General features: G+C 36.6%; 1 protein-coding gene across 4 annotated transcripts; it reads right to left on the bottom strand.

Annotated features, from left to right (window-relative positions):
* Window positions 1–20273: 20273 nt before the first annotated feature.
* On the bottom strand, window positions 20274–121012 carry XIRP2 (xin actin binding repeat containing 2). 4 transcript variants are annotated; one of them, XM_053908024.1, is made up of 9 exons: window positions 120995–121012; window positions 70499–70659; window positions 65749–65886; window positions 43448–43558; window positions 42764–42836; window positions 41706–41836; window positions 31754–41060; window positions 29711–29844; window positions 22046–22158 (listed from the first exon to the last, which is right to left on the bottom strand). In XM_053908024.1, exons 2-8 carry the CDS (start codon window positions 70553–70555, stop codon window positions 29750–29752), a joined length of 9912 nt encoding a protein of 3303 aa, XP_053763999.1. In that variant the 5' UTR covers window positions 70556–70659; window positions 120995–121012; the 3' UTR covers window positions 22046–22158; window positions 29711–29749. The 4 variants fall into 4 exon arrangements, with proteins under 4 accessions (XP_019313983.2, XP_053763999.1, XP_019313973.2 ...); XM_019458428.2 differs by lacking the exon at window positions 120995–121012 and adding an exon at window positions 94504–94678 and having other exon boundaries at window positions 70548–70659; XM_019458420.2 differs by lacking the exon at window positions 120995–121012 and adding an exon at window positions 94504–94678.
* Between the last annotated feature and the right edge of the window lie 23167 nt (window positions 121013–144179).

The following is a 144179-nucleotide window of genomic DNA, read 5'->3' on the forward strand; positions in this document are numbered from 1 at the left end:
GCATGTTGATTACACTGAGACCAGTGAGCACAATGGAACACTTTTACATTCACAGGAAAAAATATAATAGACTTCCCCATTTCAGTGTCAAAAGCCTTATATAAAAATACCCAAGAAAATACTTTTTGCCCTTGCTATGTCAAGAATTTTTGAAGCTTTAATATGAATCAAGGGGTTGAGAGCATGTGTTTATGAGCTTAACGCCACAGAATGTAAGTTCCTTTCCATGTGGACTCAGTCCTACCCATTTGCCTTTAGCTTCTAGCAGAAAGGACTTCTACATGTGATTAGAGAGAGAAAGTGGAAGTAAATTTTAATGATTGAAAACCCTAATTTCCTTATTAGCATTAATTTAATCATAAGTAGAACTCCGGTTTCACGTTTCAAAATTTTCTTAAAATTAGCTTACATAAACTAGAATATTAGAAATCTTATAGTCTAGATTTTTATGTCGCAGTCCTTTCTAAAATACTTATAGCTCTATTCTTCTATAGACAATTTGTCTCACCCCCAAAATGTGAATTGCTAACAGTTTATGTGAGTGTCTATGAATAAAAAATCCATTTAATTTAAAAAACTTATAATAATAGTGGCTTCTATTTTTGTATCCTTCAGTACTTTGATTGAGATTTTATGTGTATGCCCTATATTCATTTTTCCCTTCATTATACTCACCAGTTAGACGTATACAGTACTTGACTTGAGGACTTCATTCTTAGAGAAGCAATTCTCATTATTATCAAGGACTTTCTAATTGAGACATTAATTGCAAATATTTATAACAAGGACATTGCAAAACATGGCTGTACAGGGTAAGATAAGTCAGATTCCCAACATGATACATTTGTAACATCTCTATCAGCCTTTAGGTACTCTAGAAATGTTAAATTAGAATTAATGTTAATATATATAAGAAAGATGACAACATATTTTATTTTGCTTGTATTTAACTATCTCCCCCACTGCCTTCTGGGTGGGCAAGTCTCATAAAGCCACTGACCTGTGATTTTTAAGTCTGTAGTGTAAATCTCCTTGAATAAATCCAGTGCTAAACCACATGCAATCTTAATCCTCTCTAACAGCACCACAGGGTTACATCCTCTGGTCAAGTATACCAAGATATTGTAACAGGACAACCTATTAGATGTTACATAAAGTTTCAAGCAGTTGTAACAACTTGGAAATCCCTTAACAGAACATTAAATCAAGTACTGTAATGTAACGAATTAGTGTCTTTTTAGTCTTTGAAAAAAAATGTTATTTCTGAGAATTAAACAGGAGACCCTGTAATCTAAAAGCAACAGATCGAATCTGAGCTGGAAGATAATTTCCAACAGCTGGTATTGGCACTAGACCATAGATCCTCTTGGTTGGACTTTAACTTCTGGGGGAAGCACATCATGATTTTCTCAAGAGTAATAGGATAATTGCATGAAGCACAGTTTTAGATCAGCTAAAAGAAGAAAAGAAAGACCAAAATATGTGCATGTATCTTTTTTTGTTTGACTTTTAATGAGAAACTAATGAAAAGTAGCCACAAAGTCATTAATCTGTATGTCTATATTCACTGGAAAGGAGTGGCTAGTATATAAAGACATAAACACAAGTAAGAGATTTTATGGGGTTTTCTGGACATTAAGTAATAGTAGTACTACGAGACATGTACTAGTTTGGGTGATCAATGGAAGGTGTGTTTAACAAAAGGATGGTTTGGATCCTTTTGGAAAACTCAACCACAAAACCTCAACCATTCCACACATGTTTTAATTTATGTCAAATGGGTAATGGCAGGGAAGTCTAAAGTGTTTTACTTTCTAAGAAATAGAATGAAGTAATTAAGAATGGGGATTTTAGGGACACAACAACTATTTTTTAACAGTGAGTTGAAATTCCAGGTCTACTCTTATGAGATGTGTGACCTAGGCAAGTTACTTATATCTCTGTGCCTTAGTTTCCTCACTTGTGTAAAATAGAGATAATAGTAATATCTAGTTTTTAGAGGGACTTTGAAATTTACATGGGATAATAGATTCTAAGTGTTTAGTATCTGGAAAATAATGGCTCAATATTTATTAGTTATATAGATAATTATCATTATTATTAATTAAATCCCCAACAAAGCAGCATTATCATAAAATTATCACAAAATTGAGGTGGTTGACTTGCCTCAACTTCCATCCATTCTTTAAAAGACTGACCTAGTCCCACATTTTTTGCTCATACTTTTCCTACTAAAGCAGATATGTTACCTCATTGCAAGTGAATTTCAGGAACCATTTCAATTTCTTTCTTTTTTTTACTATGGGAAGTCTTCAGTAAGGTATTTGTTAGGGTAGCTATACTGCAACAGATAAATTCCAATATATCAATGGCTTACTATAACAGAAATTTATTTCTTAATCATTCTTGTCCTGTTGGTATAGGGAAGCAGAGAAACAAAGGGATTTGCTCCAGAAAGTCATTCAGTGTCTTTCATCTTTAACACAGAATTTTCAAAAGCTATGTATGATTCTGGGAATCAACATACAGATGAAAGATGGAATATGAGACAAGAAGGACTATTCAGGTGTATCATATGTCATTTCCATTGACATTGGCCAAAACTCAATGACATTGCCACACCAATTGCAAGAGAGTCTGGGAATGGCAGTCCAACTGGGCACCCAGAGGAAAAAGAAATGCTTTTAGTATACAGCTCATCAGTTTCTCCCACAGGTTTCCCTTCTTTAGTTTTACTCAACCCTCACTATGGTCGGGAAGATAAACTAATTCCCAACCAGATAGTGCATCTGCCTCAAAACCAAGATATATGTGTGCTGCATGTTCTCATCAACTAGTTATCTACCGCCCTCAAATCCAGTGAACAATGGCACACTTAAAAACTACCTTCTTAGAAATGAGAATAATGGGAGATACTGCAAAGACACTAGTCCATAGCAATGAAGAACACTTTACTGTAGGCTTTGTGAAAGCCCGTATATTACAATGGCTAAAATCCAAAAATAGCTGGTAAGAACATGGTTCTCATTCATTCCTGGTGGGAACATGGAATGATTCAACCACTTTGGAAGACAGTTTGGCAAGTTTCTTACAAGGGTAAACATTGCTATGCTTTGTTAGGTGGTATGGTAAACCACACCATCAACAGGCTCCTAGGAATCTACCCAACTGATTTGAAAAGTCATGCTCACACAAAATGTGTATGCCCACATACAAATGTTGGTAGTAACTTTATTTATAATCACGAAAATTGAAAGCAACCAAGAGGGCCTTCAATAGGTAAGTGAATAAGCAGACTGTAGTAATCCATATAATGGAATATTATTCAGTGAGGAAAAGTAAAAATATTTGAGCTATCAAGATAAACAAAGACATGGATGAATCTTAAATACATAGTGCCAAGTGAAAGAAGTCAGTCTGTCAAGGTTACATACTGTGTTATTCCGTTTGTATGATATTTGAGAAAAGAACAAATGATAGAGATATTAAGCAGATAGGTAAGGGGTTGCTGGAGGTTCAAGGTGAGGGGTGCAGAAAAGGTGAAGTACAGGGAACTTTTTAGGTTGGTAAAACTATTTTTTTAACAGTACAATGGTGGATGTGTGGCAAAATGCTTTTAAACTCATAAAACTTTTTTAAAGTTTTTATTAAATTCCAGTTAGTTAACATGAAATATAATATTAGTTTCAGGTGTACAATAGAGTGATTCGACACTTCCATACATCACCTGGTGCTCATCACAACAAGTGCACTTCTATCCTCATCACCTATTTAACCCATCCTCCCACCCATCTCCCCTCTGGCAACCATCTTTTTGTTCTCTATAAAAACTCATAGAACTTTATAGCAGAAAGAGCAAACCTTAGTATATGAAACTAAAAAGAAATCATTTAGGGGGGATGATGAATCCTGAGATGAAAGTTATATAACTCTACACCTGGAAATAGCAAATATTATCTCTTGATTATGAAATTGCATTGACTTTTTAAAGAAAGTTATTTTAATTATATCAAAATGGGGGGGATGGGCACCATTATACAATTCTAAATCTTGTGTGAGGCATTTCTTGATTTATACAACATCTACTACTCAAAAGTCTGGGTTGTGGAGACTTCTCCCAACCCCACTGTTACTGAAGTATGGCACCTTGAACATCTTGCTCACCAAGACCAACACACTCAAAGTTAGCTTCCACAGCTGGAAGTACTGCACACCTCGCTCATTTCTGTCTACAGCTTCAAAATTTACAAACCAGGAAATGGTCCTCTTCCCACAAGTTGCCAGCTCTTGCCACCTGAAGCCATTGTCGCTTATCTACCAAGTAAATTCTTACGAGGCTTCTAGCTTGCTTTTGCTGCATAGCAGCAAACGGCTGTTGCCAAGGTCATCCACGTTTTCCTTGGCACCTGAGCTGCTGGGTGCCTCCCTGCTCTGATCCGCCCGGACTGCCCAGCAGTTCTGGCAGGGAGGATCCTCACTCAATTCTAAATGTCCTCTTAGCTTAGTGTATAGAATTCATTTGATTTCTCTTTTATGTTGCTCTTATCTCTTAAAAATGATGCGGATGTTTGGGTTGGAACATTAGAATACACAGCTACTCTAGTGAAGGATTTGAAGTTTCAGAATTGTTCAGCACATCGTTAACACCAAAACCTTTTTTGGTAATTCTGCCATTTTTTATGAGTGCTTTTTTAGAAAACTATCAAGAAAAAATATTGCCTTATTGCTGCACCTACATCCTTTTTCTTGTATTTGTTTTGCTTTGAAATCATTATGAATACTACCATTGGCGTTTCCATCAATAAAATTTAGAAAAGGAGATATGAAGGAGCAGATACCAGTTTTTCAAAAGTGCAAAAGGCAATCTGTACAATATTCCATTTTCTGTGTCTCCTGACGAGCACTAAGCACCTTCTCATTCTTTCATTTCCAAACACTTTTTGAGCAGATAAGTCTAGTACTATCAATATCCTCAGGCTAGAAGTCAAGCTAGAAACCCACCATGGACCTTCTCTGGTTTTCATACATGTTTTCTCTGGTCATTCAGTGTTTTAAAACAATTTAAAATGCTAACCCCAATATTTGGGAGATTTAATATAAAAATTCAAATTTCTGGCTTATCTGTTTTTTTTTTTTAATTTTTTTTTTCAATGTTTTTTATTTTTGGGACAGAGAGAGACAGAGCATGAACGGGGGAGGGGCAGAGAGAGAGGGAGACACAGAATCGGAAGCAGGCTCCAGGCTCCGAGCCATCAGCCCAGAGCCTGACGCGGGGCTCGAACTCACGGACCGAGAGATCGTGACCTGGCTGAAGTCAGACGCTTAACCGACTGAGCCACCCAGGCGCCCCCTATCTGTTTTTTTAAAGAGGACTATCTGTCAATACTGTGTCCACATTCTCCAAAACAATAGTAGTCTTATACTGAGAAGAAGTTGCCCCTTCTGATAAATGAGGCACACTCCAGTCTGCTACAGGCTCCCTTTCTTCCCTTGTCATGGAAGGTGAGTGTCAGTTACTACTTATGACTGAGCTTCCATTCTGAAATCCATCCTGATCATATATAGAAGTCCTGCTTGATTTCATGGGCATTTGTGTTTGCTACCCCTTTTTGTGCATTTTTAGACCTATAGGAGAGAGACAAGCAGAGTACCAAGTCTACACCAGTGGCTATTTCCTGTGCCTCCTAGGTCACTCTGTGCTTCAGTCCTAAATCCAAAATTTGGAAGGAGCAGAAATGCGTTCAACTTATGCAGTTTCATTCAAAATGAGGAATATACTTAGGAAAAAGGGAACGATGGATCAACATCTAAATTACCTTTTATTTATTTATTTTTTGTGTGTCAAATATAAAATGTCTGGTGAATCCAGGAATTTTTCCGTATTTATTTTTTTTTTATTCACAAGGAAAACTTACAGAGTAATGGAAAGAACACTAGGTTTATAGTTAGAAAAAAAAGCAAGTGGTATTCACTAGCTGTGTGTCTTGGGGCAACCCACTAAACTCTTATGAACACATGTATACACTTATCTATAAAATGAATATAATAGCTCCCCTATCTTTCACAGAGTTATGAAGGCTCAGGTATGATTATGAATGTGAAAATGCCTTAAAAAAACATGAAGCTCTTAATGTAAGGGATTATTTTAATGAAAAATAGACTCTCAAATGTTAATGAATGAATGAAATTCAGGCATTTAGCTACCTTTTATTGCCTTTTGACTATCTGAGTTGGCCAGAATAATGTCCTCCCCAAAGACAAACACATTATCCTCAGCCCCCCTAACTATGTTGCATGGGTAATAGGACTTTGCACATGTAAGATATTGAGATGGTGTAATTATCTTGTATTGTTACTATGCTGACACACATGAGTCAAAGATTGTATGAGGCTTCTAGAAGCTGGAAAAGGCAAGAAAGGAGATTCTATCCTAGTGTCAGTAGTGCCACTCTGTCCTGTGAATATCTCCATCTAAGGACTTCTGACCTCTAGCAATGTAAAATTATAAATTTGTGTTGTTATAAGCCACTAAGCTTGTGGTTATTTGTTAGAGCAGCAATGGAAAACTAATACAACTTCATAACATTCATGGTCTACACATAAAAATGAAAGGGAAACATGCCACAAGCAATATCGTATTTCCTGTATTATTTGGAAATTTGATTACTCTTGTCTTAATCCTGGTCCCACATGCCTTGGGCACCTTTACCTCAGCACAGTTATTCTTTATCTGATTATCCTATTCCAATTTTCATAATCAACATCATATTCCTGTCATTATTCCCCCTCTCCAATATCTTATCTAACTCTCCTCTTCTTGTATCTAAATATTTCCCCCAAATATTGTTTCTTATTTTGTTAGAGTGAAAACAGAGCAGAAATCTCAGAAAGCCCTTGGGTTGTACTTATTCTTTTTGACTTATGTTACTTGTTGAGCATTTATTTTCATGCTTCTGTTTTATTTGGTTTTGGCTGTTTATTAATTTGTTAGCATCAAGCATCTTAAATCCTGGGCTCATAGGTACTATGTACAAAATTCAATCATTTATTTTGAAAACTAAACATATTTTCATGCTCATGCACAATCCTGATATTTTCAATTCATCAGTCCTTATATATTCTGCTTAGGCAATTTCATCCATATCCATATCCATTTTGTGTAGATGAATCCCAAGTCAGTGCCTCTGGTCTAGCTTTTACCTGCTTATATTCTTATAATTGAGAATACAGACATGATAAAGACACATTTCCCCAGCTTCAAGATATTTGACAATTTGCCGTATTTCCATGCATGAAGGCAATAAGAAGTGTAGAGGACAAGCACCTTAGTCAGTCAAGGTGGTGAGAAGAATGCTTTCAAAATGATATGATGCTTGAATTGATCTTAAGAGACACATATGAGATATGAGTTAACCCAGAGTCCCAGAGACAGCAAAAGGAGAACAGAGAGAGAGAGAGAGAGAGAGAGAAGACATAGAGATAAAGAAATAGAGAAGGAAATTAAAGATGATCACGAGTTTGTTGAATTCAGTCTGAGGCCATCCCACTCAATTAACATATTACAATAGGTGGATATACAAACATACACAAAAGGGGAATGCTTGTGGAGAACTTCAACCTGCTGTATTTTATGTCTCTGTGGAAGAGCAAACAATTAAAAACAAAGAGCCAGAGCTCAAGAGGAAGGTCCAGCCTCTAGAGCTAGGGACATAGTGCTGGGATTATCCATACAAGGTGAACATGCAGAATGTATAATGACAGAAGGCAAGAGGGCTAAAAAGAAAAGTCTAAATTCTGGAGACAGACGTGAAGCTGCACATGGAAAAGGCAGAGAATGAACCACTAGAGAGTTCAAGAGAACCAGGAGAGATGTGTATCAGCAAAGCTAAGGTCAAAGATGGCTTCAAGGGGGTATAGTAAACAGTGTCAGATACTGCAGCAAAATGAAGTGAATTGATCCAGACTATTTCAGTGCTACTTTGAAATAACCAGCTTTGGGAAGAATTTCAGGGTCCACAGATGGGGGACGAAGTCAGTGAACCCTGCATGAAGGAAAGATCTCCAACATTAAAGAGGAGGTAAAGCCAAATACCAGGAAAGGCACCAAGGTTCCAAATGTCAAGGGAAGAATGAAAAACATCACCCCATCCAGGAAGGTCAATAAAGGGTATGAAAATACAGTTATTGAGCCAGGAGGACAAAGAAAAGAACTCATAGGACCTGGAAACAGAGCAGTATCGAAGCTTCAAGAATCAAAGACAGATTGAAAGTGGTCTTTAGGCTCCATTATGAGGATGTCACTAGTGAGAGTCGCGTGATTCCAGTTTATAGTTGGCAGAGCTCTGTATGAAAAATAAGGGGGAAAAACTGCAACTAAAAAAATACGCTTTCAGGAAACTCCATTATGAAAAAGAGGAGACACAATGTAGGTAATGGAGGATGCATCATTAGAAAGTGTGGTTTTCCTTTAAGATAGAAGTGATCAGAACATGGGAAAATGGACAGATAGAAGTCCTGGGAAACAGGAAGTATGATTGATGGAGCAAGATCCCTGAAGAGGCAGGAGGATGAAATCCAGAAGAAAGGAAAAAAGTTCAACAATAATTTAGCTTCTGAGATTTTTGATATTGGGGAAAGAAGAAAAAGAGAAACTTGCATTTCCTGTATATTGTCCATAATAATGATGAAATTAAGTAACATTTAAAAGTGTAGTATGAGAGACTTGTTGCAGCATTTAGAGAAGTTTATACACAACACATTTTACACCTATAGATACAGAGCAACACATTTTTCAAAAGTCTAAGCTCATTTGGTATGACAGATCAACAGTTTATTTTTAAAATCAGCTTTGAAAAAGTCAACTCTATAATAAGGTGACACCTGAGTCTATTAATTATATATCCTATTTAGTGCATCATAAGTCACTGGTTTATTTGATGGGGAAAAATAAACAACTCCTCTTTAATAGGAAGAATTTGTTCCTTTGTGTTCCCTAAATTCTTTCAATCTATTACTCAGAGTAGGTGCTAGTAATTTCATATCCAACAGAATTGAATTAACTTGTTAGTTAATATGTTCAAGGTGTATTTCAACAATTAGAATTCAAGTAGGCTTTAGCAAACACCTGTGTCTGATTAGGCATCTAAGCCAGGTTTCTCTATAAATATAATTGCATTTCAATACTTGAAAGAAAAAAATAATTTATCCATTTATATGTTAACATTATCTATATTCTGCTCCATGCACCCAGGCTCTAAGAGACCGCTTTCTCGTTCTCTTAACAAGAACAGAATATGAATCATCTTTTGACACACAAGAGGCCCGTCATGGAAGGTAAAGGCCATACCTGCCAAAGTATTCCCAGATTTTTGTATCCATAAGCTTATAGAGGCACCAGATTTGAATAATTGCAAGAAAAATACAGGGGAACACACAAAACATACAGAGAAAACTATAGGGCTAAATTCAGTTGTCTTAGATGGCCAAGGAGTATCCATCCTTGAAGGAGGAAGGGACAGAGCCAGTTGGTGGTAACTGCGGTAACATGTTGTGTGATCCATGGGTGTGTCATACAACATTGCCTGCCTCCAAAAATGTGGAATTTCTCATAATCTACTCCAGCAAAAAGGCAGAGGTCACAGCTAATGCAAAGCAGTAGATACTGCCAATGCCAAACCATTTGTGTTTGGATTTAGAAGGCTTTTTGCCCAGCACATTTATCTAAAAATGCTAATGATCGACTTTTGGAAATTGTCCCCCTTTCCCTCAGAATCTGGAGCTAGAGCTATCTCTTTGCCAACCATTCTCTATTGTCTCCATTTTTCTGCTTTCCGCATTCTTGTAGGTTTAGCAGCAATTCTCCAGTCTCCAGCATGGCATCTTGCAAATCTCCTGCAAGTGACTCAGAATAGTAACCAAGTCAGTCTTATCCCCAGGGCTCTCACTGGGGCTATCTTGGCTTGTTCTAAGTTCTCAGAGCTGAGTCATTATTGTAGACTCTCTCCTACCACGTGTCTCCCACCTGGGCAGCCTCCTGACCCTTCTATGGTTGGGGGCTGCTTTGAACTCTCAGGTCTTCCAAGGACTCACGTTTGATTGAAACCTCACAGCCTGCATTCTTACCCTCAAGTTCTGTGCTGTGAAGTGCCTGCCTACTTGGTCTCTGCCTGATGCTAACTCCTGAGTCTGAGTGCTGCTGGCCTTTTGGGATATCCTTGAACAAATTGCTGAACCTCCCAGACATTGTCTACATGTTTGCTTTAACTTAGATTCATTAACACATATAAAAATATCTATGGGGGATTTCTAAATGAAAAGCTTAAACCATACAAGTATAAATTTTGAAGAATAATATTCAGTAAAAAGGTACTGAAAAACAGATGTGGCCAGGTGTCTGAAAGTCTGGATTTCCATTGTGGCAGTGGTTCAATTACATGCATATTCTAATTTTCTTCCTGGGCCTGAGATTGGCTCTATTTCTCAGGCTTCCTTACAGGTAGGTGTGGCCATGCCACTGAGTTCTGGACCATGACAGATAGGAAAAGTGAAGTACCTCACTGCTAGGTATGGCCCACTGGTGAACCTCATTCTCTTCTCACTCTCTGCCCATCATTTGAGGGGATTCCAGGGCCTCAGAGGAAGACAGAACCATCATTTTTGAAGGACTTTATGGAGGAGAGTCCTCACCAACCCACTATGGATTATGATATAGCAAGAATTAAAATTTTCTTGTCTTAAACCACTGAGATTTCAGGGGTTATCTGTTACACCTAGAGTTACTACTACCAATGCATTACATCTACTTTCTTTGCTTCTGAGGTTTCAGTGCTAGAATCTGAACTAATCTGTTTACCTATCCTCATTGACGAAGCTCCAGTTATGCTGCTATGCCCTTTACTTTCCTGCATCTATTCATTACCACCTTCATTTAAATGAAAAAATAAAAAACAAAAACAGAAACAAACACAAAAATCAAAACATCCTTTTAAGATGTTTCTTTGGATAATTTTCTCCCTTATTACTCCCCATATATCTCTACTTCTCAAATCTCCCAGATTAATTTAGGCACACTAATTTTTGGCCAGTGTCCCCATGGCCTCTCACAACTTACTATAATCTGCCATTTTCTAAATGGGTAACCTTGGGAAAATAGTTAAACCTCAAGACACAAATTCTTTGCCTAGAGATGATGACATCTCAGAAATGTGTTGTCAAGCCAAATGAACATCAGTTACCTCGATTACAAAATCATGATACTAAGAGGTATTTCATCTGTTTTAAAATGTCTCAAATGGATGTTAACAGATCTTTATTTTGAAAAACCTGAACTTTGGCAAAATGTAGGCATTCTTTATAAGTTTTTTCCTTCCTTTTTTCTTATCCCCTTACCCTCTATTATTAGCTATGTTTGGGGAGGAGGGACTGAAGATGTTTCTGCAAAGTGCTGTCATTTGCTGCCTACAGGAACTTATGCCATTCACTCATTCGTTCATTTATCAAGTACTCTTCGAGTACTCATCCTATGCTAATGTAAGGAAGACAGAAACAGGATGCCTTAACTAATGAAAAAAAGCTGGAAAAACTGGTGGGGGGCGGGAGGGGCGGTATAAATGGCTGCATACCCTGAGGGCAGGAGAGAGATGAAAGGATGAAAGGGAGGACCTTACGGGGGAGTCTTCAGCTGGATCTTGTCGAAGATTGCCATTGAAAGTCGAAGCAGACGAAATCCGTATGCCATTTGTGCTACAACTCTCTTCCTCCTGCCTTGGAATAAAAATATCAGTGGAAATTATTCGGTAAATGTGGCCATTATGTTTTACTTCTGCTGATATTGAAGTTCGTTCTTATTCCCCGAGGACACAGGTAAAGGTGGAAGCAAGGCAGTGTTCTGGGTAGGTTGGAGATGCCAGCCTGGAATTTAATATTTTCTGTAGGCAATCTCTTCATGGGTAATTGAAAGTGGGCTCTTTGAAATGCTAGTGATTTAATACTTTTCTTATGAATTAAAAAATAGGCACATGCTCTTCCTTTATTCTTTATAAAGTAGCCATTTAAACATCTTCCAGTGTTGGAAGTATTTCTAGCTTAAATATTTCAGAACTTTGAAAATTAAAAGGCTTAGTATTTAGGGCAAATACTCTCTGTCCTGTTTCACATAACTAGGGCTGAACCTTTAATGTCCTGACATTTTCTGGCACCGGGACAAGTGCTGCCATGTTTTACAGCCACACGGAGAGTGAGGTAATCACTAGCAGCAGAGGCATTGATGTCTTTCTCTAAGTTATTCACAGTCTTCAGGTCCCACATGTGCTGATTCCTACCTGACATCTCCTCTCTGCCACATTCAATTGCTTTTGTTAATTTCATTGATTTAAAAAGAGCAGTTCTGCTTTCTGCTTGCCTTTAAGGTAGGCAGAAGGATTGATGTATTTCTTTCACTTCCATTCCCTGCGGTTGATGACATTTTCAATAAATAATCTTATTTTTTTGTTTCCTACTTTGCATTATAAATGTCTTTGGAATGTATGGGCATAGGTACCTGGTCGTACTCATGGTATAATATACATGCAAGCATGTGTGTGTGACTGTGTGCAAACATACATATACACATAGATATGTATATGTATACACATACACTCACACAGAAAAAATATGTGTGTATACATTATGACTATGCATCTTCAGTATAATACAGTCATAGGTGCATTACTTACTCATACTTATATTTATATGTATATATGTGAACATTTCATGTATATATTTTTACACACACAATGAAGTGTTGGGAAGCCAGAAAGATGTGGAAAACCATATCTAGTGAGCTATTTGGTCAGTTAGGACTAATTTCAGTCCCTGTCTCAGTACTTAAAAGCTGGGTAACTTGGTAAACTCAGTCAAGTAACTTAACTCCCTAATCCACAGGTTCTTCACCTGGGATAATAAAACCATATCTCATATTGTACCCATGGGGTATTTGGGACTGTTAAATGAGATCAAGGGCCACGGTGTTCACCCTTGTGGTGATCTTGGAACACAGCAAAAGATGAACGTTACCTGCCATTAGTTTATATTGTTTTTGTACAGACATGTGTAGCCATTCTCTAATTAATGGCAATTGGTTCCCTGCTTATCTGTAATTTCTGGTTAAATAATGCCTAATCCAGAGCTCTTTTTTTTCTTGTTGTTGTTAATTCTTGTTAAAAACCTTCCCAAGCCAATGAACACTACAGATTATCTAAATTTGTTAAAATGATCAATATGTTAAATTTCTAAATATACTGAAATTATGTTTCATGTGCAAAAATTAATAAATTTTATTTTTTTTCAGCCAAATCATGAGTAGGACCTTAATTAAGCAATGGATGTTTCATTTGGTTCTAGAACATATACATGTGTATGCACACACGTAAGTGTACATATATGTAGAAGATATATGCATATATGTATAAACAGTATAATCATATACAATGATAAATGAAAAAGCATAAAAATAAACCAGAAAATAAAAATTAAATGCATGATAGCACAATCACAATACTTTCACAAAGACTACTTGGGTGGAGGAAAGGGTATGCGACTTCTTTATTATGTCTTTGGGTCACAATACTTAAACATGTGATCTTGGGCAACTCAATGTCTACACATCTTGGTTTTAACTATCCAACCTTAATGTCCTACACAAATTATTGTGCAGAAAAGTTTAACTTCTAATGTTTGAGAAAATGTACATTTTAAGGCCAATAGAGATTCTTGTCTATGTATTTGTACGTGTGTACTTATATGAATGAATTTGTCTGTCCTTAGGTACTGGATTAATTTTGTCAATCTTTAATAAATATGTTTTCCTGTAACATCTGCTGAACCCTATTTGTAATAATGAAAGCTACCCATTCATTCAGCCATTTTTCTAGACATACACCCAAGGGTGTCATTGGCATCTAGATATGCAATTTGGGAGCACAACTGCAGTCTCTTGAAAGTATTGTTTTTACATGTTATATAAACATGGTCTGTGGTGGATACTTTGCATATAATCCAAAAATCACTCCAGAAGATATCCTTATCAATATTTATTTATTATTTTTTTAACGTTTATTTATTTTTGAGACAGAGAGAGACAGAGCTTGAATGGGGGAGGGTCAGAGAGAGAGGGAGACACAGAATCTGAAACAGGCTCTGGGCTCTGAGCTGTCAGCACAGAGCCCGACGCAGGGCTTGAACCGGGCTCTGAGCTGTCAGCACAGAGCCCGACGCGGGGGATCATGACCTGAGCCGAAGTCAGACACTTAACCAACTGAGCCAGCCAGGCGCCCCCCTTATCAATTTTTATATGTTACTCCATGTACAGTGACTCAAATTTTAGATTTATATGGTGATTGGCTCTTTCAACAAAATTTACCAAATGCCTACCATATGTCAAACTTCTTGCTGGGAATTGGGAAAACATGGGGAGTAAAATCAGACCCAGTGCCTGTCTTTGTAAAGCTTCCAGTCAGTATGGGGGGTGATGTGGGATAGAGTGCAATGGGCACCAATCAGATAACAAAAACACGTACAATTGTAAATGTGATATGTGTAAGGAACAAAAGATGAGAGAAATATTTAAGTAGTAAAGGTCAACAGGATTTGGGGAAAGATTTTAATTGGGAATGGGTGAAAGAAATAAGGATATAAAATATACTCTTAGTTTTCTGGTTTTAGTAGCTGGATGGATAATGGTGTCTGAGATATGAATTGCTAGAAGAATGCCAAGTTTGAGGTTGGAAACGAGGAGTGAGTAATGCTCTGATTTGGAGGTGTTGGATTTAAGGTACCATTTAAATGTCCAAGAGAAACTATCAGGTAGTTGTCTGTATGATTCTAGCTTCAGAGGAGAGCTAGATATACATTTGGGAGTCATCGGTATTATGAAGATAATTGAAGCCTTGGGCGTGTATAAAATTACTAGGAATAGTATAGATGAAGAAATAAAAGAGATTAGCAAACATTTTGAGAAACTGTAAATGGTTATAGGAAATTATGTAAATGGATGTGCATTTGTTCATAAGCACTATATCAACAACCACAGATCAATGCAGGTATTAACAAAATTCAGAGGAATAAAATGCATAATCTGAACATTACAACTTATAACATAAATGCTATCCATTTGATAATAAATATTTATCCAACTAATGTTGTTATTAACTTATGACAAATATGTATTCAGAGTTGATGATTTTGATGGCATTAAAATTGAACATGTTGGCTTTCTAAAAACAGACTGAACAGCATTGGAAATTGCTGATATTGGTGTTTTCATAATTTGAACATTAACCATTAAACACATACACACTAACATTCACACATACAAATATAGAAACTTAGAGTATGAAATGTAGAAATTAAGACTTAAAGAAATCAATTAATGAACTAGGGCATAGCATTTAATACATTTTTTCATTATTTGTTCTCAGATATTGATGGCATTGTGTCTTATATATCATCTCTGTTACTAAATCATTGAAATTTTTATTGAACAATAAATATTTTAGGTTGGATAGAGTTCAGGAAATAGTAAATTAATTTGAAATACACTTTTAATCAATTTGTTTGATAAAATTTCTATATGGGCAAATAAAGATGATGGAAAGATGTGTTCAACAGAAATATCTTTTAATCAGTCTTTCTCCTAGAGGGAATGGTTTAATGGGGATGAAAGGAACATCATGATAATTAATAAATAAACATCTGCCACCATCTTATAAAACATGCAGTAAATTAGAGGGTGGACACAGTAGTGGTCATTACCAATTACTGCGTCTTTGAACGTTTTAAATCATCGTTTATCAAAAACAATGTTAAGTTAAAATGATAATGAGATGGATGGATCCAAGCACAGCTGGACACCTTCCCTTTGTTCCTGAAAAGAACCTGTGCTTCGTAAGGACATGCTGGCAACCTCACAAATCACGTTGCATACAAAGAGCTCAGAGCAAAACCAGTACATACCTCCCTGTTCCCTCTGTATCTGGCAAATGTAAACTTTTCCTGTAACTCCTTGGCTAAAGTGCATAAATGGCTCTTGGGCCTTCCACAGGCTTTCTGTACTTTAGACTCCATGAGGTCAGGGTTGGGGTCCATCTGCATCATGAAGTAGGGTGCCCACAGCCAAAATTTCTACATTGCCTGTGGAGTGGATCCACCAGGCTTGGAGGACCAACACATTAGAAGGGGCTGGATTTTTTAAAAAATGTTTATTTACTTATTTTGAGAGAGTCAGAGAGCATGAGCTGGAAAGGAGCAGAGAGAGAGGGAGAGAGAGAATCCCAAGCAGGCTCCACACTGTCAGATCAGCGCCCCATGTGGGGCTTGATCTCACACAAGGGATTTTATCCTTCTATGGAGCTCAACAACTTTTACAATTAAATTATATTTAGGCTTTAATTGCTGATTAACACTTCCAGATTTTTGTTAATTTTCCCCCCAGAGTGATAGGGGCTAGCAATGGGTACTCAATTCAATTTTCTTTAAAAAAAATTTTTTTTAACATTTATTTATTTTTGAGACAGAGAGAGACAGAGCATGAACGGGGGAGGGGCAGAGAGAGAGGGAGACACAGAATCTGAAGCAGGCTCCAGGCTCTGAGCCATCAGCCTAGAGCTTGACGCGGGGCTCGAACTCACAGACCGCGAGATCATGACCTGAGCTGAAGTAGGACGCTCAACCAACTGAGCCACCCAGGCGCCCCTCAATTCAATTTTCATTGTAATTGCTATTTCTTCTACAAGTCTCAAATATTTGACACACGGCACCAGCTATGCATTTGCTTCAATGTAGGCATCCTAGTTTATGACAGCTGAGAATTTTAACAACTGCACAGCCATCTTATGCCCATTGTCAGCCAGGTAGCAAATAGTTCAGTTCTAAAATATACCAGTATTGCTTTCTTAGGCCACTCCCAAGAGTCCAGCTTGTCCAGGTTGCGTTCTCAAAGATGCAGATTCTGAGACAGAGATTAATGTGAAGGAGGTTTTTCAGGGTGTGCTCTTGGTATCAAAGGAAAGGAAGGGATACAAACAAAGCAGGGTTGGATATAAGAGAAGTTGATGGTGATCGTGTCTCCGTGGAGGCCTTAGCCAACCCTACAGGGATATTTGACACTGGTGTGACCCTTCTGAGTTCTGCTGAGTTTTCTTTCACTGATCACTTATTGAGCACAGTCCATGTGGGGGTTAGTGGTATCTTTAGCTAAAGCAATCCTGGTAGGGGGCTGAAAGTTGAGGGTTTTCTGTGGGCAGCGCTTCTGGTATCTGAGGAAGTAACTCTTTTGTTCCTGAAGGAGAATCTTGACTGCATCACAGAGTTTACAAACACATAATTACATCTAAGTAAATTGTGACTATGGCAAAATGAATACAATTTAGCTTTTAAACCGGAAATTTTTCACCTATTTATTTACTATTATTTTGAAGTCTTCCAATTTAAGAGAACTCTTTGTGGCTATATATTTCCTGTATTGATACCCTTCTGCATCCATAAGTATCAACTGTGATTAATTTTTTTTGAATGCCCCTTTTATAGTCTGAGAGATGATATGGGAGATGCCATGATTTATCCTTTTTTTAAAAAAAATTTTTTTTTAACGTTTATTTATTTTTGAGACAGAGAGAGAGCACGAACGGGGGAGAGGCAGAGAGAGAGGGAGACACAGAATCTGAAGCAGGCTCCAGGCTCTGAGCCATCAGCCCAGAGCCTGACACGGGGCTCGAACTCACAGACCGCGAGATCATGACCTGAGCTGAAGTCGGACGCTTAACCGACTGAGCCACCCAGGCGCCCCTATCCTTTTTTTTTTTTAAAAATCACTCTGCCAACTAATACCAAGGGCTCCATATTTGTTGAGTTGTTGACTGGATGATACCACAGTGTTTGTCAGGCTTTCTATCCATTAATTTACTTTCTACAAAAAGGTAATATAGCAAAAGATGACCATACTGTAGATATTCTACTACTATTAATGTTCCTCTACCACCTAATTTGCATATAAATACCTAAAGCTTAAAAATTTCTCACAGTATTTTAGGGGAAAACATCCACAGTAAATGGACCTTGTTAAATAGATTAAATTAGCCTTTCCAAAGGACTCTATCAAAGCTGAGATTAAATTACTTTTAGATTATCTAAAAATATTTTTTGTTTTCTATTAATTTCCGGGGGATTGAGGCTCTGTACTGATCAGCACCTCTCATATGCTCTCAAAGCTCTTATTTTGAATCTGAGTATTATGTCCATGGCCTATTTCTGATCTCCATGTAAATTCGATTTTTATAAAATAAGATTTCACATTACTGTTAATACCTGCAGATTTCTGAACTTTTACATTAGATTTGGAAATCACCCTTGGTTCTCAATAGCATTTCCAGATAGAGAGAAAAAAAAAGCATTTCACTTCTCTTTCACTTCAACATCTGTGATAATCTTTCTCTAAGTTCATTTTCTTGGCAATGGGAAAATTTTCTACTCCTCAATTGGATAGTCACCAGTAGTCAGTAACTATCAGAAGAGAGCAGAGAACGTATTCTTTTTTCTGTCTTTCAGGTCCTTAAAAAATTAATGTGCCTTTAGAAATTACTCTAGAGATGTTCATAGAAAATTGCCAGATGTACATGTTGGTTGCACATTTGGGAATAGGTGCATTCTGTAGTTTTACTGCACTGTGGGAAAACCATTGTTCTAATCCAAGAAATGTGCTGCCCAAAGCCCCATATCTGTCACAAGGATTGATTGTGTGGAAGCTGCAAAAGACAATTCAGCACAATTTTCTGGGGGATAAAACATTTTTACAAGATTCATTGGAAGGCCCAGGCTCAAATAAATATTGCAAAGCCCCTTACATGCCAAGCTCTGCCATTACATAGCCTCCTCTGGTAAAGCATTTGGTCTATCATGGGCCTATCTTTACTCCTTTGGAAAAGAATTATCTTCCTGGAAATATTATTTTTATAGCATAAATATAGATATGACATAGTTCTGTAATATAATCCCAAGTGAAAAATAATTGAGAAGTTGTTTCATAATATTAATAGGCATATGTTTAAAAAAAGAATCCTAAAAGTATAATGTGGTTTCTTGCTGTTATGGGCTGAATTGTGCCCTCCTAGAATTAATATGTTTAAGTACTAACCCCTAGAATCTCAGAATAGGACTATACTTGGAGATAGTCTTTAAAGAAGTAACTAAAATAAAATGAGGTCACTAAGGTGAACCCTAATCTAAATGACTAGTGTCCTTATAAGAGGAAGAACTTTGGACTCAGACCCATACAAAGGGAAGACCATGTGAGAGAGAGAAGATGGCCATCTGAAAGTCAAGTAGATAGGCTTCAGAAGAAACTGACTTGCCAACTTGATCTTGGACTTCCTGAATTATGAGAAGACAACTTTATTTTGCTTAAGCCACTCAATGTGTGTATTTTGTTATGGCAGCCCTAAAAAAAAAAGTAAGTCTTTGATATCTGTTGACAACATACTAGCAATATTTGTTATACTTTCTAAGAAAAAGTAGTTTTCAAAATTACGTTGTTTTCATACTTAATAGAAAGTCAGTGGTTTGTGTTTATGGAGAATAGGGGATAAGACCTGTTTTTGCATATGAACACTCCAAATTAATGTGAAGCCAGTCATTTACATTCATGTTATTTTTTCCTCTAAGCATCACTAAATGTATTTGGAAAAAGGCAAAATCAGCAGAAAATTCAGAAGACAAATTTTCCAAAGTTTGTTTTTACAATGGAAAAACTTAATATCCATCCAATAGGATAAAAAAAACCCTGACAAAATGTAGTAGTAATATGATTTGTATATTTATTGATTACATATGGTAAGCAATAAAAATGCAATGTGCATAATTTATTTAAGTAACTTCTAAAATCTTTGTCATTCAGTTGATTTCTAAGAATGGACTCCACATTATTTTGAAGAAAAATTGATATTTTTCATTAAATGTTTATAGACATTCCATGATAGTTTAATATAGGCAATTATTTTTAAAAAACATAATCATCATATCTTTAAAAATACAGAGCAAACAAGAGAATGAAATTTTATATTTTCTGATAATACTGTGGCTTTGATTTAGTATTTTATTTTTTCCAGGATTGTGTGTGTGTGTGTGTGTGTGTGTGTGTGTGTGTGTGTGTTAAATACCTCCTGCCCCTGAAAAGACAGTTTCCAAATTATGCAAAACATATATACTTAAAATCTCAATATATTTGGAAAAAAGTTACGCAAGTATTTTGGTTCGCATCTCAGGTGATTTAATTTTATTTCAGCAGAAATTATAGAGAAGGTATAAGAATTATAATAAATACCAGCAGCACAGAATCTCGCCAGTGATGTTATCTGGCATGTTGAAAACAGAGATATACTTAAGTGCCATTTGACAGGAACACAGAGCCATATTGTTTCATCTTTTCATTACATTCAGAATAAAAGTAGATTCAAACCGATTATGGCAAACACTGTATAGCTTAATGCAAGGAAAATCCCATTGTGATAGACATGAAATTTCTGAACATCAAATTTACAAGTTCAACAGAAGGTTATCGAAGTCTATTTCAGACATCAGTGTGTCTCAGACTTGAGAGTGAACTGCAAGTGGGCAGAGATGTTTTACTCAGTGTCACTGTAGCACCTATTCCTTTTAATTTGCTCTTCCACGGTGAGTTGTTCAGACTGGACCTCCACTCTGGGAAATGAAGGCTTAGCTGCACATGCACTGCTTGGAGCATCACAACCTGTATTCCCATTAACGTGGGCTGTTACTACTGCTTCACCATGCCCACGTTTGATGCCCTTCCCAAATTCTCTCAAATACAAGCATGGCATATTTTTAATTTGATCTACAGATTCCATTAAGTCACGTTCAAAAGTGTTCTCATTCTTTTTGGAAAAAGCGGCGATCTTCACAGGGTTAGAAAAAAGGAAGTGTAGATTTTTGTTATTTGCATGGTTTCCTTTGGTGTGTAAGATATTTGTATCAGAAGAGGCTAAGGATCTTTCCTCCTTTACTATTAACCTGCCACTGAGACCCAGTTTGGGGGCAGACTGCACGGGACTGCCAGCAGTAGCTCTGTCAGCCTGTTTCCCGAGAGCCATGGCTAGAATATTCCTCGAGTACGCCTTCTCAGATTCAAATATACCAAGTAACTCTGAGATTCTAGATGCATTTTCTAAATTTTCAATTTGAAATTCACCTGCGGTATAGTTTGCTTCCCTTGACAATGGTAATAGATTAGGAAATTCTAAAATAGATGTCTTCTGCCTGCAATTACTCAGACACGAGACTGCTACATAATTGTTATTATTATTCTTATTCAAATTCTCTTTACAATTTTCTGGCACCACCTCATCTTCAGTGTTAGCAACCTGTAAAACTTCTGCACCATCAGTTTCATTAGTTTCTTCATTTTTCCCCTTCCGAGCACTCTGCACAACCACATTATTGTTGTCATTAAGATCCATTTCACTTTTCCTTTTATTCTTTGTATCTTCAGCCTCATTCAGCTTATCTTGCACATTCTTATTTCCTTCCTTCTTCTCATCTTTTCTTGCTTCGTACATGTCCATGTCTTTGATTCCTGTAACATCCTCTTTTTGACACATATGGATGGACTGCACATATGGCTGCAGGAAAGAAACATTATCTTGCTCCTGCCCTTTATTTTCCAGAGCTTTAACGGGTTCTATTCGTGATTCACTTTTAAATTCAGAGGATGTAGGGACTGTCATTTCTGGTGGCCATTTAGGTTTACTCATTTTGAACTCTTCCTCAAGGGGGAAGGTCTTCTTAGGCATCTCCCTGGAAGGGGGCCAAATGATTTTTAATTTTCCCCTCTCCCTGAATTTTTTCAAATCATCTCTTTGTCCTCTACTGTTACTGTCATCTAACTGTTTATTAAGATCTCCAAGTAAGGCAGTGTTTTCCACGCTACTTTTACACATATTTGTGGCTTCATTAGGAATAAAATCCACTGAGCTGCTTTGATTTTTGTAATTCCATCGATCTTTATGCTGTTTGTGTCCAAAACCTTCATCATAATTTCCTTTAGATTTGAAAAGCTGGTTAAAGTGAGGTTTACAATATATTTGTCCATGAAGTGATGCATAATTTCCCAAACTGCCGAAAAGAAAAAAAAAAAAAGAAAAAAATGTTTAACATTCCATATATATACTGTAAATTCATAGGGAATTAGGAAATTAATTATTTCAAGAATGAGTCAGAGATTCAGTACAATTAATTTACTGGCAATAGGAATGTACTTATTAATTGAACGTTCTTGTTAGATAATGGTTACTGCTAACATTCAACATGATACATGTCTTATTTAGAATTTCATGTTTAGTATTTAGAATTTAATGTTGTATGTCAAGTATTGGTATAATAGCTATTATAGTATAATACATATATGGATATAGATGGTGTAAAATGATAAGACTAAACCTTTGTTAATTCAGTGGTTTTTGTGGGGGCTGCATTTTTCAATGAATCCTGAAGAGTACACACACACACACAAATCAACCATTTAAATTTCCTTGTTAACTAGATTTTGAATGTATTGGAAAGGTTGCCTATGCAATTGTTTATTTGGCCTCTTTGGGGAGATCAACAAATAGAGTGCCTGTTAAAATTAAAATCAAATTTAGTCAGAGGCATCATTTTTTTTTAGTTATCACTGAGTCTCCACATAAATACAGATACACGAATTAGATACCAAAACTTAAAGCCCATGGATAAAGTTTATAACAAAACTAAGTGATAGGTGCTCTGGTGGCTCAGTCAGTTAAGTGTCTGACTGTTGATGTTAGCTCAGGTTGTGATCTCATGGTTGTGAGATCAAGCCCCGCATTGGGCTCCACGCCAAACATGGAGTCTGCTTGGGATCCTCTCCCTCTCCCTCTCTCCCTGCTCCTCCCCACTCATGCTCTCTCTTTCTCAAAATAAACAAATAGATAAACATTAAAAAAAAAAACAGCAACAAAAGTAAGTGACAAGGTATCCTCACCAAACCCAAAATATAAGGAGGTAAAAACAAACCAAAAACTCTAAGACTAGCCTGAGAGTCGCATCTGTATGACTGACAGCAGAAGAAGCAAGGAAGGTGTCTAAAAAAAACAGAAAATATAAAACCACAAAATAGTCAGCCAGTATTTTCTGGAAAGTATCACATGCCAATCAGAGAATAGCAGCTGAAACTGGGTGGGGTTTTACCTTCTTCATTGGCCAGTGAGTGCAAGGGCCCTGTAGCAGGGAAGTCTGCCAGAGAAGTTAAAACTCTCAAAATTGACCAACTGAGATCCCCTTTTAGGATAACACTTTATACTGAAAACAAAAATATGGGAATTGAATCAAAACGTAATTGGATAATGATGACAGAAATGAAAGAGAAGGTCCTGACTAACATGGGGGAGATGAATCAAGGCAGGAAATCCCAGAATTCAAGTCATTGTGGTTTTTTGGACAGTGTATGAAAACTGGAATTGGTAGTACTGTGAAATTGGGAAAACCATCCTAAACATTGCCTCCTTCTAAGATTTGGGAAAACTAATGCCATGTGAAAATGAGCCACAGAAAAGTATTAAGGCCAAATATCATACAGATTTATTATAAGAAATGAAAGAGTAAAGAGAATTTTTCATATCACTACAGACAATGAAAACATGCTAGAAAAACATGTTCTCAACATCAAAATTTTAAAAATGAGCGAAAAAACATTAAAACATGATAAAAAGGCTTGAAAGTTTAGAATGAATTGTAATTAGAAAAATGTCATAAATGAGGTGTGAGAAATCAGGGGAAAATCACAAATAAAAGAAAAAATCAGTAATAGAAACTAAACTAAAAGAAATTAAGAGCATATAAACACAATAGAAAATATTTTAAGATGAGAAATAGGAGAATAAGAGGATGAAAACTTACAACCAGAAATTTAAAAAAGATGATTTGAGAGAAGAACAATTAATAAAGACAGGCACAAAATATCCATGTAGGTATAACAGAAGTTCCTGAAGAAGAAAATAAAGTAATGTGATAGGTTAAATGCTAAAAAGCTATAGTTTAAGGAAACTTTCCTCAGATAAAAAGGTATGAAACTATGTATTGAAAGAGGCACACTAGGTAACTGAGACTATTTGACCCAGAATGACCAACATCAAGAAATATCCTAGTGAAATCACTGGACTTTAAATAAAAAGAAAAAAAAATCCTTTGTGTTTATCTAAAAAGAAAAGAAAAGCATATGATTTATAAGAGAAATAATTAGATTATTATCAGTCATTTCCAACACTTTAAGCCAAAAGAAAATGGAATAATGCATTTAAAATATTCAGTGAAAGAAAGTGTAAGTCAATGATTTTTCTTTCAGCAGACTGACTTTCCATTATCAAGATCACAGAACAGCCTTTCTGAGGGATCTACTAGAAAATAAGCTTGCATAACTAAAATAGCTACAGAAGTATCAACATAAACATCTGTTGCAAGCATTATATACATATAAATATAAAACCTATAAACTAAAGATGAAATGATGGCAATGAGGGAGGTGGTGCGATATGTAATGGCTGCTTAATATGACACTGAAGACATAACACAATTAAAAAAGAATGGAATGCGGATGAATGGGGAGCAAATGCCATTTAAGTTTTCATAATCAAATTAGGGGTGCTGATAGTTTTGCTATTCCAAAACTGTTGTTCAAATGAATATGGGATACTCTTTTTTTTAATGTTTTATTTATTTTTGAGAGACCATGAGCGGGGCAGGGGCTGAGAGAGAGGGGACAGAGGACCCCAAGCGGGCTCTGTGCTGACAGCAGTGAGCCTGATGCCGGCTCGAACTCTCAAACCATGAGATCATGACCTGAGCCGAAATCAAGAGTTGGCTGCTTAACCGACTGAACCACCCACGTGCCCCGAATATGGGATATTCTAATTCTTTCCTCTCCTTTGTCTTTGAGAACCGGAAGTCTTGAAGTGAAAGCGAGGAGGCAGATGTGGAATAGAAAAGAGGCTAAGGCAAAAGCAATGCAGTTTTGAATTCAATTTGAGATATTCCTACAAATTCATGATTTATTTTTCTTTATATATAAACATCTACTAGCTCTTAACACTAAGAAAGCTTCAAAATAGTAACCAACCCAGTAGAAAGAGCATTGAGATTATAATCTTAAAATGCCATTTCTCACAAATAAAAAAAAAGTAAAAAGGAAATGACTGATCCTGGGTCTGGAGGAAGTAAGTGTATCAAAGGGGTATGGAACATCTAGTCCTACCAGATAATGAGAAAACTATCAGAGAGTACTTAGGTCTTGCCAAAAGGACTGAAGAGAGAACCTGAAGAGGTCAGGGATAGAATTATTTGAGCTTCAGAAATGATAATAACTGCATCTGATTAAAACCAATCAAACATATGTAAGTCTATGAGTTTATAAATATATCATGAATATTTTAAAATTCGTTACCTCTTAGGAGATAAGGAACCATTTCATTACATTGTTAAATAAGTAACTGATACATTGGCAAAACAGGTAAACAAAGGGAAAAAGTTATGTATTTATTCTGCCTTTCCTTCACCAACTGTACCACCAAGTGACCACATAGTAGATGAGGGGAAGAATCACCTGTAAAAGTAGTCAAACTAATAATGAAAAAGAAAGAACAAAATGAGAATATGAACATTTTGTAAATATCAATTAATGCATATAGGTATTAAGATTTCATTTTTGCCATGATTGCAAAACCAGACACGAGCAGACACTATGTGCTTACTATATTCTTGCCAACACTCCCTATGTTCTTGAAAAAGGTATCAAATCTTAGTTTAAATCAGAATCTAGATTCAGCTGACAGTTTTTCAGAAACACAGGGGAGAAAGGAGTATGTGAACTACATGATAAGTGAGCAATCAGCAAATCCAGACTGGATAATTCTACAGGTCAAATATTCAAGGTTCTTCGCAAATAAATTGTAAGAAATGAAAGAAATGGATAGAAAACCCTATAGATTTAAAAGATGGAAAAGACATATCAAAGTTTTAAAAAATGAATACAACTAAAGTATAATATCCAAGAAAGCATATTTGGATTAAAAAAAACTATAAAAATGCAAGGAAGAAACTATTAAAAAGAATACTATTTACTCTGAGAGAGAGAACTGGTTGTGTTTGGGTGAGGCACATGGAAGGAGCTTCTGGAACCACTGGCAATGTTTATTTATTGACCTTGGTACTAGTTAGAAAGCATTCACTTTATAATAATTTATTAAATCATACATTTGATTTGTTTTTTTCTATATTTGTGGCTTTTGGTATAATGACTTTTAAAAAATATTAGTCACTGGGGGCACCTGGGTGGCTCAGTCTGTTAAGCATCCGACTTTGGCTCATGTCATAATCTCATGGTTTGTAAGTTTGAGTCTTGTGTCAGGCTCTATGCTGACAGCTCAGAGCCTGGAGCCTGCTTCAGATTCTGTCTCCCTCTCTCTCTCTCTGCCCCACCCCACACTCACGCTCTGTCTCTCTCTGTCTCTCAAAAAAAAAAATAAATAAATAAACACTAAAAAAATTTTAAAAACATCAGTCATCAAATATTTTTCAGTCCTTATTAAATGTCAGGGCTTTACTAGGTGTGAGAGTCAAACATTAACACATTTCCTACAGCTGGAAAGCAGTTACATTAGATTGTGTTAAGAATGAGGCAAGCACTGGGATGCTCCGGGAGCACATAGGAGGGACACTTGAATCCATACGTGGGGATCAAAGCAGGCTTTTTCAAAGACATAAAGTCTCAGTTGAGGTCTGAAGAATGAGTGGATATTAGCCTGGTGAAGAGCTGGAGAGGGGGCATGGGAAAACTCCTACAAGGAGTGGAAATAACATTTGGGACCAACTAGATATGAGAGAGAAAGATAATGATTTTGAGGAACTGAAATTCAGATTTCATGAAAAGTAACATGCAATGGGAGGAAGGGGTGTTGGGAAAGGAGTAGGGTAAGATTCTGAATTGCCTATTAATTCATAGTAAGATGCTAATTTTACTTTGACAGAGGTAACCATCATATGTTTTAAACAGATTTGCATTTTAGAAAGATCATTTTCACTACATCATGGAGCATGTACTGGGGCAAGTTGTTGGTGGTAATGGAGGTAAGAGATAATGGGGGCAGGGAGGCTAATTTGCTAGAAAGACTGTTGCATTAGTACAGGTGAGAGACGACAGGTGGAAGATGCCTGGGCTGTGGGGATGGAGGAAAATGTACAGCTCAAGAGGCATTTATAGGATACCAGTTATAGGACTCGGTCATTGCTTGGGCATAGGGAATGAAGAAGAGGAAGGACTGAAAGGTAACTTCATGTTTCAGTCATTGAGTTAGTGTTAATGTCATTTATTGAGAGACTATCATACAGACCAGAAGTCAAGGAAGGAATTTCAGAAGACAGAAAAAATAATGGGGCATATTGAATTTGGTGTACAAGTGAGAAATCTAATTAGAGATGAATGCTAGTCATTGAGATATAAGCATCTGATAGAGGAGAGAACTGGGCTACTGTACAGATTTCAGAGTTATTCTACATGGATGATGATTAAAGTCATGGAAGTGGATGCAGTAAACTATATATATAAAGAATATAAACAGAAGAATAAATGGCCATAACAGAATCCTAAGGAACTCTAACATTTCAGTAATGGACAGAAAAGAGTCACCCACATAGGAGTCTGAGAAGGAACACCCAGAAGGTAGGACAAAACTATTATACTCTGGCGTCATGGAAACCAAAGAAAAAGAACATTGCAGTAAAGGGTGTTTGACATTGTCAGTTTAAGTCAGGAAAGATATAGCCTGATACACACTGGATTTGGCAAAATAATTACAATTTCAGCATCTCAGACTATAGCCACACCAAATGCCACATTCATTAAAATGCATTTGCTACTGTATTGATACAGTGCTTCTGTTGCAACAGACAGGAACAAACAAAACAAAAAACAAAAGACAAAAAAGACATAGTATATCTTACCTGACACTGACAATACTCTACATTCTTATTTTTTCTTCTTTTATTTAGACACAATACCCAGACATAGGTATACTCTAGCCCATCACCCAATTTTGTATATGAAGTTTTACTGGAATACAACTGGGCCCATTAGTTTACAGCCACACTTGTTCATTTAGTTAACTGTGGATGCTTTTCCACTCAACTGGAAAGTTGAGTAGTGACAGAAATAGTATGGCCTATAAAATTGAAAATATTTACTATCTGGCCCTTTACAGAACAAGTTTTCTGACTCATGATCTTGAATCTAGACTTAAGGGGTGCCTGGATGGTTCAGTCTGTAGAAGATGCAATTCTTGATCTCAGGGTCTTGAGTTCAAGTCCCATGTGGGGCACAGAGCTTACTTAAAATAAAATAAGGTTGGGGGTTCCTGGGTACTTCAGTTGGTTATGTGTCCAACTCTTAATTTGGCTCATGTCATGATCTCATAGTTTGTGAGATTGAGCCCCCACGTTGGGCTCTGTGCTGCACAGAGCCTTCTTGGGATTCTCTCTCCCTCTCTGCCACCCCGCACCGCGCCCCCTCGCACTTTATCTGTCTCAAAAATAGATAAATAAGGGGCGCCTGGGTGGTTCAGTCAGTTAAGCATCTGACTTTGGCTCAGGTCATGATCTCACAATTTGTGGGTTCAAGCCCTGCATTGTTGTGCTCTTTGCTGTCAGTGTAGAAACTCTCTTTGGGTACTCTATCTCTATTTCTCTTTGCTCATCCTCCGCTTTCTCTCTCTCTCTCTCTCTCTCTCAAAAATAAATAAACATTAATTTTGGTTTTTTTTAATGAGGCACCTGGGTGGCTCAGTTGGTTAAGCGACCAACTCTTGGTTTTGGCTCAGGTCACAATCTCACAGGTTTGTGGGTTCAAGCCCTGCATTGGGCTCTGTGCTGACAATGCAGAGCCTGCTTGGTATTCTCTCTCTCTCTCTGTCTCTCTCTCTGCCCTTCCCCTGCTTGTGTTCTCTCTCTTTCAAAAAAAAATAAACTTAAAAACATTTTTAATAAATATATTTTCAAATAAAATATAATAAGATTGAAAGTAGAATCCAGACTTCCGACTCAAGTGGTAACTCAAAAATGCCTATTTGTACAGAATTTCTTGATTTTTCTCATCTGTGTGATCTCCAGGTTTAGACAAAAGGAACCTTTCTGGATTTGATTAAGAAAGCAATATTTCAAAAGGGAAAAGGTCACCACCATCCTGAGAAAAAAGAACCCAACAACACCCCCTTTTGTAGTTGTGTTAACTGATGACAGTGAGATCTAGAAAACGTTGTATCTTCTAAAGACATGATGCTGGGGCGCCTGGGTGGCGCAGTCGGTTAAGCGTCCGACTTCAGCCAGGTCACGATCTCGCGGTCTGTGAGTTCGAGCCCCGCGTCAGGCTCTGGGCTGATGGCTCGGAGCCTGGAGCCTGTTTCCGATTCTGTGTCTCCCTCTCTCTCTGCCCCTCCCCCGTTCATGCTCTGTCTCTCTCTGTCCCAAAAATAAATAAAAAACGTTGAAAAAAAAAAAAAAACTTTAAAAAAAAAAATTAAAAAAAAATAAATAAATAAAGACATGATGCTATAAGTATATTGTAGGCTCCTCCAGCATTTGTGCCACAGACCTCAAGACATTTTACCTCAGTTTACTGTTGCAGTGGTGGCATCGGAAGCAGGATTTATGAAAACTCTGCTTGTCCGCTACTAGACACTCCATTGGATAAACAGTCTTTTGACAAAGTGTACATATTGCCTTGTCTTGGAGCAGCAGCTTCTAAAAATAAAAATTTACCAAAGGTTATATGATGCTGTCTTCAATCACACTGCAAAACCAAAACAAATAACAGTATATTGACTAGCCATGCAGTTAAAGTAAAAGCTCTTAAGACTCCTGTCCTAACAGCGCTTCTGTGGAAACTATCCTACCATCAGGTTTGAGGTTCTGGAACATCAATGCCCAACATTTTCACATTTTAAAATATCCTGGAGAGAGTTCTCCGGAGTGCCTACATAGCTCTTAAAGCTGAGGATATTGTATTTGTTTAAATAATTTCCTCGATGACTTCATGTTGGCTCTGTGACACCTTTTCCTAACTTTAATACAGCAAGACTCCTGAATATGTTGAGACGTTCAGGGCCATTTCTCCTCAATCTAAATGGCTTTAGATTGTAGGGCTTTTGGGATTCTCACGTTTGCCTTTTACATGCTCCCTACCTCTTCCCTGGCTATATCATCCCTGTGACCCCCTGCTGCAGTGCTCAGGTGGATGCCAGCTCCTGTGAATCACAGTAGTGCTTAGACAGTGGTTCAAAACTGACATAGAACTTTCACCTCAGTACTGTTTTGATCCTCCCTACAATCCCATGAGACAAACTAAGCTTTCATATAAGTTAATATATAAAGGCATATATGCTCAGGGTTCCTTTTACAAATAAGTGTGTATTTTAGAGCCTCGATGCTCAATTTGAGCTAGTAAGAGATTTCCTTTGTTTATTTGGTAGGACACATATTTCTATATTTTAACACCGGGTGGGTTTTTTTTTTCCTTTTTTGTCTTTTCTACATGCTTTTAGCTATCTTAACAGAAACTGAGCATTTGAAATTAATTGGACAGCTTTGCTTGATTATGCCAGAAGCAAGCACATTAAGAAGTCATATTAATCTGATAAACTAGACACATATGTTGCAAATATGATAGAGGGATAATTATTGGTTTCAGCAGTTTTTATTTTTAAACTTCCTATTCCTTTCAATCTGTTTAAAAGAATGGACTACGTTAATGGTGCACATTAATTATGTCAAATCTTTTTATTGTAAAGCCTCATTAATTGTAAAATGTAGAGAAATAAAAAGAAATAAAGTGTTTTCTGATGTTAAAAAATATGTACTAACTCCATGTGTTTTGAATTTCCCTCCTTCTAAATATAGTCAAATTTTTAAAATGTATTGTCCATGTTCATGTGTAAATGAGGCCAAGTGAACTATCATTTGGAGTTTAAGAAAGGTGAAATTAAATTAGTTATAGAATAAAAATAGTGCCATTAGAAAACACTAACTCATCCAATTTAATAACAATAATTCTATATACAAAAGGTCTAATTCCATATGTATATTTTCATCAAAGATATCAATCAATACAAATCATGAAAGCACACATGAAGGGTATAAATTGTTTCTTGGGTTATTAGCAGGCTGTGTTGAATTCAAACACAACACCACTCAAATCTGGCAGTTAAAAATATGTCAATAGTAGGCCAATAGATATTACCTCATATTGTCTTAAACAAGTGGATAAAATACTAACTTTTAATGAAAATATAAATAATGTGCTATGTGTGTACCGTTTTTAATAAATACACTGTTACATATAATTGTCAATGCTATCACAGCAACAATGATTGTATCTGCTGTTCTACCTCGTCTTATTTACCTTGACAAATACACGTCTCAATCAATCTATGTTGTTATTCTCACACAGTGCAGATGAATCCTATGTTAGATGCTTTTGTGAAAAGAAAGCAGTAAGAGCGAGCGAGCATTGTAAAGAGAAGGAGATCCTCCACCAGGGAAAGCTGTTAGTTTTTGGTTATTGCCAAGCACCCTTCTAACTGCAAGCCATCCTAGCTATGGGACGTGTGCCTTTAAGCGGGTTAATCTTCACACTCTGCACACTCTCGTTTACCACTGATAAATGCAGAGTCCTCGTGGAAGGTGGTTCTCATCTCAGTGGCAGAAGCATCTGAGGTTGCACAGCCCACGCTTTTGAAAACGCTTTCACTCTCCTGCCATGCCTTCTGAAAATTCCTCCTGAGTTCTTTAGGTGAATCAGAAATATCTAAAATATGGCCAGCGATGACATCTTCATAGGTTGGCGGGGCATGCTTGAAGTCAAAGCCAGATTTGCCAGCTTCTGAGCTATGTGATGAAGAGACCATCATCCTCGACCCAACAACTTGGCCCTCAAATGCATCCACACCTGAGAAATGTTCACTTAGCGTCCTTGTTTCAGAGCGGACGCTGGGCTGCTTGACAGAGATTTTTTCTTGTAGCTCTCTAGGACGGTTGCAAGAAAAGCCTGTAAAACTCGTATTTTCTAGAGATGTTAATCCAAATTCCTCCTTACAAAACGAATGACTTTCTTGTTTAATATTATGGTTTGTTTCTCCATTGGTATAAACTCTTCTATTTGACTTTGCTTCAAAAGCTGGGCCATCTTCAAATTCCCTGAACCATCTGTTTATTTCATTTTCATGGTCACTCACGAAATTTTCAGCCATTTGGACAGTTTGGTTGGCGGCTTCAAACCTCTGCGTGTGCTCTGAGCGGCGGGGCCCTTCGACCTTGCGGATGATTTCCACCGCGTCAAAACTTTCAGTGTCCGGCAGGAGGCGCTGCGCGGAATTCCCAGTGTCTTTGTGAAAGTAAGTCGCCCTTTTCTCCACTTGCCTAACTTCCTCTTGAGCTTCCATGGATCCTCTGAAGGAACCACTGTCTACATGGTTTACACTTATAGGTATTGTGATTGTGGGTGGAGAGTCCCTACCACGGGTTTCTATCTTAATTTGACGACGAAGTGTTGCAGGAGACGCGATGATCTCAGACCTTTTCTCCACAATCGGAACCGGGGTTCCTGATGTGCACGGGACGCCCCCTCTGGACAGCTTTGCAGTGGTGTCTTTGAGTTTGACAAGCTGCTCAGAGCGACTCCTGGACGGAGGAGGGGACGCATCTGCTCTGCCAACTCTAGATGTTTGTGCCATGGGAGTTCTTGGCGATGGTTCAGCAAAACTGTCCTTTTTAGGGGACTGAGAGAGCTCATCCTTAGTAGAGGTTTCCGTTCGCCGGGCAGTAGACTCGATTGTTATAAAAGTTGGTGACGGTGGGCGTGTTTTTAAGGAGGGAGGAGAGATCTTGCTATTATCTAATTTAATTTCCTGATGGGTTTTCACATGATTGTGAGCAGTTGCTTCATGGTGAGTTGCTACTTGGCAGTGTTCTGTTTTTTCTACAATCGTGTTTTCTTGCTGTTCACTAACATTAGGCATTTTAGGTAACGTTTCGTTAAGGCTGGTGGGTTTATGCCTCTGCTTTCCTGCTTTGGAGGATATCACGGCTGTTTGAATTATATCCTCACAGGACATAAGCATTTCCTCTGCTTGAGTTTTAATATGTGTTATTTCTTCTTTGATTTTTTCTATGTTATTTTCCATAGCAATGCAAACTCCATACTGTCTTTTTTCTTCACTTAATAGCCATACTGGAATAATATTTAACAGTGTCTGAAATGTTTTAAGGCCATTTTTATCTGGCTCTGCTTCAAACTGTTTTACCCTAGACAAAATCTGTTGTAGTTCTTCACGTTTTCTCAAGAATTCCAATATATTTATAGCACATTTTCCATCATCCTGCTGGGATTCTTTCACAGAGGAAAATAAAGATTTGTTCTGTGTAATCTCTTGCTTTGAATCTTTAGTATTAGAAAAGACTTGTTTCTGTTGTATGCCCTTGACTCCAAGACATTTTTCTTCCTGCAGCTTATTATACGGCTCGGGCAATTTTTTATGTTCAACTTGACTTTCAGAAGTCTGTATTTGTGTTTGCTGAAAATTCTGTGTCTGTGAATCAAGATGTACATCAGTAACCTCTTGCTTGACTACCTTCTGTGCCGATTTATTCAAATGTTCTTGTTTTCTTTCAACTGTTAGTCTCTCTTCCTTTGGACCAGTCATTGATGCTTCCTGATTTGTTCTTTCGTTTCCTGGAAGTTTCCCGCCCTCAGATTCTCTATATTCTCTTTGCTTCTCATGAACTATATTGAGTTTATTTTCATGGCTTTTCCCTGTGGGTTCTGTAGGCAATTTGATTGTTACTCTTTTCTCCTTCTTAGGTAATTGACAATATTTTTCAGCTACAGATTGCTTATTACTATATTCAGTGCTTGCTTCAGTTTTCTCAGTTTTCTGGTACTGTCGTTTGCTAATGGTTTGAACATCAACTTCAGATTGCTTTTTATGGCTTTCATAGATGTGGTCTGTTTCATTTAATTTGTGATCTGCAGCTGGAAGCTTGGTACTCTTAACTGTGAAACTTGGGGAAACTGGTTTTCTTTGGGGCAAGTGCAACTGCTCCTCCACATACTTCTGTTGTGCTTGTTGTGTCTTACATTCCTGGTGACTCTGTTTAATTTCACAAGCTGATATAGATTGTAGCGTGTCCCTCGAGCTCTGTAAAACTTCCTTTTCCATGGTATCTTTGTCTTCTGAGGCTGGTAGAGTACGTTGGCGCCCCTCGGCAGCAACCGTCACCGTTGGTGTTGTGGAAGGGGGGTTATCCGCGCCCACTCCTAGTACTTGAGAATGACTTTGAGAGTCCATTCCGGGTAGGGGAACCACCTCATTTGTTTTTTGTAACAGCACTTCCTTTTTCAGCTCTGACATATTTTGATTTGGGCTTTCTGTTTTGACTATCTTGTAGCAAGAACTCTCATGTTTCTGTTTTTCAAGCTCTTCTCTTTGTTGTCTATACTTTTCTTCAGCAATCATTAAAGGTGTCTTAAATTTTCTCATATAAGGTTTTGGACTTTGTTGTCCTGAGCCTGCTGAGAATGAATGTGATTTTACCAGAGGTGCTATTGTGTTTTCCTTGGGTTGTGAAGTTTCTGGAACTGTCTGTGAGAGAGATCTTTTAGAGTCCATAGATAATTGTTTGCTTTCATCAAGATTCCTAGATAAGTTCTGCTTCATTTCTGTGTGTTCACTGCTAGTCACCATTATTACTTTTTTCTGATCCTTCGAGGAAGTGGCTTTACATTCCATATCTGGTGGGGAATTTTCCAATTCACCTCTTGGGGAACCATGATTCTTTTTATCTTCCATCTGTTTGAAAAATTTGGGTTTGGGGAATGTGGGAGGTGGCAAAATTACTCCCGATTTTCCTGTTAGGACTTTAGCCTGAGAATGAGTTTGCTGCGAACTTGAGGCTTCTTCTTGGGAATATTGTATGATTGCTCCACTTCGCTTTTCTTGAACAGAGGAGGGAAGGAGATGCGATGGTTTAAGAGATGGGGTTGGAGGAGGGGGAGGTGGCGGAAACATTGACAGACATTCAGATTTCTCATCTTCTGGTGGTGGAGGAAGAGGGAGGCCTGGGAAACTTTCAAATTCAGCCTTTATCATCTCTGTGGACAGTGAGGGAGGAAAAACGTTTTTTTCAGGCAACATCATTAAAGGAGGTGGAGGAGGAAGAGGAAATTCAATTTCGGACGATGCATTGGAAGGTGGAGCAGGAGGTGGAGATGGAGGTGGAAGAGAACACTCACTTTCTTTTAAATTATTTTCAGGGTTAAAGCTGATTGAATTAAAGGACATTTCCATTGCCCTTTTTAAGTCTGTGGAAGTATTTGTCCTCATTAGAAAGTCCTGACTCTTCAGATGAACATCAGCCTGCTTTTTGTCACTTGCCTTAAATTTACTGTGGCTTTTTGGGGAGACTTTTTCTTCTGTTGTATTTGATATGTCTTGATCTATAGGCAAAATTGGCTGAGGGTTCATGTTCTTCTTCCTTATACCTTTACTAGAACATTGTATTTCTTGCTTTAACGAAGTTTGCTTCTGAAAGTCCTCTGAAACTTCGCAAGTTTCCACAACTGTCTTGTTGACTAGACTCTGGGTTGGACTGGGCTTAGGGCTTTGTTTATCTGTTGATATTTTAGTCTGTTTGGTATTTTTTGGACTCTTTACAGAGAAAGACTCAATCTTCTGGTGGTCATTTCTCAGTTCGCAAGTTTGAGTCTGTTGCCTTCCAATTGTTTTATCAACAGATTGGGTAAAGACCGCATCCTTCTTCTGTTCTCTCACTGTCTCTGATTCCTTAGTTTTTAGATTTTCCTGAGCTGACACAGTTGAAGTCAATTGTCTGCTCATATGTTCATCACCAAAATGCTGCTCTGCTGTGGTATCCATCCAGGCACCCATTTTGTCCCCTGATTCCAACACATTTTTACTAGCTTTGTGGTGTGAATTAGATAGTCTTCTAAGGTTTTTCTCAAGAGCATCGTTGTTTTGTTCACGATCTATGACAATCTTTATGGTGCCTTTTGGGGCTTTTGGAAGATTAAGTTCAGTTCTTTCTTCTATTAAATTCCCATGACAAGATTTGCCTGTAGTTTGATTGGGAGTATCTGTTCCCCCTTGCCACCTGGATGCTGGTTCAAAAGGTCCTGGTCTTGGCTGAAGAACACTTTTTTTGTCCCTCTGTTCAGCCACCTGATGAATCTTTGTTTTCTGCTCTTCTGAAGAACCTACCATCACCGCCTTCACATCTTCTTTCATTACACTTTTCTTATCCACCTCTTTAAAAGCTCTCTGTGCTTTTTTCAGATTCCTTAATGACATTTCAAGGTCATCTCGGATAAGCTCCTTTTTCAGGATTTCTGTCCTTGTGTTTGCAGTCTTTTCAAGGCATTCAATAGCTTTCTCAATATCATCAGGGATGGCATTGGGTTGTTTAGATTCTTTCCATTGGTGGCTTGATTCCTTAAGTGACTTGAATGTGGCCAGCATGTCACTTTTTATAATTTCTTCTGTTTTAGCTACTGTTTTCTGACTTATGGCCTGGTTGAGGGAATTTAGGGTTGATTTCAAATCACCTTTTATAATTTCTTCTTTGGGTGTCTTGCAAAATGTAGTCTGAGGCTCTGTCATAAAAACCTTAACTGTATTCTGCACATCTCCTGGGATGATGTCAGTTTCGTTAATAGTACGTTCAACCCGAGATTGCCTTTTCTTCAGTAACAGTTTTGTGCCCTCCACATCACCACCAATTATTTCTTCCTCTCTTTCTTGTTTCCCAGCTGTTAGTGTTTCATTTGACCCTGTCTGGAGTTGCTTAAGATAATCCAAAGCTCCAATTTCTATGCATGTTGTGAAAAACTGAACATTTCCCCTCTCAGAGGCATCAATTTTAGCCCTTTCAGATATTTTATTGTTTGATATGGAAGATAGCAAACTATGAATGGTACGTTTCACATCACCCCCTATTACTTCTTCACGCTCAATTGTGTCACCAGTGTTTTCATGAAGAAGACAATAGATAGTCATGTTAATATCTCCTTTTTCATCTTCTTGAATTAAAATGCCTTTCTTTACAGATCTTTCCTCAGAGAACAGGTTTTTTATTGCTTGTTGTACATCACCACTCACTATTTCTTCTTTTTCAGCATGAAATTCTGTTGATCTGTTTAATAATTGAGTTTTGGTCAAATTAACATTTCCCTTTTCTTCTTCACTAACCAAAATCTCCCTTTTTGTACAGTCTCGTTTGGAGAGTAGGTTCACCATTATATTTCTGAGATCAACCCTAATAATTTCTTCTTTCTGTATCTCAGGAGAGGCTTGATTCATTAGCTTGTATTTTGCCATTCGAACATCCCCAACTTCATCAGCTTCAATGATGATTCCAGGAGCCTCAATAACTTTTTGAGAATAGAGTTCTTCCAACGTTTCCTTAATGCTCTTGCCAATAATTTCTACCTTCTCTACCCTACTTTCATTAAATTCATGAAGGGGTGTAGTTTCAAAGAGCCATGTAGTTGTTTTGACATCAGAAGGAGGGATTTCTTCCTTGATGATTTTTGTGGTGCTTTCATCTGCTTCCTTAATAGAGTCCAAAGTCTGATTTTCAAAAAGCCATACTGCCTGCTTAACATCACCTTTCTGTATATCTTCCTGGGTGACGGTTTTGATATTTTCATATTCTGACCCTTCTCCTCTCAGTTCATCTATAGTGTGCGTCTCAAACAGCCAAGTAGATGTTTTAACATTGCCCTTTTGTATTTCATTGACACTTACTGTTCTTATATATGTATTCTTATCAAAATTTTCAGATTCAAAAAGTTGTTTACTTGTTTTTACATCTCCACCTTGAATATAGTCTACAGTGGACACGGTATCACGTGATTCTTCTGAAATCTGATCCAATGGCTGGGTTTCAAATCTGTATCTGACAGAACTAACATCTCCCTTCTGAATGTCTTCTTGTGTGACAGATTTAATAACATACACAGTCTTTGACTGATTAATTGAGTCTAATGGTTTTGTTTCAAAAAGCCACCTCGTTCCTCGTACATCTCCATGAATCACCTCTTCCTTTTTAACTGTTGTCACTTCATGATAATACCCTTCTCGGTCTTGAATTGCATAGAGTGGCTGGGTTTCAAAGAGCATTCTATAGCTTTTTACGTCACCCTTTATTACTTCTTCAGCAATTGTTTTCTTGGTACTGATACAGTCAGATTCTTCTTTAATCTCATCTAAAGAAAAAGTCTCAAAAATAAAACACCCCTTCCTTACATCCCCACCTTGTATGTCTGTCACTGTCTTAACTAATTCATCACCTTCTTGGCTCTCTTTTATCATATCAATTGGCTGGTTTTCAAAAAGCCACCTACAATTTAAAACATTGCCTTTCTGAATATCTTCAGTCTTTAGGGCTTTGATCTTTTTCAAAACTTCCTCTGAACTGGAACTTATAGAATCTAAGGACTGATTTTCAAACTTATGCCTCATGCTGGAGACATCTCCAGCTTGGATATCCATTTCCATGGCCTTGATTTCTTTTCCTTCTTCTCCTTGTATGCTGTCCAAATTTTCTGTCTCAAAAAGAAAACATGCTGTACGAACATCCCCACCTTGGATCTCCTCCTGTTTTACAGTTTGCAATTTGACTGTTGCTTCAGAGTCATCTTTTATGGTATCAAGAGGCTTAGTTTCAAAGAGCCAAGTGCAGGCTTTGACATCTCCTTTACGAATTTCTTCACAGTCACTCATTAATGAAACTTTTTCATAAAGAGACTCCATTGGTTGGGTTTCAAAAAGCCATCTACAAGTTTTGACATCCCCTTTAACAATATCTGTAGCTTGTTCAGTTTTACTTTCTACTTCTTCCATATTACTAAAATATTTAATTGAATCAAGAGGTTGAGTTTCAAATAGCCACTTAGCAGACTTCACATTTCCAGTCTGTATTTCTTGAGCAGATATTCCTCTAATTATCTGGAATTTATGAATGCTTTCATCAAACTGGTCAATGGGCCTTGTTTCAAAGAGCCACCTACAACTCCGTACATCACCTCTTAGGATTTCTTCTTGTTGGACTGTCTTTACTTGATGATATTTTCCAAGGTGATCTTGAATGGCATATAGTGGTGTTGTTTCAAAGAGTGATTTATTTAACTCTACAGCACCTCTCGTGACTCCTTCCACCTGTATTTTATGTGATGCATCAAATTTAATTAAATTGTTCGATTCAAAGATATGTGTGTAATTCTTTACATCACCTCTGTCAACTTCTTCAAGTTTCACTGTTCGTATGTACTCTTTTTTATCTTCTCTAATGTCTTCCAGAGGTTGGGTTTCGAAAACCCATTTTTGGTGTCTAACATCCCCCTTTTCTTCTTCAGAGGCAGTAATTTTTTGAAGTTTTCCTACATCAGGGCTATCTTTTAAAGCCTCTATTGGAAGTGTTTCAAATAGATGCTTAGTAGTTTGTACATCACCCCCTATTATCTCTTCAGATCTTAGAGGATCTGCATCAGAAACTTCTTTTAGAATGTCTAATGGCTGTGTTTCAAACATCCAACACTTTCTGGAGACATCTGTACCTATTATTGTTTCCTTTTCAATGATGACCTCTTCTGAGTCTTCTTTGATTTTCTCCAAAGGTTGAGTTTCAAATAACCACTTTGCCCTACTCACCCCACCTTTGACATTTTCTTCCATGGATATTCCTCGGACAACTTTAATTTCTGTGATATCCTTGTTAATTGTGTCCAAGGGCTGTGTTTCAAACATCCAACGTGCTGTTCTCACATCTCCCTTTTCAACATCTTCTCTGTGAACAGTTTTAATTTCTAGCATTTGACCTAAACCATCCCTAATAACATATAATGGTTGAGTTTCAAAACATTTTATACTTCTCTTCACATTTCCTTTAATCTCTTTGAGTTCAGACCTGAGTTGCAGAAGGTGAACTTCATCCACTGAATGAAGCTGTCCAAGCTGATCCAGATGTTGAGTTTCAAACATATACCTCACAGTCTTGACATCCCCACCGGTGATGTCCTTTATGGTGGTTACCACTGATTCTTCTTGACCTTGGTGCATTTTATTCATTGAGTCTAATGCCTTTGTTTCAAACATCCACCGGGCTGTGCGGACATCTCCTCTGGCTAGTTCAGGAATTTTCTCAGCATTTTCTTCCATGCCAGAGGAATGATCACCCAGTGCATCTATGGGTTGGGTTTCAAACATCCATGTTGTATATTTCACATCACCACCAGCAATGATTTCTTGATCAGCAATGCCCCCGTTGATGTTATCTTCATCTGGAGAGCCGTTGTTGATGGAATCTAATGGCTGATTCTCAAAGATCCATCTCATGGACTGCACCTCCCCCTTCAGAATTTCATCCCACTCCAAGTGTTCTCTTTCTGAGTTCAGAGCTTTTTGAGAACTGTCATTTGTATTTTCAAAAACATACCGGGCTTGTTGCACATCTGCTAAAACTGAGCTCCCTGGGTTCACTTGACTAGAGACAATTTCAGAAACCTCACTGATATAATGTTTTTCTAAGTTTTTTCTTAACTCAGGATGGATGTGTTTATATAAACGGTTTAATTCGTACAAATTTCTTTGCTTAGAATATAATTCTTTGGGTACTGGTGGTGTTCTAGGAGGGTTGGGGAATTCAGGGGACTGGGAAAATGCTGTCGCATCTATTGGAGCTTGAAATATTTCAGGTGGGGGAGGAGGAAATTCTTCTGTCTTTCCCGTAGGAGTGGCATTAACTTGTGCTAGAGTTGAGGAAGTGGCACTGTGGGTGCCATGTTTTGTGGTTGATGTTTCCTTCCTCTGGCTGGTCGAAGTGCAAGAAGTAGAAGAGGGACCCACAACTGATGATGGTTTTAAACTCTCTTCATATTCACTTTCAATCTTGAAGGGAAAGAAAGTCAAATCTTATAAAAATGGGTGTAGTGGTGAAGATTTCCTAGGCACTGTCCCTTACCTGTCCACCTGCTATGATATCTCCTTTGGAAATAGCAGAAGACAGACTCTTTTTAAAGACCTACTTAGAAGCAATATTCAGTTTTGTTACTATCTTTCCTATAATTCATTTGTGCTTTTAGGGTTCTATTCCCCATTCAATATATCAACAAGTCAGTATTTTAACATTTACACATAATCTTGATTTTTCTTCCTCCTTTACTTAATATACTGTGCTGAGTAATCTGGAGGGATAACAGTAAAAGTCTTAAAGTACTTTTGAGAATTATTTTGTTTTCCTTGGAATTTTAAGCAGAGTATCTGACATTTAAAATTGACTTTATTATTTTATCTAATGCTAGTTATTAAACTTTAGAGCATATATAATTTTTTCTTCCCTATTTTTTTTTAGTGAGAAAAATTTTAACTCTACTGCTTTTCTCATGTAGAATAATATTCTCCTTATGGGGAGAAAAAAGTAATGGCTCCAGATTTAGTTGAAAAACCACATAAAACATTCAATAATTTGAAAATGCTATGCATTTACATCTGGTTTTACACTTAATATGTTTCCATATAGCGATATTGTTTTACCTTAATCTGCTTGGCTGGGGTCATCTCTTTCTCAGAATAAAGGACCTTTTCCTGGGCAGACTTTTCAAATTGCTCTTTTAAAAACTTTGTTGAAACCTTTGGAATCTCTTCATCCTCAGGTGTATCAATGACTGCAAACAGAAAAGAATACCAGGGATGTTATGTAACTAATAAACATGATGTTTGAGAAGGAAGCTTCTCACAATATATGTTAAATGAAAAGGTTCAAGGTACAAATATATGCATATGGCACCATTTCATTATGTAAGTTAGTGTCAAGAAATATAGGGAGAACAATGGTGGTGGTTATCTCTAGACGAGAAGTCGTAATTGAAGGAACTGTTATTTTAATTGTATATATTTTTCAAGTTTTCTACAAGCATGTTTTACTTTCATGGTTAGGAAAAAATAATATAAGTTATAAAACAAGAAAAGCACACAAGAAGGACAGAAAAGGAATACCTGCTTCCTTTGCAAAACCAAAATAAAGCCAAAATACAGACAGACTCAAGTAATGATTGGGTCACAATTGGCTTAAATCTTCCCTTTTAGCTCTTCAAGGCAAGAAAACTTCTCATTCCCCTTTTATGGGCAAGACAGCCTGTACCTGTCTTATGCAAACTCGTACAGATTTGTCTATAGTTTAATTTCATGTATGTAGGTTGAAAACTGAATTTAGAAGTGTTAAAATCTGTTATTAAAAGTAATACAATTTAGATAACATTTCTGTTCTTAGGGAACTTGATAAACATTAAGTTTTACTGTAGGTGCCCGAGGCAAAAAGCAATTCAGAGATGACTGGTGTATCACCTTCTAGGCTGTTAGGATGAATTCATAAGACTGATGGGCAGTGAACTATTTTAGAAGCTTATTGCATCTGTTACCATAGGCAGAACCTAATTATGTATAGAAATACTACTTTGTCTCCTTTGGGACTGTGAGTCATAGTTATTAAATGTACTTAGTGGGAGGGATTATGCTTTGGAAGTCCTCCATTCAAACCCAGACACATGAGTAGGAGAAAGGCATACTGGGGTCAAATAATACCAGATTCTCACCTGTTTCTTGAACACATTGATGGAACTGAGAAGCTTGGTTTATTTCTTCAGTGTGCTTTTCAAGATGAGAGGCCTGTGTTTAAAGATAATTTTAAATAAATAAATGTTTTTAAGAAGTCAGTTATTTTAGTACTGCATATATATTCTTCATTTCACAGTGATTTTCATTCAAGAGTCGGTGCACTTTGAGAGATGCTAACTAAACTTCTATCCCTTAATTAATTAATTTTTAATTTGAGAGAGAGGGAGAGAGAGCAAGCAGGGGGGAGGGACAGAGGAGAGAGAGAGAGAGAGAGAGAGAGAGAGAGAGAGAATATCTTAAGCAGGGTCACATTCAGCATGACCCCATGATCCTGGGAGCCAAAATCAAGAGTCAAATCTTGAGCCAAAATCAAGAGTCAGATGCTTAACCAACTGAACTACCCAGGTGCCCCTCTATCCCTTGTTTTAATGCATGGGCTCATGGTATAACAGAACATGTATAAATTAACAACTAAAGTGCACTTAAAATTTTAGCATGATCATTTTATTTTTCAAAGAACATCAGTGCCAAAATGGGGAAATAGATGCTGATGTATATTGGTATTAAATACATAAAGGACATTAAAAGCAATTGTTTACAATGAGGTTAGAATTTCCACACAGTTTTGGAAATGGGAAAGTATTGTGTTTCTAAGTAGTTACCATTTCTGTTTCAAGAACGTCACTTTTGTGTGCTTTGGAGCCTGCTTGTTCATTTCTTTCCATTTCCTGGCTGCTTCTTGAAATGTCCACTTGGCTGCTGTGGATCATCTCCTGAAAGGAAATGAATGAAGAAATACACCATGTTTTAATAAAAGTTTGAAAATGTTAACTTTTTTTTTATTGATGCAATTTATTGATGCAAGTGACAGTCTTCTGAAAAAAATTAAAGTTCCTCAGTGTATTAGTTTTCTTGGCTACTGTTACAAATTATTACAAACTTAGTGATTGGTTTATAACGGCACAAACTTAATATATTTTACAGTTCTATAGGTCAGAATCCCTGAATGGATATCACTGGGGGTGGTGACAGGTCTTAGAAAGTATGCATTCCTTTCTGCAGGCTCTAGGGGAGAATCTATTCCCCTGCCTTTTGCAGTTTTAGATAGCGTGCTTATTTTCCTTGGCTCACGGCCCTGTTGCTCTATCAGGCTCAGGGTTTCTCACACTTTCATTCCTGATTCTCTCTTCCAATCCCCCGTTCCACCTAGTGATTACATTGAGCCAATTTGGGTAATCCAGGACTCTCTCCCTGTCAAAAGGTCAGCTGATTAGCAGCTGTAATTTTATTTGCAAGCTTAATTCTCCTTTGCCATGTAACTTAATATATTCACAGATTCTGCAGATTAGGACATGGGTATCTTCAAGAGCCATTATTCTGCTTACTACCCTTAGTAAGCTATAATATGAGAAAGATGAACCTCAAAACGAAAATGCAAATCCTTATGGAAAACAAATGTATTTTGTTGTTTATCAGCCAACTTTTCAGAAAGACTTTTCAGCCAAACTTTTTACAGAAAGACATTCTAGTCTCCAAGTTTGTCATCTAGTTTGATGACACATCCAGAGTTCAAATGAAGAATATAACCATTAAATGTAACCAACATAAACAGACCATATTATGCTAGTATGTATGTCTCTCTCCATGCATGGGGCAATTTTTGATTTTGGTTAAGTTATCACAGGTGACCCTGGCTGAATCGGATACTTTGATGCTCCTATTAATTTTGGTGATCCAGCCCTGTTGTTACTATAGAATGTGATCTGACATAAGTATATGATTGATTGATTGACATGATGAGTCATTTGGCATATTGCTAAAAATCTTAACTTCAAAAAATAAGGATATGAAGAGATTCTAAGAACACATGAATTTGAACTTGTTTGAAGTTGGAAGTTCACTTTTATCTTGATATCTACATGACCATCAAATACTGTTTTTGAGGTCTAATTTTTAAAAATTTGTCTTTGTAGAAAATAGTCAGGTGAGCCAAGGTCCATTATTATTCATCAAATATGAGCACTAATTTTTTTTACACAAAGTTAAATAGTTTTGAGCAGTCAAATTCTAATCCTTTAGACTAAAAATAAGTTTATAATTAATGAGAACTTAACTTGTTTCTTTTGTTTTTGTTTTTTTGCTAGTGGACTTTTTCCCTCTAAGGGTATTTGGTATACAGGGTAAACGTTCTGATTAACAAAGCAGCAATCAGACATCTGCCTAGAGATACATAGCATGATCCAATCTTATTTTACTTTTCTAGGAAGGAGAATTAAGAAAAAAAGTTTGGATATTCTTAAGGAAAGTTTACTTAATGAATGAATGACTAAAATCACAAAATTCTATTAACAAATTGATTTCATTCAACACTCTATTTGCCAGAGAATGTCCTAGAAATGAGATGGAACAACAAACAAATCATGTACTTTACTTTCTCAAGAGGGAGTATAGAAAATAAATAATCCATATCCTTTCCTTTAAGTTCAAATAATCAAAATTTGATTTAATAGGAAGCTTTGCATAATTAAGTTTTATTTAAGGAGATCAATAACACTGGGCTGTAGGGAACAATAACAATCATTGAAGGCTGCAAAGAGAAAAAATGCATGGTCTTTTCATGATCATTGTTTACAACTGTGACAAGTGTTTCCATCTATGAAGATATAATGGAAATATTCTTTTTTTAAGTTTATTGATTTATTTTGAGAGAGGGAGGGAGAGAGAGAGAAAGCAGGATAGGGGGAGATAGAGAATCCCAAGCATGCACTTCACTGTCAATGCAGAGCCCAATGTGGGGCTTGAACTCACAAACCGCAAGATTATGACCTGAGCTGAAGTTGGACGCTTAGCCAACTGAGCCATCCAGGTGCCCCTAAAGGAAATATTCTATGGCTTTCTTATGATACAGATTAAACAGACAATGAAAAAGCAAAGGACAGTGGGAACCTGAACAGTACCAAGATCCTTACTGAAGGGCACCATGATCCATTACTATAGAATCATGTCTCTGCTTAGTTCCAGGTGAGAAGCTACGGACCAGAGACATGCTTATTGGTGTTTTAAAATTGGAATTAGTTAATACCTACAAAAATCAAAATTTCTGCCTGCTTTTGAAAACTTTGAAGATCCAGCAACACTGGGTTCACATTTCAACATGGGAGTTACTTGCTGGAACAAAGTAAGTAGTGGTCAACCTTTTTAGTTGGGACATGTACTTTTGAGTTGGTCACTGTTCACATTATTCACTAATAAGTGACACCAAGTTGACATTAAAACAAGAACAACAACAACAACAACAACAACGACAACCCTGCCTGGAACCTATAGAAATTTTAGCTTCTTATACTTGCTGCTAATCATCAGGTTGAATGAGTAGAGTTGGTGATTTGAATCTGTATGTTAAGACAAATGCAAGCACTGGGAGTAAAAAACAGTAAATAAATGTAATTTTGAAATATTTTGAAAGTTACCATTTTCTGGGCACTTTATACTTAATGTGTATCTACTTGAGCAAAAACAATCCATGCCTATCATATCTAAGTATGTTTTCTTGTAGGAGATGACACAACATAAAGAGTACAAGGGTACATAAATTTTGTTTAGAGCTGGAAGTTTCTACTTATGTGCTATTACTAAGTAGAACTGTAATTGCTACATTAGTTTGGTATGTTACTGTCCATATATCAATTTTACTGCCCCCAGGTTGCTATAATTTATATCCAATCTATCTTAAAATATGCCAAGATTTTATTTCTATCATTACTGTGTTTCATATTTTGCAGCTAGTTAAGTTTGGATTTTAAATATGCCTTCCATTCTTCTCAGTTGCTGTGTCTACAAAGTACAGGGTTAGGTAAAATGATGGGTCATCATGATGCTCAGGAGAAATCAAATTACACAAATAAAGTGTAATAAAGAATTCTGGCAAGAACACCATACATAAATTCACACAAAACAATTAATAAAATTTGTTCCTGAATATTAAATTCAAATATAGCTCAGGCTGCAAGAGACAAAAATGCAGTTGTTCACAGATGGATTAACCAGGAATCAGAAATGGGGACTTTGTACTAACTCCCTCCTCTACTGGGTATGTCATAATATTGGGTAAGTCACTAAATTACACTTAATTTTTTTTCATTTCATCCCTCCATTTATAGAAAAAGGAATGATACATGTCTTCTAATACTGGAATCTAAAGAAGAGAATGTGGCACAACCACAAAATAATATGATGTTTGCATAGCTCATACCAATCTGATGTTGGCTCACATATTAGACAAGTATCTTACAAAAAGCTACCCTTGATATATATACTTCTTCTAAGGAGATTTCTCCAGCACAGGAAAGACATCACATCCTGCCTACCCAACTTACTATCATTATAGGAAAAAACGTCGTACATTTGTACCAATAAAAATTCAAACTCAGGAGCCTGGGTGGCTCAGGCAGTTAAGCCTCTGACTTTGGCTTAGGTCATGATCTTATGGCTCATGGGTTTGAGTTGCATGTTGGGCTCTGTGCTGACAGCTCAGAGCCTAGAGGCTGCTTCAGGTTCTGTCTCCCTGTCTCTCTGCCCCTCCCCTGCTGTGCTCCCTCTCTCAAAAATAAATACACATTTAAAAAGATTTAAAAATTCAAACTCATTCTAGCGCAATGAGTAAAGAAAGAGTAGGACCAACTTTTTTATGGTGACTCATTATTATTGTGACTTTTAGGAGTATACTCAATAAAACAAAATGTGATGAAAGTTTGGCAAAATAGTGCATAGTAACTGCCTCACTATGGTGGGGAAAAAAAGTTCATGCTCAATGCCAATAATTTAGCTATTTTACCCACCACTAATCTCATTTTTAATAACTCTAGAAATAGTTATGATGTTTTAATGCTATTTGTATCTTTGTCAAACAGACATAATACCAAAAATGTGCTATTTATGTTAGCAAAAATGTCAATGGATTCAAGGTTTGAAAGAATAATCAGTTCTTCCTTTTAAGTGATGAGCATAACAATTTCTAGTTGATATATTTTGTTTCTCTAGATTTGGATATATTCAAATTCAGATGTGTTTCTTCTGCCATGAGTTTTTCTTTTTTTTATAAAAATTTGCTTTAAAAATTTACAATATAAAATTTGATTTCCCTAGGGTTTGAGCTTCAGGTTAAGGCTTTTCTACATTCACTATACAGTTTTGAAATCACGACTCAAAAATTATTTTCTGTTTGAAAACTTCTACAGAGAGTTACGTATTCCTGCTTCTTTTTTTTGTTGTATTTCCATCCTCTCTGTAGATATCTTTATTATCTGCCTATCACATTTTATAGCCATTATTTTATAATATGAATCTCTCCTTTAACTAAACCCCTGTATCCTCAAATCTCAATGTTTAGCATCTGGCAGACAGTAGATGATCCCTCCCCCCTTGCCCTGAAATATCAAGGAGTAAGTGCATAGGCAAATAGTCATATTTTTTTCCAAGAGTGTGAAAATTTTATAATTTTAAATCTAGTTTAAAAATTGAGATTCTAAACTTTTTCCACATAATCCTCTGATTTTATTTTTTAGTATTTTGGCTGACAGTCTTTGATACTGAACATTTCATAATTGGTGGAATTACTGAAGCTGATGTGTATAACAATAACATGTCAATCACTTTACAAAGTGTTCTCAGAAAGAGGCCCCTTGGTAACACTGCAAGTGATCCGAACATTTATGGATGAACATGGCAGTGCTGTGATGCCATAAGGAGTATTTGGCATCTTAGGAGGAGAAGCCTGTACCAAGAAAACAAAGAATGCATAAAGGCAACAAACATACAGAAAGGGAAAGAACCTTTAAAAACAGAAAAATATATTCTCAGATAGCCTTTTTATAAAACGATCTTCATGGTGCTAAATAGACTAGTTTGTATGTATGTATGTATGTATGTATGTATGGACGGATGTATTTATTTTTAGTGAATTAGTATTCACTGTGTTGATGAAATTGAAGTGTTGTCAGGCATCATCTAGAAACAGAATACATTGAGCAGAATTACTATGACATGAAGAAAGCAAGCTGAGATATTTATGATCAATGAAAGACAATACTTTATCCTAATGCAAAATATTAAAAAAATCTTTTAAGATAAGGTAGTGACTTTTTCCTTGGAAATCATTGCATCCCTAAGCATGTTTGATTTTATATAGGTTCACCTATGCATTTATTCAACTAACAGCCCTTGAGTACCAATGATCTCCATCACATTGTGCTAGGCATTGTCAGCATTGTTTTAATAAAAGTTTCTATAATTATATCTCAATGTACTTAAATGTCTATCAATCATCTATCCATCTATCGCTGTATCTGTACAATATATAAAAATATATTCATATATTAGAGTAAAAAGTCTCAGCTTGAAATTCTCTTGAGGCAAGGTTTGTAATATATACAGGTGCATGAATTATGTAGTTTTATTACACAAATATCTGGGAGAAGTATTATCATTCAATTAATTTCACCTTTTTTTCACTGAAAATAATTATGCTTTTGTCTTATTTAGCTACCAGGAGCAAAACCTAACTTTTTAAATAAAAAAACACTTAAAAGTAGAAATATTTGACTTCAAAAAGAGGTTTCTGAATAAGCAATGCCAGCTTTGACTGCAAGAACTCTGACTGCCTCTTCTTTCCAAAAATATTATTTATAGGGCCATATTCCTGTTTCCAAAAATGCTGAAGATTCATAAAAAGAACATATAAAAGATACACTCTCAACTGGGCCATCAAACATATTTGTTATATAAATAACAGTATTTATTTGACAAACTCAAAAAGCAGGATACATATAAACATTCAATTTACTGTAAAGGATGCCCTCTAGAAGTTTTATGTAGATGTATGTTAAAGATATATGTACGTATACAATATTTCAGATCAACATAGACATAAAGCATCTTAAAACCAAAGAAGCACTAGGATATAAATAAACACAAAAGTATGATAAAAGAGGCTAAATCTTAGAGTCTCAAGGAACAATGAAATTATAAATAAAAAAACTTGCAAAAAGAATGAAAATATTTTAGAGAAAAAAGAAAACCAGAGGTTACATGTATCTGTTAATTAATGCAAACCAAAATAAAGAAACAGAAGAATTCTACCTCTTCACTACCAACCCTCCCTCAACAATATCCAAGAGATTTATAAGCCCTGCCAATTCTATGTTTAATGATCTCTTGAGTCCATGCCCTCTTTAGCCTAAACTTTTGACCCACTTAAGTTCCTTATATTTAATCTATTTCAGTAGTCTCCCAACTTTTCTTCTTCCATCTAAACTTGACCCCCTTTATTTCAGTCTTAGTTAGCCAGAAACATCTTTCATCAGTGCATATCTATTCATTTTACTCTCCTATTTAAGTTTCTTCAATGGCTCTTGATTGTCTTAGAAAAATGTAACAGTTCTTTAACATAACTTAGAATTTCTTTATTATCTGGGCTTCACCTGCATCTCCAACTTCACGCCTCAGTTATGCCTCACTGTATTCACAAATATATCATACTCTTTTTACCTTTTGTGTAAGATCTTCCTTTTGCCTAGAATGCAATTCTATATTCATGAAAAAATTATTTCAAATCTCAGCAGGAGCATTCTCTGTTCTCACATGTCCTCCTTGACCATCTTTCATTCAGAGTAATTTCTGTCACCTCCTGTGTCCCAACAAACCTCATTTATATTTTCTATCACAGAATAATTGCACTTTAATTTTTGTTATATGTCTATTTCTCTGATATAGTGAGCTCCTTGAGGGCAAAATAATATACTCATCATTGAATTTTTGTGCCTGACATATGGTGGGTGCTTAATGACTATGAGCTGAATAAAACATATATATATATACACACACACACACACACACACACACAACACACACACACAGACACACGGCACAGACTCCAGAGTCATTCTTCTTGAGTTAGGACCACGTTTGCTCACTTTCTTTGGGCAAGTTAGTTAGATCTTCAGTGGGTCCATTTCTTGTCCTCTTCCCCCTACCCCCAAATACAAAGGACTAATAAGGGAATAATAACAGTGCCTGTCTCATAAGGTTATTGTGAGGAGGAAGTAGGTTAATATATGTGAACACCTGGCTCATGAGTGCTACATTAGTGTGTGCCATATTTACCTAACAGACATTCATTGAACACTTACTTTGTGTCAGCTATTTACACAGTAAACAAGGCAAAAAAAAAGTATGGGATGAAAGTAGATTGTCTATGGCTTTTCTGTGAATTTTACCATCGAACTTCACCATGAATTTTCATTACAGAACAAAGCCCAGAAACTAAAGAAGAAACAAGTTCTAATACATACGTTTGTTTTTTTTTCCCCACCAGAGAAATAGTGGATTTGGGTGGTTTATTAAAAGAGAGATAAGCAAAAAGTGCCTGTGCATATTATGACTCTGCCAAATGATTCTGGCTGCTAGGACATGGAAATACTCTACAGAGACATGGCCAGAGACTGCCTTTGTGATCACCTATTCAGTTTTTCTATGGTTCATCTTCATGAACTGATAGCCAGTGAAGAGTCAGTTCATAGTGATTTCATCTACAATTACTCATTTCTTACTACACTTAACTCTTTCCTAAAAGTCCTGTTGTATGACTCTCATGTAGACAATAAATTAAGAAATGTTAATATTTGTAGATTACATATCTTTTCATCTCATCACAACTCTCAGTTTCAACCATCAGAGTCTGACTGATTGAAACAGGAAAGGTAATTTGGTAAAGAGACATTGGGTAGCAGAAGTGGGGAGTGGAATTTATAGAATTTCCAAGATATCCAAAAATAAGACTTGGAGATTTTATAGATGGTAACAGAGCTGAGTAATGCTGCAGAACCGTCTGGTGAATGCACCCATGCTGCTGATACTGAACACCAGACACGTTCATTGCCAAAGCTATCAATACTATATAATGGATGCTGCTTCTAGAATAGTTATTTCTTGAAATTGGATGTAGCTGATCTCCTGCCACCAGCCATAATTAAAATTAATTCCAACACAGTCCCTGTTTCTGATGTCATTTCATTACTTCTTTATGCAAAGTCTCAGTTGGAGTATCTGATTGGTGCAGTCTACTTCATAGGTCCCAGAATCTGGCAAGTCTAGGAGAATAAGTGTATGGTATTTGCAGCTTCTCTAGTGGAGGCCCCTTCTGCCTCATTGGGTAGAGGAGTTCCCAAGTATAGAAGGAATTTCAGATGTCAAAAAGAATGAAAAGTGCCCATTACCTCTGCTAAAAAAGGTATTATTTATGAACACTGAGGTCTTCTTAACCAAATGTAAACCAGTTAAAAACACAAGTATAGGTATTTACTTTTGACAACAGATAACACAGAAAACACTATTTATGTCTTATAATGGAATAGAATTGGGCCTGTTTCTTGGCAATGTATGTTCCATATGACTTTACAAGTACATGTAGGATGACTTTGAGACAGTACAATTTGCCTGCTAAGAGGTCATAAAGAGTTCATGGTATACAAACCTGCCTCCTTCTTTTACTATCTCTCTGAGTCTCTATGGCCATCAGTCTTGTTCATTGGGAGTAATGACATTTCAAATTTTTATGTAAATTCCAAATAAAAGGAAGAAGCCCAATAAAACAGATTTGGCTCTGATGCAAGCATTTCTGTTTGCATTTCTGTGCAAACAAAGCAGTGTAATTCTTATTTTTTTAAATGTTTATTTATTTTGAGAGAGAGAGAGAGAGAGAGAGAGAGAGAGCAAAAGTGGGGGAGGGGCAGAGAGAGAGAGAGAGAGAGAGAGAGAGAGAGAGAGAGAAAGAGAGAATCCTAAGCAGGCTCTGCCTGACATGGGGCTTCACTTTCAAGACAAAATCCAGAGTTGGACACTAACTAACGGAGCTACCCAGGTGCCCCAAAGTCGGTTAATTATTAATTATGGTTACAAATGAATTATTCTGATCATTTGGGTTTTCTTCAAAATAAGGAAAAATGGGGAAAAATAAAAGGATAACTAGTTGCAATTTCACTGGTAAATATATCTACTAGCAATATGGGGAATGGAAAGAGATTGAAGTGGCAGATAGGAATATTACATTATGGCTGGTGTTTGTCATCAATTCAAGTGACAAATCAGGTAAATAAGTCATAACTAATTTCAGACTCACTTAGAAGCCTCATTTGTAGTCTGCTTGGACAGAGAGTGGGGAACCACGGTAGGAGATAGATATGAAGGGCTACCATTGATTGAGTGTTGTACACAAAGGAAATGTGCAAGGCTCTTCACACTTGTATAATGTCTAAGTCATTTAAAATTCTACCATTCCTAATTCTACATGATGATTACACATGAATGTAATAAAAGAGATTGAAGGAAGAACGCTACGCAAAATTTTAAAGACAATAAACATATACCATGAATATAGTGTTTTTGTAAGAATTTCATCAGCCAGCTATTTTGAACCAATGTTTTTAACACCTAAAAGCAGTAAGTGATGTATTCAACTCGCTTATATTATGTGCTTAGAGTGCGTTTGAAGTAGGGATAAGAAGAAAGGAGAGGCATTATCTTCAACCAGTTAACTATGCTGAAGAACTGCACAATTCTGAGATGCCTTCAAAGAATCCAAAAAATAATCAACTGCAGTAATTTGTATTGTGCATTAATTCTTAAAAAAAAAACCACTGGGTCTTTCACTAAAATATACTTCCTTTTCACTACTATAGCAGGTAACTACACATTTTCCTTTCTTTTAGGGTTGGTGATTCAGTGAACCATCTTTTCTATTAGTATAATGTTGGTCATCAAGTGCCAAGACTCAACAAATAAAAAAATCAATGCCAGAAGTTTGAGGGGTCTCAAAATTGAAAAGAGGTTCTTATTAAAAAGGACCACAGACTATTTGCTTTAAGTATATGCTTAGTTTCATTTTACATAAAAAATATCAACAACTAATAAAAATTGAGCCACTTAACTCCTATAGATTTATAGAAAAAAAATCGGATGAAATGAAATTTAAGGACATACTCTTTGATCTGTAATGGATTTCCTCCCAATTAAACTTATCAATACCAGTGCACTGCAAAGGACAGAAAACCTAGCCACTTGCTGGAGGCTCATAACTGCAGATTAGGTTTGTTCTATAAGGATGGATCAGGGCAGATGAGACGCAAACAGTCATTGATAAAAAGGAATGACAGGTCTTTAAAACATTTCAAGTATAGTGGTCTATGAAATACTGGAAGATAAATACTTGACCACATATCTCAAGATTATAAGAAGAGAGATTATACTGAGTGTAAGTGCCAAACACAGAGCCGTGATTATTAAATGATTTAACGAGCATTTTGTGAGAAATGATACTGTGTCTCACCACTCTTTAGAGGAACAAATCAACATACTTACATTTGGTTCTAATATAGAAAAAGTAGTTTTGTGTGTGTCTATAAGTTTCTCATGGATAACTTTTTTACACTCCCTCCTCCCTACAAATTATTGCTACTTTTCTTTGTCTATTTTCTCTACTCAGATGGTATACTTTGTCAATATCATAATTCCCTCCACAGTAATGAAAAAGGCCCAGAAAAATAAGGACATTGGAGGAAAAGGAGTTGAGGGGAAAAAAGGGAAAATTCCTGTGTTTGATCCTCCAAAAGAAAAAAACAAAGACAATATAATTTGGGGGGACTGTTGTTACTTTTAGAATAATAGCACAAAATATTTATGATGAAGTCCCACAAACTGAACCCCAGCCTAAAGTACTGACTTCATCAAAGTTCCTCCAAATCTCCCCCAAATATTTCTAAACATCGTGTGATATGATGAATTTTAGTATTCAATTTTTCCAATTTGTACTCTGAAGACAATGAATTTCAAAAGCCGTAGCAGGATAATGTCTTTAGCACTCCTGGTATTTCCACCAGGGTAAAGAAGATAGTTTGAGCGCTTGGCTCCCCCTGTTGGTATCAATCTGGTGGCTGGTATATAATGCGCCCTGTCCTCCTGGTTGGGTCAGAAATGAAGTAGCCTCAGCTGATTCCTAAAGAGATGCATCCATGGTAGATGACTATGGACAAAGAGGGATAAAGAATAAGCACACAAAAAAAGGCTGTTAGAATAAGATGTAATCTTACTCCAAGTGCTGTGATCTTGAGATCTGCATGGAAGCTAGAAAAAATAAATTTCCCAAGCAATATCCCAGATAGTACCTCTGCAAGAGCATGGTACTCAGAACAGAATGTTTTAATGTCTCTTCCTTTTCTCAGGCTTGTATTTTCCCAGGTTTTTTTTTTTTTTTTTTTTTTGGTGGGGGTTATGATAATTTGTAATTTTCAAACTAATAAATGAACATGCAAAAGAATAGACAAGCTTGACTCAATCTAATCACTTTCAAAGATTCATGAGGATGGGTTTATTTTGAGAAATATTAGACCCAGAAGTAGAAAGAGCTAATAATACCTCATGTCAAGTGCTTACAGAAAGCACCCATTTTCATACAAGTGACTATGTGGAAAAAACATTTTGCAGCTTCTACAAAGTTCTACAAGCATGATGGTTCTATAATGTTAAAGGTTTCTTTTGTTATAATTTTCCTTGCTCCTCAAAAAATAGCAAAATCTATGAACTTAAAATTCTGTAGCTTGCCATTCTAACAATTTAAAAATAAAGCAAATTTAACTAGTACAATATATTGTTTCTATATTTGAGAATTCTGTTAAGTGTAATTATACAAAGAGTACATTTCTATTTTTAAACTAATATGAGACTTCAAATTGAAAGAGGGGCCACATAACTGCATTCCTTCTTCCAGCTTTCCCTCCCTGTCCACCACCTCCCATACAAGACAACATAAAATTCCTCTGTGTCAACATGTCTGTGTTTTACATCTTCATCAACATCACATACTTTTGGGGATCACTGGGAACATGAAACTCTGGGCTGTGATTTTGTGTTTTGTGGGCAAGGGGCCAGGTGACACTCCCTCAACAACCCTGGGCCCCTAGATAAGAACAATACCACTCCTTTTCCCTAAAGCAATCCCAATTCATTTTACTTGAAAGGAGTGAAGGGTGTATCTGTAAGTGCACTTGTCTTCTGCAAATGAAATTGAAAATGGGTTCTATAAGAACAAATAGCTTTACAGAAACAGAAAACCCACAGAACCATTAAGAAGAAGAGGAGCTGTGGAAATGGTACTCCAATAATAGGGGTAAACACTGCTCCTACAAATTCTATTTTGGAGAATGAGTAAGATGAATCGTAGAAAGAAAAGCAACCAAGTCAGGATTTTTTTAAAGCACTTGAATCTGTGCTTGCAACTCAGTCTTACTTATGGGTTTTTTTACTCACCACTGAGGCTCTGACAGCCTGAGAAGTAGTGCCAGGGCCCCCTCCGTATGATAAAATTGCTAAACCCCTCCACATCGCCAGGGGGATTAGCTCATTTAGTTATTAACAGCGTAATAAAGGATCCCAGGCTGAATGCACGCACTGGACAGATGCGTTATTTCACCAAGAAGACAGTTTCCACAAAGGACCCAGGCAAACATTTTGCCAATGTCTTCACAGTGTGGGATTAGAATGAGCTTCCCTTTATAATGATGCATTTCCGTGTCCTGCAATACTGCCACAGGGGAGGGAGAAGTGAATCCCTCTCTGTGCTACAAGGAGAACTCATAGACCAACAGATTCTGCAGAAAGAGGCTGAAATTGGAAGTTGCAAAGGGACCATGACTAAGACTTTATGGTCATGCCTCAGCACAGTTAGCAATTGCCATCAACTTCATTTGGGGACAGCAGAGGTTGAGAGTTATAGTTTGTGGCTCCAAAGTAATGCAATTCATGTCAGTAGATCACAAACAATAGTCTTATTGTACTTTATGGGCACTCCTTGTGTCTTCAGGAAAGAACACACATTGGTTTAGTTTTGTAAGGAGCCAAACTGACTATGAGTAGGTTCACTGCATTATTTAACACAGTTTATCACTTTATAATTAAATCCTGTGTCTTTCAGAAAATAATATTTGTATAGAAATAGCAAAGGCACAAACTGAAGAGATATTAGGTGTACAGATTGCGTATAATCCTGTAAAATTAAAATTTTCTGATAAAAGATGACAGTAATGAGTTAAGTCTCAGTTTTAATTAATTATTGGTACATTAATGTGGTGTAAGCTAATAAATTCATTTTATTTTAAAAGTTTTGATATATCTTTCCATAGTTCATTTATATCATTAAATTATTTAGGTTATTTTAAATATTCAAATATATCTTTGTATATACACAAATAATGGCATTTCAATATTGTCTGCCATTAACGAAGGAGCTAATGGGACTTGGCAGTATGAGTAAATTGGTTGTTTGGCTGACATTTATTATATTCACCATGATTTCCTTCAGCCCTTGCTTTCTCTGTTCTCCACAGTCCCTGCTCTGTTCTTTGACTTGAGATGTAGGCATCTCAAGAGAAATGTCAATATAAATAGGAGGGTCCTGCTATCAGATTGCAGAAGAGTGAGGTGGGCAGAGAAGAAGCCTCCGATGAGAAACAAAGAGGGGAGTAGTCATCTCTAGGATAACAAATCCTGGCCCAGGTTTGTACTACCATGTTCTTTGCTGCACATCAGATTCACCCAGGGTGGGTGGGTGTGCCTGGGTGGCTCAGTCAATTAAGCATTTGACTCTTGGTTTCAGCTCAGGTGATGATCTCATGGTTCATGAGTTTGAGCTCCACATCAGGCTCCGTGCTGACAGTGCGGAGCCTGACTGGGATTCTCTCTCTCATCTTTCTCTCTGCCCCTTCCGTGCTCTTTCTCTTTCTCTCTCTCTCTCTTTCAAAATAAATAAAATTAAAAAAAAAAAAAAAAAAGAAAGAATCACTTTTAGAACTATACCATTCCCTGATCCCTGACCACACACCAGAACAATTTAATCAGAATTACCTGGGCTGCCTGGGGAGTTCCAGTGTACTAACCTTACTGAGGTGACTTAGGTAACCTGAGTTCCCTCAGAGGTTCCATGGCCCAGCCTAATAGCGAGAATGATGTGATTCTAAATCCTTATCTAGTCAGAGAAGAGGTAGGAGGAAACAAGGGCTCTGAAAAGATGCCCTGCTTCTGGTTCTGGGTGATGTAGAAACCAGTAGACAGAGGACTCATTGAAACCCACCACCACTACATCCCTGTTCCCCCAAAGAGGGAAGCCGGGGATAGTAGCAGCTTCATAAGGAGTGTGGGATGCTCTTCTGGACAAGTCACGCTCATATAGGCCTTATGGAAGCAGGGTTGGTTGGAGCCTGTAGGAAAAGCCTTTCTTTCTTTCATCCTGAGAAATACAAATTCTTCTGGAGTTTAGTTTGTGTTTTTGCTTTTGTTTTCATTAGAGTTGGTGCAAGCAGTACTCACTGCAGTTAATTTACTTTGCAACTTGAGCAAGGAATTTTTTTTTTTACAAAATATAATTCTTTTTTCTTCGATTTCTGAGGAAAAAACAATGGGATTCCCCCAAGACATGGGTAGGAAGAGAAGAGACGCAGATGGAGACGGAGTTAATGGGAAGGCCACCAGTGGCAAGGTGGCAAGGCAGCAGAGGCCAGGGCACAGGTACGAAAAGCAGTAATAAAACGGGCAATCTTGAGCATAACAGAGAGGGTTTTGAATGCAAAAGTAGAGGTAAAAAAATCCATTTATGAAGTATGCATTCCAAACCCACAAGTGGATCAGAGATTGAATTTCTACTTCTTGCTGAATTGAAAAGGAAACTGAGTAATTAGTGTAGAGCAAAGCTGGTTTGCTGTATGGTGTCAGGAATTGGAATGTTTTGGTTAATAAAGTACTCCAGTGAACTGAATTCTGCATAAACCAGCTTGTGCAGGTCTGGCTGCTAGTGGGTTACAGACCTCACTTGGTTGAGGCCCTTATTTTATTGTTTGCTTTATTTAGCAAACACTCAGTCTTCTGATTCTGAGTCAGCATTCAAAAATTAATCTCATTGTGTTCTTTTCATTATCAAAGCTCACTCAGCACTAGGCCCTGAGAAAGAGTTGTAGAAGATAGTTTAAATGGTTTGCCTGTGGGAAATTTCTGTGTATTGGTTGGCCTATTTGGAGAAAGGTCATGATGATTCCCTGGCTGGTGTCAAAGGGAAAGAAACAGTTTTCTGGCAAATAGGAGCCCTTATTTCTTAGTATTTGTAGATCTTAGCACTGTATCGTGAAACAAACAAACAAACAAACAACTACTTGCTATACTTCCTTCATTCAGACAATTGGAGGAGTGTTTCAAGTGCACAAACCAGAAAATGTCACACAGTAGGCTCCACCCCTTCCAAATATTTCCCTCTCCCTTCCACACATTAGCTAGAACAAACTGAGAAATCACAGCCCTCGTGGAAGCAGAACAACTCAACACGGCCCCCACTCTTTCTCCTTTCCTCATTTATTCAAGCAGGATATTCTTTTTGTTTGTTTGTTTTTCCCGATTCAATTCGTATATTAATTATATTTTCCTCTCAGTACATCGTGTCACAATACCGCGAATAAAGCAGTCTTCCAAAGCAAATGTTATGTTCTTCATTTGCTCCCATTTGAAACACAGGCTTTATTCATAATGGCAACCCAGGCTGCAGCGGACCTGTGCAACATACGCTCTACACATACTCCTCTCCTCGCTCTCCCGGACATCCCCTCCTCTTGTCGTTTCCTATAGTGGGGGTTAAGCACTTTTCCTCAAAAGGAGACCTGCTATTACAATTTTTAAAATATGCACTAAAGTTACTGACTACTCCAGAGCAACATATGCCCAAAGCATTCAGAGGGATGTTAATTTTAAACTAATCTTTAATTACTATTAATGAGCTCCTGGGAAATGATTCTGTCTCCAAGGGCCAAATAACTGAAGGAAAAAAAAAAAAAAGCTGAGGCGTGTGAGGTGTGAGGCAAAGAACAATGTCATTCTCCTTTGTCTCTTTACATGCACATAAAATGTTTACGAATCATATTCTCCTTTGAGAATAATTACCACTTGATTATGCTTTCTGGGCTTTAGTGGCAATACTGCTGATGATAATAGCTGATGTTTATTGAACGATTCATATATGCCAGACATTTTAGGAAGGATTTTACAAGGACCAACTTATTTTATTCTTAAAACACACCTGTTACTTCATCCTCATTTTATAGAAGAGATCAGATGTCTAACTCTGAGGATGATAACGTGGGCTGTCTGGCTCTAGAACCAGCAGGCTGAAGCATTACTCAAGCTTTCTCAGTTTAAGTGAGATTACTTTAAGTTGTAATGGTTATTTAAAAAATAGCATACCCAATTAAAAGACAATATAAGACATGCTTTTGATCACAACCTTATGTGTTGATAGAGATCTAGGTTAGGTTGGTACTGATGATAGAAATCCATGACCTTGAAAAATTATTACGTGGCAGAAAGCTAAAGGTAGTTTTAAAGCACTTATATGAGAAATGCTTTGCAATGTGGACATTTTGCTGATAAAAAATATGTTTAGTCTGCTAGAAAATAATTATGGGTCACCTTTAAAGAGTCTAAAACACACAGATGTCAGATTATATCTGTCACAAGCTGTCAAAAATGTTTTCTGTCAGCCTAAAACTGTCTAGGGATTGTTCCAAATCCACATAATTTTACCGAGTGCTAATGTTTATGTTAGGATATTTGAAACAGCAGATATATGTAGAAAGACACACACTGTGTTGCAGCTTTCTCCTGTCCACATGAGACTTGGCCATAGGGAGCAAAGGTCAGGAATACTTCACACTCTTGACATGGATTTTAGTGCAGCCATTTTCACATAAAAGCAATTACCTAAGCACTGTATTGCACCGATTACTTCCAAAATTTTTGGAGCTCCATCTGCTCTTTCCTACTTAAGCCACTTAGAAAACAAAACTGAAGCAAACCAAGCAACCCCAGAAAAGTAAAGGCTTCCAGGACTTCAAAATTAATAAGCACAGAGTTACTCAGTACTGCATAAGTATAGGGGACAGAAAACAAAGAAGAAATTCATATGAGAAGATGAAGGCCAAACCTTGAGTGTGAAAATATGTCACAAAAGGGGATGTCTTAGACTGCTAATAGGTCCAAGGTTTATTTGGGGGGCAGATGGGAATGTTGTAAAATTAGACTGCGGTGATAATGCACAGCTTTGTAAATATACTAAATAGCCATTGAATTGTACACACAAAGTGGGTGAATTTTATGGTATGCACACTGTATTTCAATAAAGCTGCTAAAAAAGGGGAAAAAAAGAAGAAAAAGAAAGTCCTGAAAAGACAGAAACCACAGAATGGGCAAGTGAAAATGAACTCAGAAAGAGATGATGGCAGTTTCACACAAAAACACATGTATTCTAATACCTTCTCCAGCATATTTCAAGTCACCCTTTTAAGAATATGGGAATGGGGGCGCCTGGGTGGCTCAGTCGGTTGAGCGTCCGACTTCAGCTCAGGTCATGATCTCATAGCTTGTGAATTTGAGCCCCATGTCAGGCTCTGGGATGACAGCTCAGAGCCTGGAGCCTGCTTAGGATTCTGTGTGTGTCTCTCTCTCTGCCCCTGACCTACTCACATTCTATCTCTCTCTCAAAAATAAATAAACATTAAAAAAATTAAAAAAAAAAGAATATGGGAATGGATTACATAAAGTTTCCCCAACACATTCTTTTGAGAAGCTGAACCCTTGTCCCATGCTTCCCTCACTCAGCGGGTCTGATTGTCCAGAGTGGCTCCCTTTTCTAATTTACATAAGGATACTCCATAGGCTAGCAGTGATGCTACTAACTTAAACAGAACCATAAAGCATGACAAATCTAGCATATCTAAATATGACATTATCTCAAATTTTAAATGTCTGGCAGAAATGAATGTTCCTATATTTTATACCTCCTTTTTTTCTATTTCAGAACCCCATTTAAATTTTTTTAATTTATTTATTTTTGACAGAGGGAGGGAGAGAGAGAGAGTGAGAGAGAGATAGAGAGAATGAGCAGGGGAGGGGCAGAGAGAGAGGAGACACAGAATCTGAAGCAGGCTCCAGGCTCTGAACTGTCAGCACAGAGCCCCATGTGGGGCTTGAACCCATGAACCATGAAATTCTGACCTGAGGCAAAGTTGGACACTCAACCGACGGAGCCACCCAGGTGCCTCCAGAACCCCTTTTGAATAAAGGGTGGTTGATAAAATAGTCTGATCAATCAGCAGACAGAAGGGATCTTTAATTTGAGAGACACTTTAATTTTCTAAACTTGTTTAGCCCCTTTGCTGATTTCTCAGACAAATGGTTACCAAATAGCTAAGTACCCTGAAACATCTGACTTCAGTATATTAGAAAGGAAAAAGGCAGATTGAACTTAATTATTACACCTTATAGGATTACTAATTGTGACCCTGACTACTGTCAGAAATCCAAAACAAATGTTCTGTCTTTTAACTCTAATCAAACTTAATTTTCAAATTAATATTAATTTTTACATGCTAAAATTTTTTTTTTTTTTTGGCCAGGGACAGATTTTGCAGAGAGATAAATGTCAAGTACTTTCAACAAGCAAAGACTGAAAACATCTGGGTGGACAACAGCTTAGGTAAAACCGAATCAACAATCTGCCTCTACCTGTGAATGTCCTCTATCCCTGCTGATAAGAGAAGCAGGTTTTAGAATGCATTTGATGGCTTTAAAAGTTTAAGTGAGTATCTAATACATGATTTTTCTACATTTTCCTCTCTCTAATCAAAATTGACATGTATCTCAAATTTCTTTTTTTAATATGAAATTTATTGTCAAATTGGTTTCCATACAACACCCAGTGCTCATCCCAACAGGTGCCCTCCTCAATACCCATCACTCACCCTGCCCTCCCTCCCACCCCCCATCAACCCTCAGTTTATTCTCAGTTTTTAAGAGTCTCTTATGGTTTGGCTCCCTCCCTAACTTTTTTTTCCCTTCCCCTCCCCCATGGTCTTCTGTTAAGTTTCTCAGGATCCACATAATAAGGATTATAAATTATTTCATTTTCTGAGGTACGGATGACTTTTTTCTTTCATCCTCCTACAGACTTGCATACATTTCAATAAAAGACATTTACTCATTTATTCTAACATGTTTCCTTTATGTTATTTATATTACGTAGCATTATGACCTAGGTGTAGTCATTCCTCATGGAATTATTGGGGATAATTAGCATGTCTCAAAGTAGATAATGAAACTGAAGTTCAGAGAGGTCACGATAGGCCCAGAGTCCTGCAGATATTCAGCCTTTTAGTGTACGTTTTTTATTAGACTCACATGCATTAATATTTCATGTGCTAGAGCCCAGACTACAGTTTATAATAATAGATTACATTTGCAAGGAGCTTGTGTGTGTGTGTGTGTGTGTGTGTGTGTGTATGTATATATCCATAAAACATTTATATGTTGCTGCTGTTTGGTTTTGCTTTTACCCAGTATCCACGTATTCTCCCTTGATAACTGAATGCTGAGAACTTCCATTTAGGTAAACAGGTACAGAGGCTTCCACCAGTCACCATCCCCTGGCTATAGCAATTAGTTCTAGGAAAAGCATGAATGTTCATTTAGAGCCAATTAGATGCAGTAAGATTTGTTCCTGAAACTTCTGGGAAAAGGATCTTACTTTTTCTCTGCATGTTTTTTACTATTATCTGAGGGAAATCTGGGTGAGAATGAGGCTAACTCAGAGGAGGTGAGGTTAAAAAAAAAAAAAGAAATATAATCAAGGTGATACACTGTGTAGTGCTTACAGTGGGCCAGGCACAGTCTTAAACACTTTACAAATATAATTCATTTAATCCTCTTAACAGACTTATGAGGTAGGTACATTTATAATCTTGACATTATAATCAAGGAACTTGCCTAATGTTATGCAACTAATAGATGAGGGAGTAAGGATTTGGACCCACTCTTAGCTACTATGCTATGGACATACGTTGGGCCCTTACATTAATGGTAAGGAAATACATACTTAACAATGGGTTCTCAAGAAAAAAAAGAGAGAAAAGAAGGAAGAGAGAATGAAAGACTGTATACCCCTAATTTGTTGCATTTGCCAATTTCTCTAGTATAAATATTCTCACTATGGCTGATTTGAAGCTATTTACGTGATCTCATCTGGTTTGCAACATTCCTAAAAATTTAATAACCAGAGAGTTGGTGCAAGCCAGCTGCTCTAGTAAGCTACCAGAGCTGACACCAAATCTCCCTTCCACAAGACTGCATTTTTGTGAATCTGTGATGTTCCTTTTGGTGTATGCCACTTTGGGTTGGGCTTTGTGTCTCTTGCAATATGAAGGAGTCCTATCTGATTTCAAGTTTCACGGATACTGAAATACTTTCACGGAAGCTGCTCTTTGTCATATGAGACCTCCACAGTAACCTCATGAGATGGACAAATCACTCATCAGTTGTCCCATCTTAATTGATCAGAAACTGAGAGTTGAGAGGTGATGAATTTCATTTGTGTAGCACGGACTACATAATTTGCCAGAACTGGTGTAAAATGAGAATGCCAGAATTGGGTCCCTTGTTCAAAAATTATTAAGAATTTCAAGATGATGACAGCAGAACGTTAAGCTAAGTGCAGGGGCCTTCTGAGAATGGGGCCCTGAGTAATCACTTAGGGCCATGCACCATGAAGGCGGCTGTAGGTCTGTGTCACTTAGCTGGTCTGGCAGCCTCTAAACTGAGATCTTTAAGTCCCATAGCCCTTACACTCAATCACAATATTTCCCTGCAAAATAAAGGATCTGTACATAATTCATTTCTATGTGGAATTTGTTACTTAAGTTGTTAATTATAACTACACCTTGTATCGTTGATCAGTTTCAAGTAAACACACAATTGACTCACTTAAAGACTCCTATGTTGCAATGCCTATATATTGGACCACAAGTATATCCAATCTTAATTTCTTATTTACATTTTGTTTCTATTAGGCAAAGTTAAAATAAATCGTACCATAAATTTATTGAGCTATTTAGACTGCACATTTTTTTTTTTACTTTTCAGACAGAGCCAGAAAAAGAAAACAAATACTATTTTACATATCAGATTTTTAATCATTCTATTGTTATATTCCCCCCTACCTCTTCCACCCTCCCCCACACACATATGATACACACGCAATTGCCTTCATTTTGAAAACTTAGGTAACTCCAAATATCCTAGGGATTTTTCTTCAAACAAACAAACAAACAAACAGACAAACAAAAAACAACCTTTTATCTTCCACCACAAAATTTTAGAAGTTACTCTCTTCCTCGTGGAAAACATGGACCTAAATACGGCTGTTCACAGTGCAATTACTGTTTTTCAAAGTGCTGAGCTAAGTCTAATGGGTTTTATTACTGGGATTCTCCCATTCAAAAATCATCATAACCCATGACAATATTTGGTGATATATGATAATGGAGGAATGAAATGGGAAAAAAAATCTTTTATAGCAGATAAAATGTAGAAGTTGCATTATGCAGTTTTATATAACATCTGGGTTCTACTACTCAATTCTTGATGATTTTAAGGAAAACAGAAAACTCATCACAATAATCAGCTAAATAATGCTTCAAATTTAATCTGTCCAAACAACCAGCAGATAGTTTATCATGAATTATAACCTAGAAGCAGAGGCTCAATGTAAACATTTGCTCTCAACATTTCTATTTACCTGTTGACTAACCCAGGAAACATTAGAAGCTGAGAAGAAAAATATTCCAGCATGGTGCCCTAGAAAAATGCTCCAAGTAAGGAAATCAGTACAGTGGTATGCTTTAAAGATGATTTTCTGAAGCATTTTAAAATTACAATATTTGTTAATGAGTAATGAAATAAATGTGCCACTAAAGAGGGGGCTTTCTACATTGGCCGTGGAAGAGAGGACTTCAACCCTATGTGATTTATCCGTTACCTGTAGTAGTATTACCTGCTCAGATCTTTTCTGGTGCTGGTATTGGTACTGAGACAAGGTATTACAAGAAGAAGCAATTTTGTCCTTCTCAAATTGTTTCTTCACTCTGGCCAAACCACCAGGCACCGTGCACATTCCGGATTCCTCCATCATCTAAGATGATTTAAGAAAAGGGAAGATTCAGTTTTAGATCTGCTCAAGATGGGATTTGCAAGCTATTATTTTTTATCGCTGACAATTATTGATGGGTGGTATATTAAAAAATATAACAATACACAGTTATTTCAGTAGGCTCTTATAGAAAACTTTAATAAAAATAATCTCTCCGTGTTGTTTTCTCATTTATCAGTCTTTTGATAAAGTCAGAGGGAACTTAAAAATATTGAGTTAATTCTCCTCAACTCAGATAGATTTTGATATCTGGAGATTAAACCTGTAGAATGTATTTCTCTAATAATACTCAGACTAGTAGAAATTAGAACAATGGATTCAATTTTAACCCACAGTAAGGTTGTCATTAAAATCCTAAACATCTACATAGGCAACACATTATTCAGAATATTTAAAACATTTGACTCATTCCAAAATGTATTTAAATCACTAAACACGAACAAAATAATTTTCTCTTATGCAAAAATGTCAATATCAGTAATAATAACAACTACTTAATATTAGTGCTGAGTGATTTCTATGTGTTTGCATATATCTTGTCATTTGATGTTTCTCCAACTCCTGTGAGATATGGGGATTTAGCCTCATTTTAAAATGAGGAAATTGATATTTGGGGAAGTAAGACAACTTGTTAAGTTCTCATAGCTGGGGTGTGTGTAGGAGCTGAAATCTGAACCCCTATCTGTCTGTTTTAATGACTGCTGTTTGTCTTAATCACTAGTAGTAAAGGGCAGGCAGAAAAACAACTCCTCCGGGACTGGCATACCCCAGGACCCAGCTTTTAGTATTGTGTGAGAATCAGAGGGTTTAACGTCAGAAAAATTCTAGGCTATCATTGACATTTTGCAGAATAGAAAGCCTAATTCAATAGGCATCATTTGGAACAACTTGAAAAATACTGAGGAGCCTTGTCAGATCTCATGCCCCTGTGGGAAGTGTAGAAACTTAAGGGCTTTGGTTTTGATGATTCAACACACTCCTCAGCCTAGCAGGCACTCTAACCCAGATGGGATGATAACTCTCAAGCAAACAGGCCCCATGCCAACCAGCCCTCCTCTAGGAAGCTTGGAGGGCTGCTTAAAACTGGGAAGAGATTCAGCAACCCTTCAAACTACAGGGAGGTCTCCTGAGGTCTGGCCCAGTCCTGACATAACCTTGAAGCCTTGAGACCTGAAAGTAACTGGATACCTGTGAGCTGAGGCTCCCATAACATGGACTGTGGACTCCAGGGATCCTGGAATCTCTACCCAAATATGTAGTTTCTCAAACTGATACTAAAAATACAACTATTATCGTGGGTTTTCCTAAATTCCAAAATATTGGAGAGTGAGTTAGTACTCAGGATTATCTGAATTACTAGCAATTTCAAGTGGTTGCTTTAGCAAGTTCATAACCTTGACCTAATTCTGTGAACTATCCAATATTTAAGAATATGCATATCTGCTGTATGGAAAGAAGGATAAAAATGTGTATTTATATGTTTTAGATATATATTCTATCAAATTCTGCAACAAACTTCAAATATAAATCCCGGCCAGTTACGGCCATTTGATACATGTTAAGGTCATGAGAAAGTATGGCATCTATTTTGAAATTTAAGATAAAGAAGGGAAAGGGTGATTTAAGGCCACGATATTTCTTGTACCTTTCCCCGTTGCCATTTAATGTACATAAATGGCCTTCCTTGATTGATCAGACATAGATAATATAAGAGCATTAAATTATGGAAATTAAGGCAATTATTGTTAAGAAAAAGCCCACTCTTTCCAACAACTATAAACAATGTCCAAATCATGTGTAAATTAATCTAATAAGCCTCAGTAATTATGTTAATGACTGAATACTTTCCTAGTAAGTGCATTTTCACAAAAATATCAGTTCTGATACTGAACGTGTTGCTTCTCATGTACGAAATGGATTCAAAACCCCCAAATACACCCATTCCTTTCCTTTCGCATTGCGCTTTGGAATCAGACCATGTTACATGTGCAAAAATGCATACAGTTGGTTATTTTTGTCAGGAGTACTACTATTATACAGTCTTGTTGCCACTCACCCACCTAAGTGAGGAAGTCTGTTGAGCTGTAGTTCAGTGGTGGTGATATGGTTTCTTTATTCAGCTCAGCTTGTAAATGAAGGTTTACATATGTGAGATGGCAGGACCTGCTCAAGGAGCGGTCTGTGGTCACGAGCTAGAGTGATGTTTCCTTGGTCAGGTGGAGAGAGCATCCCTGTGCCTTTGCCTTGTTTGGCCCCACGCACTGTACATTTCAACTAACCCGTGTTATTGTCAATGACCACATAACTTAGATTGTTTGTATTAAACATTTTTATGTTGATCCTTATTCAATGTTTCTTAATCTCAGACTCAAATAAGATTTGAAATCTAATGGGTATGCCCATAATAATTAAGCCATTTTATTGACAAACTGATTTAAATACCTAACACAGAACCTAATTAAGTTATTTTAATAATAAAGTAATTTAGCTACCTAACACTTACCTAGGTGAATACATTACACAATCATCTATTTTCTTTGCGAAGAACTGGCCTTGGGTTCTAGGGTATAGTAGAAATAACATAATTGGGGAATTGGACAAATAGTAATTCTAATCCCGGTTCTGACACTTAAAACCTTAGACCAGAGTTTGTGAACCTCGGTTTTATTTCTTATAAACTGGGAAAACAATGTATTTTCCACATATTTCTTGTGAGTGCTTAAAAAGATAAAGGAAGTAAAACTGCATAGCACAGAATCTGGCATTTTAATTCATTGCTTAGCAAATGTTACCTCTCCCTTCTCTTCTAGGGTGCTTCTGCACACCATCGCCTTTCCATGGGCATGACTTTTATTTAGGTTCAACCAAATGCCATCTGGCTGAGGCTAGGATCATCAAAAACTGATCTCAATGTGACTGAAATATAATGGATTCAGTTTGGGGCTGAATCAGAGACTTCCACATTATGCACATAAACTAATGGGCTTTTTGTGTAGACAGAAATGTTGTTAATGGCAGTTTCCATGATTTTTTTTTTTTTTTTTTTTTTGGACAGAGAGCAGGGGGAGGGGCAGAAGAAGAGGGAGAGAGAGAATTATAAGCAGGCTCCATGCCCAGTGCAGAGCCCAGTGCAGGGCTCAATCTCACAACCCTGAGATCATGACCTGAGCCAAAACAAGCAGAGAAGTGTTATTAAATTATTTATATGTAGGCTACCTTCATAATAGCATTAACATTTTTTTTGTGTGTTTGTATTAAATAGTGGGATAATTTAGTTTTCTTAGTGCCCGATTTAAATATTCTGTTTTTTAGCACAGTATAAATACAAATTTGTCTTATGGTGTATTCTCCCAGTGCCTGTAAGATAAAAGTCTTCCAAAATAAAAAAAAATTGTTTACTAAATAACCCTTCTCTCACTAGGTACTTTCAAAATCAGTCTGTTTCCCCAAGAATCTTTTCTCCAATTTAGAACACTAATTTGTAGTAAAGTTCCCTAATGATCCAGCAGGGGGTGCTATCTAAGAGGACTGGCAGGAGGCACTGGAGTGATACTATTTATTTTGGAAGAGATCTAGCTACTTCTGTGATTTCTGTACATTCATTCAAAATCCGTGCTGCATCTAAAATGGATTTTAATGACTATGTAAAAACTTAAATGTCATTTAGAATTACAATATTGTTAATGAGTTTGGCACAGTCAGCCTTGTCTCTAAATAATTTGTAAAGAAGAATGTTAAGAGTAGCTATTTTAGAACGCCACCCTTCTTGGCTATTCTTTCTCTCTCTTTCTCTTTTGGTTAAATGAACAACTTTGCTAATTTGGAGATTATAATTATAAAAGAGTAACCTTATATTCCATTAAGCTATAAAGCTGCTACTAATAAAATGACTCATCAAACCCTGTGGATTGAAGGCCACAGATGATAGAACCCAACAAATTCTTTTGAATATGACTTTATTATGCTTTGGCTCTAAAATTGGTGGTCCTACTGAATCCTGCTGTTTCCTATAATCATAATTGGTTTAGCAGAGTGCCTACATTGCTAATCTCCCTCATTTCTATGTTGATTAAGCTACTCCTAATGGATTTAGTGCATACAGAGAAATGAGAAAAGCAAAAAAAAATTTATACTGCCAGTGAATTTAAATGAACTATACATGAGACCAAGGAGGGCGGCATGCAGACCCACATTATTAAAATTTGAAATTAATTCCCAACCTTCCTGAGGAGAATAGCTATAGGTTAAATGATAATGATGGCAATAATAACACATTTATACTCTGCCTTATGGCTTACACGTAAATTATCTCTTTGACTTCTCTCTAAGATCCTCTGTGGTAGATGGCTATTCCCATTTTTCAGTTAAGGAAACTGAAGCTCAGGGAGGGGTTAAGATAGTAGCCCAAATTCACACAGCTAGTAAGTAGCAGCACTGAAGCTTCAATTCACATCCTTGCCTTTGATTCACACTATGTGCTTTCTCTGCTTTATCCCACCACCCAGTGGTATTCTTGCATTACAGTGTAAGGAGAGTGTGCGAAGGGCAGACAAAAAGCACATTGCCTAATGCAAAACCACCAGGAGCAGCTTACATTGGCAGAGAAGCTGCGGCAGTCACCCCTGGAAACAGCAGCCTGGTACCTCGCCATCCGCTCCTTCAAGGACACCACCTCCTGGAGGTCTGACACACCTTCGCTCTGTGCAGCACTGTCTTCTGCAAACCCACTGGCAGGCTTATTAGGGCCAACGGTCACTGCAAACAAATGTAGCACGCTCAGATAGGTGTTTCAGGCTTTGAAAAGAAAATACCATCACCTTATGAACAGTAAAGGCATTTAAAATATCTGCTCTCATAAAGCAGACTGCATCATTTCACAACACTGTATTTGCAATGTTCCACAGTCTCCCTCTTTTCTTCAGGCTTTCAAGCAAAGCTACAAAATGCCTCTACAGAAGCATATGCTTATGAGAACATCAAACAAAAATATTGTCTCTCCTCCTACTCCTGTGATTATTCTGATGAAAGACAGTGATTTATTACGAGCTTCATGATGTTAATAATGAACATTCCTGAGGCACCGTGGGTTGAATTTAGGTTAAATGCAGTAAGAGCATTTTCTCATTTGCTTCTCTTGTTTAACAACCTCATGAGGTAGGTGCTATTATTTTCTAAAATTTATAGATAAGAAAATGGAGAGTCACAGTGGTTAAAAAACTTTCCCATGATCACACAATTACTTAGAGGCAGATGTGATGGGTGGACCAAATCTTTAGAATGTCTAAAAATTGCTCTTTGCTTGTCTCCCCACCCCTAACACTCAGGAGATGGATCTAGCCAAAATAAGCGATTGCCATGAGAATTATAGACTGTGGATTTATTTCCTTTATTCATAGAGACCTGTAATACATGAGAAAGAAATAATAGTACTTTAGAAAAAGCTTTGTCAGTCACCCATTTCAGATGGCCTGATATTTCCCCATTTAAGCCATCTACTTGACAAAAATACAGGGTAACAGGAATTACATATTTGGAAACAGAGCAAAAGACTGATTGCATGATCACAGAATAACAGTTGTTAGAAACAGAAAGGTCCTAAATATCATATAGTCTTACCTAATCTAACAAGCTCCTTTTTGGCATAGGAAAACATGTCTAAATGTTTCCTTATGTGAAAGGAAGACAAGGGCCCTCCGTGGTTATGTGATTCTCCACGGTTTTTTAGTTATATGTGCCAGAGCTTGTCTCAAAATTAGATTTTCGTATTTAATCTAGTGTTCTTTGTTTGATGGTTTACTATTCACTGTTAAAGAACTCTAATTCCAAAATCATTGCAAGGGTTTTTTCTGGGACCAATCAGTGTATATATACGTACACATATACACATGCATATGCATGGATGCATATATATTCATTACTCATTCATGCACCTCCTGCCTTTCATCTTAGGGCTGGTATTTTCTGGAGCTCGTAGAACAGGGCTCATTGGTATACTTTATTTGGATTGGTTTGATTTCATCACTGTAGACCATGGCCCAAACAATCCCAGGTAACAGATAACCAAGCTGTTTCTTTTCTTTTCTATTCTTCATACCTCCTCCCCCAGCTCCCACATTGAACCATCTTATAGAATCCTTTTGGTTAAGGTTTATGTATACAACAGCAGTTGAGAGCAACCTATGTGATCAGAAAAAATTAAAAATCATTTGTGTTTTGGCTCCCTGAGTATCTGGTTTTCCACAGAGACTTCTTACTCAAATAAACATTTTCATATATTTCAGTTAAAATTGTAAATATGTTTTACTTAAAATGCTTTCAAAAATACAAAATATACAGGAATACAAAGTTGTGATTATGAATGCTATGATTGTACAACACTGATTTGTTCATAACAAATGTCAGTTAGTTTTGAAATTCACCTGTCATTCAAAACCTCACATTCATACAAAAGTACATTCCTTCAGTTGATTCCGATAAGAAGACATTCTCCCATACCACATGATAAAGAAAATACATCTCTATTTTCCCCTGTGGATTATCTATCTGCACAGACGAATTCAGTTTATATTCAACTGTACTATTACTTTGTTGTGAATGATTACTATATAGATTTTATTGAACATGACTCCCTAAAGTTTTTCCACATTAACACCCAAATTTCATTTTGTGTATTATTCATAAAAGATGTCATTCTTTTATTTATCTTAACAGAAAGTCACAGTTTATTTTTGCTAAAATTTACAGATGGTATTTACTTTTCAAATATTTGAGTTTTATCATTTTTCATCCTACTGCGAAATGCCCAAGACTAATGGTCAGGAAATCAGTGACCTGATTATTAAGAAATTTGTATTCCATTGCCTTATGGCCTTTCATTTGGATCACAGACAAGACACTACATTTTAATCTCTCCATTTCTCCTTCCTGTCTGTAACTTTGCCCACACAGGTAGTCATGGAGTAGAAAACTTACTTAACAAACCGTGTCCATATTGTTTCCTAACCTTCTAAGTTAATACCTATCAATTTCTTCATCTGAAAAACAAGGTGATGCTTCCTGCCCAGTGTACTATAAGGCAGTGTATCCATCTGCTCCTATCTTGAAACTGATGACACTGGATGTAACTTTTTAAGGTTGAAAAGACAGCTTCTTTCCTAGGGATAAGTGAGGAAAAAAACAGGGACATTTGTCCCCTGATCTATTTCAGAAGGCTTGAATGCAATTGAGATTGGAGAACAGTGTAAAATGAGTTTAGGGAACCTTTAAAGAGAGAGGTGACAAAGAAGAACAAATAAAGATGTTCTTGTCACAAAACACCTATGGAAAAATAGGGGGAAATTTGCATACCTGTAAGTATGTAAATCAGACTATGTAAGAACATGCCATAAGGCTAAAGTGGTCTGTGAAAAAGGAAGGGAAAAAACAAACTCTTCAAATGACTATTTCTGTTAGAAGGCATTATAAATACTAAGATCACAAAATCATTGTACTAGAAGTGACTTGTCTCTGGGGCTTAGTGGTAATTCATTGTGCAGATGAGTATGAAAATCCAAAGAAGTTCAGTGAATTCTCCCAAATCTCCAGAGTTAATGGCATAGCTGGACATAGACTCCATTGCACCCTAAATATTGAATGTTTTCTTTTGTTTGCTGATGAGAAAATAATTGCTAATCTACCCCAAATGTTCATTCTTTGCATAATAGAATAAATCCTATAAAGCAGAAAGAACATATAATAAGTAAGCACTTTGGAAGAAAACAAAACACAAAAAATTATGAGGTGTTACCATGAAAACTATAACACACCAAGGATAAGAATGTCTTTTATAAGAATTCTGAGGTTCTTAGGAAAAATACTTATGTTATTATTTTTTGTAATATACTACAGATAGATCCACTTTCTATTTTCTTAAATCACGAGACTTAAATCATGTGACTACAGATCTATTTTCTCGCTCTCCAAACATGTGCTTTTCCTCTGCAGTTTTTAAAAACAAAGTGACTAAATCAATCAACCAATAAAATTTGCCCAGTTACAGAACTTGTTATGTCTTCTTGAATTCTACTTTATATGGTAAGTCCATGTTTAAAGCACTAAAAAAAAAAGCAAAGTAGTACAATAGAAGATAGAATGCTCTTCCTTTCTTGACCAATTATTCACATGCCTGTAGTCGGTCACAGAAGGATGACCATGCATCCTTGGCATCCTATGCATCCTGTGTTTCCTTGGAGCAAAATAATAGCTTTAAGAAGTCAGATGTAGAAAACAATGAGAAATAGTCAATGTAATTAATACACTCTTGGATTTTCTTCTAATTTCACAGCTTCTATTATTAGGGAAAGAATTCTTAGAAATATGCACAGGCTAGTATTAACAGACATTTCAAAAGGGCCATTGTTACACTTATTATAAACCATTCTTCTAACCAGCTGTTCAGGAAATTTTAAATTTGGAATTCTGTGGTTTATAAAAGGATATGCTCGCTCTTACAACATTAACAAATAACAAATCTATCTTCATTTCCCATTAAACAAATAATTGTCTAAAATCTGAAGTAACAAGTTATATATATAAACCTAAAATCTTCAAAGAGTAAGAACTTGGAGATAAAGGTCAATGGTTTGATACATAGTGCTGGGATCAGTGTGTTGCTCAAAAATATGGTCAAAGTCAGAAAAATGTCTATTCAGAAATACCCAATGTGGCACAGTTCTCAAAGCCAAGTGCTTTGTCATGATCTTATTTCTAAAGCAAGATTCCATCTCAGCACATTTTCTAAATGTAATATTTCTTCTTCCTGCAAAATATGAGAGGTACATTCCTAAACTGTAGTGGTGGATCAAGTTTTATGGAAAGGATGACCATGTTATGATACTATAATGGATATAATTGGATAAAGGATAGATATAAACACCAGATGCTTCAAAACTGGCTTGCACAAATACCATTTAAATTTTTGTGAGTCACCTTATTTCTTTTCCCTTTTGCCTACCCAATGTGGGTTACGTGGAAGTCTGTAGAATAAAGTTTAAGATACTTTGACCTCTGTATTTCACTGACAGACCAGTTGCTGGTGTTATGAGACTCATATTAGCTGTGTCTGATTTATAGGAGGCTGAGATAAAATCAGAAGAAAAGAAAGCTGTCAGAGATGAGAAAAGAACCAGAGGTATTAAAGTGTTTAGAAGAATTAAAACACACACTGAAGGCAGTAAATAGAATAATATATGCTATAGCAATGTGAAAGGAGATGCCAGAGAAGAGAGAGCAAAATCCAAACCTTACAATTACAGCATTGCAGTGAGAGGCTGGGGGAGTAAGCAGAACATATCATATATATTTGAGGAAAAATTGCTGAAAATAAAAATTTGGGCATAGATTTAAATTATTTACCATAATCCAGAAATAAAATTAAGTTTAAAGCACCAATATAACAATAAATCCTTGCAAAACTTGAAATGTTTTACAAGGAGAGAGAAAAGTTCTATGATTATCTAGACGTGAAGAGTTTCTGTGATGAAAAAACAAAATTCAGACATCCTTAGATGCCCCCTTTATAACACTAAACACTAAAATCAATTAGAAAATTGGATACTGGTTACTGAAATTTCAGTTCTGTGAGCTCAAGTCTATATGAGTCCACTTTGGTACTCATGTGAGACATCAACACAAAGTCAAACACAGTCCATGTGACAAAAGTCAGTCAGAAAGAAAGGGTTTTACCATAGAATACCTAAACAAGAAGGTAGAAATAAGATCAGATATAACAGTCATGAAAATAAACACAGGTCAAACGCCATACCAAAAGACAAACAAATAAATCCAACCATATGCCGCTCACAGGAAATAAACCTAAAACAAGGTTTTAAACATTTAAAAAGAAAATATTGGGCAAAAATGTAACAGGCAAATATAAAATGAAGAACAGTCATCATGGCTATATTCCTTTCGTGCAAAATAACATTAAAGACAAAGTGTACTAAATGAGATAGAGGGCCATTCAACAGATAGAAGATACTAATCCCACTGTGAAGCTGTAACCCTGTAGGCCTCTACATGCTAACTAGCATAGTACAACAACATATAAACACCATCAGTAATAAGAAAAAGGAGAGCTTTATGGGAATCTAATTGCTGTGGGTGACATTCACATATCTCCCTCCATCTTTGCCATATGAAATTTCAAAAGGAAATGATTTGCATTATATAATTAAGAAGGCTTATTTTAATATATTTACTCATTATCTTTAAACAACTATTGGTTATCTACAGTAAGCATATGATACATTTACAATGCACCTTTCAATCTAGTTGGAAAGAAAGGCAGGAAATTATAACCCAAGAGTTAATAGGTTTGTACCAGCTAAGTTGGGAGCCTATGGGAGAGGACATAATCCATTCAGGTGTATCAATAAGCAGGTGTCAGGGCAAGCATCCTCAGAAGGGGGACATCTGCCCTGAAACATGAAGGAGCTGGCCATGTGACTATGTGGAAGAACAAAAGGGAGGAGACAGCAGCATTGCCAATGAATCATGTTGGGGAAACTGGGTAATGATTTTGTGGAAAGCATCAAACAGTTCCTCATGTCACAGCATGTTACAGAGTATTAGATGGAGTTAAGAGTTAGATGGTTTTTAAAAATGATAAAAAATCTTTAGAGAAGTAGCAAATGATTTCAGTTGGACTTTCTAAGCACAAAAAATTTAAAGTAAAAAATTTTTTAGTGACTCAGTCGGTTAGGCGTCTGACTCTTGATTTAGCTCAGGTCACCAACTCATGGTTTGTGGGATCAAGCCCCCATGGGGCTCTGCACTGACAACATGAAGCCTGCTTGGGATTCTCTCCCTCTCTCTCTGACCCTCCCGGCTTCCACACGCTCTTTCTCTCTCAAAATAAATAAATGAACAAAAAAATCTTTTAAACAAAAATAATTATAAGACAAAAGGAAAAGTGGAGGGGCAATTGTAATAAATAAGCTAAAAGTATTACTTTTTTCAATAAAGTACACTGACAAGTCAGAAATAAAATTGTAGACATGATTGAAAATAAAGGCCTCAAAAGAATGATTCACAAATAAAAAATGATAGCAAATATGTATGAAATGGTTTCTACGTGTCAGACATTAATCCATTTAGTGCTCTCAACCACCCTATGAGGTAGAGACTATTTTTATTTTTTATCTCCGTTTTTCAGATAAGGAAACAGAGACACAGGAAGCTTGCAAAACTTGCTCAAGATAGGTGGCTGGTGAATTTCAGAGCTGGAAGGGGAAGCCAGGCAGTCTGGCTCTAGGTTCTGTGACTTTACAATCTGTGCTACTTCTCAAGAAATACACGTGTCCAAAAACCAAACCCAAACACTCACCTTCCCAGTAAACAGATGAAGCGAACTTCAAACAACAAGGAGACTGTTCTGTCATGAACTGACTCCTATTGCATATATAATAAAAACATATAGAAACTAGTCCCAGAGAGCTAACCCAGTATATAATTATGACTCAAAAGAAATTCCAAGTTTTAATAGTAATTTGAACTCTTAAGCAAATAAACAAGAAGATAATTTTTTTTTCTTTGCAATTTTCTAAAGCCAATCCAATAAATCTTTATTTAGTCCAAACTAAGAGCCAGGAAGAAAGTGAGCTGGTGGGCCACAAAGAAGCCCACAAAGCTGGTACAAACACAGATATCAGCTTCAATAAGGCAAACACACTTTCAGTGATGCATCAGTAGGCTTCCTGCTGTATTTTGGATGCATTATAAAGAAGTCAACTCTTTAGTACTTGGAAAATTGATTTAGAACTAAATTGGGAGAGTGATGAACTAACTTCTATCAAATCTAAACATATGATCTATAATCCAGCTCAGACTCGTGTACAGGATATCATACTGATGGACACAGCACAGGCTCACAGCCATTAGCATGAATAAGTTTTCTGTAATTCTCAATATTTGCATATCCCTCAGCTAATAATAAAATTCATCTCCTTTAAACATTCATATTGCTGCTGCCAAGTCAAATTTGTAATCAATTTGAGTTTTATATATTTTACCCTCATTTGAATATTATAAAACCAAGAAGTAGATGGAGAATAAAATGAAAGAGCAAATATACAGCACAATCTTGCATTAATTTATAGTTCTTAAAAAAATACATGGAGAGGAAGGGCAAGGAGTAAAATGAGTGAAAGTGTGTGCCATGACAGCACAAAAACTGTACTGTGGCATCCATCCAGTATATGAGCGGAGTGAACCAGATTCCATTTTTAAAACTAGCCTCCGTATGGTCCTATTCCCTCCAAATGCACTGTGTTGTTGTGTATACACTTGTCACCTTCCCCCAAATTTTTCATTCATTCGAGTTCATTTGATTACCATGCTTTATACATTAACAAAAACAGATAATCTCTCAGGGTAAGAAAAAGAATTAGTTCTTGCCTCCTTACTAACCCTTCCACCCTTCCCTAACCAGTACTCTCCCAGTTCACCAGATACTGTACATCCAGTTGCCTGTGAGAGGAAGAAGACAAGATTCAGCAATGTTGTAAAGCAAAATATTGGTCCTCCAACAATGTTCACATACTAATCCCCAGAATCTGTGAATGTGTTATTCTACATGGCAAAGGGGACTTTGTAGATGTGATTCAGTTAAGAGTTTTGAGATGGGGAGATTATCCTGGATTATCCAGATGGGTTCCACATAGTCCCAAGGGTTCTCATAAGTTAAAGAGAGAGGCAGGAAAGTCAGTCAGAAAGGAAAGGTGATGACAGAAGCAGAGGTAGGGTTGAGAGAGAGGGGTTGAGGGGGGCAGTGCAGATTGTACATTACTGGCTTTGAAAGCAGAGGACATGAGTTAATGAATGTCGGCAGCTTCTAGAGGCTGGAAAAGGCAAGAAAACAGATCCCCCCAGCCCCCTGGACCTTTTGGGAGGAGCTTGCCCCAGCCAACACCTTCACTTTGGCCCAGTGAAACCCATTTTGGATTTTGGAGCTCCAGAACAATAATATAACAAATTTGTGCCATTGTAAATTACTACTTTTGTGGTAATTTGTTACAGCAGCAATAGGAAGCTAATGCAAGCATCCACTCTACACGTACATACACCTGTCCATGTCAGAATTTACTACATGGTAGATTATTTCTAAACATATTTATTTATTTATTTATTTTTTTAATTTGAGAGAGAGAGAGAGAGAGAGAGAGAGAGCGAGCGCACATGAATGGGGGAGAGTGCAGAGGGAGAGAGAGAATCCCAAGCAGGCTCCACGCTCAGTGTGGAGCCCAACGCAGGGCTCAATCCCATACCCCTGGAATCATGACCTGAGCTAAATCAAGAGTCAGATGCTCAACCAACTGAGCCACCCAGGCACCCCAGTAGATCCTTTTTAAGTCATATTTTAGTTCCAGGTCCCCCAAATCACACAGATTTATATACACAAACCACCTTGTGATAGAAACATCTTTGAAGTTATTCTTCATGCCCCAAAGAAGAAATGCCCATCTACTTATAGATAAGACTAAGTTTAAATGTCCATTTAGATTTTAATCTCTCTGAGTAAAAGAACTGCCCTTTCTAATTGTAGTAATGTATTATCATATAGACTTGTCCTGTTTTGTGCAGCTCCTAGCGTCTCACACGAAGTACTTCTGGTACTAAAGCAGTTAAGAACAAATAGAATTTAGTCAGAAATTAGATAATTATTAGTACAGTAATATTGCCAGTTTTGGGTATATTTGGACATTTAGTCATATTGCTATTAAATATTTCAAATTAATTGCTTAGTGTAGTTAAAGAATTGCCCAGTTAAAAAATCAATAATTGAATAAAACGACTTAAATTTCTTTGAAATGGTCAAATAAATTAGAACCATTAAATGCCTATCAATGGTGCATAGTTTTACAACTTATGTCTCATGTTAGACATTTCCCTAGCATAATCAAACGTATATTGCATTATAACAATGATAACTGCCTGTTAATGAGTATTGATTTTGTGTTAAGCATTTTGCACGTATTCTTATACACCTACATTTTACATCTAATTCTTACAGCGACCATATCTGATCGGTGGTATTATTTCCATTCAATTGATGAAGAAAGTAACATTTAAAAGATAAAATCATCTAGTAAGTGGCTGAGCCTGGAATTGAGTTCAAGTATTCCTGAACTACCTGTTCAATTCTACACAGTCTCTCATGTAAATATTTTTAATTAAAATATAACATTTTATTATAAAATACATTTTAATTAAGGCTATGAATCCTTTCTGCTTCCTAAACATCTATACACAAACCCTTTCTAAACATTTATTTTAGTGCATGTAGGGATAAGTCAAGGGGAAACCAATAAAGTTGAATTTCTATGACTCTAATTGGTTCTTTTTTCATCCTTATAAGCTTGAGTTTAGAATTAGAAATCGAAGTAAATTCCTCAATTATATTTCTTTGGTCACTACAGAGATCAAACTTGAGATGGGGTTAGGTATCGATCCACACAAGCAGGGAAATGACAGACTTGACTACAAGGGAAGAGAAATGCAAAGCAAGGGCCACTGCTCTAATTTTCTCTTGATCAATTCTGCTCCAGGGCATGGCAGGTGGTGTCCTGCTTCCACCAGTGTCCTCTTGTTTGAATCTGCATCCCAAGTATACAATAAAAGTATCTGATAAACTCTCTTCCTAAGGCTTTAGTCATGCATTTAGTAAACATCTACCACCCATCTACCATGAGCCAAGCACAGCGCTCAAGGCTGGGCATGACCTAATCAACATTATATTCAGTCCTGCGCTACTTGAAGAGAGAAGAAAAGAAAAAAAACCAGAGAGCTTCTCAGGAAATACAGTATTCTAAGAAGTGTTGATTTGGCCTTATCTCTAAAAACAGCAATACAACAGGTTGCATCATTTCAACATGCTGACTTCTGAATAAAACCAGCTCCCAGATGGCTCAGCCTGCTAAGGAAGCTGGCTTGACTGAAGACACACCAAATGTAGTTCTCTTTAGGTGGGGAATCTTGAGGAACTTGGTGGCACACACTCCACATCCCCACCCCCAAAACCATATTTATTTATATGGAGATGACATAAGATGGATCAAGCTCAATCCTATTTGATGGGGTTAAAGAGCCACTTATAGCCCACCACAGGCTCAATTTCCCTTTAGATTTCCCCCACTTAACCTGGGCAGTGAGTAGCTCCTTCCACTGTGCTCTCCCACCACTTAAAAATTACACTTCGATTTGCATGACATTACATTTTAGTGTATCTTTCAAGTTCCTCTGCCTGCCATATCCCCGCCCACCCTCCCACCTCCCACTGGGCTTCTGTCACCTTCCACCAACATGCAAGTTCCCCCAGCACAGGACAGAGCTAAGTTAATTTTGTAAACCTGTTTTACTCCAGGTTCTGTCTTGGGCTCTTATCCATCAGGAGGCAGACCCACACGCAGATCAACCATCCTCTCTGGACCCAGGAGGTCCAATATTATTCTATCTCTGACATTCACTTTTGACTTTAAGCAAATTGCTTAACTTTTCTAAGCCTCTTTCTTCTTCCCTCTATCATGGGAATGATAACAGAACCTAGTGATTCCCTGTGAGGACTGAAGGAGATCTTATAAAGTAGTTTACATAGTATCTTGCACACAGTAAATAATAAATGGTCACTAGCTGCCAGTCACCCTAGGTGTTATTATATCTCCTGCATGCAATTATGCAGGTAATCTGAGCTGATACAAGTCTAAGAATAATAAAAGTTATGAAATCTCCCAAAGATCAAAGCTATAAGGAGAAAGGATAGGACTTGACTCTGATCCACCTAAATCTAAAGCCTTCTGTAAGGATATTCATTCCTCTTTATAAACCTGGTATCTACCATGTTTCCTGAAACAAAGAGAGCACAGTAAATCATGAAGGAATGGAACTACACGATGAGATTCAAGCAAAGAAGATGGCATAGCCCTACTCATATGGCCACAGGCATGGAGAAAACATGTAAAGGAGAAGAAATTACTAACTCAATGAATATGATATTCAAACTGTATCTTGACACTAGCTCATGAACTGGTTCACCAGCAAGCAACAAGGCAGTCCTCTGAAAACGTAAAGCTCATGAAAACCACCCTTGTATACAGATCAACTGTTTCCTCCCAAAAAAACATCCCCCACATTTTCCCCTCTTCTACGTAATTTAGGTAAAGTCATGAAACCATCAGTCAGTTATTTAACATTTTTCATTTCCCTATGCAACTTCTGAGCGGTTTGCATGGTGCAGTGAGCCATGGTCTGGACCAGCCAGGTGGTGAGGATGCAGCCGCTCCCTGAGTCTCTGCTGCCCTGTGGCTGCCTGCTACAGGCAAGAAGGGTCTTGAATTTTTCTCACCTGTGACCCATTACACTGTTGCTCTGCTAGGTAACTTTGCCTTGCTATGTACCTCTACTAAATACCTCTACTAAGTACCTTTATTTAGGTGTTAAGTAATCCCTAAATAGAGGTGTTGCTATATTCATTTAATCTGAATGTAGGTATTCTTCCTACTTGAGTATTCCTTTTATTTAAATTGAATTCCATCCTTTTCTTCCGAAAGTCTCTATTGCAGAAAATCCCCAAATTTCATGTCATTCTACATTATTCCATGTCTGCTTGAGTTGCTACCTTTTTGATACAACTTTTCCTCACTATTTTCTAAAGTACTCCTTTTTTATTCCCACTGCTTCATTACTGCTTTTCCTTTTCACAAACTCCCTGTGATTACCCATCTCCAAATCTCCTTTACGTGTGGCACGTTTACTAGTGGGCAGTACCTTTGTGAAGAGAATATCTTCCATCTTCTTTCTGGTTGTTTTGTTTGTTTGTTTGTTTGTTTTAGTTAGGCTAGAACTTGAAAAATGGCAAGCAAATGTAATCACTTCTTAACCACAGAGAGATAGTCATCAAAGTCAGTCTGTGATTAGCAGCAAATGTGTGTGCCTCTGAAAGGCAGTGCAGGAACAGACTAGTTAACATGTCCATCAGCACCTCTAAAACTGTCAGGACCTCCAGATTACACAAAGTGACTTCATTCTGAGGTCAGAGCAATTTGTTGGTAGATGGAGATGAGTCATGCATACTAGCTTAGAATCTGTCTTCCCTAAAATGGTCCACTTTTTTCTCTCATTGGTTTTGTAAAAATCCATATGAAGCTAGTTCATGTATACTGAACTGTTTTGTTGAGTTCCAAGTATGTTGAGGGCACTCAACAGGTCAAAAAACGAGCCACAGTAATATAATGGAGATGCTGAAACTTTACTAATTTGCAGCTTTGAGAAACATCCCGTGGTGTGCCCATCTTTAAGTGGTTTGTTTGTAGGAGGCAGAGGTAGGGAAGTTAATTACCTCCCGACTATGACTTTAAATCATTTCTGTGCTAGTTGCATTCTGGAACAGCCAGAGGTTTCTGGATCTGTTTTTAGGAATTCCCCGATACTTCGCCCTCTTTCTAACTCTCACCTCTCTTCTAAGGTTAGCATGTGACAAAGGATATTAAAAGAAAGCCCAAATCATCAAATTCTGACTCTCACCAATTTAGACAACTGATGCTGTGGCAGCTTTTCTCCTACTAATCACCCTTTTCCTTTGAGTAATAAAATATATTTAAGCCTTTGTCTTACAGAAATTTAGTCTCCAAATTTACACCAACTCTTTTCAATGACCTTAAGGAAGTCTTTGTTTAAAAGTGCTTTCTCTGCCTAAGTCTACAAACTACAGTATCCTTTGAAATGTTATTTTTTCTTTTAAAACTAATGGCCGATAGGCTTGATCAAAAAAGGGAAACCACACTAATTCTACGTACTTTCTTTACTGAACATTATTTGGAAAAGCTAAGCAGTCGAGGGAAAAGAGAAAATGCTTCAATAATGTAACATACTGCTTGGTGAATAACTGACTCCTCTGGAAATAAATTCTGTCTTTCAGAGCAGTGATGTTCTTAGAAAAATTCCACTTTCTAAGAAAATGAATACTTTCAAAACGATGTGGGCTTTAATCATTTAACCTTGGGTAAGATGACAAAAATGCTAATGTTCAGCAGAAATGTTATGAATCTGGGGCACCTGGGTGGCTCAGTAGGTTAAGTGTGCAACTTCGGCTCAGGTCATCATCTCACAACTTGAGTTTGAGACTCACATCAGGCTCTGTGCTGACAGCTCAGAGCCTGGAGCCTGCTTTGGATTCTGTGTCTCTGTCTCTCTCTGCCCATCCCCCACTTGTGCTCTGTCTCTCTCTCTCAAAAATAAACATTAAAAAAAAAGAAATGTTATGAATCCATGTTTTTCTTACAAAAGCTATAGGTTCTACTAATGTGCTCTAAATTGAAAGGTAATTTGCCTCTTGTTCAAATGTTTGTATCGTAACAACTACTTTCTCATTACTGTCCCTATAATTGTAGGGGGCGCTAAAAATGCTCTATATATTTTGAACAGTCTTTTAAATATAGAACAGGGATGTTCATAAAGAGTAATAATTTTAATGTATCAAAACTTTGAATCAGTCGGGTCCTGGGTTATTCTGTCACCAACAATTAACGTGCCCTACATGCCCTTTGCATATAAATGTGGACAGTAACTTCAAAAGAAAAAGATGATGTCAGTTTCCTAATGATATGCAGGTACTAGGGACAGTCCAAAGAGGGGAAGTAATTTAATAGTCTGCCCTGCTTAAGATACACATGAAGTACATAGTTAGTCAGTCTCATCATCCCTTAATTTATTTATACTTATTTATCTTTAAAAATTTGGCATTGGCATTTGTTTCTTTTCCCTTAGAGTCAAAACCTAATCCTCTAAGTGCACCATAAGTGGAGGAACTCAATTTATGCTGCTTATTTCACTCTTGTTTTTAAAGGGTGAAGTGTAAAAATCACTCTTTAAATGTTATCCAGATTAAAACTTGCTCTTTTCTATGCACATTAAAACAGTAACAAAAAAAAAAAAAAAAAAAAAGACAGTAACATCTGTGAACAACAAAGAATTTAATTAAAACTTGCAAACAAAAGATTTCCTAGGCCAATGGTATTTTAGATCAAGTGTAAGAGAAGGTGAGAGGTGGGAAGTTGGGGGGAGTGAATTGTAAGAAGCAACTTTAAAATTATATATTGGGCCTCATTGTAAAATTCCATATGAAGCTTTAAATTGGATTAAGTTCCCCAGACTATTTCTTTTAGACACCAAAAGTCTTGGGCAGATGGACAAGTCATTTCAGCTTAGTGTGACCTGCCACTGTATTAGGACACCTCACCTGATAGGGAAGAACTCAGACTGTAAACTTAAGCAACTCCTTGCTTGTCAGCAATTGCTATTTTAAAAATTTTAGACATGTAACCACAACTGCAGGCCATCAACCACTGGCCAGGAGCTCAGCACCGGTTTCCATCTCTTAAGTCTTTTGTTTGCCTGCATAACCGTATCTACCATGATTTCAGTCAAAGTCTCTCTTAGCTTCATCAGCTTACAAAATGGCCATCACAAAGTGGCCAGAAATGCTCTTTATGTGCCCTTATTTGGGAGTAGGAGGAGTCTAAAGCATTTCTAAGAATGATCTGCTCGTGCTTTCCGTAATGATGAGTGGCAGAGCCTTTCCTAACATTCTTGCAGAAGTGGTTATTGCATTTTTATTATTATTTGGAACTAAAATTCCTAGATTCCCAAGACATAAATGGACAGTCGAGATGAAAACAGCTAACTGTTTGTTTTAACGTTTGACATCACAACGTATACACAGTGGATGACCATTAAGCATTTATCAAATGAATTTGTCTTGAAATAATAGTGCAAGGTCCAGTGTCCATCTTTCGATAGTTCCTGTTGACAGATTTTGTTACTTTCTCTCTTTTACTTCTTTTTAAAGAGTAGAAAACAAGTTCCCAATTCTGCAACAGAAGATATTTAAGCAGCCTGGAGATGTGAAAGTTGGGATTACAGCTTCCAGGAGGGAACAAAAATAAACTTCTTGCCTGTGAACCCGTGAGTCTCCCACAGTGAAATCCAGCTCATCACCAAAACTGCTCCTCAGGACACCGCATGAACAAGTGAAAATTAGAACTGCACAAGAATGTTTGCTTGGAAAGTAAAACCAGTCAACTTTGGGCTTTCTGCCAAATTCAATTTCTGCCAGGTATTCTTCTGTTATTACATATCTGCAGAAAGCAATTAGAAAAATATTATAGCTAAAAAATTCCAGATATATTTATGTCTCCATCGCAGTTCAGTCCAGAAGAAAAGAACTAGCCTTCTCAGGCCAGAGGGCTAAGAGCAGGATTACAGACAGAACACGCAGACACTGATGCACACTCACATTTTTCCTTGGAGGAACATCTAATCACAAGTGGTATCCTATTTGCTTTCTGAGATCTAGGAGAAGGACCTCAGTAGGTATTCAGGGTGTCCCAGTGCACTTCTGAGATGGAAGGTTGCCAAGAAAAGCAGATGTGACAGAAAGCCCTACGTCTCATTCACCAGCAGTGCAGGGCCTGAGGAAAACGTCATAAACCTCACCAAGCCTGACACTTGCCATTACAGAAAGTATCTCAGAAGGAGGAATTAAAAATGTTGATGCTTTGCAGCACGCTCTGCCTTATTCTTTATAAACTGAGCATGGAGTGGTGAGTAGCTTAGACCAGACGCATCTGCTCTATCATTTTCAGTCTCCTGAAAAATTCCTGACACCCAACCATATCTAGTTTCCTGGGCTCCATCCCCAGTCTTCTGTTTTTGTCTCACCACACACACTCCATCAGCTCTCAGCTTCATCTCTGTTACACCCAGGGCATATCTCTGGTGACTATCTAAGCCCTAATTTTATGTTGTTAAGCATTTTAAAATTCAACATAGCCCTTTTCTAAAAAGCATTACTCACAAACCTGTTTCTATTCTCAAATTTTCCAGATGTATATTAGAATAGAGAACATCTGGGGTTCTCGGGAATAATGGTAAATGTGATAAGGAGTCAATATTTATATATTATATATTATGTATTATATATTATATAATGAGAGAGGCATCCTGGGAATGGGAGTACAAATAATACATCAGGGGAAAATGTTGAATTGGCTTCTGGTGAGATAAATTTAGCTCAAGAATGTGGGGACAAATGAAACAGAGAGGGGTCAATAAAAACTCTACTGTTGCAGCTGACAATGGGGCCCCAGTTGAGTGGGCATCAGGTCTAAAGCATGTTTCTTTAAGCTCTTAGACCTATCCCTGAAGCCTGGATTCAGGAGCCCTTAACTCCAGGTATCCAACACTCCTGAGTTGTTCCTGGCCTTAGTTTGAAATGCAGGCATGATGTCTATCACAGGCTCCAATCCCACCTTGTTTCTAGTCCTCCTTACTTCTGACCTTGCCATTTCTTTTCCTATTTATAGCTTAGCTACATCCCTCAAATCTGATGCATTGCACCTTTCATTGGCTCGTGATCTTTTGCTTTCTTTTCAGCTATTGGATTCTTGTTGGCCTTTGCTGCTTCAGATTCCCTTTGTAAACAGTCTGGTCCCTACAGCCCCATCTTTCAGTGCCTTCCCCCTCAGTGAGTGTTCTCCTTCCATCTTTACTCAGACACTGCAAGTGGATCCAAGTTATAGAGAGATGAGGCAAAGAAAAGTAGAGAAGCTGAGGGGCAGGATGTGTTGAAGATAGGAAGATTATGCTGAGGGCCAAGATCAGTTTTAGTTGAAAACAGAGAAAACTGTGGTCTAAGAGAATACTTTGAGAGTCCAAGAACTAAGTCAAAGTAATGAAAAGGTCCAGTAAGTGGCTGTGAGCAGCTCTATCAGAAAGGAGACAGAGTCATTAGGGTTGAGGTAGTTGAAGAGTTCGATTTCTTGAAGTAATGTGATGTTGACATCAAGAACAATAGGAAGGTTATTAGTTTCAAGTGTTGGAATTATTATAATAGAAAGAGGGCACTTAATAGCTTTCTACAACTCCAGAGAAGACAGAAATTTAATTTGAGCTGAAAAGTGCATCTCTGAAAGGTAAGGATGACTTTAACAACAGAACAACCTATTAAATCAGGTAGATGATTTTCTCTCTGAAACAGTTTTTAGTGTGGTGTTTTTCTGAATGTTCAGCATCTAGGAAAACTTGGTACCGTATTTTCTTATCTTGCTCTCTGGGAAAGAGATAATGGTTATGTTATACTAGCCTCATATATTAAATAATAATAACAAAAACAACAGTAACAGCAAAGGCTTATACAACACTTACCATGTACCAGGCACTATTGTAGTCATTTTACAAATATTAATTTATTTAATCCTTAAAACAACCCTATGAAATAGATATTAATAGTGTCTCTATTTTCAGATGAGGAAATAAGCACAAAGCTATTAAATAATTTGCCCAAAGCCACCCAGATGGTAAGTATAAGAGCCAGAATTCAAACCCAGGCAGTCTGGTTCCAAGGTCTGTGTTCAACTAATTAGGGTTCACCTGACAGCATTTTCTGATTTCCCAATAAAGTGTTATCTGGGGTTCATTTGGAACCTCTTTTGGCCCTCAGAGATGGTGTTTTTGTGATTCTGGTAAACTGAGGGCACTGCATACATCTTAAGGATAATATACTAAGGAATATATTCCAGAGGTCTTTAATGGAAATGAGATTAAAAAAGAAGGAAGAGGAAAGGCAAAGAGAGAGAAGATATTGCATCACTTGAGAAATCTTTCTGATTTCAAGAACTATTCAGATTGATTAAAATGTAAAGATGATATCAAAAATGAAGTTTTACATATCAGCTCCTGGAACTTTTAACATAAATCTATCCAGGGGAGAAGAATCCTGTAGAAAATGTTTATGTTTATTATTATTATTGTTGTTGTTGTTGTCGTCGTAAGGATGTTTGACACTTTCTTGATACAAATGTTTACAAAATTTTGTGTCAGGTTCAATGTTATGCAAAGAGTAAAAAGAAATGTCATTTTGGATGATATTGTGGTTATTGGTTCTTGTCTGAAGACTACTCTTTATTTGAACATCCAAATGCACGTCAAGAATATGAAAGAAATGGAAGACAATATGGAGACACCAGTAACACCACACTTTATAAAAAATAATATATAGAGATAAATATGAGCATAATAGAACATAATGGAAAGAAATGGTAATAACGTACTATAATGACACAGTCAAGAAACTGGGGCCAGTTGGGTTGAAATGGTGAGGTAAATGAAAAGAGGTGAACACTGAAGCCTGAGGTAATTTATTGCTTCTATTTAAAGGGTGGACTATTAGAAAGTATAAATAGTAGTTTGGGGTTGATAACTGCAATAGCCGGACTAGATCTTTTCAGGAAAAAAAATGTAACAAATACAAATACATGCCTTCCTTTCATATTTCATTTCTCTGATATTTTACAGAGGCAAAGTTGGGGCTGTTGTCCAGTTCTGGATGACAGATGGATGATGATGCATCCTGAAATTATTCCCACTCCAGAATGAGTCAGTGACTGAAGCAGGAATGTACTAATACAGTTACATTCCTAAAAATATATGATTTTGAGTGCTCTGGGACTCAGAGGGCTAGCATAGTTTCTCCTGAAGAAGGTGGGGCTGTAATGAGGTTCTGTTCCCACTCTGAGCATCTGGAAGGGTTCATAGGACAGAAGGAACTAAGCTGGCTGCTGATGGCCGTCACTTGCTCCTTTAGCATCCCTACCTCTAGCCCCTGTATTCTACCTGAAAACTGCTGCTGGGCTTTACCCTCAATAGCAAACCAGCAGACTTCCTCCCTGTAGCAGGGAAATATCTTGGGATCCAACAGAAGCAGAGGCAGTGAATTTTATAAAGAGCTTGTAGCTGTAATTGACAACCTTTAATCACGTGAAAAAACTCACTTTATTCTTGTCCCTTCCCAGAAATATTCCAACTTAGCAGTACAACCCTTGTGTGGAGAGTCAAAAATTCTAACTTCAAAAACAGATACATTAAAAGGTGACCCTTAGCTTTACAAAAAGTTTTTTCATTGTCTCCTTCAAGCTCTTATTTACCATTCCCTATGAACCTCGAATTATTTGACAAAAAGGCTTCCTGGCTAGATAAGGTAAAGCTGAGTTCTTATTATGACAGTACTGACTAAAAACAAACAAACAAAATTACCAGAAACAACATAGACAGTGATAAAGCACCTAGGAGGTTATAATGTAATTCATCGGGAAATGGGACTCTACTTATCAAAATGTAACACACATAGCTAAAAAAAACCCAGCCACTTTATAATGTGAATTCTACCTACGTTTTATTTCAATGCAATTAACTTCCTATGAATTAAAAATTACATTAAATGATAATCAAACATTAGTTTACGTTAAGTCACATTCATTGAACTTTAAATGAAGAACACTGAGAACATGTTTGGAAATCATTTATAATGCTGGATTTTGCTTGTAAAATTAATGGTGATATGAATTTTTTTTTAGCTCTTCAATGTTGGTAACTACCACGTTAACACATTTAGAAATACACATGCTGATCTACTCAGATTCTTTAGGAAGATGCTATTGGATCTTGTACAAACAGAGATATTTCCCAAAATAGATTCTTTTAATATTATATTTATCTTAAATCATGTGTATGTCTAGAGCAATTTGGCAATTACTTACTTTTGAACCGCCAGATATATCTAAAGTGTTCAATTCACCAGGCAGCAGGATATATCCTGCATACAATTATAAGAATGTAGAAGACAGATCTACTTGAAGGTCTGCCAAAAAGAGCAGTGAAAAATCATGTGCCAGTGACAAGACAGTGGGGGTGGGGGAAGAGTTCTAACACAGAGGATGAGCAAACTTAAATGCTTAGTAAAATTAAAAAATAAAGCCATCATCATATTTTGAATTTTAACTAAATATGTGGACTAGGTCTCCTTTTACACAATTTTGCATAATTTTCTGAGAACAGGAAATGCAAAATAAAAAGCAACAAAAACCTACTGTTGGAAAAAAAGGACTTTATCAAGGTATACCTGGAAAGATATCCCACGTCATGGGGGTGGAGTGGGATTGGGTTGATGTTAATGGCATAAAGCTTTGTGGAATGACATACAGCATGAAATAAAAGTCAAAAGAGTTGGTTTCTAGTTCTCTGTGCTTAAGAAGAGTTTACTAATTAATGTTCCTTTGCCTCAGTTTTCTTATCTAGAACTTAAAAGTGTTAAACCAAATAGTCACTGAAGTTCTTTGTGTCCTCTGTGTAATAAATTCATTTTATTCTTGACAATATTTTAAGAAGTACAGCTACTCTACCAGGAATTTGGATTATCTACTGTACTGCTCACTGGCAGATTATTTTTATGCCATCATTTAGGCTCATAAAGAGTCATTAAATATAGCTACACCATCATCTGTTGTATCTAAAGAGATACAAGTAATCATTGCATTTGCTGACTTTCAATGTTTTCAAGAAAATAAAATCTTTGCTTTTTTCCTTGTCTAATTGTTGTCCTTTGTGCTTTTACTGATTATACTGTACAAATAAAAAATACTCAGGTTAGTTAAATTTACAAGTGATGGATTCCAATGATTAGGAAAGTATATAGGATAAAAGTTTTACTCTGGAGTTCATAGGTAGCATTTCAAAGGAGAAGAGATTTTGTAGACATATGTGACATAATAAAAAATAAATGTTTAGTCTTTGTCCCTGGCTTCTAGCACACAGATCCTACAACTCTTGGAATCTCTTGGTTGGCAGTGTCTTTGGTATGCTAATGAGATGATTCTGGGTCTTCTGTGGGGGTTGGGGGAAAGTAGAAATGAGTTCTGGATAGGAGCTGATTGCCAGAAAAACAACCTAGTGATTAGAGAGTTGGAACATTCAACCCCACTTCCCACCTTTGAGAAGGGGAGAAGGGCTAGAAATCGAATTTAATAACCAATAGCCAATTATTTAGTTAATCATCCTACACAATGACATCTTAATAAAATCCCTAAACAACAGGGTTTGGTGAGCTTCCAAGTGTGTGAATGTGCTGATAGGTATGGAGCCCAGAGAGAGTGTGGTGTTCTATGCCACTGTCTGCTGCCCCACTTTGCCCTACGCATCGCTTCTGTTTGGCTGTTCCTGGGTTAGTGGAGAAAGAGGGGGTCAATCTGGGGTCTGCTCTAACTCTGCAAGTTAGTATGAAAACTGATTTAAATTGTATACTGAGTTGGTTTTAGAGAATTGGAGAATTGGTTGGTGTCAGAAAACACCACATATTTGTTGTCAGGAAAAAAACCAATACAATATCTACACAGTCCTATAAAGACCATGCATCTATATGGAATAAATCAGTGTTCTGCAAAAGTCATTTCTGAATCAGAACAAGCTGAAGTTACCCACCACTCTGCAAGGGATGAGCCTGTAATTTGAATGAGGAAGTGTCTGTTTCAGAAGCAAAACAAACAATAAACAAATTACAACTTAATTAAGTTTCAAAGTGTAACTTTTGAATGCTTTCAGATAGGAGGTGGGAAGCAAATAAAAAGGACCATGTCATGTCAATTAAGTTCTGTCCCCCACAGATTGTTCAATCAAAGTTTTGGCATTACAATGCCAGGAACTTATTAAGTGTCTGCCCTGCTCTATAAATTACTGAATCTAGGCATGACTCCCAGCTAGGAAACAGGTCTTACAAAATGGTCTTAGTGTCCAGAGTTGTGTATCTGTATGAGGGAAAGACAGAAACAGAGAGAGAGAGAGGAGAGGAAATCGTTCCCAGTACCAAGCTTACTAGGAGAGTCTAACCCCAAATCATCTCATCATAAGTTATATTTTACCAAACAAGTAAAAAGAATACTGATGTGCATAAGTTGTTCGATTGTGGTAAATATGAGAGACAGAGCAGGGGAGCTGACTGAATAGTGACAGCTATCAGTGGTAGACAACTGTAAATGATCTATGAAATTTGTGGGCTTTTTACCAAAAATAAACCAGAGGAAAGGCAACCAACCCTTTCTTCCTCTGTAATTATAGAAGACTTGAGGCCTGGGATGACATTTTTGCATGAACATCTTTTGAAGAAAGCTCTCTCTGTTCATTGGAGAATGAATGCCTACTTTTAATTTTCAGGATGGTGAAGGAGGCTATATCTTAAAGATGCCCAACATCAGATGAAAGCAGAAACATTTAGTCCAAACTCCGGACTACAGTTTTCCCAAATGGCTGGCACTCTGCCAAATTTGCAGACATCCAAAATGCTGACTCTCAAAAATGGGACTTGTTGTTCATTTACATGTTAATACTAAGAAGGCCAAATACTCAAAGATGAGGCAGAGAAGTAGAGGAATATTTAAGCATAGAACTCAAGACTTCCTCATTTCTGATCCAATATTTTTGCCACTCAATGGTGATATCTTTAAAACTCCAGGGAGTTCCTGGGTGGCTCAGGTGGCAAGTGTCCGATTCGGCTCAGGTCATGATCTCACAGTTTGTGAGTTCGAGTCCCACATTGGGCTCTTTGCTGTTAGCACAGAACCTGCTTCAGAGCCTCTGTTCCCCTCTCTCTGCCCCTCTCCAGCCTGCAAACTCTCTCTCTAAAAAATAAACATTAAAAAAACCCCACTCAAAACAGGTGCTCTTTCATATTAAAAATCATGGCTTTGAATGTAGCTGAGGTAAATATTTTACTCCTTTGGCATTCTGCACATGAAATTTTCAAATAATTTAAACAACCTACAGCTCGTCAGTGACCAAATGGAGCTCTGGTAAAAATAAATATCTTTCAGTTCAGCACCAGCTGGCTATATTTAAACCCTGTATTATGTAATCTTAAAGTGTCCTTGCTTGTAGTTGGTGTCTTAAGATATTCTGTTATAATGCCTGTCCCAAATCACTTCAGTCTCTAACATCTAAACACTTAAGGCGCAACAGGACCAAATTAAAGTGTTCACAGGCAATCGAAGACAGAAAAAATCCATCTGAAACAGTATATAGGCCATGATGCCTTTAAAGTAAAATCTCAGTCTTCTCTCTTTAAGTTTGTAGTTACTATAATTAGGGCTGGCAGATCCAACTGGCAGTGCTTTCCTTAATTCTGCAAAACATCGAAGAACCTGATTCTTTAATCCTTACTCCTAGTAATACTCCCAAAGGAGATGAGACTAGCTGGGGCATGAAGTACAAAATCAAACTAACGCTGGAGAAAGAATAATTTTCAACCCATTCCTCTGAGCAAGCTGCAACAGTCGAAGATATTTTAAATTCTCCCTTCCCCTCACCAAATTCCAAGAAATACAGTTTATATTTTTTGGTATATTCATTGTGTATTTTACTAATTTATAGTCATAGAAGATACACTAATTTTTTCAGTTTTCTTTTTTAGCTATAAATTATAGTTTTCACTCATGACTTTTTAGTTTCAAGTTTGGCTCATTATTCCTCAACACTACATATGAAACATGCTAACTCTCTGGCAGAGAGTAATATATGAAGCCTTAAATTTAGCATTATAAAGTAATGTTAAATATTGTCATAAAAACAAAATACAACTGAATATTTTCTTTTATAACAAGTTCAATTTGACCTGTGGTCTTCACTGATCTGTAACATATTCCAACCCAGGAAGTGGGTATGTATCAACGACTATATTGCACATACCTTTGGTAATAGACTTAACCCCGAGTTTGTGAAAATGTCATATATCTTCACAGACGAGTTTCCTCCGTTGTTTCACATACAGCAAATTTCCCAGTCCCCTGAAAGCGGTCGGTGGAGTGGAGGCCGGCTCCACTGAAGGGTCTATCAAGCAAGTAGATGGGACGGCTGAATTTATTTTAGCCCCGTGTCTAAAGGATGCAACTTGGCACCTATTTTTAGGAACTGAGCTCTGTCTAGGTGGGGCCTGAGTCAACTACTCTTTTCAGAAGTGTGTCTCTGAGGGCACTCTGGCTCGCAGTGTCCTCGGTAATGTATGCATGGTTTTAACACATGTGCAGTCAATCAAACCCCCTTCCGCAGCCAAGGCCATCAAGCCAATTCTCAACTTTGAAACAAAGCCTAAACAATAATCACCACCAATGAGGAAAAGGAGGGACTAAAGGCCTTGAATTACTCCCATTGGTTTAAATAATTTTAATCTTTCAAGAGGCAAGAATATGAAAATAAACCATGTAGAAAAAGTTCCAGTGTATTCTGGTGGAATTAGTGTCCTCGGGAAGAGGAAGCATTACTTTTATTTAGAAAAATGTTCTTCGATATGGAAAGTGTTTGCCTTTTGAGGTCTCATATGCAAGGCAAAACACTATTGTAGTGTTTGTATAAATAAAGAAAGTGCTCTTTTGGTTAAAAAAGTGAGAAAAGAAGGGGTAAGAAGACATTCTAGCTTAAAATCACTTGGCATGAGGAAGAACAGTCAGGGGAAGGAGTCACCTCACATGCTCCTGAGATAATAATATTGAATGTCCTTTGCTGCCGCCTTACTTACTCAGCATGACCTGACCTGGAAGAAAGTAGAAGTCACCAAGCATTGCTATTTGGCTCCATAATGCCAATACCTAATACTTCCTAAGTAAATATAAAATAACCAGCTTCCCCTATCTCTCTTCTATTATTTTCCTAGTGCAGTGTTAAGTGGGATATTAATGGCATCACAGCAAACCCAAAAAGAGAGGACGTTTCCCTTTGACTTAAGGAAAACACTTATATACTGTTTATTTTGTACAAAATGTTTACAAGTGAGCTATTTCTCATATTATTTACTAAGAAAAACCAGTATATACATTTTTCCATGTGCAATATTGATTTCTATTAAAAGTCAAGGAGTGATATCCCAGCTAATTAACTCTAAGAAAAGCCTTCTAAAATGGTATCCCTGTATGCTCCACAAGATCCTTCAGGGCCAGGAGCCAGTACAGTCCAATTATTTTAGAGTTGTGCTGTCCAGTACGGTAGCCATTAGACGCATGTGGCCATTTAAATTTTAATTGATTAAAATTAAATAAAATTGAAAATTCAGCTTCTCATTGTGGCATTTTTTAAATGTTTATTTATTTATTTTGAGAGAGAGAGAGTGCAGGGGAGGGGCAGAGAGAGAGGGAGAGAGAGAGAATCCTATGCAGGCTCAGCACTGTCGATGCAGAGCCTGAACCCACAAATGGCAAGATCACGACCTGAGCCGAAATCAAATCAAGAGTCGGAAGCTGAGCTGTCTGAGCCACCCAAGCACCCTCGCACTAGCCACATTTTAAGTATTCAGTTGCCATATGTGGTTAGTGACTGTGCATTAGTACCGATACAGCACATTTCCATTATTACAGAAAATCCTACAGACAATGCTGATTTAGAACACGGGATTTCAACACAGCTTTGGTGTTCACCAAACTCTTGACCTGGCAAGTTTCCTATGTTGTGTAAGCTTCACTTCACTTATCTGTGATTAAACATGACTAAGTTTATTTACTTTAAATGGTTGCTGTGGAGATTAAATAACATATATAAAATATTTACCTCAGTCTAAATCTAGGACAAATATTTATTTTAAAGTGATTATTATTACTTTATCTCACTATATACTTAAAACGGCACTAGATCTAAAATCACAATAGTTCGACTTAAGTTATGAGGAGATGGAGCCTCCAATGTGTATACAGTCAACTTTACTCTTATATTTGCATATAGATGCTAGTGATGCTTATGGTGGTTTTATTCTTTCCAAATGCTGTTAATTCCGCAAAGACGTGACTTATAGCTTCTTCATTTTCCCTCCTTATCCCAAACTACCTGCTTTCTCATTCCAATGAGTGACGTATTTTTTTCAATTGTTCTTTATATTTCACTTAAGATAACCTTTCTTCAAATTTCTTCTTTTAATCCTTTCAGCAAAGAAATATATTTGATTTAAATGCATGCACATAAATAAAATTATTTTTTCATATTTTTCTCATTATAATTTTCTAATGCTTATAATCACCCCAAAACACAATGATTATACATTGTTAAAAGAAAAAAAATAATGGATAAGAAAAGAAAACTTGGTGGAACATCATAAAATAGTTGGTAATGGAATAAGAGCAATAAATGTCAGATCTGGGGGTGCCTGGGTGGCTCAGTAAGTTCATAGTCCGACTCTTGATCTTGGCTCTGGTCATGATCTCACGGGTTATGGGATCAAACCCCACATCAGGCTCTGTGCTGACAGCCCTGAGCCTCCTTGGGATTCTCTCTCTCCCTCTCTCTCTCTGCCCCTCCCCTGCTTGCATGTGTGGTCTCTCTCTCTTCCTCAAAATAAATAAATTGAAAAAAAGATCTATAGTAGCATGCATAAATTAATTAACCTAAGATCAAGCAAAAATTTGCAGTTACAGAACTAAGTAGCTATCATGCAATTTGGTTTATTCATTTTAGTCTGAAGACAATGAAAATATAAGCACTTAGATTCATTTTTTAAAATGTTTTTAATGTTTATTTATTTTTGAGACAGAGAGAGACAGAGCATGAACAGGGGGAGGGTCAGAGAGAGAGGGAGACACAGAAGCCAAAGCAGGCTTCAGGCTCTGAGCTGTCAGCACAGAGCCCAATGTGGGGCTCGAACTCGTGAACCGCAAGATCATGACCTGAGCCCAAGTCGGACACCCAACCGACCGAGCCACCCCGGTGCCCCTAAGCACTTAGATTCTTACTATTTATTATTTTAGTTGTTTCAGACACTGATTTTAATTCTTTGATAGCAATCTAATCAATTATTATGAAATTACTATGAAAGTAAGATGGATGAACATGTGGGTAGACAGATGAACAAATGGGGACAAACAGGGATGATGAGATAGATATATAGGCAGATAGATGAGATGTTGATAGACAGGTAGAAAGATTCATAAGGTGATTCCTTGTCTCATAAATCTTAAAAAGTTGAAGTGGAAAATTTTCCTGCCTCTCCAATACACAAACACACTTTAAATTATCTCACACTGCCTAGATACCTATACCTATTAAAACCTGTGTTGTACTCAACTGAAACCTACATAAGAATGTTGCTTCTAGTGAGATGGTGTAATTAGCATAAGACCAGTGCCCCCACTGAGAACGATTTAAAAAGCTGGATCAATTACAAAAAAAAATATGTATATGTGTAAGGCATCAGGAATCAGCCAAACAATAAGAACCAGAGGGAGTACAATTCAAGAAAGGCAAGAACCTTTCAAATGTGAGCTGTAGGAGGCTACCCCTGGAGGTTATTTGATGATTCTGGATGCAGCTAGAGGCTCAGAATCCATGCTCAGCCCAGGAAAACCACTGCTGCTGGGGGCAGGAAAACATAACTTTTGGCAGTCACACCGGACTGGAATGACAAAACTGGAGAGTAGTGGGACCTCAAATTCAGTTTTCTCCCCAAGACATTTGCTAAGTTCCAACATTTCACAAGATAGAAGTTACCATCATAAGCCCAAATACAGAGAAGTAAAGTGGAATAGCCTACATTTTCATGATACTTTGGAAACAAGATCTTCTAGAACAAGACAGTTGAAAGTCCTCAAAGGAAAGAAGAAATGACTCTAAATAATCTGCAATAACTTCTTTGTCCCTGGAAGTGCTTAATAGCATGGACTTAGCTAGAGATGGAATGAGGATCCTGTTTCCACCCTAGAAGACAGGAGACAGATGAAACAGAAAAGATTTTGGAACCTGATCAGGCTTCGGGTGATAAAATTGGTGGCTTGACTACACTCAAACACTGCCAGTCTCCCCCTCAAGACATTTATCAAATTTTGAAGCTTCACAGGGTGTGAGGCTAAATATCCAGGCTGAAGACTTTTGAAAAGTAGAACAAATATAGGATGTGACAGATTCTCAATGAAATCCTAAATTAAGGTAGTCAGCCCCTTTTCCCCCTCCACTCTGTCTACCTAGCAGAGGAAAGGCTGAACCTCTCAGATGAAAATAATATCATCTGGAACTTTTTCATCTTTGTTTTTGAAAACGCAATGACTGATTTTCAATTAAAAAAAAATACTAGGCATGTGAAAAGACAGAACATTGCCACCAGTACCCGAGAGAACAAACCAGGGAAAAGATGTTGTAGCTATTTGAGTTAGCAGATAAGAATTTAAAATAATAATGACAGACATATTTCAGAAACTATAGGAAATAACATACAAAGTATATGAAGCGGTGGAAAATTTTATAATAAGATTTAAATTACAAAATAATATAGAAATGGCCATTCTGGAATTTAAAAATACAATTAAGAGAAATTAATAACTCAGTGGAAAGTTTAACAGACTGGAGGCAGCAAATGACAAGATTAGTAATCTAAAAGACAGATGGGTAAAGGAACAGAAAGCTTTGGTTTGTATATTTTATATTGAAAACAAAAAGTGCTTACTGGATTTTCTACAGCAATATGAGATTGTTGGGTCATACAGCTACAGTCCCTTAAAATCTAAGTCTTTTTTCTTTTTTGCATATGTTAGTGATAAACCACATCTACAGTTTCTTGTATTTTTTAGTTTATGCCTAAGTGGATGGCAATAGTGCCACTCCCTTATCTCTGCTTGCTTCTGTCATCCAATACAGTTGTCTCTTTATAGTTGCAATATATGTCTTACCTAAGTCTATGATAAAGGATACTGAACAGAAGAGAGCCACTAATATATAAAGTCATACTACTACTAAAGACCTTCCTCTCAGGGGAAACTCACATGTGAGTTTAGGTCGACTTATATTTCTGCATTTTCAGGTATTCTTGATACCCTGAAATAAGATATATCTGGTTAAGGGATTTCAAAATTCTATGTGCTCATCACTCATGTTGAATTTGTTCCCCTTTCTACTTTTGCTGGTACTACCATCTGTGGCTGAAAGCCTATTCTCTTTGACATAAAAAAAAAGACATCATCTAGGAATTCATTCAGTTCACTTTCTTTTCTTTTTCGTTAATATTAAAGTTTTCCAAGGAAAGCTTGTGAATCTTTCTTTTTCCTTTAATTCTCCCTTAACAATAACATCTACATTTAATGAAGGAATTCTGCCAGGAACTTAAGTAGGTGATTTACATTTATTTTCTTTTATGGTCACAGCAACCCCAAGTTATTGGTGTTATCTCTATTTCACGTAAGGAAATTGAGGATGAGTGAAGTTTGGTAACTCCTCCAAAGATTAAAGTTAAGAATCAGCAAAAGTGGGGACTGGACTCAATTCTGTTGATTCTAAATATCTGGATTATTTGGGATATGTTATTTATCCTGACCTTAATCTAAAAGTTCTATCCAATCACTATTATGTATGTTGGATGATATACTTTAAATCACCTCTTTCACATACTAATAAATAGTGTGATTAGGCATAGGTAGGTCTGTAGTGGACCTAGGGTAGGCTCTGGCAAGGCCTTCACTGTGCATGGTAGCAAAGTGAACTATGAGTGGACACTCTAGAGACCAGAAGAATGGGTGAGTGAAGGCTTTAAAGTTGGGACAACTCTACTTCAGTAATCTGAGATGTAATCCCCAGATAAATGGGGGGAGGGGTCAATCTAAGATTTTTAGAATTGAAGAAAAAAATACTGGAATTTTTAGAGTTAAAGAAATATATATATATATAAATATATATAGATTAACATAATCTATATATATTTAATAAATATATAAATAATAATAAATAAATTATATATATATTATTTATATATAATAAATAAATAAATAATAATAAAAATAAATAATAAAATAAATATATATTTATATATATATATATATTTCAATTGTGCATTATTATCTAAGACCATCAGTTAGGGTTGAGCAATCTGCTTTGGATACTGTTGGTGACATGCCCCATTCAGTTGTCATGAAAACGGAATTAGGGTATTAGTAACTGAATTGTAGCTGAATTTAATTAACTGTAATTTTCACCTGTTCAATTTTATTCCTCTTAAAATTACGTCATTAAGGACCCATGAATAAGGCCTTTAGGCATGTATGACTCATATTTAAATCATATCTCATAGTCTTATGTAGGGTGATCATATGATTTATCATGCAAACCAGGGTGCTTTTGAGAGTGGAGCACTATTAATAATCATGCTAGCACAACAGCACAATCTGGGACAGTTCAGGGAAGACACGGACATAGAATCACCCAACAATAAGCCATATGTGGGCTCTCTTGACTCACCACTGGAGTACACATGCATGGAGATTTCTAGTGACCTGGCTTTCAGCATAAAAGGGAAAAAAGTTTTTTCCTAGGTATTTTGGCATGTGGATCACTGTTATCTTTTAAATATAATTTAGATTAAACAGAGACTGGAATGAATTACAGAACTCCAGGGAATCTATAAAATTTGATTCAGAAAAAAAAGGATGTTATAATTAGGGAACTACCTGGTTACAAAATGATAGGATACCAGATATTTCTGATAGACTTCTTATTAAATTTTAATTAAAATAGTAAAAAAGAAAAAGCACAAAATAGTATGAATTGCTAATAATGAGAGAGAGTATTTGTAAGTTTTTGTGTTTGTGTAAGACAGAAGATGAACACAAAAAGAAAATGAAGAGGAAGGAAGGAAAAGGAGGAGAAAGGGAGGGGGGATAATACGCTGAAGTTTTTACAGAATTTTTAATATTGGTTATCATTGAGAATGAACATGACTCTCAGTTTTGGATGACACATTGCATAGAGCCCCCTCTGAATCAGAAGGACACATAGATTTCCCAAATAAGAGAGAATGACTTTGACTCATGTTGCTCTGACCAAAACTATGAGTTCTTCCCTCAGTACCATGTGAGAGATCTTCTGGACCAACCCAAGCTATAGTCCTAACTCATCTCCACTCCTACCCCTCTTGGTATGTATCTAGATATGTACCACGTGTCTCAGAATAGAAGGGAGAAGATGAAGTGGGTCCTCAGGTTCTTGAGGAAGCACTTTAGAAAGTACATGGTGGAACTTCGTATTATTTTTCACACTTTGTGCTATACAGAAAAAAAGTTTACACATTGTTATCTGACAACCTGTTAGTCTTGTAAGGTATGGGGTAGAAATTTCAACCACTACTCAGCAAGTTTGGATAGGACCAAAAATTAAAGAGTCAGACACAGTTCAGAAGAAAAAAAGTTTAAAAAAAAGGAAGAAATTATAAGGGCCAAGTGTTGTGGTGGTAGAAAAAATGTTGCCTGATCTATCTGAAAGAAATACCAAGCTTGAATCAATCTTAACACAATGCAAGTAAAATTAGTAGGTCAAGATATCATAAAGAGGCCCTGCTGGGAGATAATAAGGGGCACTGACCTGATGAGGTAAACTGATAACACAGCTTTTAAAATTAGTTCATTTTTGAAATGGCTGAAGAATTTATGTGTTATATTCTTGATGTGCTCAAAAAGATTCAGGAGGAGAAGCTTCTACAAAGCTGTTACAGGGTGTTATTAAAGAAAGAATAGGATTAAACAAAAGAATGGGGAAAAAATGAAGGCTAAAATAGGTTGCAAAAATGCAAAATTTAAGAGAAAAGTTAAAATAGCATCTGAGAGAATAAAGAGCACTTATGAAAAAAATAAATTCAATCATTGAAGTGGAGAAAGACTTGAGAAATATTCTTGTATTCAGGAGCAAAATCAAAAGATGAAAAATGATGACCTAGATAATGATGGATATGAAGGACAGAGACATGATCAAAGGAACGTAACTGTTTCAAAGGAAGAAGGGGAAAAATAGCAAGGACATATACAATTAAACCTAAAAAGTTTTCAAGCTGAAGAAGGATCTGAGAAGACAAAAACCAAAGGCTCATGAAGACACCTGGATATGCCCTTATAAATTTTGGAATTTTAAAGATAAAAATAACAATTGAGAAAAAGACAAGCTAGTCTCAAAGTTCTTCACCAAGACATTACATACTGTGATAGAGTAGATAATTGTGTATAAGGTGTTTTGCTTTTGTTTTTATGATGGACATAAATCTGAATGAAGAATTCTCCTCATAGACGAGATTCTGTTGTTTATGTATGAGGGAAATAGAGATATTTTCAAAATTATAAAAAAAATTCTGAGATAAAGGAAATACTTAATATTATCCTCACTGGGGAAGAAACTAAGACATATCTGCAAGCCTCCAAAGATGATTCAAAGTTAAGAATAGAAGAATAGAAAATTTCTTGTATAAAAGTACTTATTATTTGAATTAAAACCAAACAAATATTGTAAATGCAGTTACAAAACTGAATATAATTGCAAAAAAAATCTTTGAAAAAATGTATATAGGAAAGAATATATTTTTATATTTGTGACATTTATCTTAAGAATGTAATAATTCAGGGTTCTAAGCACAGATTAAAATAGATTCTGTAAATATCAAAAGTGAAGGGGCACCTGGGTGGCTCAGTTGGTTAAGTGGCCAACTTTGGCTTAGGTCATGATCTCACTGTTTGTGAGTTCAAGTCCTGCAACAGGCTCTGTGCTGACAGCTCAGAGCCTGGAGCCTGCTTCAGATTCTGTGTCTCCCCCTCTCTCTGCTCCTCCCCTGCTTGTGCTCTGTCTCTGCCTCTCAAAAATAAATAAACATTAAAAAAAATTAAAAAAAAGAAAGTGAAGAGAAGCAAGGGAAATAAAATTGAGTTGAATTTTTTTTTTTGAGTTTGAGGAACTTAAACATTCATGCATTCATTTGTTGAGTGAATAAGTCATCAAATATTTATGGAACACTTGTATGTCAAGTTCTGTGCTAGATATAGTGTTAATAAGATAAACAAAACATCCATGGGCCAAAGTAAATATACAAATACATATAAAGTAGGATGTGTTTATGAAGGAGGAGAAATCAATGGTACGAAAAAGAAAAGTAAACACTTTAATTTGAGTGGTCAGGGTAAGCACCTTAAGGTGTTGACCAAGTTTTAAATTTCATCAGAAGAATAAATACAAATAGAAAAACAAAAGAATGAGGTGAAAAAAAAACTTGATAAATGAATATGGCATACTAGCTCCAACAAAAATTACAATTTACAAAGATATATTAATTCAAATGCAGTAAAATTAGCATTAAAATCAACATCCCTTTTATTAGAATAAAAATAACCATTCTGAATCAAACAACATAGCTCAGTAAGTGTAACAAAAAGGAAGATATTTCCTGAACAGAATTTGGAAACTCAACTAAATAATTGGGGAAAAAATTATTTCAAAATCTCACCTTCTAATTCAAAATATATTCCAAACCAATAAAACACTTAAGTGTAAATGCAATAAATAACAACAAGAAATAGAAGTAGGTATTTTTTCAAGGTTATATATAGTCAACATTTCACACAGCATAAGATTAATCATAAAATAAACCCTTTCTCCTAGCTCAGACACACAATGCTTTTTCATACACACAATAGACTGCTGTTAAAATTTTCATGTATTCTGAAATGTTCTCTGTATATAAAAGCATACATATGTGTTTATAATATGCATAAATACATGCTATATATAAAATGATATGCTTTTCATTTTTATACAAATAGGAGAATTATATACCCAATATCCACATTTGTTTTGTTTTGTTTTTTTACTTAAGATGCAAATCTATTTTCATAACCAAAGCAAATAAAGTCATTCACCATAATTAAAAATTAAAAAAATTAAAGTTATTTATCATTTCAATAACTGAAGAAACATACTTAACAATAGTCAATACCCATTCATGACCTACAGAACTCTGAGTTAATAAATGAGTATTGTTTTAAGCTGCTATGTTTGCGGTAATTTGTTGTCCAACTACCAAGTACAAAAGTTTGATTTGTAAAAGTCTCTAATTCATTTTAAGAAAAGCAGTTTATTCTTTTCTATCTAGGTAGTATTCCATTGCACGAATGTGCTACCATTTGCTTATCCATTAAGCTGTTGAGGAACATTTGGGTTATTTCCAGTGTGGGCTGGCTATTCTGAATAAAGTAGCTAAGAACATTTGTGTACAAAAAAATAAATAAATAAAGGGAAATTTTTTAAATTTCACAAATAGCACATACAGATAAACCTATAGGTAATAGCACATTTAATGACAAAAAAGCTATTGCTCTGTCTGTATTAGGAATGATATGGGGGCACCTGGCTGGCTCAGTTGGTAGAGCATGTACTCTTGATGGCAGGGTCATGAGTTCAATTCCCACACTGGGTGCAGAGCTTACTCAAACAAACAAACAAAAAAACCCAAAGGTGTCTCCTCTTTTATTTTGGCATCATACTGGAGAGTCTTACCAGTGTAATAGGACAATAAAAATAAACATGAGACAATGATCAGAAAGGAAGGAGTACAACTATCATCATTCACAGATCACAAGACTATATATTTGAAAAACTCAAAAAATTACTGTAACTATAGAAGCATAATCAAATACCACAACGCATCTAGAATATAGAATACCACAACACATTTAGTAGAGCACGTTTTTAAAAATGAATATTTCTATATGCTTATATGCATGTAAATGCATAGAGCAAAAAACTAGGAGGAAATACCCCTGTTTCACTCTAAGTAGGACTATCAGTCATTTTTTTTAACTTTCTCTGTCTCCAAAAATCAAATACTGGATTTATAACAAGAATAAAGCAATGAACCCTCTTTAAATTTTTTCAAATACATACTGTCATTTGCCATCAGACAATACATATTTACAAGTATATGAACTTTTGTGGCCAGATATTTTTATGTCTTATTTTTCTGTTGTCTATATACATAAGAAACAACTCAGTTTTTTTAATAGATTTATTAATCCCCTTTCCCCAAAACCCAAAAATGTTATTCTACTATTTTCTAGTATTGTATAGGTTGGAGAAATATGGGATATTGTGACTATTTGACACAAAATTTTTTCTGAGCTTATCATCTAAGTTTATGTTTCAGAAGCACAGTCCATAGCTGATTACCTTGCCCCAAAGTGGGAAATCATGTACTTACACAAACAACATTCCTTGTGCATCTACTAGGCACTGAGTAGGCAAGCACAACTTGCCCTGCACTTGATTAACTTACAGTTGTTTATTGATTCAAAGAACTTGGAAACCAACGTCTTACAGAGCTGCTTTAAAATAGTTCACTCCAATTATAAATATATCTTATGGAAGTTTTATAGAAGGCATGTTCCCTAGCTGGCAAATAAAATCTGTGTTCTAAATTTCCCATTGAAACTAGTGCCATTTTGAGTGCTATGCAGCATCCTTTTCATGTAATATTCCAGATAATACCCACAACACGCCCAAGAAATACTATTATTACCTTTATTGTATTAAAAAGTAGAAAACTAAAGGCTATAGTAGTTAAGTAACCTTCTTAAGGTTGCACAATTTTAAATGTGCCAAATACATGATTTAACTTGTGCTTAATTTGCCCATCACCAAATTACATTTTCAACAATTTTATCACATGAGTCTGCATGTGAAAAAGCATACTCTCCTATGTGCACAAATTACAGTTGTGTTTGATGATTCTAAGTATTTCAAAATTAAGTAATATATTCATTCAATAAGTATTTTGAATATATCCTCCATGTATAGGTCACATATTGATACATAATTGTGAAAAGACAAATCATAACACTGTGTATAACATGTCAGAATCATCATATAGATTAAGTAGAGGTTGTACATTTGAGGGAGGGGTTGCATTTGAGGGAACATCAGAAGAAGACATTCTGGGATCATTTTATCTGTCACTCAAATGCCAGTGGCTCAGAACACCAATCTTCCTTTAAGCCATTCAGCATTTTCTATTTTGTAGAATCCTGTACTTCATAAAGTGATTACATAGGGGGACATCAAAGAGGTGAACAATTTTCCACTGACTACTTTCTCTTATTGAAATAGCTGTTCACATATCTAGAGCTGAGGTTTCTATTATACTGTCTATCCAGTCCTGATTAACTATAGCTTGACTTGTCTTCTTATTATTCATGTCCAGAGTATGTATGTTGGGCATAGAAGACATATCAAATCTATTGCTGTGAGGAAGTAAACAATTATAAATATATAAATTAGTGGTATAAAAACCATAAGCAATAATACCCAGCTGATCTAAAAAAGGAAGCTTGAGCTGAATGAAATGACAGTACATGGTCGAAACATTCCTCTCACAGCAAGAAGTGTCAGGCATAGGAGCTTCCTTCAGGAATTGCTGTAAATTGATTTACAAATATGACAGCAGAAAAAGAGAGGTCATATCATCTCTACAATCATCTGACAGCTTACTAACACATAAACAATACAGAAAATATCTTGCCAGATTCAAGAGCTAATCCTATCGAAATCCAGTTCAAAATTGAATTTTAATACTATATTTAAATGATTCTTTTGTCCCTAGTAATCCCAGAGCCACCCAGGCACCCAATTTTCTTCCTTTACTCCCACAGTTTATAATTGCCTATTTGTTATGGGATTACGTATTTACTGTCTGGCTTCTCCACCAGAATGGAAATCCCATATGGGCAAGAACCATGTTTTTGTTCACCATGGTGTAGCTGATGCCTGGTACCCAGTAGTTATTACATGAATTGGTTGTTTGAATAAATGAATAGTGATTTTGTAGCTCTATTAGCATTTATGTCAATATTTTTGTATACATATCTCTCTTCTCCTAAAGAGGAGCTCCTTGAAAGCAAGATTATAGTCTTGTGTTTGCGTCTTCTGAGTCTAGTCTAAAGAGATACTCAACCAAAAAGCTGCACAACTAAGGAAACAATCAACAAAACTAAAAGGCAGCCTATGGGATGGGAGAAGATATGTGCAAATGACATATCAGATACAGGGTGAGTATCCAAAATCTATACAGAACTTATCAAATTTAACACCCAAAAAACAAAAAATCCAGTGAAGAAATGGGCAGAAGACATGAATAGACACTTTTCCAGAAAAGACATCCAGATGGCCCAACAGACACATAAAAAGATGTTTAATATCACTCATCATCAGGGAAGTACAAATCAAAACTACAATAAGATATCACCTCTCATGTTTCAGACTGGCTAAAATTAACAACACAGGAAACAACAGATGTTGGTGAGAATGTGGAGAAAGGGGAACCCTCTTACACTGCTGGTGGGAATGGAAACTGGTGCAACCACTCTGGAAAACAGTATGGAGATTTCTCAAAAATTCCTCAAAAAGTTAAAAATAGAACTACTCTATTTTGATATATATTTGATGAATACAATATATATGTATACACATAATCATGAATACTTGGGGCACCTGGGTGGCTTAGTCGGTTGATCATCTGGCTCTTGAATTTGGCTCAGGTCATGATCCCAGGATCATGGGATCGAACCCTGTGTCAGGCTCTGTGCCAAGCGCGGAGTCTGCTTAAGATTCTCTCTCTCTCCCCTCCTCTGCCCCTCTCCCCAGCTCTCTCTCTGTCTAAATAAAACAAAGAGAGAGAGGAAAAAAAAAAGAAAGAAGAAAAAAGGAATGTATAATTGAAATTTGTAACAACATGGATGGAACTAGAGTATATTATGCTAAGTGAAATAAGTCAGCCAGAGAAAGCCAAATACCATATGATTTCACTCACAGCTGTAATTTAAGAAACAAAACAGATGAACATAGGGGAAGAGAAAAAAAACAGAGAGGGAGGCAAACTGTAAGGGACTCTTAACTATAGAGAACAAACTGAGGTTTGATGGAGGGAGTTGGGTGGGGGGAATGGGCTAAATGGGTTGGGCATTAAGGAGGGCACTTGTCAAGGAGCGCCTGGGTGGCTCGGTTGGTTGGGCATCTGACTTCGGCTCAGGTCATGATCTCATGGTTCGTGAGTTTGGGCCCCGCGTCACAGCTCAGAGCCCGAAGCCTGTTTCACATTCTGCGTCTCCCTCTGTCTCTGCCCCTCCCCCACTCACACTGTCTCTCTCAAAAATAAATAAACATTAAAAAAAATTAAAAAAAAAAAGGACGGCACTTGTCATGAGCTCTGGGTGTTATATGTAAGTGATTAATCATTAAATTCTACTCTTGAAACAAATATTATACTATATGTATACAATAGAATTTAAATAAAACTAGAATTTAAATAAAAATTTGGGGAAAAAAGTGATATTCAACTATTTAGTGCTAAGTGAATTAATTCCACCCAGATGCTGCAACATTGTTTCACTGACACAAACACTCCAGCATAAAATGGGAGTGTCCTCGAATGAATATAATGGAGAAAGAGGGAGGATCCCAGGACTTACTTGAGAATAGTTTTTTCTATTTCTGTCTAAAGAAATTTTTTGTTCATTTGAATTTTTACATTAGTTTTTCATGTTTATGTGCCTTATATTGTTAGTTATTTCCATGTTGACTGGCCTGTATCCAAAACTTGAAACTTTGATCCCACTCCAGCCAACTCCAGCCTCTCTCCAAAAACAGGATAGATCTTGGTACAGATGAGATGCTAGAATTCAGTGGCATTTCCCTTAGCAAACAAAAATCCAGGATGATACTGTTTACCAGACTAGATCAGAGTGCAAAGAAAGCACTTGGAAAGTTTATTAAAATGCACTGATATGCAGACAGTCTAAATCAATGAGAGTAAGCTACATTTTTGCTTTATACTGTAGGTTGCACAGAGAAATCTGAATTTTAGTAATCCTGCTAGGAGGGTGATTTGAGAAACTCTGGACCAGATCATAAGACTGAAGAGTTCAAAGACGATGTTTTATGCATCCTTGCATTGTCAGTGCCTATGCCTGACACATAATTGGTGTTTACATTCTCCCTCAAAATATAGATGTCTATGCTCCCTAGAGAATCTGGTTTTGGTGACATATTTTCTTTCGTTAAACTTTTTCTGCCTCAGAATTCATTTTCTAGTGTTTCTTATCCTATGCTTTGGCTTGGCCTCAATAGAAATTCAGTCTATTGGCTTATATTTAATAAGAGTCTTCTTTATGCCATTAGCAACTTCCAATATCACTTAACATATCTGAATTGTTTATTAAGAAGCCAGCTGAAACACAAAAAAATTAGACAAAGTCCTATAGCCACTGGGACCCAATCCAAGTTGCTTAGTGATAAATGAATAAACATTGAATCCACTCATTTACAAATAGATAAAGAATCTAGATTTTGTCCTTCAGATTACTCAGTCATAAATTGAGTTGTGTTCAAAAATAAATTTTATTTCAAGCTATATGATTTTTTATTACCTCTCCTAAAATACTTTATTCACTATTGTTTTAAAATGAGAAATCTCTAAAAATCTGCCACAAAACTGAACAGAAATTGAAACAACGGTGGTCTCTAAAAATAAGTGGAGGGGTGCCTGGGTGTCTGAGTCAGTTAAGCATCCGACTTTGGCTCAGGTCATGATGTCATGGTTTGTGAGTTGGAGCCCTGTTTGGGTGAGCTCGAGCCCTGCCTGTGTGGGATTCTCTCTCTCTTCCTCTCTCTCTTCTCCTCACTCATTCATGCCCTTTCTCTCTCTCAAAAATAAAAATAAAAATAAAAATATGTGGAGTAAAACAACAAAAGGCCACTTTCACTGCCCAAATGAACATATTTTAATATGATAGTTTTTGTTTACGTTGCCATTATAAAATATAAACTTAACTTTTTTACAGGTTTTTATAGTTCTTAAGCACATATGTATGTAGACTATAAAAATTTTAGTATCATAGTACTATAGAAATTTTAATATCTTAATTTTCTTTACCAGAAAGTTGCCACACTCTTAAGGATTTTTCTTTTTAAAAAAATTATGTTAGTGGGGCACTCCACTAACTCTTGGTTTTGGCTCAGGTCATAAACTCCCAGCTTCATGGGTTTGAGCCCCACATCAGGCTCAGTGCTGACAGTGTGGAGCCTGCTTGGAATTCTCTCTCTCCCCCACCTCTCTCTCTACCCCTCCCCCACTCGTGCACATGCTCTCTCTCTCTCTCTCTAAAATAAACTTAAAAAACTATTTTAGAATACATGAACAATGTTTTCTTGCTGTAAAACATCATAATAGCACAACAATCTAATTACATTTTACAAAGCTTTTTATGTGGTACCAACTGAACTATCCCATTTTTATCAATTCTGTGTAATATTTTGTGGTATGGGTAAACCATAATTTATTTAATCATTCCCCTATTGATAGACATGTAAGTTGTATCTATTTTCTCTCTTTTTTAATTAAGAATTTTTTAATTAAGTTTATTTATTTATCTTGAGAAAGAGACAGAGAGAGAGAGAGAGAGAGAGAGAGAGAGAGAGAATGAGTGGGGGAGGGGCAGAGAAAGAGGAGACAGAATCTCAAGCAGGCTCCTGTGCTGCCAGTGCAGAGCCTGGCACAGGGCTTGAATTTGTGAGATCATGACTTGAGCTGAAACCAAGAGTCAGATGCTTAACCAACTGAGCCACCCAGGCACTCCCAATTTTTCTCTCATAAAATCAGTACTTCAATAAATTTCCCCCATCATTGATCGTTATAGTCATGCTCACTGTTTCTTTTACATAAATAGATAAAAGTTGACATAGAATTTTTTGGTTGACATTTTGAATTTTAATTAACACCATTAAATTGTCTCTCCAAGAGATGATACCATTTCTGTACTATCACCAACAACATATGAGAGGGTCTATTTCTTTCTTTTTTAATGTTCATTTATTTATTTTGAGAGAGAGAGCATGCCTGAACATATATGCAAGTACATAGGGGGTATGGGTAGAGAGTGGGAGAGAGAGAATCCCAAGCAGGCTCCTTGCTGTCAGTGCAGAGCCTGACTTGGGCTTTATCTCATGAAACCTGAGATCATGACCTGATCTGAAATCAAGAGCTAGAAGCCCAATCAACTAAGCCACCCAGGCACCGTGAGAGGGTCTATTTCTTTATATATCGTAAAATGCAAATTATTACACAACTTTTTTTCTTCATTTTGATGAAAAATAGGATCCTTAATTGTTATGTTAATTTTATTTTCTTATTTGTAGTGCTCTTCACATTTTCAAATGATTATTATCCATTTATAGTTTTGCTTTCGTTCACACGCTTTGCCCAATTTGAAATTTAGTTGTCTCTTCTTTGGTAGATGCTTCCTATCCTGGAATTAATGTTTCGTTGGTTATATATGCTAAAGTATTTTCTAATATATTGTTCATAGAACAGAAGTATTTTTATGATATTGATCTCATATTTTCTCTTGCTGGTTTCTGTTTTTAGTGTTCCTTATGAATTCCTTTCTCTCTCTGAAAGTATAAATATATACTTCTATAATTTTCCTAGAATTTTGAGTTTTATGTTTGGCACTTTACAAAATCTGGAAAAGATTTTGTGTATAATGAAACACAGGATTTATTTATTTATTTATTTATTTATTTATTTTGACAGACCATTATCCAAGTACTAGTTTACTGACTATAAATTTTTCTTTCTTTCTTTTTTTTTTTTTTTTTTTTTGAGAGAGAGAGCATGAGTGAGCAAGGGGCAGAGAGTGAGAGAGAGAGAGGGAGAGAGAGAGAGAGAGACGGAGAATCCCACAAGGGGCAAAGAGAAAGGGAGAGAGAAAGAATCCTGAAATGGGGCTCTAGCTCACAAACCATGAGACCATGACCTGACCAGAAGTCAGATGCTTACCAGACTGAATCACCCAGGTGCCCCTAGTCTATACATTTTTAACTAACTTAAATGCTATATGTTTTACAAACTAAATTCCATAGGTTACAGAGTTCCCTTTCTGGAATCTCCAATTCATACCTGATATCTATGTAAGTATAGTCCTGCTTTATTATACTTGCTGGCTCTTATGTAACCTTATTTCTTATCTATTTGTGATTTTGATTGTAAGCTCATGTCCACTGGAACTTTCTCTTTGGGATTTTATTGAGGCCCCAGTTGAAGTTATATGCCTCCAGAGAGGATTTATATTTTGCTTCTACTAGTCATTTACCAACTTGGATCCACTATAAATTAACATTAAATGTTAATATCTGTAATATAAATAAAAGTAATGAACCAAATGTTCTGATACCATCTCCCACAGTGCAGTATGTCAGCATTAGGAATGGAGAATAAAGAAATTTAATCAGTGAGTCAAAAGTATTGTGACCTGATGGCATAAAATAGTTGGAGGTGCTGTATTGAATTCTTCTCTGATGTATATGAAAAGTAATGTTCTAACCAAGTCCCCAGAGAATGATTATATATACACTAATAATCTGGAAGTATCTAGAATGTTAAGTGCTGAAATATTATAACAAATAAACTATTAAACAGAATGAGTTTGGTAAGAATGGATTTTTTTTTTTTTTACAACTGGTCCTTTGTCTTAGGCAATACAAAGTTTTTGGTAGTCTTTAAGATTCCTGAGACCCTCTGGCTAGGACTTTGTGTACTCTTCTAATTGAGGCGTCGTATAGTATTTCGTCAATTTGGAAGTTGCAAATAAAGAATCCTAACTGTGACATGCAGAATTTATTCATAGAATATTATTTTAGCCCCATCCCCATATTTATAGATGTGGATAAAAAGTCAAATATAGAAACATGTAGCTCTTCACAAAGAGGAAGTTTCATGTGCTATTATTATTTGTGTTTCACATTTATTATTAATAGGTTGTTATTCTTATAATTCATCATGGACACTATATATTTTAAAGGGCATGTGGAGCTGCATTAATCAGGATTAAGAAGTTATGATTATAAGTATACTTAATTTTGATTTCAAGTAAATAAGGTATTTTTAATATTAAATATCCTAAAAATTATACAGAGAAAATACACATTTTTAATAAAAGTATTTGGCTCAAAACCTAAAAATACAAAAATATTACAAATTTCATCTACCTTGAAAATTGGATTTAAAAAAATTGTTAATTAGACAATACACTTAGTGGTATTTCCCCCTCTTCCCATATCTGGGGATATCTAGAGCAGAGGATTGCCCCTAGAATGTTAATTTTCTATCATGGTGAAAAATAGCCAAATATTTCATTTCTTCAGTTTTGTAAACATTGTTGCAACATGTCAGTGAACATTTTAATCAACTCTGAAAGAATAAAACTCAAGTGTTCCCTTTTCATATAAACCTGACATCTTTCTTAATCTGGCAGCTGAGTGTAATTAATCTGAATTGTTTTACTCCCAGTTTAGAATCTAGAAGTTTCTCTTATCCCATCTCATGGAGATATTGAATTGAATTTATTCAATTTTTTATTGAATTTATTGACATTTATTGAATTGCTAACCATCAAACATATGAAAGGACTCCTATTCCCCCTACCCCACCCCAGATTCCTTCCTTTCAATGCCTCCTCATGATTTTGCTAGATCTACCTGGAATTTTGACCCTTCCTTCTCAGTAAATATTTGCTGAATTTATGGATGTTGTTACTGCTTCTACTCTGTGTTTGTTTCTGACACCAAAAAACAGCTCTTTCATATTCTAGCTACCTCTCAAAATCTTCATAGAACTGCTTCATTCCTTTTTTCATTCTCTTCTTGCACTTCTTCCTCCATTCCTGTTTCTGTCTCTCTCTGTCCCTTTCACTTCCTTCCTCCTTCTCTCTTCCTCTCTCTTTCACTCTTGCTTCCTTATTTCCTTCTTCCCTTTCCATCAAAATCATTGCCTCAAAGTAATGTGTTCTCTTAGTCACGTGCTAATCCTTAGTGACAGGGTGTTTTATCCTTAAACTCAGCTAGGATTGCATCACCAACACCTGTCATTAAACTTGTCCAGTATGGACCTACTGCATTCGTGAACCTCTAACGTTGTCTTTATTTTGGAACACTGATGGTCATATGAGCTGTGCCAACCTGGATAAACACATTGAATCATAAACTCAGTTTAAGATGCAGGGTTCTTGTGTTTCACCTTTGTACTAACATTCTAATTTCAAACCTATTAGGTAATTCTCAAGTCCCTTGCCCTAGAATAACCAATTCTTTGTTTGGCTCCCATGTATAGACTCCCAGCTCTTCAGCCAGCCCTGTCATTCTCCCTGAACTCCTTGCCTCCTGTCTGGGTCTGTCCTCTGGAGACAGAATAGAGCAATAAATATGCCCCAAATGTGCAAGGCACATATTGAGGAACAAAAGGAGGAATAGTTTCATAACTTGGCATTGGAGACAGTGGTAAGGTATCAGGGGTTTATTGATGTATATCTTTCCTCTGCTTCAAGGAACTGCATAGAAACTAGCAATACAGTTGTTCCAATTATGAGGAAGAAGATCACCTAGGGAGAATTCTGCCCCAAATTTTCTCGAATATATTTGTCTTGAGCACATCAAAAATATGGCTCTGTGTGCTTTTAGGAATGAAGGAAAAGGGAAAATACTTTATGTAAGTCTTAGTTTAAATGTCACATTTTTGTTGTGTCTGATCATGGCTATTCTAATTGAAAATGCAAACCTCCACCATGCCCCACCCTATCACAGTCTGTGGTTTCTATGGTACTTATTACTTTCTGGTAAGTAATTTACTTCTGAACTATTTTTATTGTTCATGGTGTGTTTCTGTCTGTTATAGTACAAGCTACACAAGAGCAGAGCTTTTCTTATTTTTCTCTTTTTTTTTTTTTTGTCTGTTTTATTCTTTGATGTCCCCAAGCACTTAGACTAGTACCTGGCAGACTTAGGCACTCGATAAATATTTACTGAATGAATAAATGGACAAATAAAAATACCACATCAAAAATATTCTCTATGAATAGATATACATTCTGATTCTATAATCAGAATATTTAAAAAATAACAGTTCTTTCCAGTTGCAAGGAAGGAAAATGAATGAATGAGTTTCAAGAGGGACATTTGTATTTGTTGCTCTCTTTCTTTGATGGCATCGTGCTTTAAAATTAAGTATGACCATACATAAGCTCAAATGGAGTTCCTGGGATTTTTATTATTAATCAACAGAAATTTTCCAGCATTCCAAGGTGCTGATTTATAGCTTCCATGTGAAAGACCTCATGAATAGACCTTTCATTACAATTTCCTCAGAATAGCAAACTCCCAGCTGCCCCTTCCAGTAGAACCCATGATTTAACTCTGGAATTTGTTTTGACTCACTGACTATAAAAGCAACTAACAGGAACATGTGGGAGTCATTGTAAACTGCAGGTAAAACCCACTTTAAGAGAGAGAAACACCCCCAAACTGAGTAAACAGATGAAACATATCATATCATATCATATCATATCAATCAATCATATCATATCATATGACAAAAGGATTCTTCACTTTGTAAAGGGCATTACCTCAGAATTATTTTAAACTCTACTTCACTGACAACATTTCTACTAATTAAAAGTCTCCTATGTGAATGAAAATAACATGGCTTGTTTTACAGGAGATTGTCTGGGGCATGAAGGAAGGTATGGATGGGTAAGGAAGCAAGTCTGGAAGCAGAAGACTGGGTTGGGAGTCTTGGGTCCATGGTGGTGTTTGTCCAGAGACTAAGTCTAAAGCCTGTTGTCTGAGTCTCATTAGAAAGAACAATCAGTCAGAGCTGAACAAGTGGTGCTGATGGCCTTCACCAGGGTGGCTTTGTGACTAAATGTCTGATTTATTTACAGGTTTTCAAACAAAGCCCCTTTTTATTAAAGGAACAGTTCTGTTAATTTTAAAGTATCCACTTACTGCATTTCATTTAACTGTGTTGACTTTAGGTATTAAGAAAATGGTGTGCTTCCTCACCTGTAAGGATTCATATTCCCAAGAAAATTAAGCCCTACAAAAGATGTTATGGAGGGGCGCCTGGGTGGCTCAGTCGGTTGAGCGACCGACTTCGGCTCAGGTCATGATCTCACGGCTTGTGAGTTTGAGCCCCGCATGGGGCTCTGTGCTGACAGCTCAGAGCCTGGAGCCTGCTTCGGATTCTGTGTCTCCCTCTCTCTCTGCCCCTCCCTGCTCATGTTCTGTCTCTCTCTCTCTGTCAAAAATAAATAAACATTTTTTAAAAAAAGATGTTATGGAAAAATGCATAGATATATCTGTTCCTATGATAGTAGCATTGTTTTTCAATATGCTGAAAAGGGAACACAGGCGAAACTATTTTTTTCTTTATCACTAGGAAATACCATAGAAAGGAGACTATCACCACCTCTTGAAGGCAATCTTTTTAATATGTGGATTATTGCTACTGATTTGTTTATTTTACAAACATGGATTATCTTTACACCAATTCACATACATTTTAATTAAGATAAATTTGCAGAGAAAGGTTAACTTAAAATGAACAACCAGCATCTGAACTTCTTCCTATGAAAAGGGTAGATAAATTATTTGGAGAAATGACATCTGCTAAATTTGGGCTGTCCAAAATGGTGACTATTTACAGTTAAATTAATTAGGATTCAATAAAATTAACAAGTTGCTTAGTTGCACTGGCTATTTTTCAAGTGCTTAACAGACACCAGTGGTTAGTGGCTAGTGCTCAGCACATTGGGCATATGGAACACTTTTATAATACAGAAAATATTTCTCTAAAATGTCTGATTTTAAATAAAAAAAAATAAGATATATAAACAACAATAGTTGACACACAAATACATATACTGCACATCCATCAGTATTTCAGAAACATTAATAGCTGAAAAGATCCCACTACTCAGAGAGTAGTAGAAAATTAAAACAAAACAAAACAAAACAGGACCCTCAGTTTGATATGTAAAATCTACCAAGGAAGATGAATGGCTATTACAAGAATAAAGAATGAATCTGCTTTAATGGAATAGAATAAAAAGAGAAAACAGCAGGTAATTTCTATAGTTTATTACAAAAGCCTTGAAAGAATGACTTTAATGTATATTTTATCTGTCAGCATTTTACATGTTGATGGCTAAGAAGATTAATATTAAACTTATGATTTAGGGAATAAAAATGAAAAGTAGGTAATTGTCCCATTAAAACATTTAGACTTGATGAACATTAACCAATCACCTATTCTATGTGAAGCATCCTTTGATTCAGAATTTTTCTGCAGAAAAAATAAATTTTTACTTTACATACAGGTGGATCAAACCTAAGTAGATCAAACCATGTAAATCAGTATCTAAGACTCCCAATAATCACTTTCCAGTTTAACTGGTTTTTAGATATCTAAAGGAAATTTCACAGACATTTTATATCACTGTGGTACCATTAATCAAAACCATTTATATTAATTTATTTTTTCTCTTGTATCTATTACATCACCCAGATTTGTCAAATTCTGGATTTTTCATGCTTGACATTTAATTTCAAATGAGCCAAGTCTTCCTTAGCATCATTGGAACAGCTAACAATTAGAATACATCCCAGAGAAAATGTGAATGGAATGCACCAACATGCACATGAAGCACTGTGATTTATTTGACACAAATATATTGGTAAGGAAAGTGTAGAAAGAAATCTGGGGGAATCCCAGTGCCTTTCTGTGCAGATACCCAGGACCTGCAGCTGAGGATAAGGGGCAGGAACTAATCCACAGCCATTGCTATTCTTGAGTCCTGAGATGCATCCTTTGATCAATTTATGTGGATTTTACTAAACTCTAGGAAGGCAGGACATTGGGTAGCTACACTGTAATGATTTTTTTAAGTTTCATTTTAAGATTCTACTGTTTATGAAAGAGCTCTAAATAAATATTGCCTTCAAGTATGAAACTCTTGAGGCTCCTTAAGATGTTTAGTATTTGAGGCCATCACAATCACTCGTATAATCACATACTCTGACATATTTGTTACCACATTTTATTCAGATGCACAAGTTTGTCTTCTTGGAATAAATTCTCTTTGCAATAGAAGAGCAACATCGATACACTTTTTAGTTGTGTAGGTTTTGTCAAGCTTATTATAAAGCCTGTCGAAGCTAACTGTCTGCATTCAAAGGGTTCATAATCGTCCCATCTATGGTAGAAATTTTGGGCACCATGGAAGAATTAACAGGATCCCATAATGAAAGAAATTTCTTTCTTTTACAAGTAGTGACACATAGAAATATAGTTCTTGTGCCTTGTACAGATAAAAGTAAAGTTAGCTGCTGTGTTCATCCCTAGCACAGTACTCACAACCTGTGTTTTTCAGGTTAGCTCTTAATACTTTCAACATACTGGGAAATTTAAATTTGAGGTCACTCTTAAATTTAAGTCATATCTTGATACTCAATAATGATTACCTTCCAGAATATCTTTTTAAGTGTGTAAAACAAAGAGGCTTTGAAAATCTCTGCATGAGAACCTAAGAAAACACAGGACAGAAGCGAGGCAGGTTGAGTGAAGGTTTTTGCCTCATGTAACACCGGTCAGTTTGCCAACCTCATATGTGCCTCCCTATGGTAAGATCTCGGCATCATCCGAACATAAATCATCCCTAAAAATTCCCTTTTCTGGCCTCTGCTAATCTAATTCTTTTGCATTCAGCCGAGTGCTCCTAAAGTTTAATCACAAGCCTGAAATACATGGAATAAATTCCTTAAGATTGATACTAATCATATGAGGATATCGACTGGGCATACAAAAATGAACTGCAAATGAAAACTAGAAATTGAGATCCCAAATTACCTGTATTTAGAAATCCATGTCCATCCAGTTCATCATTAGCAAACTCCCCTTTATTCTTCCCACACTCACCTCCCACTCCAAATTACAATACTTAACCAATTGGGATCAGAATGGGCTGAATCATATGTAAATTATCCAGAGGGGCCTAGCTTAAAGTTTCTTAAATTTTAATGTGCACATGAATCATCTGAGGATCTTGTTAAAATGCAGATTATTGTTTGATAGGGCTGGTGTGGGGCCCAAAGTTCTGCATTTCTTTTTTTTTTTTTTTTAATTTTTTTTAACGTTTATTTATTTTTTGGGGGACAGAGAGAGACAGAGCATGAACGGGGTAGGGGCAGAGAGAGAGGGAGACACAGAATCGGAAGCAGGCTCCAGGCTCCGAGCCATCAGCCCAGAGCCTGACGCGGGACTCAAACTCACAGACTGTGAGATCGTGACCTGAGCTGAAGTCGGATGCTTAACCGACTGAGCCACCCAGGCGCCCCCAAAGTTCTGCATTTCTAATATGCCTTCAGATGATGCTGATACTCTGATTCACAGAGGACACTTTGAATAGCAAAGTTTTTTTTTTAAGTTTATTTATTTTGAAAGAGAGAGAGAGAGAGAGGGAGAGAGAGAGAAAGCACACAACCACAGGGGAAGGGCAGACAGAGAGAAAAATTCCCAAGCAGACTCTGCACAGTCAGCACAGAGACTGACTTAGGACTCAATCTCACTTACAGTGAGATCATGACCTGAGCCGAAATCAAGAGTAGGACACTTAACTGACTGCCACCCAGGCATCCTAATAGCAAGGTTTTAAAGGAGAGCATTATTGGCTTTCCCAAATTGTGAACTGCCTATTATATTCCACACTGCTGATGTTGACTGGAAACTTGACAGTTATGTATATATATATATATATATGTGTATGCACACACACACACACACACACACACACACGTGAAATGACATTCTAAAAGCTATAGTAATCATGATCTTTAACAAATATCACAAATAGTATAATATGCATTACTTGGCTAAAATGGAAAAATCCAGAATGTCACTAATCAGAAATGATAAATGGTATCTGTATTTTCCAATAAATTATTTATACTTTGCACTTCTGTCATAGTTGAAAATTATATTAATAGTGCAATTTCTAACATATGAGCTATTAACTTTTTAATGACATTTGTAAAACATTAATCAAATTTATGAGGTTTTCTCCTAAATTATGACACTCTCATGTCACTTTGTATTCCAAATTCATTAAGCACATTTAGTTTAATTGCCTGAAAAAAGAGATGCTGAAGGCATTTTTATTTTTCTTTAATTTTGCCACTGACAGTAACTTATATTTTATCCTTTTATTATCCCACAGACAGAGACACAAATATGTTTCCTTTCTTTCACAAAAGGAAAAGTCAGATGACGGTCAAATGCATTGTTCAAAAAGCCTAATACTGAAAATGCTTTTTGTACTGGTTTAAAAATCAATTAAATCTATTTAGTTTTAAAAATTAAAGCAAATAGAGATAGAAGCATTTAATTATACTACCATTTTTCCTAAATTGTGTTTCTTGAGCTATATTCTCTCATTTTTTTTCTTATTTATTTTTAAAACGAAGCTTTTATATATTCTTATTAACACTTACGTTGTACAATATATGATCCCAAGTAATCACATCAAAATATTGTGCTAACCTTCCAAGATGTGGCTGTGACTGCTTTCAGGTGACATCTTGTCAAAAGATGTTTCCTCGCCTTTCTTGTCTGAATCATTCACAGAATCATCGGACTGGCTCCCAGGGTGACTCTTAAATTTTGGTGAACATAAACTTCTCTCAATTTCCACTTCCTGTTAGAAGACATTAAAGGGATACATGTTAAAAGCTATCAGTGGGAAACAGATGTGGTTTTCAGGGGGTTTAGAAGGCAATGATGAGAGAGGAGGGGTGTTCCTATGAGTGATGTTTTCTAATATGCTCCGGGTAAAATTTTGATAACTTAGCCAAGAACTGCAAACATATATCTGACACATAGTTTACTTTCCTGCCACTAGTTCCACTTCTGAATTAGCTTTCCTTTCATGTGGCTTTTTTTTTTCTCTCATAAAAGACAGAAAGTGGAAATAAGGGTCACAATACAATGTAATATATGTTAATAGATGCAACTTCCTAAGACATGAGAAATGTCCATGAGGGACTTCAAAAAAAATAGCAAAATATTGACATTATATGCTTAAGACAGAAGGAAATGAGTTTTTTTTTAATGTCATGCTCACCCTGTAATGATAATCTTAGTAATTACAGAGCTCCCAAATTACCAACCCATTTAGCCACCATATAGTAAGTACAGTTTGGCAATTCATAAAGATTGTGAAATTACTTCTTTGAGATAGTAATTTAACATCAAAGAGAGAAACATTTCACAAAGGAAAAAGGATAAAGTGTATTTCAAATACAGGAAGCTAGTGTTCCTTATTTTATGGATTAAGTAATATAATATAAAACAAACCAAGTCAATCAGACCATTTTGCATAAAAAATGGTAAAAAGCTAATAAATGATCTAAGACAGCTCAAGAAGCAAAAGTATATATTTATATATATATACATATATACATATATATATATATAAATCAAGTAATATACTGAAAATTGTCTCAATATCTACTCATAAGTTTTATACTTTTGTATATGAAGTTATATTTTTTTAAAAAAATTTAACATTTATTCATTTTTTGAGAGTGAATGAGACAGTGTGAGTTGGGGAGGGGCAGAGAGAGTGGGAGACACAGAATCAGAAGCAGGCTCTAGGTTCTGAGCTGTCAGCACAGAGCCCAATGAGGGGCTTGAACTCAACGGACCGGACCGCGAGATCATGACCTGAGCTGATGTCAGATGCTTAACTGACTGAGCCACCCAGGCGCCCCTGAAGTTATATTTTCTAAACAGCAGCAATTCAAATAATGATGTGCTGAATTGCTCTTCACTTTTTTTACTTTTAAAATACACTGAAAGAATAAGTTTGAGAAACAGCTAAAAACTCTAGAACATTTCTTAGAGTTGATACATTTTCTATGTCTATGATATGAATGAAAAGGCAAGGGTTTTGGAAAGAACCTCTTAGCATGCTTATGTTTTTTCATTTTCATACCCACTTACATATATATTATCAAATCAAATATATATATCAATGTATAATTAGACAATAGTGGTATGCATTTAATCATCTCATCTTCAAATACCTCCCAAATATATGATGCATACTATCTTCATTACTGTGAACCTAAACTGGAACTAAAAACATTCACAGGAGAAAAACAGGGAAAAAGGAGTCTCCTTTATTTCAGGGCATCGCCCTTAACATTTGTGCTTTCAACTATTATAAAAAACCCAAAGGTTCATAACTGTAGTGATGTTTATGCTGTTGAAACACAATTGCAGACATGCATGGCATGAGTATGAGCTCTAAGCTTAGCTAGTGAACATGCAGAGTCCTCACCTAGTTCATTCTGGTATCCTCTCCTGCTGTCATGTAAAGTGATTGCTAAGAAATGGTTACAGTATCCATCTGCTTTTGTTTTAGCAATTTAACCCAACTCCTAGCATTAGCAAAAATAAAATAAGATAAATAAAGAGAAAATGAAGATGCCTAAAAGTAGTGACTCCTGTTCAGAAAATTTTTGTTTTGACAAAAGATGGAATGCTAAATATAGTCCATGGACACGACTGATGACATGAAAAGATCACCTTTCTGTTTCATACAGAAATATAGATTTTGATGAAGTGGTTGAAGCAAATATCTCAGCCATTGATGACACTAACTTCTGCTATATTGGTATTCTCAACTTCAAATTCACAAACACCAAGAGTGCATCATATACTGAGGTGGTAAAAGACCCCAGAGCCAGTCAACACATGAACGCAGTAGACCTGTTCCTAAGCCTCGACCTTCAAATCCAAGTGATTCTGTGGCAAGTTCCTTAGAATAAGTTCCTTCTGTCAAGTGGTAAGGAGGGGTCTGTGTAGGGACATAAAAGATCTTCTTAGACGAGGTTGAATTGAGCTGTCTCTAATCACAGCAGTGATCTGCTTTAATCTTTTTAATCTGTTTTATGCACTGTTTCCACAAAGGATTTACTTTGAGTAAAAATCTACAGGCTTAAACAAATACAAAAAACCATCCTTTTAGAGTTAAAATATGTAGCAGTTAATGATGGAAAACTTATATTTAAGCCTCCCCTTCACTGTTTATTAAGCTGTGTGGCCTTGTTCTCGTTACTTGATGTATCTAAGTTTTCTCATATGTTATGAAAAGAGTTTAGTCACTAAATGTCTAACATGGTAGCTTCCAGTCTAGTGAGGGAGACAAAGAGTAATACAGCACATAAATCAATGTAAATATGCAACTACACACAGGTCAGAAAAGAAAGACATATAAATGTTGAGTGCCTCAAATGGGGGAACCAAACTACTGAGCAAGGTCTTGCAAAACTCCCCTGGAGAAAAGATCTTCAGCTGATATTTGAAGGAAAAATGGGGCTTAACTGAGTGAAGAACTTTTCAGGTGGAGAGAACAACATATGCAAATGCTCTACATTGGGAGGTAGTTCAGTGGATAGAAATGGGGCTGAAGCATGGAGCCTGAAAGAGAACAAGATGCTGGATGACTTGTAGGAGTAGGTAGAAGCTAGAATACGAAGGATCTGGAGGGTCATATTAACTATTGTGGTCTTAGTCAAATAGGGAATTACTGAAAAATTTTACACAAGTGTATAAGTATATGTATGTGTATACGTGTGTGCATATGCACACATGACATAATCAAGCCTGCAGTGTGAAAATCTCAGTCTACCTCTGGAGCAGTTTTTCTCAACACTGGCATCATTGATATTCTGAACCAAATAATTCTTTGTTATGGGGGCCTATTCTATGCATTGTAGGATGTTTAACAGCATTCCTTGTTTCTACCCACTAGATGCCAATAGCACTGCCCCCCATAGTCATGACAATCAAAAGTGTGTTCAGATATTGCCAAATCTTGTGCAGAGAGCAAAGTCACCCCTGGTTGAGAGCACACTGTTCTAGAGTAGGCTAGACTGAAGGAAGGTCAAACTATACATGGGAAGATCAGTGAGAAGCCTACAATAGTGTTCCAGGCAAGCAATGCCCATTCTGGTCAGAGTGGTGATGGAAATAGAAAGGAGTGAACTAAGTTTAAGGCCCTGATGCAAAACTGACAAGTCAGGTAATGGATTGAATCTAAGGCGAGAGAAAGAGAGAGAGAGAGAGAGAGAGAGAGCAAATATTTAATTTTTCCTTCTGACAAATACATGAAAGGGATTGCAGTACCATTAAACAATGTCAGAGCACCCGAAAAAGGCTGGGTTGGGATAAAAGACAGATCATGATTTGGGCATCTACATGTCCAAAAGGCATCTGGATAAATAGCCTTGAAGCTTAGAGGAGAAGTCCTAACTGAACAAGCAAGTTGTGAGTCACCTGTCTTTTAGTGGTAATTGAAACACAAACAATGGATGTGAATAAACTTGCTTCAATTGTGATAAGAAACAAATCCAGAACCAAGCTCTGAAAAGTTCTGACACTTAATTTTGCGGTAGAGGAGCAGAAGCAGACAAGAAGAAAGAAAAAAATCAGAAGGAAAGGATATCTGTAACAATATTGAACTCTTACTGAGTATAAATTAGGTAAGGACTTAAATATGTCCTTTGAGTTTAACAACATGGATATAAACTGTTGAGCAAAATGGTTTTGGTGGAAGTGAAAAGGTTGGAAGGCAGATTGTAGTGGTGAGGGATTGACTGGGAGACAGTGAGTGCACATAACTTCTTGAATAATTTAGTGTTAAAGTGGAGGCAAGAAATAGAGCAATAACTTCAAAGACACATTTTGTGTAGTTTAGTTTCAAAGGGAGAGACTGCATATGCTGAAAAGCCAACTGGAAGGATTTAGTGAGATGGAGAGGTTGGCTTTACAGAAGAGAGACAGAAAAATAATGATGTAAAATTCCTAAGAGGGGAAAGAAGATGGAACACAAAGCATAGATAGAAACATAACCCAAAGATAGAGAACATAAGGCATTCCTGTTGTCACTGAGGTGAAGGAAGGTGACATTAATATAGATATTGACAATCTGTATGCTTGGCAGCTTCAAGATAAGTACATTCCAGTCTGATAAGATGTAAGAACTGAGGAAAGTGGGAGGGGTACTTGAAAGGAATTAAGAAAGTTTAATTTCATTGCTGTGGGGAATGGGGAAGTGAAATGAGCAGAGCACTGGAAATGCATTAATGCAGCACTGGGAATCCATTTGGGGTTGGTGATGCAAAAGTTACAGGGCTACCCATACACCTGTGGAGTGACTTTGTTTGAAAATCCTCCACAGTTCTACTTCCGGCGATGAGAAAGTAGAGAACTGACTTCAGCCAGGTACAGGTTTTGTGGGGAAAAAATAAAATGTGTGTTGCAGGGTAGGCTAAGGTGCATATGGGAGGGCAGAAACAAGACAATGTAGGTTACTGTTAAGACAATTCAGAGAATGACTGGGAATGATACACCAAGGAATGTAAGATGGATTAAAAGGGAAGAAAGTAAAGTGTGTGGATTGGAAGACAGATAAAGGATCAATAGACTAGAATCTTGGTGAATTTAAAGACTGCTTATACTGTGAATACTTGGCAAAGCAAACTGGAAAGAGAGGAGACTGAGATGTTTGTTTTAGTGATTTGAGAAGTAGAACAATTGCAATTACTGTGGCCACTGAAATGGAAGCAGAGAGGGTAGAGGAGAAAATCAGGAAACAGGAGAGAACCTAAGAACTGAGAGGCTATGATGGTGTCTCAGGATAATGGCAGAAAAAGACTATGTGTCCACTCTTCTGGTAAACAAGTGAAACTTAACTGAAGTTTAACAAGTAACAGTGATGAAGGGGGAAAAGGGAGAACACCTGACTAGCCTGAGTCTCAAATCAGCTGAGTTTTTAACCCGAGAATGGGAAAGAAATGGGTAGAAAGGACAATGGCCTCAATTTACATGAGGAGGATTCAGGGATAGTGGTGTTTTCTGAGGATAGCCATGTTTCTTTTAAGGCAAGAAGAAGAATTTTGGAGAAGAATTTGAGAGTACAGAGGAGATTGCTGACTGTGGAGAAGTAATGCCAGAAGCACTGATGGAATCTCTGTCTTCAATAATATCTAAACCAATAAAATCTCTCAAAGTCTATAATCTTTTCTAGCTTTAAGACACTTTGGAACCAGGGAAATACGGAAAATTTAAGCTTAAAAGAAAACGAGATTATTCTTCTTTGTTATTTATGTACACTACTTTCTTTAATATAATGTGTAATTATAATCTTAGAAGATCTATATATTTTTTATAATTAGAGAATTGGAAAATGGCAACCTTTACTCACAAGCTAACATTTACTTCACAAGAGATCATGGAGCTATGTAGGATCATCTAAAGTGTTCAGAACATCCTACCACGTATTTCAAAAGAAAGTGGTTTGCCTTACCTTGTATATTTTTTTCTCTTAGTATGGATCCATGAGTGAAGAGGTCATTGAAGAGGAGGGGGGAGTAAATGATGAGCATGGATTAATAAAATGAAAATGTTTGGACTTGCCTTTATTTAAAATGCTGAGCTAACTCATGTAAATTCCCAGACTCAGTGGGTTCTTGTCTTTAGAGAAATAAAAATGTTGAAATAGGCAAACACAGGAAGTTTTAAGCCAAAATAAAGAGAAGGGCAGAAATAAAGGGAAATTACCAAAATACAAGATATAGGAAAAGAGATCTCATAATGAATTCTGCTGTATTGAGAGAAAAGAAGGACCCCAATCGTGGCTTGAACAATTCATGAATAAACAATCTTCTTGTTCACTCATGCCTTTTGAGTGTTATATTCCCTTTTTCCCAGCTCCTTTCCTTGAAGACTTTACTTCCCCACTCTTTGTACTAAACATATCCTTTGCTTCATAAGCCAACTCAGTGAAGCCTCCTCTATTAAGCTCTTTCAGCCATTTCATTCTATACTAATCTTTCATTCATTCAAAATATTTTTAATATTGAATATGTCTCAACCACTGTTCTGGGCACTGTGAATACAAATTAAGGTGCAGGTTGGGTCCTCAAAAGGCTCATCATCTGGTGGTAGAGAAAGATACACCAATTGAGCCATATAGTACACAAATGAGTGTCTAATAATAAGGAAACATAGGCATCCTGGACATAAAGAAAGAGGATTTCTGGAGGGTATGGTCAGACAAAGCTTCCTGAATCAGAGCTGAATCATGGGCTGGAGATGAACTCCATCCTCTAGGTAACAGGAAACCTTGAAAGTGATGACAAGATTAGGTTTATACTTTAGATGGATATATTTGTCAGCTATATGAACAATATATACTAATGAGATAAGATGGCAACATCGTACAGAGTGAATGTAGTAAGGAGTTTATTAAAATTTCCAACTGAGAGACAGAACAAGCCTACAATAGAATATTGATAAAGGGAGTAGAGAGAGAGAAAGCACACTAAAAACGTATGTGGGCATAAAATTAGTAATTTTTAGGATAAACTAATTTGTAGGAGGAGTGGAAAAACTCCAGCATAACTCACAGATATTCTAATTAGATGGCTCTATGAAGTTAATAAAATAAGATGAATCTCTTCCCCAAACCAATCAGTGCCTCCCAGAGGCAAAGGCTAATTTCAGGCTCCCTTCTGGACTCATCACAAGGAGCAAGGTGATCTAGGAGGGATCCGGGACATCATACATACGCCACACCCTCAGTTTGGAGGTAATACTACTCTGGATGGAAGCCACAGGGAGCGCCTCACAAACATATAGTCCTCTGTTCCTCCCAATATACATTTCCCACAGAAAGTGAAACTGAATTTTTCCACAGAAATATTGATAAAGAACAACAGAGTTATCTTGGTTTAAAAATGATGCCAGGGTTTCATTGTTGAAGGTCTGGTAGTGAATGAAGTTTTTGACACGTTAAATATGAGTTTTACATGAGACATCCAGATGAAGATACCCAGGAGGAAGTTAGATTTTTCAAAAGAGAGGTCTGTGCTGGAATGAAAGATTTAGGACTCATTAGCAAGAAGGTGATAGTTGCAATAGTAAGAGTCTATTGTATTACCCAATTAGAGTATGTAAAATAAGTGCAGATAGCTGAGAAAAGAAGCTCAGTGGCACTGAAGGGACAGGCAAAGGAAGAACATCTGAGGAGACAATGGAGGAGGAACAGTCAGAGAAACACGGCCACTCGCAGCCCACATGGTGCCTCTGTGTGAATTAGTAAAGAGATGTCTCTTCCTCAAGACACTTTACTTCGTCAGAAAATTGTCACACTATACTGATTTTGTTAGACAGGAATATGTTACTGCCACCTGCTGGGGAACTGTTCTAATAGATATGCCACTGTACCTTATTTTTGATACGCACCTCTTTCCTTTAGATGTGTGACCCTGAGTAGCTTACCATCTGTACAACTACATATGTATACTCTTCAAGGAAAAGCAAAAGCCATTAATGTCATGGATGTAGGACATTTTAAGTACAGCATAGTGTTTAGAGAAAAATAACCAATGGAAAATATTCTCTGGTTTGGGCAATTACGTAGATGTCCTTCAATTACCATAGAAAGAAAACTATATAAGGTAGTTGGTTTAGGAAGGACTGATAATGAACAGAGACAATGACATAAATTCCTATCTTAATCCTGAAGAATTTGAATAATAATAATTATTATAATAATGGCAAAACAACAACAGCTAGAGAGTATTGGACACTCATTACATATTAGGCACTGTTTTAAGCACTTTGCATATATTTCATGCATGTAATCATCATTTCAACTCTATGAAAAGGTCCTATTATACCCATTTTAAAGATGATGAAGCTCAGGCTCGTAGGAGGGGATGGACAAGGGCACAGAAGGTGAGGGTAATATGGAGATGTGTAGGGAGTGGAAAGGAGATCACTGCTTTGAGCCTCAATTGTCTTTCTCATCTCTGAAGAAAGCTCATGATGAGTTATGTGAGGAAAAGCAAAGGGTAGTTTTCTCATAAGACCAAATTTTGGATTCAGAAGGGCAGAGTTCAATGTGAAGCTCCTCAATTTAATAATAAAGTTACCTTGGCCATCTCTTAACATCCTGAACCTCAGGTTCCTTGTCAGAAAAATGAAGACAACTACTGTCTACCCTAGTTTTATAGTACTTTTACAGGGATTGCTGTAAAGCAACAAGAGTAATCCTCACCCACATGCTCATGTGCAAAGTCACTTTCCACTCTCTTGTCAAGAAGTAGTCTATTTCTCTACTTCTTTGAGTCATGATGGTCCTTGTGGTGACTTTCCCCAGTGAATACAGCAGGTATGCTTACAACAGACTACCATGGAGTAAAAGCCGTGGAGAATGGGATGAGATGGGATGGGATGGGATGGGATGGGATGGGATGGGAGGAGAGGAGAGGAGAGGAGAGGAGAGGAGAGGAGAGGAGAGGAGAGGAGAGGAGAGGAGGCAACACATGCAGATATGCAAATAAAGAATCCCTGCACCAGCTTTCAGCCAAGTCTCTTGGACTGCTCCCTTTCAGAAATCATGACTATGTTTTGAGAAGCTCAAACCACATGGAAAGATCATTTATGGGTGCTCCATTCTATAGCCCCAACTGATTCCCCGGGTCAAAGGAGCATCAGCTACCTGTAGCATGAGTAAGCCATCTTGGCTGTTCATTACTGTAGAGCCTGCAGGTAACTATGGCCCTAGCCCACATTAGATGGAAACTTCACGAAAGGTTCCCAGTAGGAAGTGCCCAGTTGAGTCAAGTCAACTCACACAAACAGGAGAAATAAAATAGATTCTACTAGGTCACCAAATTTTGGGAGTGGTTTGATATATATATCTCCAGAAAATATTATCCTCACACACTGTATATCCTATTTTCAGCCTCTCTGGCCCTTAGTTTTCTACTCAGACATAAGAAAACTGGAGAAAAAAAAATATTCCTTGAAGAAATCATAAAGCCTAGCATTTCTTGAATGTTACTTTGTGGCAAGTGCTCTGCTTTACATACATCCTTTTAATTTAATACTTCTAACAATGCCATGAGGAAGTACCTCTACTTTATAGTGAAGACACTAAGGTTAGAGGGCTTAGTGACTTGCCCAACACCACACAGTAGGAAATGATAAACCTAGGTCTCAGATGCTGGCCTGACTCTAAGTTGATATTTTTCATTGCCACATCAACCTGTCTTCCTAGTGTCTGACTGATTGACTGATTGATTGATTGATTATAGTTTGTCCTGGAAACTGAAATAATATGGGTTAGAACTGGATGACAGGTGAAATATCAACTCCCTAACAGCTATAAGTGTGTCTTCCTCCTCCTCATATCTCTCAGCATTATGCTTTATACAGAGTGGGCATTTAAGAAACATGGAGGTGAATTTTCAAAATCTCATGACATTTTACATTTGCATAGCACCAAGGAATGGAAGCAAAAGAAACAGGAAAAAACAGTAATTAGGTGGGGAGATCCTAATGATCAACATGATTACACTCCAGGCACATGTCACCTAACAAGGGACAAATGAAACCACGTGGTTTTGTATCATTGTAACCACAGTTGATAAAGAATTCTAATGTTGGGTTTATCAGCTGGGTCACTGGACTGCCTGATTTCCCAGTAACTTCTCAATAACTTGGCATTTAGAACCTTTTAACATGGTTCCACCAGGTCCCACAGGTGTGCTGGACCATCCCTCTGTGGCTGTTTTCAAACAGCATCTGGTGTTTCCTGAATCATCCCTGCACTTCCTGCTCCTCCTGTGTTCATATGTATTTGTCTAAAGAGCACTCTCCAATGACCACACTTGCCATATTTTTCTATAGAAACTGCAACTGTCTTCACATGAGGTTCAAGGGCCACTTTCTTTAGGAAGCTTTCCCCTAATGCCACAGCTAAAAGTAGTCAATCCCTCCCATGACAGAACTCCTCAAGCATTTGCAGTCTCCTTAGTGCCATTTTCCATTCTGCTTTGTATGCTAGTCATTTCTGACACATCTTGGTTTTCCCATCACACTGTTAGCTCATTAAGGACATGCTTTATTCATCTTTATAGCCCACATGGTATCTAATACATTGCTCTCCTTGAACATTGCAGATACTTACTAAATGTTTGTTGAATGGACTCAAATAACTTGGATTTTATGGTCACATAAAGCATTCAGAAGAAAATACAATCTAAAAATGTACAAAGATGGTGACAACATGTCTCATAGAGCGAAAGGGGCATACAAAAAGAAAACAGGCGGGGCGCCTGGGTGGCGCAGTCGGTTAAGCGTCCGACTTCAGCCAGGTCACGATCTCGCGGTCCGTGAGTTCGAGCCCCGCGTCAGGCTCTGGGCTGATGGCTCGGAGCCTGGAGCCTGTTTCCGATTCTGTGTCTCCCTCTCTCTCTGCCCCTCCCCCGTTCATGCTCTGTCTCTCTCTGTCCCAAAAATAAATAAAAAACGTTGAAAAAAAAAATTTAAAAAAAAAAAGAAAACAGGCTAACTCCCTTGGGTAGAGAGAGAAAATAAAATTTGTACTCTATGCATAACAGACCAAAACTTTACTGCCAATACTTTTAAATATTCCTAGATAGAACTCAGCCCCTAAAATGTACATTAATTTTACCATAATTTTTAAAACTTTAAATAATTACAAAAAAATCCACGATACATAAGAGAAATAATAGGAGCACTAAAATTATTGTCTATAAGCAATAAAATATACATTTTTCTAAAGTATTATAAAACAATTCCCTTTTTTTTTGTTTGAGAGAGAGTGCACAAGCAGGGGAGAGGGGCAGAGGGAGAGAGAGAAAGAGAGAAAGGGAGAGAGAGAGAAAGGGAGAGAGAGAGAAAGAGAGAGAGAGAGAGAGAGAGAGAGAGAGAGAGAGAGAGAGAGAGAGAGCTGATGTGGGGCTTGATCTCACAACCCTAGGATCATGACCTAAGTCAAAATTAAGAGTCAGATGCTCAACTAACTAAGGCACCCCAATAATTCCTTTTTTAAAAAATGGTTCATCAGTTCTCATGATATTTCTATTACTCCTTCCAGGATGTGTTTAAATATTAAATAAAAAAATATATAGAAGCTATCAGGTAAGAGAATGCATCAATAAGTTTTATGATTTTTCAAATTGCTTTTATCAGTCCTTATTGACTGTATGGCCATAAAATCAACACTATACGTATCACTCCTATAGGCACTCTCTTCCCAAGTAGTTCTACAGTTTCCTGTTCTACTCCTGTGCACTCAGCATATCCAGCCCCATTAATTAATTCATTTCACTTACGACTGTAAGTAGCTGAATTGTGTGTCCCTCCCTAAATTTATAATTGAAGCTCTAATACCAGATACCTCAGAATGTGACTGGATTTGGAAACAGGGCCTTTAATGAAGTGATTAAGTTAAAACAAGGCCAATTCAGCAGGCCTAATCCAAACTGACTGGTGTCCTCATTAGAAGAGGAAATTTAGACACACTAAGAGATACCAGAGTTGCATATGCACAGAGGATTGACCATGTGAGAAGGTAGCAAGCCAGTGGCCATCTCTAGGCCAAGGAGAGAGGCCTCAGAGGAAACCAACCATGTTGGCACATTGATCTTGGACTTGCAGCCAGAACTGTGAGAAAATAAACCAATAGATTTATTTAACTGGTTGTGTCTCTTCAGCCAGATTGAACCCCTTATTAACTACTACTGATTCTGTACCACCCTTACTTGGATGAATTTAACAAAACCACAATCAAATCAGTTGCAAACTCATAACTTTTGAGTGCGTATTTATCCCACCATGTTTACTCTGCATTGGGTTTAAGGCTCACATGTGATACCAGCTTTGCAAGTCCTGGGTTCTGAAACAAAGCTTCAGGCAAAGGTTTCCTAGCTATTTTACAACCTCCCGATCAAAGTGAGATACAGTCTTACAACGCTGGATTTTTGAAATATGTTCCCACTGTGACTCTGCCTGCAATCTAGTCAACTTTATTAAATGTTGACAGATTTTTAGGTCCTCAGGTGAAATGAATACAAGGTCTATCTGGCCTTTGACAAGCTTGCACAAATTAAGGCACAAAGTCCCATAGAATTTCCTGGCATAAAGACCTAAAACAAAAACTATAAATGCATAAATAGCATTGACCATCAGGGTCACTCCATGTTTTTTTTTATGTTACATTTGATTTCTTTTCATTTAATTCTAGATTTACCATTTAAGGCTATTCTTCACCTCAATTTTTGTTCCAGAATGATACAAAGATACCCTGAATTTTATCACTCTGGCATATTATCCCTAAACCTGAGATGTCACTAAAATATTTCCTCCCCCATCATTTCTTCCAAAGAAGTCCTAAAATGGACACCACGGCCCTCAGGAACAAGGCTACATCTCCTCTTTCCCTCTTTCCCTCTTAGGAAAGGGGGCTAGGGATGGAGAAGCCATGCATCAGGAAATGTTCTCAAAATAAAAGACAGTTTCTTGAGTTTCTGTAGATTGTCTAGTGTCTGTAGATTGTCTAGGCACCAATCAATCCTAACCATATTATCAAAGAATTTGATAGATATATTCATTCAAAAAAGAACCGTTTGCTCACAAACACAGCTTGTGGGCAGCTATGTGGCTGTAGACTTAGGAGAGTTCAGTCACAGGAACCTCTGGTGTCCACACAGGCAGAATGAGCGCTTTCAAATGATGCTCTCTGGTACCTGTGTCATGCCAGAGGGGCCAGTAAGCCTGGACATCCGAGCCAACACTGTCACACAAACTTTTCTTCTGGGACTGGACACAATGACACTCTTAACTGTGGGTAGTCCCTCAGCCTTCTCTGCAAAATGAGCTTGTTCCTCCTCGCTTCTAGAATGTGCAGCTGGGTTAAAACAATTCAGCACATGTTCACCTTCTGGGTGCAAAGCCTTGACTTGTGCCCTATCTGGTTAGTTAGATATCGTTTATCCCTACTTTCTAGGTGGAGGATATTAAACGCAGAGACATCATAATTGGAGTTCTGGTTCAATACCTCATTTTTGGTTTGGCCCAAAATTATAACTTATATGTACTAACTTTTAAAAGAATATTCTGCATATATGCATACATCATTATTTAATATTCTTGGAAGAAAGACTCCGGAGAGCAGAAATGCTCATTCAAGTCTCATGTGCATGTTCCCTAATTTCTTTAGATTAACTGATCTCATTTAGAACCTGGACATGTACATGATAATTTTGCTATTTGCTCCTGACCTAACAGAAAGAATGTTGCAAAACTGAAAGAATTATGTTTCCAAGTTCACTGAAGTTTCCCCATGTACAAAAATAAAACATGTTGCTATTTGAGCTTTGAGTGGCGGAGCACACCATTATGTTCTTTTGTTTCTCACCTCCTCAGAGACCATGTTCATCTGATTTGCTGTGTGCCAGAAAAAGCCTGTGTCATTTTAAGCTTGGGGAGAACTGAACACAAATTCCCCATGAGATGAAGATTTTTACTGCTATGTACTCTTATTTTCATGCTGGCATCACATTTAGGTAGTTAATTTTCCATATAAAGCAGAAATAATGCCTTCTTTCTCTTCTCAGTCAAGAATAAAACTCTGCAACTTGCGCTACTCACTCCCATTTTCTTAAATAGGGCCCTAAAGTATTTTATGATTATCTTTATTAGTTGGAGACGATATCTAGGCTTAAAATAATTCTAATGAAAAGAAAACTTCTATTAAAATATTCTAACTAGTTTCAATTGACCATATTACTGGCAATGGGAAAATCCCTAATGGCTAAACCTTTTAAAGCTAATCTGCTTTAACACATTTTAAAACTGATGTGCCATTTGAGATTTAGGTGTTAGCATGCAAAGTGTTTTCTTTTCCTATTCTTTCATTCATTTGATATTTCATTTCCCCTTAACTTTTTGAAAATGAGATAACCCAATGATATTCCCTAGAGTTGCATGAATGAGTTAAAAACAAATTTCTATATTCAAATTATCATACTAAAAATATGCAAAAGAATAAAGTGAAAAAAATGTGTATTTGTGCGGATGGTAATCTAACAATTCTTAGACTGAATCAGTTATGTTTATACCTGAGGAGTAGAAAGTTCTTAATAGGCAGAACATTTACATAATTGTGCTGAGTTGGGGTGACATAGTGGAAAATGGCTGGAAACCAGTCAGACCTGGGTTTAAATCTCAAGTTCACCACTTTCCAGCTTAGTGAACTTGAAAAATTACTTCCATTCTATAAGCTTCCATTTCTTCATCTGTAAAATTGTGATAATATCACCCACTTTGGAGTGATACTAAATATGACATTTTGTAGAGTAGGCATTCAACACCTGGTAGCTACTCCACAGATTTTTCAATATAAAATTGTAACAATCATCAGTGAAATGCTAAGAAGGAAACTAAATTTTCCAAATTCAAAGAGACACTTAAAAGATTTCTTGAGGAGTGTATTTGATTTCTGGCTGTGAAACCTCTTTTAGACACTAAATTGAATATTCAAGAAAAATATGATCCTCATAAGGTATAAATATTTCTATTCATGGGCTAATTATGCCACGTTGAGATTTTGTTAAGAGCCTGAGATACATGTTCTTGTGAAACTTTTGGCAGTCCATGTTTTATAGAAGACAGAGTCTTCTAATTATCAAAAAAGATGGGTTTCCATCTTCTTTCATCTCTTATGACCTATGGGAACTTACATACATCATAAACTCTCTTTAACTCTTTTTCTTTACTATAAAACAAGGGCAATGATAATCATTACCTGCTGTAGTAATAATGAGAATAATCACTTAAAACAATGCCTGTAAAATGCCTTACATGCCTTGGAGGAAGCTCTCATTCAAAGTTAGAATTGTACTGAATCAAGGCATAGAAATTTTGTGACTTGTGAAGGTATTGCACACTCTAAAATAGTTATTTGCTGTTCTTAGGAAACATAACACTCAACACCATGGAGGAACAGATGGCAGAGAAAGCTTTCTGAAGTCCTATCCTCCTAGGGGACTGTGCTCTCTGCTAGAAATAACAATGTGGAGCTCTAGGAAGCCAGATATGGCCCCTGAGAGAAAGAGTTCATGGAGTGGCACTGAAGAAGTACAGAAAAGACCTCATCTTTTCTAAAGCTTTTCCTGAGAGAGTTCCCATTTCTGCATTACTGGACTACAGATGGTCACAAAATATCAAGGGAAATCAGCCCCACGGCATTTGAGGTAAAGCTGTTTAAAGGCTCAGTAAAAAGTGGAAAGCACACTAGCACTCAATGATTTCTCATTTCTTAGAAACTCATTTTTTAAATTCCCATGAACAACACAACAAGCTATTTTAAATATAGTAGCACAGAAGGGGAGGCTCTAAGTGGATTATCCATATCACATCTTTATGATGCTGAAAGGGAACAGAATTCTCTTATAGGCCAATTAGATCAGCACTTTGCATGCGTGACAGACTGATGTTTAACATTTACAGCAATGTGGGAGAGCAGCAGAAACAAAATCGTCCTATAAATAAACTGCTGAACTTTAGCATGTGCCATATTAAGAAATTTTCAATCTTCTTAACTCTGAACTTGTGTGCTTTGAATTGTAATGATTTCTGTAGACTGCAACAATTATGGGCATCATAACCATCATACATTTGTTCATTTGACAAATATTATTAAGCACCTATCAAATGCCAAAACTTTGTCAAATGTTGAGATTTTACAAAGATGAACAGTCAAGAGCTTGCCTTTCAAGAACTTCTAGTCTGGCAGAAGCAGCTACAGGCTGGTGTGATGGTTCTCAGCGGTGGTGAGTCACGACATTGTCCTCAAGTGCTGAACTCTGCAACTGGGCCAATATACTCCCTCTTCATTTTGTATCATGGTAATCCTCACAGTATTTTATTCTTGTTTTTCAGCACTTCAGAGTATTATCTTAATTGAGAAAGAGTTCAAGTCCAAACACTGCAGCAGAAAACCACAGGTTTTACTTAGGAGAAAGAATCATTGTTATGACTACCATCCGTCATGTGCATTTAGAAATTAGGCCATGGAGACTACTTAGTCTCACATCAAGAGTTGAAACAATCATTTTTCAGTGGGTTTTTGCTCTCAAAACTGGCACTTGTTTAAGAAATCACATTTGTGGGGCACCTGGCTGGTTTATATTGACCTATAGAGTATGTGACTGTTAATTTCAGGATTGTGAGTTCAAGCCCCACATTGGGCATGGAACTTACTTAAAATAAGATAAAAAATCATTAAATAAAAAAAATAAAAAAGAAATCACATTTGTAAATGGAGAACACCTCAGAGGCTAAGTTAAATGGAGTGAATTTAACAACTAATATTCTATAAAGACCATTAAATGGTCTTTAACCATGTTTTTTCTGTCCATGCACATAAGGAAACAACAAAGAGAGGTGAATCTATTTAACCCAATTAAAATTTTGCTCCATTTCAAAGAAATTGTATCTGCTTTCTTACTGAGTTGAAATAAAACAGGCATCATTTTCTCTTCCAAATCTATGAACTTACATCTACAGTCCACCCTTGCTCATTTTCTGTACAGCAAGAGCTATCATCCTTTTCTCTAAGGCTAATTCTCTCACCTATGCCCCTATTAGCACACCTTCTGCCACTGTTCTCATCTCTGGCTTTATCTGGGGCCCCATTCTGCACAGATTAAATCAGAATCCTTCAGTGTGGGGCCAGGGTTTAAGTACTTTTTAAAAATTTCCCAGGAGATTCCAATGTGCAGCCAGGGTGAGAACACTATCCTCTTGTTAACATGGGCACCTTACTCGACAGTTATCCAGCATTTCTAATGTATCTTGTCAGAAAAATTATCTAATAGGCCAAATCAGTGGGTGGCACATTGCAATTTCACATAGTGATTGTCTTGGGGCATGTATTTAATCCACCTCATATATTTACTACTCACCAAAAATCCAAGGGCCAAGATTTAGAGAAGATACACCTTAATGTGTATATTTTTGTCAGAGATGCAAATAATTTCTGGCTGGTAGAACTGATAACCCCAGTGATTTATGGCTTGCTGACATCAACAAGTTTTACATCTAACCGAGTAATCTTATCCTAATATATTTTTGTTACAATGCTTATAAATATCTTAGCTTCTCAGATGATGCAGGAAAAGGTACTAATATCTCATTGGTGCCTTCATTAATTAATAAATTATATAAAAACTCTGACTTTATATTTTCTTTTGTTCTGATTTTACCTGTTTCAAAATTATATTTTAAATACTTACAACTTTTTTTCTGGTTTTTAGATTCTTCCTAAAGAACGTTCCAAGATGCCAATGTTTATTGAATGTTAAAAATTAAGTAACAAAAACAAAATTGTCTCCTAGTTCCCTTTTAGGAGCTCCCTATCTTCTTCCTCTGCAAAAACCCTTGAAATAATCATTTACTACCACTGCCTTCCTTTCATGACTTCTCACTTGCCCCTCCACCCATCCCAATCGAGCTTCTGCTTCTACTGATTCACTGCATTGATGTTGCCATGGTGTCATTCTCATCAGTAGCCTCTTTGCTGTTTAAATCAATAGAAATGTCTCAGTCTTTAACTCACTTAACACTCTAGGATCCTTCTTCCTCTTGAAATTATCTCCTTCCCTGGGCTTTTGTGACACCACACTCTTGATTTTCCTCCTATCTCTCTGGCCACTCACTCTGTCTGCTTTCTTTCTCATTCTGTCAAAGTCCTCTTCTCTCTAAATACATAGGTAATCTCATCTTCATGAGTTCCATTTATATATTTGTAAGTCCCTATTGACCCTATTGACATCAGAAGGATAAGAAAGGAATGCTATGTGTTCATCTCTCCCCACATAATATGATGGTTTAAATTAAAGGGATTAACTCCTTCAAATTCATGAAAGATCCAACTCACCTAACATGAAATACATAATTTTCATAAGCCTGTAACTATTAGGGAAATTGAATTTGTAATTTAACCCCCACAAAGAAATATCCAAACACAAAATAGTTTAACTAGAGAATTCTAGTGGATCTTTCCAGAAAAATTAGCACAAATTATAAAGAATCTCTTCTAGAAAATAAAAGAGCGGGGCATTTCCCAATTCATTTTATGAAGCTAGTATCACAGTGATATCAAAAGGTAGTATCAAAGCAAAGCAAAACAACTACAGACCAACATCACTCATAAATATAGGAACAAAAATTCTTAACAAAATATTAACAAATAGAATTTGTCATATATAGAAGAATTTTATATCACAAACAAGGGGGATTTATTACAGGGATGCAAGGGTGGTTCAATATTCTAAAAATCAATCTATGAAATCTGCCATATTAATAGATGATAGAAGAAAACTCATAATCATATTATTTAATGCAGAAAAGTTTCTGACAAAATTAAGGATGAATTCATGATTAAAAATCTCCAAAGAAGCTCCATGAAGAACCTAGAGCTAACATGATACTTAATCGTGAACAAAACAGTGATGCCCACTCTCACCAGTTTGACTCAAGATAGTACTGGAAGTTATAGCCAGTACAAAAGAAAAATAAAGAAAATAGAAGAATAGACATCATAAAAGAAAAAAATAAAACTGTTGCTATTTGCAGATGACATGGATGTCTGCATAGAAAATCCCAAGTCATCCACAAAAAAACTATCTAGAATTAAAAAGTGAGTTCAGCAATGTTACAGGATATAAGATGTGCGCGCACACACGCACACACACACACACACACACACATACTGAATTTCTTTACATTAGCAATGAACATTTGGGCAATAAAATTAAAAATAGAATAAGATTGATAACTGTACAAAAAAGAAATGTTTAGGTATAAATATAACAAACCTCATACAGGACTTAGATACTAAAAACTACAAAAACACTGATGAAAGAAATAAAAGAAGATCTAAATAAATGGAGAAGCATATTATGTTCAAGATTTAGAAGACTTGGCAACGATGCCAATTCTGCTTAAATTAATATACAAGTTTAACAAATTCCTATAAAAAAGAGTAATTTGTTATAATATATAGACAAGATTATTCTAAAATATATATGGAAATCAACAAAACTAGAAGGCAACTGATGGAGAAGATGCTTGCAAATGTTGTATCTGATAAAGTGTTAGTATCCAAAATCTATAAATAATTTATCAAACTCAACACCCAAAAAACAAATAATCCAGTTAAGATATGGACAAAGATATGAATAGACATTTTTCCAAAGAAGACAACTAGATGGCCAAAATACACATCAAAAGATGCTCAACATCACTTATCGTCAGGGAAATACAAATCAAAATGAGAATGAGATACTACCTCACACCTGTCAGGATGGCTGGAGGTTCCTCAAAATGGTAAAAATAGAACTATTTTATGACCCAGCAACTGCACTATGAGGTATTTACCCAAAGGATACAAAAATATTGATTTGAAGGGACACATGCGCCCCAATGTTTAGAGCAGCATTATCAACAATAGCTAAATTATGTAAAGAGCTCAAGTGTCCATCAACTGATGAAGGGATAAAGAAGATGTATGTGTACGCGCGCGCACACACACACACACACACACACACAGACGAATATTACTTAGCCATCAAAAAGAATGGGATCTTGCCATTTGCAATGACATGGATGGAGCTTGAGTATATGATGCGAACCAAAACAAGTCAGTCAGAGAAAGCCAAATGCCATGATTTCACTCATATGTGGAATTTAAGAAACAAAACAGATGAACATAGGGAAAGGTGGGGGTGGGGTGGGGAGAAACAGAGGTAGGCAAACCATAAGAGTCTCTTAACTATAGAGAACAAACTGACGGTTGATGAAGGGAGGTGGGCAGAGGATGGGCTAAATGGGTAGTGGGCATTAAGGAGTGCACTTGTTGTCATGAGCACTTTGTGTTATATGCAAGCGATGAATCACTGAATTATACTCCGGAAACCACTATTATATACTATACGTTAACTAACTAGAATTTAAATAAGATACAGAAACAAAACAAAAAATTATAATATATATGGAGATCAATGAAACTAAAATGGCTAAAACTGTGCTGTAAAAAAAAAAAAAAGAATAAAGTGGGAGGAAGAAACTGACCTGATTTTAAGAAACGTTATATAGCTATAGTAAACAAGGCAGACACATAGATTTATGAAACAGAATATAGAACCTAGACAAAAACCCATGAAAATATGCCCAACTAATTTTTGGCAATGGTACAAAAGAAATTCAATGGAGGAAGCATAGCTTTTTAGGTTTTTCAACAATTATTGAAGCAACTGTACATCCATAGGCAAAAACCAACAAACGATAGCAAACCTCAAGGTAAACCTCACATCTTACATAAAAATTAAATCAAAATGGATCATAGACTTAAATGCAAAATTTAAAAACGATAAAACTTTCAGGAATTAAATATATGAGAAATTCTTCAAGATCTAGAATTAGGTGAAGAGTTCCTAGGTTTGATGTCAAAATAATAATCAAAAAAAGAAACATTGATAAGTCAGATTACATCAATATTAAAAATTTTGGCTCAGCTAAAGACTTTGTTAAGACAGCAATGTACTGAGAAAATATTTGCAAAGCACATGCCAAGTGACTGGTATCCAACATATAAAGAACTCTTAAAATTCAATAACAAAAATAAAACCAAAAAAATCCAAATTCAATTAGAAAATGGGCAAAAGGGGTGCCTGGGTGGCTCAGTCAGTTGAGTGTGTAACTCTCGATTTTTTCTCAGGTCATGATCCCAGGGTTGTGGGACTGAGACCCTGTCGGGCTCTGTGCAGAGTGTGGAGCCTGCTAAGATTCTCTGTCTCTCTCTCTGCCCCTCTCCCCTGCTCTCTCTCTCTCTCTCTCTCTCTCTGAAAAGAAAAAAAAAACAAAGAAAGAAAAGAAAATGGGCAAAAGTCACAAAGAGATATTTCACTTCATAAAATCTACAGATGGCAATAAGCACATGAAAAGATGTTCAGCATCATTAGCCATCAGGGAAATGAAACTAAAACTCAGTAACTATTACAGCTCACTATCAGAATGGCTAAAATAAAAATAGTGTTAACAGCAAAAGAGCAGGCAAGGATGTGGAGAAACTGGATCATTTAAACATTGTTATTGAAAATGTAAAATGTACAGGCATTCTCGAAAACATTTCACAGTTTTTAAAAAAACTATACATGCAACTACCATACAACCCAACATTTGCCCTTTCGGGCATTTGTCCTAGAAAAATTAAACTTCATGTTCTCACATGAACCTGTACATGAATGGTCATAGCAGCTGTATTTGTAGTAGCCCAAAACTACAATCAATGCACATCCTTTTATTCATGAATAGCTAAACTGGTAGATCCATATCATGGAATACTTTTCAGCAATAAAAAGGAACAAACTATTTACACATATATTCAACAACTTGGATGGATCACCAAAAGGTTATGCTGAGTGAAAAAAGCCAATTCTAAAAGGTTACAAACTGCATGATTCTATTTATAGACCATTACTGAAATGACAAGATTATGGAAATAGAGAACAGATCAGTGTTAGTCAAGGGCTGAGGAGGCGGTGGGGCTAGGGTAGAAGTAGGTGTAACTATGACAGGGAATAGGAAGGATGTATGCGGTGAAGGTGATATTCTGTATCTTGTATCAATGGGAATATCCTGGTTGAGATATCGTACCAGAGTTTTTGCAAGATGTCATTCTTGGGAGAAATGGGGTAAGGGGTGCATAGGATCTCTATTACTTCTTACAATCTACCATTATCTTAAAATAAGTTTGATTAAAAAATAAATTCACTAGTTCAGTAATTAGTTATTACTTAAATGTAGATTTTGCTAAGAGTCTGTTTCTTGGTTTGTCTCCCTCTCTTTTCCCTTTGCTCATTTGTTTTGCTTCCTTTTTTTAAAAATTTTTTTAACGTTTATTTTATTTTTGAGACAGAGAGAGACAGAGCATGAACGGGGGAGGGGCAGAGAGAGAGGGAGACACAGAATCGGAAACAGGCTCCGGGCTCTGAGCCATCAGCCCAGAGCCCGACGCGGGGCTCGAACTCACGGACCGTGAGATCGTGACCTGAGATGAAGTCGGGCGCTTAACCGACTGAGCCACCCAGGCGCCCCTGTTTTGCTTCTTAAATTCCACATGTGAATGAAATAATATGGTATATGTATTTGTTTTTCTCTGACTTATCTCACTTAGCATAATACTCTCTATATTCATCCATGTCATTGCAAATGGCAAGATTTCATTCTTTTTAATGGCTGAGAAATATTCCACTGTGTGTGTCTGTGTGTGTGTGTGTATATATATATATATATATATATATATATATATATATATATATATCGTTGATAATGCTGCTATAAATATCTTCTATAAATATCTGGGTGCATGTATCCCTTTGAATTAGAATTTTTGTATCGTTTGGGTAAATACCTAGTAGTGAAATTGCTGGATCATAGGGTAGTTGCATATTTAACTTAAAATTTTTTTAATGTTTATTTATTTTTGAGAGAAAGAGAGAGACAGAGAGACAGAGACAGAGACAGCGAGAGAGGCAGACACAGAATCCCAAGCAGGCTCCAGGCTCTGAGCCGTCAGCACAGAGCCAAACAAGGGGCTCAAACCCACCAACCACAAGATCATGACCTGAGTCAAAGTCAAACACTTAACAGACTGAGGCACCCAGGTATCCCCTCTGTTTTTAACTTTTGAAGACCTCCATGCTGTTTTCCACAGTGGATGCACCAGTTTGCATTCCCACCAACAGTGCAAGAGGGGTCCTCTTTCTCCACATCC

Source organism: Panthera pardus, unplaced genomic scaffold (assembly GCF_024362965.1).
Source record: "Panthera pardus isolate Hobbes unplaced genomic scaffold, ASM2436296v1 HiC_scaffold_10, whole genome shotgun sequence".
In the NCBI taxonomy this organism is placed as follows: Eukaryota; Metazoa; Chordata; class Mammalia; order Carnivora; family Felidae; genus Panthera; species Panthera pardus.

Coding starts and splice junctions, on each gene's coding strand:
- XIRP2 (XM_053908024.1), bottom strand. CDS start 70,555: ATGGCGAGGTACCAGGCTGCTGTTTCCAGGGGTGACTGCCGCAGCTTC. Junction 42,837..43,447: donor ACGTTCTTGAAACAGAAATG/GTAACTACTTAG, acceptor CTTTAAACACAG/GCCTCTCATCTTGAAAAGCA. Junction 41,837..42,763: donor TCAATGTGTTCAAGAAACAG/GTGAGAATCTGG, acceptor TTCTGTTTGCAG/TCATTGATACACCTGAGGAT.